At 42.3% G+C, this 124,725-nt stretch overlaps 2 protein-coding genes across 10 annotated transcripts; one reads left to right on the forward strand and one right to left on the reverse strand.

Annotated features, from left to right (window-relative positions):
* Positions 1–6,767: 6,767 nt before the first annotated feature.
* On the forward strand, positions 6,768–75,438 carry ncor2 (nuclear receptor corepressor 2). Of its 8 annotated transcripts, none has more exons than XM_029830073.1 (46): positions 6,768–7,014; positions 20,252–20,447; positions 21,127–21,242; positions 25,867–26,062; positions 29,732–29,914; positions 34,174–34,287; positions 36,155–36,211; positions 36,923–36,975; positions 39,558–39,624; positions 40,438–40,610; positions 42,208–42,301; positions 42,578–42,756; positions 43,062–43,116; positions 43,196–43,294; positions 45,040–45,179; positions 46,171–46,331; positions 47,305–47,367; positions 52,450–52,592; positions 52,666–52,804; positions 53,385–53,802; positions 55,534–55,654; positions 56,152–56,398; positions 57,433–57,597; positions 57,995–58,131; positions 58,253–58,352; positions 58,464–58,571; positions 58,987–59,090; positions 60,807–60,957; positions 61,057–61,206; positions 62,413–62,505; positions 62,877–63,094; positions 63,180–63,513; positions 63,628–63,831; positions 64,266–64,514; positions 65,626–65,721; positions 65,819–66,091; positions 66,919–67,105; positions 67,207–67,583; positions 69,856–69,986; positions 70,245–70,408; positions 70,514–70,648; positions 72,178–72,320; positions 72,404–72,457; positions 72,549–72,746; positions 73,077–73,256; positions 73,332–75,438. In XM_029830073.1, exons 2-46 carry the CDS (start codon positions 20,343–20,345, stop codon positions 73,526–73,528), a joined length of 7,071 nt encoding a protein of 2,356 aa, XP_029685933.1. In that variant the 5' UTR covers positions 6,768–7,014; positions 20,252–20,342; the 3' UTR covers positions 73,529–75,438. The 8 variants fall into 8 exon arrangements, with proteins under 8 accessions (XP_029685933.1, XP_029685926.1, XP_029685928.1 ...); XM_029830066.1 differs by having other exon boundaries at positions 6,769–7,014; positions 64,263–64,514; positions 65,569–65,721; XM_029830068.1 differs by having other exon boundaries at positions 6,769–7,014; positions 64,263–64,514; positions 65,569–65,721; positions 72,178–72,311.
* A 560-nt stretch (positions 75,439–75,998) lies between these two features.
* Positions 75,999–82,671, reverse strand: rflna (refilin A). 2 transcript variants are annotated; one of them, XM_003974465.3, is made up of 4 exons: positions 82,494–82,671; positions 82,063–82,410; positions 79,014–79,123; positions 75,999–78,941 (listed from the first exon to the last, which is right to left on the reverse strand). In XM_003974465.3, the coding sequence occupies exons 1-4, from the start codon at positions 82,545–82,547 to the stop codon at positions 78,608–78,610; spliced, it is 846 nt and encodes a 281-aa protein (XP_003974514.2). In that variant the 5' UTR covers positions 82,548–82,671; the 3' UTR covers positions 75,999–78,607. The 2 variants fall into 2 exon arrangements, with proteins under 2 accessions (XP_003974514.2, XP_029685934.1); XM_029830074.1 differs by having other exon boundaries at positions 82,499–82,640.
* Positions 82,672–124,725: the final 42,054 nt, after the last annotated feature.

Here is a 124,725-nt window from a genome sequence, read left to right on the forward strand (position 1 = left end):
ACTGTGGTAAAAGATTTAATTATTTTGTTGCCTTAGTTAATAAGCTGGCTCCTTAGATGCCTTGTTTGTAATCAGATTGTCATTTGTGGCACGTGCCAGTTGTTGTTTTGGAGCCTTACTCGGTCTTTAGTGTATATTTTATTATTATTCATCTGTTTTACATTTTACAAGTCAGTTGTTTTTCGAGGATGATTGTTACATATGAGCATTTTTAAACAGGTCGGTCACAATTACATACATTTGTTTTCATATTTCTGCACATTGCTGATCATACGTCTGGCCTCGGCTCCCAAAGAGCAACGAGTTCTGGTGTAATCTTTCACACTGGCTCCAGAGACAGCACGTCATTATCACTGTGGTGGTTCAAACAGTGCGAATGTCTATTACGCTCATGCTGCTGCTGAGCTCCTTCACAGCCTTGAGAATTTTCCGGGGTGGATGGATTAAGTTGTGACTGTTGAAGAGAACGTGCTTGCAGGCTGGATGAGTATTTCTACATCATATTTCTGCAGACCACACACACCTCCCACACTCCTAATTCTGACAAGGATCTCTCAGATCGGATGTGACTCACCGGCTTTGGCAGTCGAGGGCCAAACGCTGTTTCTCTCTCACAATGAATGTAAAGCTCTTTCCACTGCTTTTATTTTTTCCTCTTGTAGTCAGCTACAGCATGCTCCACTCTCTGATGTGTGCTCGCATACTGGAGCGCACGCAGTTTTACTGGAATTTGCACGCTGTCAAAAAATGGTCTCTCACGCACACGCAGGCAAACACACTTCACTAAACACCACCTGACAGCTGTGTTGGTTTATTTCACATAAATCTGTGCTAGATGTAGCCTATCAGCCAATAGGAATTCGTTCTGTATCTTCTTAAAACTGTGACAAAATGCTACGCTGCAGCAAAACCCAAGGACAAAAGGCCAGATGAAGCGAGAACAGACAGCAACAGCTCAGGAGATGCTTACTGAGCAGCCTCTTTCCTCAGAGGACCAAGCCTTCCTGCATTAACACTTTCTAGGAAGTAGGCCTTTCTCTCCCCAGGGAGCAGTCTGTACGTTCTGACCTTGATGCCAGCAGAAGCAGAAAAAAATCTGCTGAATGCGATATCTTCTTCTTCCTGTACAGGAACGTGCACGCGAACATGTTTGCTTAGTGAGATGAGCTCAGCCACTGACGCTGTAGCACAGGCTCGCTGAAACCTGTTTATGTCTTTTTGTGTATGGGCTTTCTGTGATATGTATTCTACCAATAAAATGTCAAAACCCCCGGCAGAGGATTCCAAATCTTCCCCAGCTTTTTGTACTTATCGAAGTCATGATCTCACTGCAAACATTGTACCGTTTTAAATCAAGCACTTCCAAAATCGTGTTTGTAATCTGCCTGTGAATCAGCATGTGCACTAAAATGTTTCTCTATTATATATAATGATATTGTGGATCTCATGGATTTTGCTCAGCAGCCCAAAGACAGGCAGGTCTGAAAAAAGAGAAAGCATCTACTTTCTGCAGGTGTGGGATAAACAGCTGTAAATGAATGCAAATATCTCAGCATATCTGAGGCAAACCCTGCACGTCTCCATGCTAGGACCATCGCATCAACCTGCCACAGGTGGAGTGCTGAAACATCATATAAGCCTATATACTGGGACCAACATATGATGAATCAACATCTGTCAGAAACACACTATTTTGAAATATGTTAGAAAATGAAATGTGCTTTTATATACAACACACAGCTTTGCTGCTGGACCCCAGTCTCAGTGTGGAGATGACTGCTTCAGGAGTGGCAGCAGGATGGATAAATACTGTTTTCTCTAAGTTCAGAGAGCCTCAATTGGCATCATCAAGGCGTGCCACCAGTTTCTGCACAGGTTTAGGTTACAGTATAGGCTTCATAAGCATATCCGATACAAAAACCAAACAAAAAAGAGAACATTTGGCTTCTTACTCCTCGTTATCAGCCTACCTTGCGTGGACCCTTATGTAAATGACATCTGTCATCTCACGATGATCAGATTTTTATATTCTTTTATGTTCTTTTTTGTGTTGCTTTTGGTGATTTTTCTATTATACGGCACTGTGTGACTGCAGAAGAAAGAGCCACTGTAGCTCCACATCAGCTCGATTCATCCTGAGCCTCGGACCAGATTCCCTCTGCCTCTCTGATGATGAGAAGTCACGAGGCTGCGCGTTTGTTCCGTGGCTCAGTTGAGAGCTGAGCGGGAAAATAAACTCTAAATGCCCTCACTGTGGCTCTCTATGACGTAACCCCGAGCAGAGGATTATCTCAGAGTAGGAGACGTTCATTCGTCTGTGAAAAAAGTCTATTATTAGCTTAGCTGACATGACAGTGAAGCAGATGGCAGTACAGAGCACCAGTGATTGACAAGCGTGGCAGTCTGTGGCTTATTTCAGCGTGGAGCTTTTCCCTTTGAGCGGCACTGCTGAAAGCACTTCCCTCGAGGTGTCTTCCTCAGCTCTGACAAAGACGCTGCCGCTGGGATCCAGTCACATTCAGCCGCGCTAGCTCTTATCTCTGTAGCGCTATCGGCTCCCTGTGGACCATAAGCTCTGCTGACATTTCACCTCATTTCTGGTGTCAAACACTACCCACCTCCTTACTACCATAATCAAAGGCCTTGTTTTTGTCATCTGTTCTCTGTTCCATCAGAGCTGTTTCCTGTTATATTCCCAAACATTCCCCCTAGGATCATTGAAAAGCACTCTTGTGTTTACAGCACAATAAAGTATAGAGCTGATGTTAGCATGTGGATACTCTGTTCAGCTTTATCAAGCTGTTGCTATGAATTAGGACAGGCTTATCTGTCGTCACCTCAGACCTAATAGTTTAGTGATGTTTGTTTTGATGCTAGATTCTTGTCATTAGACTCAGAAAATGCGCATTTATATTCATCTGACTGCAGAATGATAATACAGCCACCATGTCCATGTAGGAAATGCAGCAAATTACATATGCATGCGATCATGGACCGATCCCTGGACCCCCCCTGCGCCCCCTCCTCTGTGTGCGTGGAACTATACTACACCACTTCCTCACCCCCACGGAGGGAACCCACTGAGCCGAGTCCCCGGGGGTGGGTGTTGGTGTGGAGAGGGCCTTTTTCCTTGTCCATGGGATGTTATTGATGAGGTGAAGTAATGGATCGCCCCGCTGTGCTCACAGGGATGCCGAGGATAAATCAGATAGTGGGTAAGACCTAACCAGCCATCCCACCTCTCTCCAGACTCAACTGCCATTTCATTAGCTTTATTTATGGTGGTTCTACTGAACCCCTCCCCTCTCAAGCCTCCCACTGAAAATGCTGCCATTCTTCTTCTTCTTCTGTTACAAAGTGCTATGGCAACCAACATACACCCCTTTCACCACCTCTTTCCTAGGAAATCTCCCTCCCACACACCATTAGACCCAATTCTGATTTGGTCTGGTGTCTGTGGAAGGGAGACAGGAATTATGGGATGAACAGAAATGGGGCAGAAGCTGAGTTTTGAGCTCCAGATGCAGCAGTCCAACCAGCCCAGCATCCAGTGGTGTTTGAGGCTCACAGCTCCATCAGTCTGCAGGAAAAGTGCAGCCAGAAGCACCTTTATCCTCCAGGGGAGCGCAAGGAGTTCTTTGTGTCCCAGCAGGACAAGAGTGAGCGGACTCCAGTCAAAATGCACTTTATTATATATAGAAACTATTTCAATAAACATTGATAATTGGAGGAGAAACGGTTTTATTTCTCTTTAAAGAATTCAGGTGCTTTAGAACCGTGCAGTGATTCTCCAAACAGGGATGAGAAGATACCTGACACCATTTTAGCATTTTAAACCAACCTGAACTTGGAAATATTATTCTGTAACTTTTCTTTAGCAACCAAAAACACAGAGAAGAGCGTAAAATTTAATTTGAGCAATTCTCGTAATAGAAATCCAGCTAAACAGAAAAGTATGGTGTGATAACACAGTGCCTCATTTTGTGTCTTAGATAAAAGAACTTGGTGCGATGCATCATTTGGAGATACACCCTCAAAATGGTGGTTGACTCACAAAAACATCAGCTATGCAGCACTGGTGGCGTAATTGATTAGCATAGCAACACTGGAACTTTACACTTGAGCATTGCAAAACTGGAACTTTACACTTGAAATACAGACATAATGAAGGTATGGAAAATTGCTTTTAAATTCAAATGTCGGCCTGACTAATTAGTGAAGTGCAGCGCACACACATAAATGGTTAATGTGGAGATGTGTGTGTTTGTTGATTTAAGGTGGTGAAACCTGGCTCAGACCTGAAGGCACTGACTCATTCTCTTCTCACCAGCTTTTTCCATTAGACAAAAACAGGAATAGTTTTTTTTTTTTCCTTTGGTTCTCCTGACAGTGAGTGTTGATGTCACGACAGTCATGCTGGAACGTGTCTGTACACGGCCACCGTGCTTTTACGCCATGTGAATCCAGGCGAGCTAACAGATGGCTGACGGCGCCGCGGGGATGCTGCCAGCTCCGTTACGTGGCTGACTGGGACGGGAGAAGCTGTCACGCCTGCTGCGGCCAGCGACACCACACAAGTCATTCAATTGTGGCTTGTCACACTCACATGTATGTGGAATTAATTTGCTAAATTATTGGACAGCTTCTTCTGTGTATATTAATGCTCATGAAAGAGATTTAAGCTGAGATCAAGAAGAACAATCAGGGCGTTAAATGTGTTAATACCTGATGTTTCTGTAAACTTTACAGTTCCTGGTGAGTGAGGGTGGAAGGAGTGAAAGTAAGATAACATATTGGGACAAAGGAAAGGAAAGAGGGGGAAAAACAAGAGGAGAGCAAGCGTTGGCGGTCAGCCAGGTGTGGTCAGACTCAGGAAATCAGGGTGGAATTCCAACAATGCAGCCTCTTCTCTGAGACGCTGCCATTTCTGCCTTGAGAGCCGTCTGAGAGCAACGGGAAGCAGCGGGAAGACGGGAAAGTGTCCCGGCTGTGAATAAACGTCAGCCCTGACTTAACGGGTCTGGAAATGAGCTGAAAATGGTGACGAAATCAGGCGGACTGCTGCTCAGACGTGGTGGCGGAATGACCCCTGTCCCACATGTGCATCAGAACAGTGCAAGAACGGACACATTTGTCATAAACAGCAGCAGATGCTGGGTAGAAATCAGCCTCAACCAAAACAGAGGTTCGATGGGGATGACTGTTTTCCCGACTTGTGCTTCAGCCCACTCACTGCAATGGATGAAATATCCTGGAATATCCAAGTTATCCCGTGGACCTGCTGGACACCAGGTGCCTCCTGCTTCGCGGTTTTGGGGCCTTTGCTCTGATACAGTTTATGTGTCTGGGTTTGGCACGAAATAGTCACCTGCATGCGAAGCTTGGAGTGATCAACCAACAGAGGCGAACCTTGACTGGACTTAAGAGACTAATAATGGTGTTTGAGAGGTCGAGAAAGATGCTTCTCTTCACGTGTCATGCTCACGAGTTGCTCACGAAGGACACGAGAGCATCGTCTTACTCAGCAAAAGATTTCCTTTAGTCATCAATAAATCACACGCACACACACACATGGTCGCCCTGCTGAGGTCTTGCTTCTGACAGGAGGTTACGTCCCTTCATTTCTGAGGATCTGGATCATTTGGGAGACCCTTTCTAACCAGGAGAAGCTCCATCGCCCATGACGCCTTCATTTCAGCTGGGATTTCTCAGCTTCCTCCCACAGTCGCGCTCAATTTGTCAGGTCACTGATGATGCACAAGTGTGTGTCAGTTGTTGGGTTTGATGCAGGCAGCTGTGTTTCATCTGCAGGCAAATCGTCTGCGGCGCTGCACGCCGCCATTAAATCTCCTACACATTTAAGGTCCCAACATGGCTGTGGAGCAAAGCTGCATTCATGGTCTGGGTCACTTCTGTGGGGTTTCCTGGGTGATTATTCTACACGCTGCTATTAAAAACCATCAATCGACCCAAAGCCGCTGAGCACGAGTAAGCTCAGACATAACTTTCAGTTTCGCAGCTCTGAAATAAAAGATAAACACGAGCGAATCCTTCAGAAGTCAGCGAGGATGCTGGAAGGGAAGTCTTCATCAAAACAAGCAAACTGTCAGCCGGAGTGTGAGGGATTAATGAAGCTCCCCGTGGCAACTCATCCCCTTTGATTACACATTCACACATTCTTCTGCTGGTGCTGTCTCTTCAAACCAGGGTTAATCAGATGCTTCTCATCTGTGGGAGCAGAGCTTTTTCAGATTAGCTGAGCTCCTCCAGTTTCTCTTCTTCCTGCTCCTCTTTTGCCTTCGGTCTCCACAGTCAAGGGCGACTGGCGTTAAATCTGTTTCCCAAACTGGACGCCACAAACAGACTGGAAGGCAGCCCCGGTCCACGCTTTCCTCACAAAAACTGACACCTAAACAGTGGAGATGATCTGTATCCTTGGTTCTAGCAGTTTGGTGGGATTGGACCATTAAACAGGAGGAACAGTGGGATGTAAAGATGATCCCTGCCATGGAAATCTTATTTAACAAACAGATAAAGGGCTGTGTACAACCCCTCCATTACAGGAGAAACATCTGGCGCATAATAGGCTGCTGTTTTGAGGAAAAGAAGGGAGAAATAATGGAGATCTGCGTGAGTATAGCTCGGTGTTTTGTGATTCATGCCAGACTGGAGTTCTCCATCACAGCACTGGTGCCTTCCGAGTAAAGAGGAGGGACCAGAGAGCTGGCGGACCTATGGAGAGAGGGAGGCGGATCAGCCCCGGGATGGTGTCACCAGCAGCGGCTTAGGCAGAATCGGACCGCTGTGTTGTGTGGAAACAGACACAACGGAGCTGGAAACCCTCAGTGGAGCAAATGAGAACGAGCAGCTCCGTTTCGTTTGGATTAAAACACGGGCGAGACGTTCGGTCGAGGCGAGGAGCTCTTTAACTGGAATCGGATCGACTGGGAAGACTGGGACATCGGGTACTTGGCGATCACAACGCCGAATGGTCTCCGCTGCCCCACCGCTGAGGTTGGTTAGCTTCCATTGCTGCCCGTCCGTTGCTTTATGGGGGTCTGACTGTGCTGTTGTTACGACGGGGTCTGTCTATTCTTTGGAGGAGACACGGTATTCCTGACCTTTCCGGGGCTGTGTGTTGCATCGTGGTTCCCCAAACCGACGGGGAACGTTAGAGGGCGGTTCGAATAACTGATTGCATTCTTCAACGCCATACTTTTGGTTGGCCGGCCATCGGCTACGACTTCATTATTTTATAAATCGGAAACACGTGCTATATGGCTAGAGCTAGGCTAAAGTGGCTTAGCTAGCGCTGCTAGCTTCCTTAGCTAGCTGTCAGGACCGTACAGATGCTAACGCTAATTAGGTGAATTCGTCGAAGCTTTTATGTTCGCGTTGTTGACACACAATTACACATTAAACCGATTTGGAGTCCGCTTAGAGTCAATCGATTCAACATTCCGAAGTGTGTCGCTGAAGTAGATTGTGATATCGAGCTAACTTCGCTAGCTTGGCTGTCGATACTTGGATGTTTACAAAAGCGTTTTGTGTTTGTAAATATTGTTTGTAACGCGTAATAACTACCCGCGCATGAAATCTTGCAAATTGTCTTTTAGCCGCAAACGCTTGGAATGACTGTCAGTTGGGTTGTTTTCCAACTTTAATTGCCAAACTAGGTTTATTTGAGTTTTTGCGAAACTCATCGGCTTTGTTAGATGAATTAAATCATGTGGGTTGTCTCGGATTTTTGCCACTGTTGTAACAATGTCAGCATTTTAGAAGTTGGTTTCCTTTAGAGGAAATGTTAGTTGTCACTGTCTAAAAGGTCTTAGTTTAAATAGTTGCCATGTTCGAGATAAACGAGGACATTCCTAAGTTTTCCCCGCAAAACAATCCCTCATTTTACTATTTCGGCACCTGTTATTACGGATTGTTATAATCTGTTATAACACCCAAATTGAGGCTGTGCTGTGGGTTTCGTGAGCTTGTTGGTTTGTTAAAAAACGTTAAATGTTCGACAGTTTTACTTAAAAGTGTGAATCTTTGCAACGTGTTCAGGTTCAAAAGAAAGAAGAATGAAGAGGATTCAAACTGTGACTCAGCCAAATGTGCTTTTTGACGATCTCCCTCTTTGTCATTCACACACACACGCACACGCACACACACTTCACTCTTCAGGCTCTCTTTGCTGACCAGTTTGTTTTCTGAGCTGGGATAACTTTTATCAGTTACTTCGTAAAAAAAAAAATTCAAGATGTTTTTACATAAAAAGGATTTAGGAAAAATAAAATCACATAGCTTGGTGGGAAATCCCTGCGAATTGTTGCATTTATCGATCAATCGTGCAGGTTTATGAGTGAGTATAGAGCTGATGTTAAGCTAAGCTCATAACTGTGACAGTTGATCCAGTAAAGTGGATCCAGTAAAGTGGATCTAGTAAAGGTGGCGTTTGATGCTGTTTATATCTGCTTTATTACGCCAGGCAGGTATTTTTTGGCCCCACTTGTAATGCTGCCACATATTTCCGGGAGCCTTCCTCTCTGTCCTGGTGTCCACCAGCCGCTGGCTGACTCTGAAGTCTTGTCTGGCTGTTGTAAACCTGGTTTTACTGCCTGTCTGGTGGCTGCTGGAAGAGGGAGAAAAACAATCCAGACATGTTGGTGAACCAGGACATCAGGTCTTAACTGTGAGTAGTCATGTGACCACACTGATGTAACGCGGCCAACGTTTCCAAAGCTGCTTTTTATGTTTACTGTAATTATCGGAGATGAATGAAAGAGTTCTGGCAGAACTTCTGTGAGGCTGCTGAGGCTTCTGGAGAACCAGAACGAGAGCAGGGTGACGGGGAAATGGCCTCCCAGTCCCAGACGTTCAGGTTTCTCGCTGGTTCCCTCGTGGTCATTAAGAAACAGCAGCTGAGCGACGTCTCTCCTCGCACTAGTGTGTGTGTGAGATGCACAGTATTGTGTTCACACAGCTGGTGTGTGTCAGTACTTCAGACAATCCAGTTTTGTTGACCTGGGATGAGCCCTGTCTTACTTCCAGTCGCTGCACTGGTTCAACTCCATGTTCAGGGCTGCTGTTTTACGTTCTTTGGTCGCACCATTTTCCAGAAGCTTTTCCGTAGCAGCTGCAGCTTGCAGGTGTCTGGATGAGGGGTTTCACTCCAGGATGAAGGATAAAAGAAGAGTAACTTCTCTGGGTACAACTTGGATCTAAGTTGGATCTAAAGGAAATCCACATGAATATATAAAGATCTCAATATTTGCTAATCTGTGCTCATTTGCGTGAAACATAAACGGCAGCAGAAGATGTTCTTTCAGAACCGCTTGCATTGTGGTGAAACCTGGAATTTTCTTCCCTGGAATCCTTGCCGAACACGTTCTACAGTCGGCGGTGTCGCTGTTGTTGGCTGCCACTGAAACAAACGTCGGCGAAGAAGTAGCATGCTAATTATCATGACGCTCTAAAGTAGATGCTAAATTCATGGAAAATGATTATAAGTGCAGGAAAGATGTAATAATTATGTTTTTAATGCGCTTCACAATGTTGTATTATGGAAAAACGTGAAACAGGAATAAAATGATTCAAAAACCTTGTTTGCCAGTAACGGCTAATCGCTCTATAAGATTATAGAGTGTTTTGTTTTAAGATTTTGGAGAAAGTAACTGAGAAAGCGTGGTGCTTATAGCAAAGCCTACATGCAGGGGACAATACCCAGTGGACTTGGGAGCCCACGCTGGGATTCCAGCTCAGTGGGCATCGGAGGAGCAAACAATTATGAAAGGAACTGAAAATGTGAAGTTGATCGTAACGTAAATGTCTGTAACCAGCCAATGGTTGAACATTTTTTGGCTACGGTTGAAAAGAGGGAACAAAGGCCAAATGCGCTCTTATTTCCTAGTACAGAGCTCGATATCGGGGGCTGAAAGAGCCCGAGGCTGCGTTCACATAATTGGTCTCGATGCTCACTTCAGACTTTCTGCTCGATTACAGTTTCTTGCGCAGATCAGCTGACACTGGATTTGTGGCCTCCTTAAGCTGATGTGCAGCGAAAGCTGAAAATCAGAAGGATGTGGAGAAAGTAATGGCTTGGGAACTTTAGATGGATGGATGGGTGGTTGGATGGATGGGTGGTTGGATGGATGGGTGGTTGGGTGAATACAGTGTTGGAGCCATGGATGGAAGGATGAAAGATGGATGGATGAATACGGTGTTGGAGCCGTGACTGGTGTGAAGGCAGCCTGACCAGCTTCACAACTTCCTCTCAATCAGGACGTGGCAGCTCGACCTTCTGCTTCATCCGTCAGCTATAGCTGATGAATTATAATTCACCGATGCTCACGTGAGCCGACGGCGATGCAACAGGTCCAAAAACTGTGGCAGATATTTGACCTGGGTCTGATCCATGACCAAGGTGATCCGCTCTGGCTTAAAGTGATCAGATTTAACTGCTCTTGTGATTAAAACCCTTTCTAGCCATTAATGGATAAATATAGTGTGGCTCAAGTATTTTTTATGCACCAATTAACCAGTTTTTTCTTAACTGTATAAGATAGCTTTGATTTATAGATTTCAAGTCACCCAAAATGAATTTATGTAGTTCATTTTGACAGAACTGTTGAAGTTGGGAGTTTGTTGGACAAATAGGTGATGGTGCTTCATATTCCATTAGCATCGTTGAAATGACTTTATAAAGAAAATTGAGAAATACGTGATCTATATATTTTTGTGTAAAATAAAAGCCATTTTTATGGCGGGCAGAGCGAGTCTTTGACTCAATGCTGTTTGAAGTTCTCTTCAGTAAACATTGGCCATCAGACAATTATTAAAAAGCCCCCATTTCTAATCTTATATATATTTCACGTTGACAGTAATAAAAGGTTTCACCGTGGAAACCTGCTTTGATTGATGATGGTTTGAATTGGCTGATTATGGTGCTAAAGTCGGTTACCCAGTTCCAAAGTGCCTCAGAGAGGCAGATTAGACGGGATGACAGACGGCTCTGGGGCAGCTTATTTATCTGACTCGCTTACGCAACACAGATGACAGGATGCTGTTTGAGATCAGGCTAAAAGTGTAGGGTGTGATCTACCATTGGCCACCGACTAATGAGCTAAAATAAGGGTGAAAATAAAAAAAGACAGGTGGAATGTAATGACAGGTTATGGTGTGATCCTGCAAGGGGACGGCGCTCTTGTCCTGACATGCGATGCTGCAGTTTATACAACCTTCAAGTAGATTCCAGAAGCTGCTGGCATGAATTCCCGTCTGCGTCGCAGCGTTTTTCATGTTAAGCTTCACAGTTTGCGTCATTTAAACACGAGGAACTCTGAGGAATCGTGAGATAAAGTTTAGCTTCCCCAACCATTTGGTATCAGATTTGAGTTATCAGGTTTTCACTTTGCATATAGAAAAAAGAGGTTTTGTTGCCTGATTATATCGCTGCTTTAGAAAAGTGCTTGTCAGTTGCAAATATACGGGTAATGACACAGGTTTTGCACGAACACTGTGACTGAATCGTCCACATAATGTATGCATGTTTCTTCGGCTTTGTATCATCTTTAAATGACACCATTTAACTTTTATGTAGAGATTCCCAGCGTTTTGGAATTGTTCCATCCTGCTTCTTCTGTGGAGCAGAACCATTTTGGTGGCTGTGGCGTAGTGTCACGTTCTGCTGGTCTGGCTGTTTATTTTTATTTTTTTTATACAATCATCACCTTTTTTCCTAAAGGATTGTGGTTCCTTATAAGCCCTGAAAGTGGCAGACTAGAGCATTAATGTCCCTACATTTATGTGTTAGACCTGTTGTATTGTTTATTTTAAGGAAAGTCACTGTAAAAAGCCCTCAAAGTTCTGTGCTATATTGTTTGTTATATTGTGTGTGCAAATAGCACCAGTATAATAGTGCAACTGTTTGTCCGCACACTCAGACCCTCTCCTGTTTAAATAGAACCTCTGTAATGTTGCTGACACGAGGGCCAACCAGTCGGAGTGGGAGAATCTGCAGTGGGCCAAACAGAGGAGCATTTCAAGGCCCTTGAATAATTAAAGAGCAGCGAGGAAGTAGGTCAGCTCAGCAGACAAGTGCACTCCACAGTTTGATTTCCTGCTGCTCAGCATGTCAGGTGGGCTTTAAGACCCGAGCCAGCGGAGAACAGTAGAGAGGGATTTGTAACACGAGTCCTCCTACGTTGGAGAGAAGCTGTTGCGCTGTTGTTGTAGTGGTGCAATCCAAGAATCACTTAGAGCAACGTTCATTAACAAATCCGCATCCTCGCTGAATTTTTTGGTGTGTTTTAGAGCAACCTCGACATCTGTGGATATGACCCATCAGTTCCTGGTCGTATTTAGAGAATTACACATTTGCATTGGTTGTAAATTGACGAATGTGTTTGTAACCAGGTAAACTTGTTCTCGAGCAGAAGTTCTGATCAGCGTCGTTGTGTCCCGACTGAAAGGGCAGAGATCTATTGATAGATTTTTCACGTGCATGTGTCCCACTGACTTTTGACACACTTGTAGACTAAGTGGCTGTGGGTTGGGTTGATGTCTGGCATGTTTAGGTAAATTAATTTTGCCGAAATAAGTATACTGCAGGCTACACATCACTGAAATGGTTGTTTTGAATCCATCGTTCACATGACGACAAAGCTCAAAACATAAACGCCACAGAGACATTAAAAAACCCTAAAATACGTATTTATTTAGCTTTTGCTTGTGTGTTTAAAGCAAAAGCAAACCGTTCTCTTTGGTTTAAATGTGCTCTGTTTTTTTTACGTCTTTTTGACCTTTATGTTTTCAGCCTGTGGCAATGTGACGGCCAATAAAGTTTTTATGAAACTTAACTTATGTGCTAGCAACATTTTCACGAGCAAATTTCTTCTGGCTAAATGAGAAAGATAAAACGCCAGCCAGCCTTGAGTACAGGTGTTGGTATCTGTACCTGGTAGTGGTAGCAGTACTCATTATCTGTGAGTATTTTTACTCATTCTGCAAAAAGTGGTATTAAACACCCCTTTTAGGTGCTACTAAAGTGCTAAAAAGAAATGACCCCGGAGTAACAAAAGAATATTATAATGGAAGTTTTTACCTCAACAGAAACAGTCAACAATTCATTATTTCACTATATAAATTTTATGCCCTTGGGGTGAAACGGCCTGTCTGGGTTTCTAAGACAGTCAACAAAAATCTGGCTTGCATGGTTTGATAGCAAAAAAAAACGCGTCAAAACTTGGCTCAGCTACACAGCATATTTTTTTCTCTCGATAAATAAAGTTGGCTTTATGGTTTGCTAAATTTTTGAACCATAATTCAAGTTTCATGTAATGAAACCATCGTATAGCAAGGTCATTTCCTCAATGAGGACGTGTCTAAATTCATTGTACAGAGGATCGAAGAACCAGGTTAACAACGCTGTTGCTATGCTAAGAGCAGAGCCATTAAACTGAAACAGGGATTTGGGGGATAAGTTGATTACATAAGATATAGTGCAGTACATTATGCAATTATTTGCTTTTCCATTAGCACTACACCTTAAACCAACCTGAGAATAGATATCACAGACTTACTGGCACAAGAGAGTGAATATATTGGATTTTCTTTATTAGAAATTATTAAAACAACACTCTTCTTATATAAAAGCAACAATGTCTCAATATTCAATATTGTAGCACATGTAACAGCAGAATAGTGTGTAAAGGCCCTGTATATAAAGCCATGCGTGAGTGAAGAACTATATAATTCCACACAATGCCAAGGATGTGGGCGGCAGCAAGGAAACACACAGGATCTCCAAAGAAGCTGTGGATTACATCACACTTACATTTAGTCCTTCAGGAATCTCACACTATTGAGGTTGTCAAGAGATGATAAAGGTGTAGCCTGTTTTTTTGTTTGTTATTTAAGTGTCAAAGAGCCGACAATTTTCATCAAACTGCCATATATTTGAGTTTGCGTTATAAGTTACAGAGGTAAGCATGAATTCACTATGTTCATGGAGTGCTTCAGTGATTGGATTTCCCAGTATTATGGCCTTAATAAAATTCCTGTTCCATTGACCCGGCTGGATCAAAGAAGGCTTCAGACACACCGACAGTGGGAAAACTGTATTACATTCCACAACCGAAGGGAAAATTATGGACCGTTTTCGCAGTCCAGCAACAGAATCCGAAGAACAATACATTACATAAATAATGCAATAAGACATACATTTTTCTCAAAAACAATACCATATGTCAACATTATGTTTTATAATGAGTAAAATTTGTACCTAACACTTCTCTTGTATTTGCATTAAAAGAACCCAACATACAATGTAACATACAACATGCAATGGAAATTTCAGCAAAATGTTTCCCAAAACTCATTATATGCTAGTAAATTAGCCTCTGTGCGCTGGTTTTCCCTGTGTAGTGTTGCAGTATTACAATGTTTCAGCACAATGTCAGCGTTGCAGTGTCTAAGCACTTGCGTGGCAGTCCTGACACAAAGCACAATTATTAGTAATTACAGCATTCACACTTTGACCTTTTGTACCCTGACTGTAAAAATACCCTTGGAGCCCCTGATACCAAAGCTCTGGTGGATTAATTGGGTGAGATTTGTTTTTCTGCTAACTGCGTCTGAAACTGGAAAGGAATTACCAGTAACTGCAAATGAGAGCCCAGATAGTTGCCAAAACATGATATTACAATGTTTTCAATACTTGTCTGCCTCAGATTCTACTCATGTATAATTTAGGCACTGGCACATTCTGTTATAAATAAATATAAGTACAATTTGTCCAGTGTTTACTGTGAGTGAGTGAAAGGGGAAGCCAGTGAGAAACTCCTTTGGCCAAGAACTTTCAGTAATGAGGCTCCGGGGAAATATATCCATAAGAGATGTGACGGCGCACCACATTCTTAGGCGGAGAATTCCATCAGTCGCCCACTTTCAGGCTCCAGTTCTACCAACTGTCACCAGCACACGGAAGAGTAATGCAACAATCCACAAAAGTGTGGACTCGTAGTAGTTCGTACGCACTTTCAGGGTTTGTCTTTTTAACTGCTGCTTTACCCTCATATACAAGAGGATCCATTTCTATTTTAAAGTTTTTCCAGTATTGTTGTTGTTAATGGGGTCACATCTGAAGTAGTATGACTCCCACAAAGAGCTTCGGTGTGCTGAAAGCTGGATGCTGTTATAAAACATGTTATAAACCTTGTGACAACTTGAGACAACAGCGCTGCCACCCAAAAATGCAAATATATTTCTATTCCTTGTTGGCAGAAGTCCATGTTTGTGTTAGAATACTGGAAGGGCTGAAAATGCTGTAGGATATGTGCGTCGCCGATGTTTGGCGATATAACTTTGTGAAGACGCACCCCATGTGACCACTAACCTACAATCTTTACCATTTGCAGTAATGGTTCAGCAGATGTCTGATTTACTGATGGATTTTCACGGAAGTGAGTGGAATCAGCAGCCCAAGCGCAGAATGGTAACGTCACATTGCTACCATTACGCCTGGTCCTGCTCAAGGTTTCTTCCTGTTAAAGGGGAGTTTTTCCTCGCCACCGTTGCTTGTTGGGGGTCAGGCCCTGGGATCCTCTTAAGCTCTTAGAGACAATTTTGATTGTAACAGACGCTATATAAATAAAGATCGAGTTGAGTTGATAAAAATGTATTGCGTATGCGGTGTGACGTCAGCACTGTCACTCAAAACAACGGCCTACCTGTTGACATGGCGATGGCTGCATTTGAGAGAAGTCCCACTTTGTGTCTCTATTCAGAATTCACTGTTTTATTCCGACTACAGTATATAGGTTGTACGTTGTCCATGCATCCATTTTGTAAACAATACTGTATTGTAGTACACATTTGTGGAAAAGCAGAGAGTGGGTGTATAGAAATATACACTTAACAAGTGCTAGTCGTGTCATTAAGTCTCTATGACACATAGTCAGTTCAATGGGGAGATGACAAGGCTTCTAGTGCTGTATATTTCTATGCGTGGGCATACTGTTCAGGCAACATGAGTGGTAGTGAGGTGAGACACAAGTTAGAGAAGCCAGTGTTGCAGAGTCGTGCAATTCTGCAGGATGATGTTTTGGTGTGGAGAGAAGGAAAAATGTGGCTTCCTCACGACGGACATGTTTCGCCACCTGAGAAACAAGCAGCCAGTGCAATTTTTTGAGCGCACTGCGGCAACTCGGCCAAAGACACTGAGCCAACCCACGTATTTCTGGATTCTATAGCCACCTTTTAGTTTGTTTATTTAAGAAAACGATGCAAAAAATTGTGTTTTGATGTCGCTTTGGGTCCTCACATGCTCATCGGACTTTGGCACAATTAATATGTCTGTATTTCAGACAATGTCTGTATATTTCAGGTGTGTGTGTGTTTGTGAGTGTGAGAGCGGGACACCCTTGCCAAAAATCACGTGTATGCATAAAGGGGAAGCTTAGATCCACCAACCTCTGTTTCATCTGTTGAAATGGTTGTTGCGTAAACTGAGCCTTATGACCAGTGTGCGCTGTGTGGTTTTGGGCCGCCTCTTACTATTGGACCTAAAGCTTTGCTGCCAGCATAAACAGCTTTGACAATTAACATTTTTCCATATATCACTAGCACATTTTTGTCCGTATCACCCATTTTTTTTTGTGTTCGTCTCTTTTCCAAAGAAAAAAAGATGTTGAATTCTTGGTAAGAACATGTCTCTCACACTCCCAAGTAAGTCTATTCAAAGATGTAAGGATTTGATAAGTATGTGTGTCAGGAGAATTAGCCCGCCGTTTGAAGCTCCCCTTCTCTGCTCCGTTTGGCAGCCTGGAAGCCGTCTGAATGCCTGTGCTAGTATTTCCACAGCCATTCCTAAAATGGAGAGAGAAGGTGGGTAGTAAAGGGGGGGTTGGGGGCTAAGAGGATGAAATATTGGCTTGCACAGTTGAAGGCTGAGGCCCGCTGTTCTCTGAGCATTAAGCGAAAGCAGAGGAGAGGGAGAAGAAGTGCTGTAGTGGGAGAGCAAGGTGACTGAGTTCATTCTCAATTCTGGCAGTGAGCCACGGTCTTGCCTGTGGGTGTCTGTAGCAGTGCCAGTTCATGTGTTTAGTTTCTCGTCTGGAAGGCCCCATTTTCCTCAGAGTTTATGTCAACGCTCGCCTATTGTGTCCACTCTCTCATCTTGCATCTTTTTTGTGTCCTGTGTTGATCTTGTGACCATCTTCAATCTTGTTTTTCCATCTTTCCCAGGGGATTCTCTGTCTGGATGGCCATCAAAGTGAGCCTTCCATGAGCACTAGCTTCTCTCAGGCCTGTTATTATGCCTTTGTTTATACATGCACACTGTGTCAATACCATAAAGTTATATTCATTTAGTATTTCATCAGCATCTACTCCAACACTTCTGGAGTTGTAGGTTCATGTCAGTTCAGTTTCTGGAAAACACTTGGAGTCTTAGTTTACACTGCTTGGCATAAAAGAAAAGTCACAGGTTGGTGTTTGACTATGTTTTTCTGTGTTGTGGACTCTCTGAACCAGCATTTATAGAGCAGCTCTATTGCCAGAATCCTGGGCAGTGTTCAGCTGTTTGTAATAAAGCTTCTTGCATAACTAAATCAAATGATGCTTTGTGATTCAGAAGAAAGGGTAGATGGTGGCCCCCATTATAATGGTAGCACATGGCAAGATGAATCTAAAATCACCAATCAATTTATCAGTCAGTCTAATTTAAGATTGTGTTGATTTTTTCCCCAGTCAAATAAATATATTATAGTGAGTTTACACTCAACTCATTATTTTTATTTGGCATATGTAATGGCTAGAAAATTGATGTCACAATGATTAATTGCTCCTTTTTGGAATGGAGCATCTGTGGATTGGTTTGGCTCAAAGGAAGCTCATTTTGCTTTGTGCTTTGTAAGTTTTAAGCCAAGAGCCAGATTTGGGGCATTATTGGTAAGACATTTACAAAAATAGCAGGAGCCCTGATTGGATGTAGAGAGTCATAGATATATGAGTGTGTCCAATATTAATAAAGATAATATCTGTGTGATTATTAGTGAAAATTGTGGGGGGAAGTGGTGGTATGAAGTGGTATTATTAGTTTCAAGTATTATTTCTTATAGTATGCAGTAGTAAGGAGGCAACCTGATCTGGAATCAGCTGTAAATATTTGATGTGATTAATTTTAGGCAGCATAAAATAAGGTTGCATGTAATTGGAATTAAGTAAGACGCTGGCTCTGTCATGTTCCCCTTGGTTGGCCAAAAGTCTACTTGGTTCCCAGCTGACAAAAATGAAATGGAGAGAAAACCCCAAATTATAAATGTTTACCTTCAAAGAGACATATGGCATTGAACCAGGACTCGTGTTCTTTGTTCTTCTGTGCTGTCAAATGAATCTATGAAGCCACCATAGCTGCAGCATCACTCAGAGACAACCTACAGCCATTTCAAAGACAGACCTGTTAAATACAGCTAATCTAGTCTTGTATCACATGAGAAAAGCACCTAGAGTTGGTTAGCTGTAGCTTCAGAATGATCTTACGATGTAGCGCTTTGTTTGCCCAGAAGAAACAGCATTTCACACTTGGAGATTTAAAGGTGCCTTCTGCAAGTGGTGTGTATAAAACGATGAATGGGAATGATATTGTTACATTAATAAACTGAAAATTCTTCCAGTGTTAGACACGACTGAGGCTTGCCGCGTCGATGAGATGGCGTCTCACGCGAGGGTGCCGCTGATGGAAAAGCTTGGCAGATGCATTTGCATTACAATTAGATGTGTCAAAGGACGCCCATATTCTGGCGTCTGTGCAACTAGTTCTGAAATTTTGAAATTGATTGATGTTTTATTCAGAGAATATTGGCTGAAATGTGTCTTACTGTGTACTGATGGTGAAAGAGCCCTGTCTGGTTTAAAAAGTAGACTAAATGCTGTTTGATGAGGCTCTGTGAGTGCTTTGGATGCAATGGATGTTCTGCCGGGAGTCACTTACTACCAAAGACATTAGTGCTGAATTGACAGATGTCATAGATTTGGTCATCAATGTACTTCAGGAGAATGTCTCCTCTCTAATCTATGTGCTGCTGAGGGAGAACATGCACTTCTCCACCATTCTGAGGTTTAATGACTTTCACATGGAACAATTTTGTCACGTGTGTTGGCTCAACAAACCAGAAAGTTTTTTTGCAAGGGCGTTACACACGTGCCATTCAGCTGTATGACAAAATGGACGGGTTCCTCAGAAAAATCAGAAGGTGGAGGGAGCATTGTGGGGGAGGGAATATTTTCCATGGCTCCTTCAGTACAGGGATGATTGCACAGTATGTTGGGGCCCCAAGCAAAAATTCACAGGGAGCCCCCACATTGGACCAATTAATAAGGTAACGTCAGCAAAAAGTGGTGAAATGCAAACATTTTTAATTAGACTTAAAATACGTACAGCACAAATGTGTCTCTTTTTTATATCACAGTTTAAGCTAGACTCAGCAGTTTCTTGCCCTTTTTACTCTTCTTTTTTCTTCTTTCTCTTTGCTTTCTCTGTGATAACTCTTCTGCATTTTCTTTCACTCTCTTTTTCATCAAGCAGTCCTGCAGCTTGTTTGCAAACTACATCCGGGCATGCACGTAACACTTATTTGCTTTTATCGAGGTATTTTTTCCCTAGGTAAGTTTAGGAATGTTTTACTCATAACTGCAGCTGCCCTGGCCAATCAAAGGCAGAGGAGGTCAGGTCATCGTGCCTTAACCATCGTAGAGGGAAAGAATCAGCGAGGGGAGTGTGTAATGGGACGCTCTTAAGGAGGTCTGCTACTGTCGCTGCAGATTTGCACTGCATATATTGTCACTACAGAATACTTACTATTGAACTTTGGTCAACACAAGGAGCCATCCCCATCAGTGGATCACCTGGGAGATTTTGCTGTGCTGGCCGTAACGCACGTCATTTTTGTGCACTCAGGCGCTTGAGGGTCAGTTTAGGAACCAATTTTCTGAGGCTTACTCTGGGTGTAGCAATGGAATGAAGAGGACTGGACAAAAAATGTAGTTTGATTGCTTTGCGGCGCTTTCACGTTCAGTTTGAACCTGCCGTCATTCTCCGCCACCAGTGTATGAATGTGTGTGAATTGGTCAACACGTTCTTGTAGTCTGCTCTTAGTGGTCAAAATGACAGAAAATTACCAGATATTAATTAGTAAACAGTTGTGGTGTTCATATGATGGAGTTGTTAAAGCTTTTCTCTTTTTTTTTCTCTCTACAGTTTGCTGGCTAAGGAAAATAACCAATAATGCACAGCGTCTGTTCAGGAGCCACACCCACTTCCTGTTTATAGAGGAAGCGGCAGTGCCACCATGTCCTCTCATCCCCAATCTGTGCCAACGACCCGGAGGACTGTGGAGGCTCGGCATCTTCCAAACCCCGCCTCTCTCCCACTTCAGCTGCAACGGGCACACACAGTAAGAACTTACTACAGTGACTCTTCTTTTGAGGTGAAGCCATTTAAGCTGTTTTATTGGATTTGTAGGTTTGGCTCTGTCTGCTTGGTGATATTTGGTAAACAAGGTATTACTTTGAACCCATGCAGAGCTTGACCTCGGGGGCCCCAATGGAGCTTTCCCAACACACAGGTTATAGTGTTGTGCACACAAAGGTGCTCCCTCATTAGATGTTTCAGTTGAAAGTTCATGTTGTCATTGTATGGTTCCATTAAGGTCTCTCCTATTATTTTCACGATTGTGTACATACCACAGACAAAGCTGTCTGTGTTTCAAAGAGGGGCCAGTGGCTTGTGCAGGGATTTGTTCAGTGACCCCAAGTATTTGTAAAACTATTTGTTCCAGTATGGCAGCAGAAGTAAAAACATAACTTGCAGGATCCCCGCAGCTGCACCCGTGGTCAATCCAACCAATTACTCTTCTTACATTTAGGAGGACATGGGGGTTGACAGGCTGTATCCCTGCTGTTGATTTACTGAGATGCACGTCTCCAGTAGGGTCAATGGTTGTTGTCTGACAAGGAAGTGGGAGGAGTCTGTGCCATGATAGCTGGCAGGAGAGGGGAAATACAAAATGTATTATTTACTTATAAAAGGAGGATGACCAGGTCTGTACTGACAAAATGTTTATTTTTTTCCAGGATGTGGGACTGGTTGACTACCACTCTCATCATGTCAGAGACTACAGCTCCCACTTGACTCAACCACACCGCAGACGGCCTTCTCTGCTCTCAGAGTTTCAGCCTGGAAATGAAAGGTTAGTGCACTATGCTGGTTAGTGCCCTGAATTATTTTGGGCGTCATGTTAAGATCATTTTTCTCAATTAATTCACAGGATATCGACTGTTGAGCTGTTGCCATTTAAATGATTCTGAAATCACTGTGTGTGAAAATGTCAATGTTGTGTCAATGCATGCCATGTTAAATATCATTGTTCTGCCAAAGCTCGTGGTTGTTTAACTCTACTTGTGTAATCCTTATATAATTGAGATCCAAAAGCTGTTCTTCTGTAATGCTATTTTTAACACCACTGCTGGGAAATGGAGCTTATGCAGTTTTACTATCTTCAGTAGAGCAATGGGCAGCCAGGCAGAGCATTGTTTTATTATAATTTGTCTCTTGAGGTTCAGGTTTTGTGCCAACCAAAATTCTTCATTATTAATCTGGCTTTGCTGATTTGTGGAGGAATTTTGCATCATGTACCGTAATTTCCAGACTATAAGCCGCTACTTTTTTTCTGCACTTTAAACACTGCGGCTTATTCTACGGTGCGGCTTATTTATGTTTTTTTTCGTGGCGCACTATCACAACTATTGTGAATCAGTCATTTTTACTAACCCTCATCAACAAGGAAAATACTAGAAGAAAAGCATATGATGCGACTTTTAAGTTAAAAGCGATCACTCTGGCAGTTGAAGAAGGAAATTGAGCTGCCGTGCATAATCTTGGCATACATTACGGTAATCAATGGCGAGAAGTTGGAAGAACTGATCCAAAGCAAAAAGACGACAAAAGCTTTTAGACATAAACATCGCAGGTGGCCCGAGCTTGAAAACGTTCTGGAAGACTGGGTCAACACACAGAGAACAGGCGGCCACGGTGTTTCCGCTGTACAAATCAGACGGAAGGCAAAAGCAATCGCCACCGCGATGAAAATAGAAGATTTTAGAGGTGGGCCATCGGGTTTTTAGATTGTTCATTGTTTGAGTAAAAAAGCATAAACAACGTAATTTGTGTGTAGCTGATACAAACGTATATTTCAAGGTTGCTGCATTACAGACACCGTTAGAAAAAAAAAAGCATTTACCGGTACAGTATATTTATGTTGCTAAGTGGATTAAATTAAATGAAAAGTAAAAAAATCCTGACGTGATAAAAATTGGATTTAAGGTCTCTGTATAAACATACAAGTGAAAAGAGTAGCTGTTGTTTCTTACCTGTCTGTCACTCGTCAGTGTGACGGTCGTCTCTTACGGTAATAAAAACATATACCGGTACTGAATGTTTTCGATCTAATTTTTCATATTACTACGTGGGATACCTGCGTCTTAAAATCCGGTGCGGCTTGTATAAGTACAAAATTGATTTTCTTTCTAAAATTAGATTATGCGGCTTATATGCGTATATGCTTAAATGCTTATAATCAGGTGCGCTCTGTACTCCAGAAATTACGGTACATAGGATAACAGGATAAATCAAAAGATCATTTATACATGTTTTCAATTTAGTTGAATTCCTGAATTACGTAATATAGAGTCTTGAGTGAAATGTTTTTACCAACCCAGAAAGTTGTCGAAAGAGTGTGTTGGCGTGACTTTTGGCTGATGTGATCGCTACTTTCGATACATTCGATGTTTTGCATTTTATACAATTTTTAAGATTGGCCATAATAAATCTTGTAATTTACTGATCCGATCAGTGACATTATTGTCGTTTTAAAACCCTTTGCAGATTCACCCTTTGCATAGAATGTGGCCAGCTTGTGTTTTATCTGCCCCTTTTCACCACACCAACATGGTTGTTTGCTAATGACTTGGCAAACTCATGATTTAAGCTTCAAGCAGCTTTGTCACAAACTAGCGTCAAACTTGAAACATAAATGCGAAAAAAAGGGAAAAGACACACTCAACACAATGAGAAATGATTGTTTTGCTTTCAACAAAGCAAAATAGAAACCCATCATTAGTTTCAATGTGTTTTTTATGTCTTAGTTCTGAGAACAGTCGTATGTGGCGTACAATAAAGATTTTGAATATTAAATATGACTGATACAAATGTTAAAGTAACTTAATTACATTACAGTACTTTAATTACAGTACATTAAGTTGTTCCACCCATTATTTCTGTCAGGTTATTTTGGTTTGCCTTGATTAAGTGTTTGACTTCTATCCGAGCAGTTTTGAATATTTACCGGTATATACTGTATTGTGAATCTTGTAAATTTACTTATTTCCTCTTATGTTCTACGGACTCTGCAATGGAGTCTCAAATAAAGAATTGAATGAATGAGTGAAAGCCCTCTACAGGTCACTGATGTTGAACCGTTTCACCTCAGCCAGCTTGGGGAAAAAATGTCAAAGCTTGTCAAAAAGGCTTGAGAATTCTTGTTTTGATACTTGGTGAAAGAGACACAAATGTATACAGTAAATGAACAAGCAATTTAAACAGACATATTGCTCCCTTGCTTGATAAGATAGTGATTAGTATACAATTTAATACTGGGATTTAAGATAATACAAACATGATTATTGGTGCCAAAAATTCAAATGATGTAATCGGTTGTACTTTTGCTGTGCCAATAACTCATGCTGTTGTTTTACTCAACTACTTGCTGCCGTGATACCCAATGGTGCATTGCATTCTGGGGCCAACAAAGTCTGATTATTGTTCGGGACGCACTCTACAATCTGCACTCATAATTTATTTCTTTTCGTCTTTGGGTGTACAGTATTTTCCAATTGAGTTGTATCATTCAGACAGAGGAGCTGATTTTGGTAAAGTACAAGTGGAATTACAGGTTGAAAATGAGTTCAAGCTTAGCTAGCGATTAGTAAATGAATCCACTAACTAATGTGGATTAAAATATGCAGCCAAGCAATAAGTAAATTGATCATGTGAATCTAAATTTGTAGCTTTTACATAATTCAAGGAGAAAAACAACCCAGACTGGTGATACGAACATGATAAACGTATGTCCTAAGAACCATCACAAAAAGAATAACATATAAATAAGCTCAATGAGACAGCTCTGCTTCCATTTATACGTTTATCGTTCATCTGCTCCACGGATATTGTGAACATAAAGGAACCTTTATGTTCCTTCATTATCTTAAATGGACCATTATATATTTGGATGCAAGAAAGTGAACAGATTTATTATGGAGTTCCAAGACACTGAGCGAATAAAACCGTGTGTCCTTGTGCTGGTAGTTAAAAAGAACATTTTAAAGTTTAGATATGGTGGTTTTCTTCTAACTATACAAAAAGACTTTGATGGGTGTCACTGCCGTATGAATGTATACCTCTCCATAGAGGTGAACATATTGCTGGTGTTCAGCTCTTTGCAATCTCTATGACTATTGAAAAATGATTAACAGTTTGACGATGTATATAGTGTTATCGTTTAATGTACAGTCAATTCTGTCAGTCATTTAGCTCTTGGAATTCTCCCCACAAGGAGAGAATTCGCACCGGAGGTTTTGTCTGTGACCACCGAGACACCAGGGTATCTTCAATGTACTGCACATCTGTCTGTGTGCAGGATCTCTGTAACTGCTGTATTGTGGTCCTGGACCTGTAAGAAAATATTGGCTCGTGAATCATTATGCTGTCTGTTGTCCAGTCACCCTTTTTCTCCAGACAATTCCCCTCCAGGGATCAGATTATTCTGCACAATCACAAGAGGGACAGAGAGGGAGAGGGAGGGATGGGAACAGGAGGGGGCTAGAGTTGATGTGATTATGTAAGTCCCAGCTCTCTGTTTAGATTAGGAAGTGCACATGAATCAATAAATGAATGAATGAGTGAGGAAAAAAACATGTGCAATAGGAACCATCGCAATTGGTATCTGTGCAATTTTGATACATCTTACTGATGTCACAGTCACACATCTTCAGTTTGTTTCTTTTAGATCCAAGGACATTTAATAAAAAGGTAGTGCCTTTTCCTTCCAACACCTAATAGACCAAGATGATCTGTGCATCTGTACTCTCCTAGATTGATGAACACACACACACACACACACACACGCACACACACACACAGCAAAAAAGAAGAAAAGATCAATTTGCACGTGGTCTCATAAAATGTGCTGCTAAAATGGGCAACACGCAGGCTCACCACCAACCACTTGTGTCCTCGTGACCAGATCACAGTTTAGCATGTTGTTTCCACTTCACTGCTGATTTTTTTTTTTTTTTACTCTCCTGGCTTTTTAGAACAATCCTGGTTAAATAATCAAAACAAGTATAGCTATATTAAAGACATAAAATCATGGTGGTGACATAAAATCACCATATTTTTTACCCATTTCCTGGCCTGGTTTTGAGGAAATTATTTTCCTTTGTGATTGCGTAACCGGAAAATACAGATTTAGATCATCCTCATTTAAAATGCAGTTAAAATTGTAATAATGTCATTTTTAACATCCTCATACCTCCTAAGCCAGCAACATCACGTGGAGTTTACAGCATTGAACTCATTTTAATTATTTGTATAAAATATTTTCAATTATAATTTTGACAGAATCCACAACTGTGAGGGTGGTAGTTTATTTTCAGAAAATATTCTTCTTCTTAAAGGATAAAAATTGTCACAGCAGGAAAAAAAACTTGTGCATATTCCATGTCTGTCGCTAAATATTATTGTTTCCTCAAAATTAGGTATTGTTTCTGTTGCAGAGGACAAGAGCAACACATCCGTTATGAGCACATATACCTGCCAGAGGCCAGTGGCCAATCAGAGGTGGAGTATGCTGAGATCAAACGACCACGGTTAGAGATCCCGCCAGAGTCTTTGATGAGGCCATCCAGCCACCGGCCTCCGCTGCCTCTAGGAGTGTCTGAAGATTTAACTAAGGTTAGTGTGTTGAACAAATTGCACGTACACTATAACAATGATGAAATGTAGACAGATTTGTCATGTTTTTAAATACATTTGGAACCCAAAGCTCACTTTTACGTAAAATTTTAAATACAATTTGTATCATTTATGCCTGTATGTTTTATTCTATTTTACCTTTTTGTTGTGATATATAATAATAATAATAATGTCATTAATAGTATCATGAGTTTGCCAAGATGACAGAAACTCATTATATATTGATTTTAAACGTGTTTGCCTTTTAAAGTATATTTAAATTCTAATTTATTATAAACAGAGTGCAGACTTCTGCCAAGCGACTGATATCCCCACATATTGTGACCTGCACACTGTACAGTATATATAGTAATGCAGTAATACAGAAGTAATACGGGGTTACATAACATAGTAGGTTGATGTCCCTTCGCTTTAATCATCACACATTATCTTTGGTAGATCAGAATTCCCTCCAGAATCCACAACAAAGTTGTAGCATGTCATTCGTCATACGTGAGCATTAGAATAGGGTTAGGAGCTGTGAAACAGCAATTAATAAATAATCGAGGCGACCGAGAAAGACTGAAAGATGGTGAGACTTGAGCTCTATAGTAATTCAGTTGATGAAGGGATGTTCCTGACATAAGAAGTTCTCAAGCAGCCAAAACTGACAGCCAAGGAATAGTAAACAGACGCAACAATAACAAAGATTACGTACATAAAATAACACTGTGTCTTTAAAGTGACACGGGAAATATTTCAGAAATTCCCCTCAAAGCACAGCAGACTGGAAACCTGTTATGCAAGTTCGGTCAGATACAATCACTTTGTGAACACACTGTTCGGCAAATGATTGTGGGGTGCAAGAGCCGATGAAATGTTAATACAGACAAAACAAGTCAAAGAGCAAATAGGAAATGCACATAAAGGGGAAAATGAAAAAGGTCAAATCCAGGCATAAACATATAAATGTAGAGTAGGTTGTGGGTCTTCTGAGCTGGTTTCCTAACCCATGACAAAATCAACATGGAAAAGATGTTGCACACTGGGTATGACTGAAAATCAGATGGTTGCTGTGGCTTCTGCAGGCACACTTGTGCTGGAGCAGCTGCAGATGTTGTGTCTTAGTCCACAAATACTTTACAATCAACCTTTAGCTTGAGCCTATGGTAGACTGACAAGATGGTGGGATAAATTTTTCCTACATTTCAGATTTAACCCTTTTCTTTGCAGGGTCTTTGGCTTAAACATTGTAAAGATCAGCCATAAAATCCAAAGACAATGGTGTGGCTGCTGACAGGTTTAGCTGGCCTTTTTCTTTTTGTGAGCAGGAGATTCTGCTTCATGATGGTAATAATGTATATAATGTAAAGTAAAGGTAATGTGAAACAGTCTGTTTTATATAACTTTAGACTAGAAAACATAACCTCAATGTCAAATGCAAAACTGAGGAGCCAATCCACTGAGATGCAATAGAAAATGTTGACACACACATCTGGAGTCGTGTTGCATTGGTATGTTCCGAATGCGACTGGGGTCATGGAGGACGTATATAAGCCATAAGATATTCTGGACCCAGGGCTAAGCTGTTGAACTATGACCTTTTCATACCATCTTACAGATGTAGTTGCAGCTAATGGGTCGCTCTGCTCAGTACTTCAGTCCTACATGATTTAAGCTGATCTAAACCAGTGCATAATATCAGGAGAAATTATTTTCCAAAGGTTTAGCAACCTTCTGTTTTCCGAGACATTACTTGATTGATGAAAAAAATACACATTTGTTAAAACGTGGAAGCAAGTTTTAACATTTTAGTGCATGGTCTAATTGCTGTAAGGTGCGTACTATTTTGTGCAATATATGTGCTTCCTTTGGACACCAGTTGAAAAGGTGTGCCCTTAAACTTCAGACACAGATGTAGGTAGAATTTCTTAACCCTCAACCTTATTGTTTTCTCTATACAGTGGTTACCTCTGGCAGGGAGGTTTACCTCTGGCAAAGTTATGTGCTCCAGCGTTTGAGTTTATGTCTTCCGTTTGACAACATAACTCAAGAAGTTGTGACTGGATTTTACGGAAATTTTCAGGAAATGTTGATAATGGGCCAAAGAAGATCCCATTAAATTATGATGTTCTGGATAGGAGGCTGATGATCAAAGCTAAGGGGCAACCTGATATATTACTAGTGCCTATAATGCTGCTTGTTTTTAAGTTGAACAACGTTCATTGTAGGAAGACAACTCAACTCTGTCTGAGTGTCTTAAGTCTCAAATCGGAATCAACTCTATAATCTGCCGTCTCAATCGGCAATCCTTTCACAGAGGCTACCCCTCCAAAAGAAGACAACCTATCTATGGTCTCATGGAAGGTATTCCAATTAATTGGAGTAGTTTTGGGTGTAACTCTAAATAGGTGGAAAAATGACCTGCTTGGCAGTTCTGCAGGCTCTGTTTTGAGGATCAACACACTATATTTTATAAATAAAAGTTTTAAGCAGGATTTAGGTTCCGGTGTTAACATGCGTATTTGACAGAGGATTCTTGGAATCTACTAGTCTTTTTTATTATTTTTTTATAGCATTTGAAATATTGTCAAAATGTTCCTGAAACAATTTTCTGAAAAGTTTTTAGTCAAAAGTTAATCTCTGACATTCTCTGCAATCAACAATTCCATCACATGTTTATGGGACTAGATTACAACCTGCTTGGTGCAGATTAGCCAGTTACCTAACCTTCATGCCAGGCGCTTTAAATCAATGAAGGGCAGATCCACAGTCGCACTCACAGTGTTGACTAAGATCGTTGAAGGCTTTAATACATGCAGCGAATGTACAAGAGCATTACAGATATGGAGGAACAGGCTGTGGAATGAGTGGGTTGTCTCTTAGCGTTTGTATAATTCAGTGTGTGTTGTTACATAAGCACTCAATCCTTCTGTGGGAACAGATTATGTTAAATTGTCTTATCGTGTGACCAAGCAGACATTTGTAGGATTTTGCACAACGCAAGCCAATCAGAATCCAGAGTGTCCACGAGACAAATGCAAGACATGAGTAGTAATTTGTTTTTATGTCCCAAGTTTTGGCTGGAAAGTTGACCTGGTTAGAGGTCTTAGCAGGAAACCAATTTATCTAAACATTTAAGTTGGACTTTGTTCCTCATCGTCATTTCAAGCATTATGGAGTTATTTAAAATACATTTACAGAGAATTATTATTAAAAAATCCATCTAATATTAAAATAAAATGGTCTCCATCGGAGGTTACAAAATTGTTACAGATTCAGATGGTATAGATTGGTTTTAGTCTCTATTCTCCCCATCTGCCTCCCACCAGTTGTATTTTTAGTCCAAGGCATTTGCTAACACATAAAGCACAATAAAAGCATGCAAAATATCGTTACAGTGAGTCGCTTTGTCCACAGCACGTTGTGCAAGTCTGGTATAGTGATTTTAAGATCAACTAAATACGCATGAAACTGTAGAGAATGGATGTATAGTTTGGAAAAATAAACATTTTTTACATTTTACATTTCCCACACCGAATATTAAATAGGGCAGAGGCCATGTTTTACCTCAACGCAAGATATGGACTGTGTATGGGTGACATCATGTTGTGATACACTGTTATTTAAAAAAAACAAACAAAAAAAACAACTTCTAATCCTTTGCAGGATCGTGGAAGTGCCATGGGGAAACTGGAGCCAATCTCCCCTGTGAGTCCAGTCCACATGGATCCTGATTTGGATTTGGTGCCAGCTCGCTTTTCAAAGGAGGAGCTGATACAGAACATGGACCGAGTAGACAGAGAGATCACCATGGTGGAGCAGCAGATCTCCAAGCTTCGCAAGAAACAGGTCAGCACACCAAAGCATCTGCTCAAAACTGTGTTTGCTTGGAGAGAAATTCAACAGTGTTGCCCTTTAAGACACCCCCACACACACGTAACCCTGTTACATATTACACACACCAGCATGTCTGTTTGTTTTGTTTTCTGTCCTTTATTCTGTACCATATGTTTTTTTTTTAAAAGGAAATGAAAAACCCAAACTAAATCAAAACTTGCACCTACAAGTTTCTATGAACAACAGTGCAACTACAGTGGAATTTAACAAGCAAGGTCAAATCCAAGAAGCCTTGTTGGAATGTTGTACTGTCATTCCTTCTCTGCTGCTGGACACGTCTGTAGAAATTGAAATGTTGGCTGAGCGAAACGGAAGATTAATAGACTCCCGATAAGAAAATCCCGATAAGGTAGAATTATGTTGAAATGTGAAAACCGTCACTCTATTCATGTTACTGAAAGCTGTGTTGTGGCAGTCACCAGTGTGAGCGTGCATGTGCGTGTCTGTGCTGCACAGCAGAGGAGGAAAAGCTGATTAACTGTGGCTGTGACTTGACATGGTCTGTAATGCCGGCACACCTAGAAAAAACTGTTTAATATGAATGCCATGCACATTTTGTCTGTAGACATTTCAGATTCTTAACGTTTTAGAGCGGCCTCTAAGAAAAGCCCGTGCGTGACATGCATGTAGATGTCTACATCTGCCAGGACTGGCAACCTTAATATGAGAGAAAGATTTTTTTTCCCCCTCATACCCAGTTCTGTATACACATTCCTCCAGGCAGCTGCATTTCCTTTTCTACTCTCCTCTCCTCTCTTTGGCTTTTTATTTAGAAAGTAGGTTAAAAATATATAAGGCTATAAATAACGGCTTCCCTGCGGGAGGAGAGGGATTATGGTGGTGGTTTTGTGACTGCTTAAACCACTTGCATTCCTGCAGCATAGTCTCCCCTTTTGGCTGCTTGCCATATTTAGAGGAAGGTCTCATGGCTAGATTCACTCTCTACCTTCTCATTGCACTCTGCAGTATAAAAGAAATCACTAACTTTGAGTTAATTCCTCAGTTATTTCCACATATGTCGTATCAAACACAAGATGGAGCTGCACTTGCATTAGTCTGTTATTATTGTTGTTATTTTTTTTATTGTTATTACTGTTGTGAATAGCGGTGGACAGCAAATTCATTGAATCTTGAATTCATCACATGCAAATATTTGGGTGTTGAGGGATGAGCAGTACGCTTGTTACCTAAAAATAATTTAACTACATTAGGTTCATTTAAATATACTGAGTTAAGTTGTGCCCATTATTACTATCAAATTATTTTGGCTTGGCTTTTTTGAACTTTCACCTTATGTGTTTGACCTTATGGCCTCTAAAGGTCATTGATGTTGTCTTAAGTCTTAAGAATAATTTTTTAGTTACAATTGTACATGTTTCCATTGCAGGGTGTTTGTGGCACAAGCTTGGTAATTCTCGTTACATGTTGGTGTGGGTGGACTTACATCGACAATTGCCTTGATAATATTATGGGGGGGAAAAAGAAGACAACAGTCGAGAGTCATCACTGGCAAAATCTGTATGTTTAAGGGATTCCTCATAAAATAAAATAGGTTTATTCTGTCCATATGTGTGACACCACCAGGTTTGCTTGTAGACGCAGCACTGGTCCCATGTCATTTAAATGCAAAAAAAGTATTTCCATTGCACTTCTGCGATATATTTCTAGATAGAAACATCTGAAATTCCTCATGAGAGCGATGAAAACTTTCACTCTGTTGTAATTCAGGTGTTTCTATTATCCATTTCGTATTGTGCTATTTAGGTTTTGTGCTTTTTTTGAGAGAAATGGAAACAGCTTATGAGGCAAATTTGGCTGTTTTTAAAACAGTTACATTAATAGTTTTATTTGCATCATCACGAGTTTCCCCATCAATACATTGATTCTTGCTAATGAAGGCAAAATATTTCTGTTTCCTTTTTAACTTAGTTTTTTTTAATGGCGTTTGGCCCCCAGACAGACATTCCTGTTTTGTATTGCCGTGTCAGTTGTTTAAGTCAGTGTTTTTCTTACACTGCTCAGTCAATTTTTGGAAACAATGCTCTATTTTTTTAACATATTTCAATGCCTTCTCTTCACTCTCCTGCAACATTCACACTAGGTTTTTATGGGTATTTTTACAGAGTGACTTTCTGGTAGTATTAAAACATCTGGACTAATTAGGTGTTACTGTAAAACTGTATTTAAGGAAATGTGTCAGAACTTGTGAATGGGTGGGATCTAAGGTTTATTTTACAGCCTGCTTGCGCCCTGTCAACCAAGCCCTGGATGACTGGTCTATTTTGTTTTTACTCTTATCCATTTGAAAGTGAGAATGAACATGGATTGCGTTGCGTTTCTTTTGCCAAAGGCCTGTAGTGGTGCAGAGGAAGCTATCTACCTCTGCTCTCATGTATACTCGAAGGCTCCCATGACATGCAGAGTGTGTGTGTGTGTTTGCTTTAACTGTAGTTTATCTGTGTGCACATCACTCGATGACACTTGGCCCACAGAGAGCATGATTCAGCTGAATGCACATTTATATCTGAGCATTTACAGTAAAATTAGAAGACTAAATGCTGTACAAAGTCTTTAATTACAGTACAGATTCAGACATACGTGGAAAGGCTTTTTTAGTTTCTGATAGATGCAGCAGCAAATGCCATCTGTTATTGCAGGTTTTGTTCTTTTTTTGCGTTGGATAGAAGATATTTTAATTATTATACATTAACATTGTTTTGGATTGCGGATTGCCAATCCACTGTACTGCTTTTTATCTTGGGTTGTTTAGTCTATAGCAGTTTTGAAATAAAGGAACAGTAGAACCCAAACAGGTCTGACATCAGCTGCTCGCAGCCTCTACTTGATCTCTCGGTCCATTTATCTTCTCCTGAGTGTGTGTTTAATAGGAAGGATTTTTTTTAACTGTCTCAAGTGTAATTACTTTTGCCTAAACATGTTTAATTTGGAACCGTCTTGTTAATTTTTCACATTACACATTTTTTGTACTGCTGACACAAAAACACAAAAAAAACTTTGAGCAATATCTCAGTTCACTTTTATATAACTTTAAGAGCAGAACTTCTCAACCCTGCTGAAAGGTCTCATGTTATACAATAAGACAAACTTGTGTTTTATATTTTTGTATAATTTGAAATATTGTTAAGCACAAAGTGATTATTTCTTGTAAAGGCTTGCTAATGTCATCTCTGCAAACAAACATTTGCCCAAATGTGAGCCCACATTTCTTGGTAACCTTATTGTGGGAAGAGTTTGGCACCAGCTGTCAACATACTGGCCACATCTGCACCTTGTCAGATTTGCAATACTTGAACCATTTCCACAGAACTGATGAGGATGTCACCCTCAGTAAGCAGTTAGATAATGTCCTCATATTTATATGTACCATCTTCTTTGTCCCTCAATCTGTGTTTTTATTTTTCTAAATTGCGATATGATAGGAAGTACATGTCTGCTCAAAGGCAGTCTCCAGTATCTACAGCTTATCACCATGATTTAACTGCCTGGACCTTTCTTGAAATCATGTTGAGCTGCAGCAACTCTAGAGGGATTATTAAACTGTATTTCTACAGTAAATCGATCTGCTGCACATTAATGGATTGTTAGTCCGCAGGTTTAGTTGAATATTTGAGGCCTTCACAAGTGTGTACACTCATTTGATACATTTATCAGACATTCAATAAATGAAAAGAATGCTTAAAGAAATCGACTTAATAGATCTGTCCCAGCCTTGGGAGTATTTTAATGTCGGCACCATTTATTATTCTAGAAGTGTCGAGCATTTGACTGTGTGTGTTCTGGGGACAAACACTTCTTTCTTGGTTTGATTGATTTACCTGATGACCCATAACACTGCTTTATTGGCTTGAATTATACATCTAGGATTACCTCTCTTAAGACTGCTGAAAATTCCCACTAGTCTAAGATAACAGCCATTCGTGAGCGCCTCAGATTTTTCTTCTCCCTATTACATGTGCAGCGTCAGAGCAGGCATTGAGCCTGTTTAAGGTCTATTGCAATGAGTCTGTGATTTACCAGGCATGAGGGATTGGTGGCTATTACTGATAATGGCAGTCTCATCTCTGCTGTGGGGAATGATGCTACCAAAAACTCCGCAACTCAAGAAAATGAATACCTGTAGTAGACAAACGAGGGTTTGTCTGTAAAAGCCTTGATGCCTTTTAACCGTCTGATTTGTCTGTTGTTTGCAGCAACAGCTGGAGGAAGAGGCAGCAAAGCCCCACGAGCCGGAACGACCAATATCTCCACCACCGAGTGAGGCTAAGCACCGCAGCCTGGTCCAGATCATCTATGATGAAAACCGGGTAAGTTGAATATGTTTGCTGACCAGCAGAGCCCCATGCTGTGCACGGCTTTTATTGTTTTTCACCACAGCTCAGTGTCGTTCCTGCTGTCATGTTCATTCACCTGGTTTGATGCGTCAGAAAGGCTGTCAGCAAAAGCAGGGGTTTCCACAGACTGTTCATCTCCTACCTGGGCCTTGGAGCAAAAGCACACATCTTGCCTAAAGGAATATGCAAATAGAGGTCAAAGCAGATATGAATCTAAGGCGCGCACATCCTCAAAACCAGGTTTTGGATTAATCAGCTTTATTTGCTGATAATTTCTTTAGTATAATTAGCTAAGGTAGAATGATGTATATGCAGAACTGTTCATCACCTGACACTGCATTTAAAGCACAGTGGTGTTATTCTTGGTGCTTTAAGTCCCTCTAGTGGTGGAATGTACGAGAGCATAGAAGCATGTAAAATAGAAAATCCGACTCCATTCAGTCACTATTCATTCACTCTCAGTGACTCATGCCTGAAAACGAAGTCATTTTCAGCCTTATCAGGTAGGAGGACATAGCTTTTGCTCATTTTAAACCACTTATTTCTGTAATTTTCATGTTTCTGAAGTTATCAACACTGCGTATCTGCTGTTGTTGTGTATTCACATGTGTGGTCAATCAAACCTCTTAATAGAGGTGGGTGCTCTCGTGTGTTTATAGATCACATTGGTTGATATATAAACACTTTTCATTTTTCATATAATTTCTTTCAAATTTTCTTGAATTTTTGTGTCAGATAATGGGGAAAATGTGCCATTTAAAAGCGAAACCATTCCATTTGGCTTCTTGCACAGCTATGTGACCCAGTTGGAAGCCTGGATGAGCTTCATTTGTGTGCGTGAGCTCTTCTGGGGTTTTACATCAAAGTCTGTTAGTGTGAGCTAAACTTTAGGAGTTTGTGCAAAGCACCTCCTGTGTTACTGTCACAGTGAAGCCAAAGTAGGGGGGTGAGATGGTTGGTGTATACTGATAAAGGTTGACACGCACACGCACACACACAGCTGCAGGTAGCAGCTTGAAACATTTTCTTGCTGGATGTCCATCCACCCTTGCTGTGACTGTGCCAGTGTCACCAATTAAATGAACTGAGACAGGAAGCAGGAGAGCATGTGTCATTTCACCAAAGAGAATCTGGTAAATCTGGTTAAAAATGACAGGGAGACTCCTCCACCTCCACCTTAAATATGTATGGATGTGAATGGGTGGAGCTACAGTGAGGGCACCCGTGTCCATGCTCCAGTCACCTTTCCTCGCCACCTTTAGTGGTCGCTCCAGGAGGTGGGTTGTGGTGTTGAGTTTGTTTTACAATTTACATCCATTCCCGAACCTTCCTCTTTAAAATTTTAAAATTTTAATTCTTCACCCAAGCTTGTCCTCAAAAAATGTGAACGTTTTTCATGTTTACACATGATCAGAAACCATTTTCCTTTTGGAAACAGGTTTCTACGTTTAACGTATAAGGTTAAAATAAGCACAAACGCTGTATACATCCCAGTCTTTGACTTTTTTGTTTTCTCCCACTCACTATGTGTTCCACTCCCACGTGTTTTCATGCCTCCTGCTCCCCCCCCCCCCTTTTTTTCAGAGGAGGTGAGTAATCTTTTTCTGTTGTTCTACCAGAGAGGGAGCTCAGGGAAGTAGCTTTGGTCGAGCTTCACTTAAACGCTCTGGTAATAGTTCTTGCACCCATTTCTTCATCCTTCCATTCATCCAACTATTTATCCATCATCTATCCATCCATCCATCCAGTGACCAAGTGGGCTGGCTCCCTGTGTTGCCATGGTGATTGGCAAAGGTGCAGGAAGATAGCTCATGCACTCCTTCTTGTTTTTCATTCCTAGAAAAAGGCAGAAGAAGCTCATAGGATACTGGAGGGACTGGGACCTAGGGTAGAGCTGGTGAGTGAAAGCTTTTCTTTTTTTATTAATTTTATTAATTTGAATGATGCCACGGATGATGAAGAAACTACGTCCGAGATGATTATTTACCCCGTAGTTTAATTATTGAACCCTAGATACGAAAGCAGTCACATCAATTAGTCACTAGTTTACTCCTTTTTAGTTCAGAATTTTCTTTATTTATTTTTGCTGTAATCATCTGTTTAGATTTTTTTCATTGAAGATGATGGTTGACATAATCTTTAAATTGCATCCCAATTTCTGAACTGATTAAAACCATAGATACAAATAACCTAAAATAAGTACTGTTTTAAATGAATGCTTTTCTTTTTTCCTCTGCTTCATTAAACAAACCTTTGGGTTTTAGATTGACCGCAATTCTTCTAACATCCTTAAGCCTTAATCTGGCACGTCTTGAAATGAGTTTTCTTTGCATTAATATACTCCATGTTCCCATTTTCTGTAAGTAATATCAAAGACACTTAATCTGCTATTTCTTTAATCTGTCTGAGCTTCTATCTTTCACACATGAGTATTAAATTACCTGTTGATCCCAGGATCTCCTGCCACCTTTGCAGAGGAAAAAATTATTTCTTTGAATGAGTTCTTATTCCTTATCCTTCTGGAAGAATTTAAATTCCTCATTTATTTTTATAAATGGGACCGAGTGGGAACATTTAATTGATTGGTGTCTTCCTTCTTATGTTTCAGCCTCTGTACAACCAGCCTTCTGATACCAAGCAGTACCATGAGAACATTAAAATGTGAGTCTTCTACACACTGATGCATTGATAAACAGGCCAGTGATGTGTAAATTGCTCAAGATTTTACAGGTTTCACAAGCACTTGGTACGCATTTATTACTGTATAGTAAGTGAAGTAGATCAAACATGAGACGGTGCTCTTCAGATCTTTGTAATGTATAAGGATTTTTTTGTTGTTTAATCTGTGAAGCATTTTTCTCTTCTCACCACCTCCACAAACAGGACAGATGTGAACTTGTCATAATGTAAAGTAGAATTTATTTGGTCATCTTAGTAGCAACAGCTGTCAATATGGTATCACAAGATGAATAGATAAAATTCATAAACATTAACATACATGTCACATATCTAATAATGAAAAAGAATCTGCTACGCAAAATAGCTGTTGCGTCACGTAACAATATGAAGAATTGAAGTCAGACATCAAATTATGAATAACATTCATGCAAAAATGTGCTCAAGTATGACTGAAATTTCCCACTGAAACATGGGCAACACTTGCACAATCATTTCTTTAGTTTCTGTTTTGTAAACTACAGAAAATAAATGCATAAGTCTGGAATTGGTTCATTTAATGTTTCTATGTAAACCAGGAAACTGTAGGTGGTGTGATGAATTGGAAAAATCACTCAAAATTTGGGTTTGATTTTTTTTTATTTTTTTTTATGGGTCTGTCCCTCTGCTAGTCACCTCTTGATATACCTATATGTACTTTGTATATATGAACAAGGTTGAAAGTCATGAATACAGCTTGAAATTTTAAAACTCTGTATGAGGACATGTTGCAAATAATGGATCTAGATTTAAGTTTATGGAGGTGTTTTGCTAAATAAAAGCCCAGAGCAGAACAAATGAACCTTTGAAGAAGCATGTACCCATGTCTGTTCCCACTCTCTGATTATTTTTTTCTGTCTTTTAAAAAATCAATAGTCGCACTTCTCCCTGCCTTTGACCTGAAAAACCCTGCGGTGCAGCTGAAGTGACAAAGATAACATTTTATTAATCAGTGGGGAATGTGACCTTCCAACTGACAGATTAAGCTTCCAGAATAAATTTCAGTTTGGCAGCAGAGCAAGATACAAGCAGAGTGGCTGCTTAAAGAGAATACTGGCTCTGACCTTTATGGGAAGCACTGTGATTGGCTGGTTCTTGACCAGACTTTTTAAAAGTTTGGCTTCCCCACATGTGTTTTCCAGCCAGAAATCAAGTTTGTGCATTTGAGTTTATTGAGCTGTGGCATGTAAGGACAGACGTGTGTGTCTGCGTGCCATGTTAACTGGTTGAATCAGATATAGAGAATCATATAGCAGGGCTATTCAGCTATATATGCCGGGGGGCACATTTCTAGAAAGCTAGGAGTTTGTGGGCTGGACATTTCTCAGATATTTTTTTAAAATTCTCATTATGAATATGAATATGCGATTAAAAACCTTATTTTCTCTCGGCAAAATACTCTCATAAAATTAAGATGCAATGTTTCTCAAAGAAACATAGACCCGGGGGTAGAGATAGTATAGCATTTATAGGACATAGACAGGAATCACAGGTTTTTTTTATTGATCCAAATATCATTGGAGACTGGTATTTAATGCGATAAGTTAATAATAGACATAATTGTGTAATCTGTATGGAGATCTGTATGTAAAAAACATTTTTAGATGCCCCAGGTTGAGCTGATTGGCATTGATAGCGAGTTGATACATGAAACCAGCTGGACTCTCACTTGATTGTCCATTACCACCTCCTTGACAGCAGCTAGCCTGTACTCTTACTGCGTCGACATCAGTAAGGGCCTCTTCTTTTTCCCAAGGATAAATGCCACTCAGACGATGCTGCTGTTGCTTTCTTAGGAGCAGAGCATCAGCGGCTGTACACAGCACTGTTATTCTCATAGTTTTCAGTTAAAGTTTGGGTTTTTTTGCTGGTGCCCATCCAAACCCAGCGGATAATTGTCATCGTTGCTGGAATGCTTCGATTTTAGGTGCTTCTGCAGATTACATTCCTTGGCAAGGGAGATGCATTCAGTGCACAGCAAACACATCGGCCTAACCGGGACAGTTTCAATGAACACATTCTTCATCGTCCAGTCGGTGTTAAATTGGCGATTTTCTGCATCATTTTTTCTTTTCTTTAGTGGCGGTGCCATGCCACCTTTTGTTTCGAGTCTGGTCTCATGTTGTCTAGTTACAAAAGCTTTCAAAGCAGCACTATCAAAGTATTTCAATGGGCTGTTACACATTGTGCATTCATTGTTGGCGGTTTTAGGATCCAACAATTTCCATAGTTACAGATAGGAGAAATTTTGGATTTACTATAGTTCTTTAAAAATAGAATAAATAATAGTATTTTTGACCCACAGGCGGGCCAGTCCGAATTGATTGGCAGGCTGGAACTGGCCCGCAGGCAGCCAGTTGAATAGATCTGTTATATAATATACTACAAAGCACTCTGTAAAAGAAGTAGAATTGTAGAATTGCTCTGATATTGTTCGTCTTCATTTTGGAATGGTACATTTCTCACATGGTTCTGTTGCTGTTTGGCAATTTTTCACTCTTCTTGTACTGTTTCTTTACTGCCCTCAGAAACCAGGCGATGAGGAAGAAGCTCATCCTATACTTCAAGAGGAGAAATCATGCTCGGAAGCAGTGGGTAAGTGGAGAGCCGCACATTTTTGACTCTCTGCTGGGACCCAGGCCATGACAGATGACTGGTGTGAAACTGGGCCAGCTGCTCCTTCAACTCTGGAGCCATTTTCTGCCCTAAAACTGAACAGAAGAAGATCCGTTGACAGCACTGCTCCCACAGAAGGGAAAACAGAAAGCATCTCTAACAAAGAATTATTTTAAAAATAGAAATTATAAGAGAAACTCCAGTTAAGTTACTGGCAGTCCAGCACAGGCTGGACATGAGCACACGAGTGGAGGAAGGAGCTACTCATGGACATGGACAGCATGTGATCTGGCATCACCTTGTGCTTTAAGGGCCCTCAGTCATGACCCACTGGGTTTAATGCTGGTTTACAATCAGTGTGGGTATACTTGGAAATGGTCATCTGTTACTTTCAGCTTTTTTCACCAAAAAGAATATTTAGAAGTGTAACGAAGCTAAAATTAGACGGTAAAAATAGATCTCCTCAGTTACACCTTCCACTTTTTGTTAGGCTGTGGCCTTGTAAAATATAAAAAAAAAATCATAGTTGATTGTCAAAGAGGAAAGTGGATTTAAAGATGTTATACTGAAAGAGCAACTGAAATAGTTCTTGCTACTTAACTGAAGCACTATTGACAGCAATTACAGCTACCTAAATAAATGTAAAATATAATGATACATTTTCTGTCTGTTCTGTTTATCTTCAAAGTCTATACTTCCATAGATATGAGTTTAGATCATCTCAACAGCCCTTGAGGAAATGTTGGAGGGTTTGTAATCAGGCTGAGTATTTTTCTTTTTCTGTGGCTTCAGGAACAGAAATTTTGCCAACGCTACGACCAGCTGATGGAAGCGTGGGAGAAGAAAGTGGAGCGCATTGAAAACAACCCACGACGCAGAGCCAAGGAGAGCAAGGTGCGAGAATACTACGAGAAACAGTTTCCAGAGATCCGCAAGCAACGAGAGCTGCAGGAGCGCATGCAGAGGTTAGATTCATTTCTTTTATATTTTTATATTAAAAAAGAACTTATTGTGAAAACCTAGTGAAACTATTTAGACCTTAATTTCAGTAAAATATCAGTAAACTACCAGGATTTTGTGATCTGTAAAATGAGACAAAAGAAAATCTGCTTCATTTGAGGGTGAGGGGCGGTGGCAGCTCAGTCTGTTGAGGACTGGGCTGAGAAGCGGAGGGTTTCAGGTCAAGGCCCAGTGCATGGAAGGTGTTTTGGTAGGGAAAGGTGCCAGAAGGCCTCCAGAGCAATGCCAAGTTACCCTTGAGCAAGGTTCCGACCCCAAATGCTCACATAGGGAACTGCAATGAGCTGGCAACTCATCCAGTGGTGGACCCTGCCTTATGCAGCTGGGTGAGGCTCCACCTACAGTGACCCCAAAAAGGGAGAAAAAAAACAAACATTTGAGGGTCTTTTTGGATGGAAATGTGTTGTGCCCCAATCAGACTCTGCAATTTTTTAGTCTGTAGCTTTGTCTTTCTTGTTACAGTCACAAACACAATGCCAGGTGTGAAATTCGTTTGGTATCTTATACTGGTGTGATCACACTACAAGTGTGACATTGACCACATCACGCCTCATCACTGCATGCAATGAGCGAGGGCAAACAATTCTGACAGGCAAGACTTTACCTGTTGTGTCGTGAAGCGTCCTAGGCACCAGATCACGAATCCTTGATTATGTGGCATTACAAGTGACGTTTGACTGTGGGTCAAAATCAGGCTAAATTCATGTGGCTGATTCTGTCATAAGAGTGGAATATCACTTGCGCTCCAACCTTATTTTGTTGATTTGGATGTATGCTTTGGATTTTGGGCCGAACTTAAACCCTATTAGCTGTTCATAATTTCCTCCACCTTGACTAAGGGTGCATTTTAGCAGAGTTTCAACCTTGTTTTCATCAGATCATAAACACATTTTCTCAAGTGCTCCTGTGAGACTTCCTGGATATTGTTGCAAAATAAAGCCAGGCTTAGATATTTTGTCTTAGAAAATGCTCCTGTCTTGCCAACCTAACTCCATAGCCTAAACATAAGAATCACACTGGACAATGTTGTCAATTTTTCTTCTTTTCTAACCAGTACCTTTCAACAACGAGTCTCTGATGCTTTTGGAGGTCTCTGAAGGCTCGTGCTGGAAAATGAAATTTAGGAAATGAAGGAAAGTTCTACAAGAACAGCTGAATATTTATTTGGGTTTAATCCTGCCCTAAAAGATTCTCTAGATTTCATTTGTACTGTTTTCATTATAGTTGGAAAATGTTCTGACATAATTTCTCTTTGTTTCATTTTTCGCATCTTTTTTTTTTTTTTACATGCCGTGTAGATTTTTCTTTTGGACCAACTGTATCTGCAGGACTTTATCATGATGCCGCTGTGCTCTGTGTCTGTAAAGGTTGAGTCAGTGTTGCTATACTAAAATCTGTAAAATAAAGATTTCGTTTGTGTCTCTGGTTGATTTGGCTCATTAGATAATTACTGTCATTGCTGTAAAACAGTTTTCTTTTTAACTCTGCTCCTTTTTAGCTATTCAAGTGCAGTTTTGATGGTCTTTTGTTCTTCTTTGATAGCCGTGTTGCACAGAGAGGAGGTGGGCTGAACTCCTCTGCAGCTCGCAGTGAACATGAGGTCTCCGAGATCATTGATGGAATATCTGAGCATGAGGTAAGATTTCCTTTCAGGAAGTTCAACAGAGCCAGGCTTTCTTCCCTGGAATTGGCTTGACAAAACTTCGACCTAAAGTCTAGGTTAGAGGTCATTATTGCAACCAACAGGGTTTACATTATTAACTTAAGCAGAGCGAAAATAAAAAAAATGATGCATAGGATTTTCAGAGGTATTTGTAAATACTGTATTTTATTTTATCACTAACGTTATGTCACCTGATCCCTCCTTGATCTCCTCAAACCCACTGCGTGGCTATTGGATTCTGATGGTCAGAACACAGAGAAGCAGATGCGTCAGCTGGCCGTCATCCCTCCAATGTTGTTTGATGCTGAGCAGCAGCGCATCAAGTTCATAAACATGAACGGGCTAATGGACGACCCGATGAAGGTTTATAAAGACCGTCAGGTGATGAACATGTGGAGCGAACAGGAAAAGGATACTTTCAGAGAGAAGTAAGCAATTCATCCATTCCTTTTATGTTTGTCCAAGCAGCTGTATGGATTTCATCAAACAGAAACATGCACAAATTCTTAAGCTCTTGACTGATGTTTTGGCATTTTGGCCTTCTTGAAATATGTGAAACAGGTAAACAAACCATTCTGTTTTTAAGGAAGTGAGTTTGTAACTTTCCGATCAAAGCCACATCAATAACTTAGGTTTAAAATATATAATAAGATGTTTTCTCTTGCTTGCTTGGTTTATGTTGTTTGTTTTGTGGGTCATTTCAGTAACAGTCATTCTTTTTGTATAATTTCAGGTTCATCCAACACCCCAAGAACTTTGGCCTGATTGCTTCTTTTTTGGAGAGAAAGGTATTTAGTTTGGGTGCTTTTTTCTTTCTTTGATTTCCTCTTAAACATTTGGTCTCCAATGGACTTTTTGTTATTTCAGACGGTGGCAGAGTGTGTACTCTTTTACTACTTGACCAAAAAGAATGAAAATTATAAGAACATAGTGCGAAGGAACTACAGACGCCGAGGAAGAAGCCAGGTATTATTACAGTTCTGTACTGTAATGTACTGTCATGTCAAAAAATGCTCTTTGATTTTTAATGTGTTAACTACAAAAAAAATAAACTGTAAAGGCAGAGAAAGATTTTCTTTGCCAGAGAGTGTGCTAAAACTCAACTATTTCAACTAAAAACTTAAACCTGTGAGGGCAAGGCCAAAAATGAAATCTTTTGTTGTCGGCGATAAATAGATATTCCCCTTTGGGTGGCCAAGGGTGCCTTATTGACAGTGTTGCCTACAAAGTCATTCAGTGTGACAGTTCTCCACCATCACTGTTATTGTCTTTCACAATTAGAGACAGTGTTTACTGGAGCTGATTTGTGAGTGCACCTTTATTTTTAAAGCTTCCACTAACTGCTGAACATCAGAAAGCTTTGTGTAGCATTTACTGGTGACCTAATATAGAATCCAGGGCTCCAGAAGAAACCTCTTCTCATTATCTGAGTGGGAGCCTGCATGACTTCCTTATATTCCGTTGCTGGAGAGGAATGGAGAGTGCAGCAAAAGATAGCAGAATAACTGCGAAGCCTAATAGAGTTTATGTTTTGGTATGTGAAACGAATAATAATATTCATATAGTGATGCATTGTGGTCTATTTGGTGTGGTGTAGTGGCTAGTCTGTTAGACTGCAGGATGATGCTGAGCAGCTAATGAAGCAGAGGATTGAATCCTCATAGATTCTGGCAGAACAAATGTTTTTTTCAACTTAATTAAACAAGGAATGAGAGTGCCTTAGTAAAATTGTGCATGTGTACCCAAATGTAACTGCTGTTGCTTCTTTGTGCCACGTTTAATGTGTCTTCCTTCAGGAGAACGCAAATAATGAAGTATTTGTGTTTGAAGCTTCAAATGGATAGCCAGTTATATTTGGTCAGTCTAATGTGTTAATGCCAAATGTACTTCAGCGACATCCCCACCTCCTAATTTAACAAAAATCTCTGAACCCTTACCCTAATAGCCCAGACAGGAACTTGCTGAGGAAGTGGATTTTTGTGCTTCAAGAGATTTCGCAAAGCCTTCAGATCCTTTTATGCATAATAAGCAGTTCATGAATGACAGACGCAGGAATTGTTCTGCTTTACTTATTGCCTCTCACAGAAACTAAGCTCTTAGAAGCATCATATTAAGAAAAATGGCAGTTTTTTTAAATATTTTTTTGTTAAATGGGTTAAGGGGTTCAGAGTCTCAGCATCAACATTGGTGAAGGTTTAGAAAATATCAAAGAATTAATATAGTAAACAACAGGAAGATATTAGCCCGGTCACAGTGGTGTCTTCATGAGACCTGGGTTAAGACATGTTTATTGTTACTTAATGCTTAGGTAAAAATTGGCAATTCTTGATCCTTCTACCCTGGTAAACCATCCAGTAAAAAATGTGCCTCAACAAAAATTTGGACCAGCATGTGTTTCATAGGTGTTGATTTTGTAGCATCTGAGTCTCTCTACTGTTTCTGTTTCTATAGGCAAACTAAAATATTGTTAATATAGTTGTGGGGGAAAATTCCACGTTTAGGTTTAGTGGATCGGACGGTCAAAGTAATAGCTTGCTTTTCACTGCACACACTGTTTCTCACCATGGAAATTTTAAACATTATACATTACATTTACTCAGTTTCACATTTCTATGGATCGACCAAATTTCCTCCAAATTCCTTGGCGATTATAGCACCAAATGAAAATTTCATGATAAAACAGTTTGTTGTCTATCTTTTCCCTTTTCCAGCACGGCCAGCAGCAGCAGCAGCAGCAGCAACAGCAAGTACACCGAAACAGCCAGGAGGAGAAGGAGAAAGAGGAGAAGGAGAAGGAGGCAGAGAGGGATGAAGAAAAAAACGAAGCTGAAGAAAAGGAAGATGGAATGAAGTGAGTCACACTTCTGATTCTTTCAGTTACAAATGATTACATATATATTTATCTGAGTGCAACCAAGAAGAGAAAAGTGCAGATGTGAGTTCCCTCATTTCACAACTTTGGAATTGGTCCAAGTGGGCTTAAGTCCATCAATTATACAGTTTTTTGGGAGAGTGATTTGATTTTCTGCCCATGATAGAGTAGATCTGTAAATACAATCACTCTGTAACCCTAAAGCTCCCTGAACTCCAATCAGATATTCCACCTACAGCACTATAAAACAGCTGTTTTTAATGTTGTTTCTCTTCCTAATACCAACTATATGCCAGATGGCACATGTCAAATGGTAATCTTGTTTGTGGAAAATAAGCAGTCTTTTTGTCCCAGCTGGCAGTTTCATATGACGGAATGGCAGAAGGTTGTTGGGCAGTGGGAGCAGGAGTAAAGGAAATGATTTCAGGCATCATGCCAAAAAGTCTGAAAGGCAACAGAGGGTCTTTTGCTGCTTCAAAATTGAGAGATTACATCAGTCCACATGTATTTAAGCTCAGCTGAGACTAAATGCTGAAGCAGCTGTGCAGTTTAATCGGGTCATATTTATTGGGATCACGAAGCATTGTGTGCTACTTCTGTGTTCTGGGGGGAGGTCGGGGTTCTACAACACCCTTGCTGCCGTCCTGTCTATGACACAACTAGCTCATCTATATTTAGGGTCCAGCCGATCCCCTTCTGTGAGATTAATGGAGATTTGGGACGATGAATTTAGATGCCTATATTTGGATGTATTGTGGATAAATCTAAAAGACTTGTTTCACTTTTGTGAAAAATATTTATCATTCTGTCCACTTGGTAATTGACTTCACAAAACACATACTTAATTCAAATAGGAATATTTTATGGTTTATTTTTGTTTTTAACATTTTCCCCCAACCCTTCATTGGTTGGACTGCTCAAAAATGGGACTCTGTGCTGGTACAGTCAGCTCATTGTGGCACTTTAACAGGGATGACACTTCTGGAGAAGATGCAGAGGACAAGGAACCCACCGTGGCTTTTAAGGGTCGACGCACCGCCAACAGCCAGGGGCGCCGCAAGGGCCGCATCACCCGGTCTATGACTAGTGAAGTGGAGGAGACCACCACGCCACCGCTGAACAACGAGCTGGGTCAGTATAGACTCGTTATTTTCAGGGTGTCCCTTTGCACCGTCGGCAAAGATGAGGCTTACAGCTATATGGTCATTGCTTTGGTATATTTGAGACTCTGGAGCTAGATGAACAGTAGACATACCGTACTGGCAGTCTCCAACATTCATTGTATTCAGCATTAACAATGTGATTTGCACAAGCACTGAGGTTCTGAATGGAAAAAACCCTCAATGTATTATTAACATATATCAGACCCACAACATATTTAATGTTTTATTTGAATTTGTGCTATTTCTAATGTGCAGATCTGGTTTCAATGCTATCTTGTTGCCTCTTACCCCCCCCCCCCCCCACGCCACAAGAGTGTGCTGTTGCTCTTTGAGGCTCGTTTACTTATCACGCTCTTTACAATCTTAAATAACATCTTAAACAATTAGAACAGAAAACATGCCATTACTTTATCATATTAATGCCATCCATTATCAAAAGATCAAAAATGTGTTCAAAGACAGGAGAGTGCGTGTAAGCAGTGCCATATCCAGGGGAATCCCTTAGCGATTGGTTCTGTCAACGCCCCGTCTGTGGCTGTTTGTTCCTGTATTGGCAGCAGTGTTAGTCAGCACCCTGTGCCCTTCACCAGTCCATAAGGACAACATGTACACTTGTTTGCCAGGCTGGGTCAGGGTCAGTCTGGCTTTTTGCCTGCACAGGGAAAGAAGCCAGTTGTTATGTCTATAATCATTAACTGACTTCTCTCTTTAGATTTCCTGCTTCCTCCATCTAAAACAAACAGTCCCCTGTGACCCATGCCACAGTGCCTCACTCGCAGTCAGCCCCAGCTACCCTGCCCCCACCCTTTGAATATTTTTCTCTAATTTCTCACTCTTTCCTCTTGTCAGTCACTCCCTAACTGACTTTGTGACAACTACCCTCTGCCCCTCCCCCTGCTGCCTTCTCTGACTTGCCGACTCGCTTGCATTTTTTTTTTCAGCCAATCTAGAGATGAGCGAGAGTTCTCGGTGGACAGAAGAAGAAATGGAAACTGCTAAAAAAGGTAATGTTACCTAAACCATTTGTCTCCTTCTAAAGGTTTTGATCTTTAGGATATTGATGCCTAAAAGAAACAATGCTTGTAATTCTGTTAAAAGTATAGATCTTTGATGTGGCTCTGACTTCCTCTTCAACATATACGGCCACGTGGTGTGTGTGTGCGCATGTGCGCGCATGTGCATGCACGTGTGCTCACACCAGTCCGCCTGGAAGGGATGTGCTGCTCTTTGGAGCTAAGTCCCCATCTCTTTGGGTCAAGGCAGCCTGTCTGTTTATCAAGCAGGCTGTAAAGTCTGCTTCTTATCAGACAAATGCGACAGTCATTAACTTAGCCTGTTTATTGTCTTTGACTGAAGACTACCCAGGAGCCTATTGCTGATTCACAGAGGTCACTGACATTCAACCCATTTTCCTCACACAGCAGCCGTCTAAGTGTACAAGGATGTTTGCTGAGTGCACGCAATTGGTCCATTTGTATCTTTCTGCTTTTCTGCAGAAAGAAAAGTGCTATAGTTTTGTATGACATCCTGTAGTTGCTTGCTTTTCCACGGCAGGGTCAGATGGTCATTGCTGTGTCGGGAGCGCAGCGAATACAAGTAGCGCTGCATCACACAGACGCTGTAGGTGACCAAAATAATAAGACATTAGAAGTTGATGTATTGTTTGAAGTGACCAAAAAAAACACATGGCATAGTTACAAGTGCCAAATAGGTGGCTAGTTAAGGTGAATTGCATATTATTGTTAGCTCAATTATTGTTAGCTCATGTTGCTCTTCATTCCTCACTTTATTTTGCCATTTGAAGCTACCATTAGAAGGTATACCAGTTAGGTTTGCCCACATTGATTGTCATTGAAAAGTGTATAAGTAAAGGGTTGTTGTTGTTGTTACTATTATTATTACTTCTACTACTGCTACTACTACTATGGTGCTGTTTGCCTGTGTTTTAAAATGTATTCTGCATATATGTACTTCTGAATTAAGTACAATAGGTACAACTTATTAGGGGTTACTGATGTAATCGGCAAATAATCAGCCCAATCATATTTTTCATTCATGATTTAAGCCGTTGGCATATATTGAGAGGTTTTTCATCTGCTGAACTATTTTTAAAAATACAATTTCAAGGATAATATTTAAAAGTCCTAGTTTCTTTTTTTTTTAGTTTCATTATGAAGCATCTGGTTTGCGGCAGGATGTAGATGATGTGAATTTGTTCTGCTTATGAGTCATTAAACCTACCCTCCATAAAGGACCTTCCACAAGCAGTTATCTCTGGCCCAGAAACATTGTAAACACATTTGGTCCTGGGGAGGAATGGTGTCTCATGCCGTGTGTTTTTAGATGTGGTAGCTTGCAATTTGTGTGCAGGTTATTGTGTGAAAACTGCCACTGGCCTGGCTTCAACACACCGTGCATCGTAATCCTGGTTAATGTCTTCAGCTCCATTTTCATACAGTGGGATTAGTCGGGCTCTCCTTCCCAGTGGATTTGCACGGCATCATGGTGAGCATTACTTATGAAGGGTTTATGTAACAACAACCACCACAGAGCCCCAGCCACAGTTCCTGGGGCCAAGGAGGAGGAGCCGCTCATCCGCAGTTGCCCACACATCTGATAAGTAGGGTTGCCTGTCAAAGAACTTGTGTTTCACGTCAGACACAGTTTGGCCTCACACGATGGCATTTTCATGCTGTTGCCACCCTTCAGAATTTTGAGCACCTTCAACAAGGTCTATATTGAATAATAAGGAGAATAACAACTATAATAGAAATTGTTATTATTCCTTAGTCTTAGTGCAGGTTTCTACTCGCTATACTTTGTTTTTTCCTCTGTGCTCTCTGTTTTTGTCCTGCTTGGGATATTGTTTTGGCCCCAGAGTTGGCAAGTGCCCCTCCTGTTTCCCAACACACACAGACTCACTTTGCGTTGATCTAAACTGGAGAGAGGTCACATTCGAGATGAGAAGCAGGTCAGTCAGGAAAAATGTGAAAGCCTTTATGCTTTCTCATGGTATCAACATCAAGTCCCTCTCTCCGCCCACTTTGGCTCTCTTTCTCTCCCTCCGTCACTCTCTCTCCTCTCCCTCCCCCCTCTATTTTTGCTCTTGGACTGTCTAAGTGTGTGCTTGTGTCTGTGTGCTTGAGTATTAGCAACAGACAGAAGAGAGAGTTCCAGGGAGTGTGTGCTCACTCGTGTGTGCGCGCGTGCATGCATCGGAGTGCGTGTGGTGTGCCTGCTGGCAGGCCGAGGTAGAGGGAGGGACAGACTGACGGAGGAGGGGAGGGAAAAAACCAAGAGAGATAGAGGAGAGATCAGATGAGGGTAGAGAGGCAGAGTACAAGCACCTCCCCTTAGTCCCACTTTTTTGCGGAAATCGTCCCAGACGACTGCCATTTGGAAAGGATGAGGCAAAGAAGAAAGCAGTCTCCCTGGAGCACTGAGAGGTCGGAGTGAAAAGGAGGGAATAGGCTCAGGAGCATGTTCCGTTTTGGGTCATGTCGCCCTGACACCATCTCCTGTATCGAGCCAGTTGGCAGAAACAGCGCACAGACCGAGCTGTTTTCATCTCCTCTGCTCGGGATCAGAAGGCCTGCTTTCAAGGAGCTTCCCCTGCAGCTCTGCAAAGATCAGGCTGTCTGATGGTGTCATCCACCACCAGAGTCACAGGACAACACCAGGCATGTGACAGGCACAAACAACCTTTTTTTTTTCCTCCCTGCACCTGGTTCTCTGGGAGGAGCTAATTGGAATACAGCGTCTTGATTGGGTGTGAGACTCCGACTGCTTTAGCATCGCGGCTGTTTATTGGGTCCTTGTTTGATGTGTATTTCTCCAGACGTTGAGTCAGCGACAGCTGTTCAGGGGAATCGCGTTCATCCGTATAATGGAACGAACTGTATGTAGCTAGCTAAAGTGAACTTTGGCTTTGATTTAATGAACTGCATAGTTATTGCTTAAGGCTGTTTTTGTATTTTGTGTATGTATTAGGGTGCTACTGTGGCTTGTAAGATTAAGGTCTCCTCCTGCTCTTCCTCTTATTTGTGGCTGTCAAAGATTAATAGGTGTTGGTAATATTTCTCAGACTTGGTGTGAGCCCAGCTCCGTTCGTTGTCAGTGGGATTGGAACTTTGGTGACAGTAATAATGTAATTTATTGATTTCAGCTGAATTTGTCTACTTTAAAACTCGACAGATTGCACATTTGCATTTCATCTTAGTTATTTCCCCTGCTAGGTGGATCATTTCAATGTTCCTGCAAGTAATATCTATTCAAGCAGTTCACTTGTTTAATCTCAATAATTAGCTTTTATAATCTGGCTGGATGCTATTTTTTGAAGCCTCTGATTATGGAGCTCTTATCTTTCTGTTGACCAGCTTACTCTGGGCACAGCTGAACCCTAACTTAGTGAAGGCATCATTGTGGTCTGAAGCACAAATGGGCTTTATAGGACACGTGTGCTGTCATGATTGTCATTGTAGCATCTGCATACATAACATACATGCGTCATTGAAAAAGGAAGCTTGCCACTGAGATTTCTTCAGTTATTATCATTGGTCATGGCCGTAACAAGATAAAGAACTCCACAAACTCGTGGAGAAATTTAAGTCAAATTCTCTCAAATTTACTTTCATTTAATGCATTTTAATTTCAAGAAGTTTTTCCCAAAATCATGTGCTGTTTCGATCCATCATCCAAAATTGGAACAGTTCTGCATGTAACAACAGTTTTTAATTTTCTTTTTCCTTGAGAAAATTATGTGATGCAGCCAACGTCTTGTGCAGTATTATCAGAGTTTGATATGTTTTGATTATTGTTATTAACAGTCATGCACTCATGACGTTAAATCTGTAAACGGCTGGAGTCTTGTCTCAGAAGATGTTGGTGTTCTTCCATTTAATAACACCACCCTCTCTACAACCACAACCCTTGTAGAGGCCATCCTGTTGCCATAGCTTCAGGCTGGGACAGGAAACAAGTTGATGGTGTAAAAGCTAAGCCTCTTGCAACACACATTGTTAATTAGTTGCCTTTTGCTAACAGCAGGCTTTCAGGTTGGAACGTTAACTCTAAGCTCCCCACCTACTTCACCGACTTGTACCAGCACAGACCAGTGTTGCGCGGTGATTTGAGGATGCACCAGTGGGTGAAAAAGGCATTGTCACGTGCTTAACTGCATCAAGAAGCAGGGATTCTTGTAGATGGGCCACATCAAAGTCAGTGAGATGATTAGACCAAGTGACCTCAGTGGAGAGCTAGTGATGTCACTGGTCTAAGTGATGGCTCTACAGCTCCACCACCATGTCTCTCTGCCACAGTCTGGCAGTGAGTTCTTTGACTGCTTACTGGGAATGCGGTACAGCTGGAATTACCGTTGCTATCATTCAACATAGCAATTATGTTAACATCAATGCTGTCAGGGAATACGCTGAAATTATATTAGATATGAAAATGTTCCATCTATAAATTCTAGCGCTGTATGTTTTGGGCATGTAAAATCATTTGTGGGCTAGTGGGTTTTAAAATCTTGGATAACATGTGAATGTGTCAAAGTTGATGATGGAAGTATGTCTTTTTGGACATGTAATCGGTATTTAACAGTAAAAGATACTGTCATCAGTGAGCAACAGGAAAGTTAGACTGGAACATAAAAATGCCAAATAGTTCTGCAATCAGAGTCTATGGGCTGAAGACACCAATGCAAACAGGAATCCAATTGATGGAAGTAGAAGGTGTAGAAACATTGCAGCTTGAGATCCTCATCAGACCACATTCTTGGTCAATGATGAACATGTATAGTTGCCAAAAGAACAGGCTTTTACTGTTGCTGATGTGGCACTTGACAGAATTCCAAGTAGTTAGATCTTGATTCTTTAATTTGAAAATAAAAAAATAACAACACTGTAGGTAGTAATTCCATAATTCAGTAAAGATTAAAGTCAACATTGTTAATTGGTAAATGCAATATCATTGTGAAACTTCTTGAAGATTTATCACAGGAATTGTGAAGTTAATGAAGAATTGTGGCCACAAAGGCTCACATTTTCCTATGACCCTCATCTTCTAATCTCGTCGCTTTGTTGCAGGCCTTCTCCAGTATGGTCGGAATTGGTCCGCTATTGCCAAAATGGTGGGATCGAAAACTGTGTCACAGTGCAAGAACTTCTACTTTAACTACAAGAAGAGACAGAAATTGGATGAAATTCTGCAGCAGCATAAAATAAAATCAGTAAGTAGCATACTTATTTATCCACAGTAGGTTTTTTGTGCGGTTCTTAAACAGTAGGTTTGTGTTCCTCCAGGAGAAAGAGAGGAAGGCCCGACGTAAGGGCAAACCCATGCAGAGTGAGGAGACTAGTTCTTCTTATCCTGCAGAAGAGGAGGAAATGGAGGGCTCTGGAGCCAGTGGCAATGAAGAGGAGGCCCCTGAAGACGGAGAAGGTATCCTAGCACATTCTTTGTCAAATGATAAAAATAAAAGGAGCACAATAGATACTTTAGCTCAGTGGAAGAGATGCACATAATCTCTAAGAACTCAGTCTCCGTCTCTTTTGGGATAGAATTTTTTTCAGCTTGAAAACTCGGAGTATTTCATTTTAATATTTTCACGCGTATAAATGTCTGCATTACAATCATTCAGCCAGTTTCCCAACCCAGGGAAAAGAAAAAGACTTTATGTTCTTCACCAGTTAGACAAGAGCAAACCATTTGAAAACCAACCATTTATAAAATAACAACATCAGTATTTTGACAAATTCAACCAGGATAAAGTTCTCTGTCAGTTGCATTTAATTCTGACTGACAGGAGCTAGGAACAGCTTTCCACAGCTGCTGTTAGACTTGGGAGGGCCACAGAAAGCAGTGCCATTTGCTGCTCTTCTGTTGTTGGCACTGTTGGATTGGTTCCAACCGAGTTGGTGGCAAACAAAAAATATTTGACAGTTTTGATGCAATGCCGAATGTGAGCTGTGAAAACAGCATATTACAAACCTAATATTACTGTTGTCTTTTATCCTGTCAGGAGGAGCCAACAACAGCTCTGACACGGAGAGCTTGCCATCGCCACACTCATCCGAGGACACTAAGGGTAAAGAGGATGCATTGACCAGGTCCAAAGCTGGCTCAAACACTGGGGACAAGGACAACACTGTGGCCAGTGTAGGACACACAGGGGATGAGAAACCTACCGTCAAGGAGGAGGCAGCCATCAAGCAGGAGATAAAGACTGAGCCAGGGGAGCCCAGCAAGGAGCAGTCGACAACACCAAGTGATGTTACCGATAAAAAGCCTCCCACAGAGGAGACAGAAGAAGTCAAAAGCTCTGCCAAGAGCTCCAAAAAGGAACAGGGAACAAAAACAGGCTCCCGTGGGGACAGTGACTCAAGTGCCACTTGTAGCGCCGATGAAGTGGAAGAGACGGAAAACACGGAAAAAAGCCGGTAAGAAGTCTTTCATGCTTTAAAGGAAATACCTTTTGCTTTTAACTCATTTCAGTAAAAATGTTTGATACTATGTTAATAGTGTCACGGGGTTACAGAATTTAGGGCAATGTTTTGAGATGTCATGCTTCTCTGGACCATCACAGCACAAATTAAAAACACTCAAAGGGGGTTTGAAGTGTTATTTGTTGCCTAGCTACACTGTGCAGCAGTAAAGCCATATTTGATAATGGTACTTGCATGTTCACCGCAGGTTTCTCTCATGCTAACCACAGATTTTTCCTACTTTATGTGAAAGAGGATATCTAGGTCTCACTCTGCATCAACGCATTGTGTGTATGTGGCTATGAATGAGGTCACATAAATGGGTGTCAAATGCGTGGGAGGAGTGATTAGCCCTGTTTGCGCCGTATTACTTTTTTTCCATGACAGCAGACTACATGTACTGGCAGAGCCAAGGGAAACACGGCCTCTCCACCAAAGCAAACAAAAGCAGTGAAAGAGCGAATATGTTTGAGAACATGCCCACTCTTTTTGTTGCTTTGCATCAAAGCACGTCTGTCAGTGATTCCAACTATTTTGTGTGCTTTCAACAGATGTGTGAGACAGATAGATGGATTTTTACTCATGATTTATTCTGACAGTTTGGACAAACATTGGGCACTACATAGGAAGCAATTAACAGAACCATAAAAACCACATACAATAATTTTCAGAAAAAGATATTTTTTTCTGTAGTTATTGTGTAGATATCACATAAAGCTGTTCTTTTCATAATGCAGATTAACTAAATGGTCCATATACATGGCAAGTCTTCTAGATGACGGAGAACATGTAATATTGCCAACAGAGCCCTAGTCATTAACCATGAAATCAAACCAAATACACCAAAGGAACTTGATTTATACCTATTTATTTGTACATGTAAAAGTATATAATGGTAAATTTGCATCAGGTGAAATGGGCACCCTTCAAAAATCATGATTCTCTATATAAAGTTCTGTTATGCTGCACATCGTTTTACAATAGCTGAGATCTCTAATGTTCATCTTGAACACGCTATTTGACAGAGGAAGCACTCTTAATCACACACTTCTTGCAACATTGTAGGGGGAAAGGGCCTCTTTAAATAAACCAGAGATATACGATAAGGAGCATTTCAAGCTGATTATTAATAATGCTGCTGCTATGGATAAGTCTCCATAACGTCCTGTTCACTTTTTGAGTTGCCTTCTGGGGGGGAGTCAGGCCAAGCTAAAGTCCATCGTTGACAATGACACCTACCCACCCATTTCATGACATACTGGTCGTGCACAGGAGCACCTTTAGTCCAAGACTCGATCCCCCGAAAGGCACCACGGCGTGCCATAACAGATCATTCCTGCATGCTGAAAAGATCTCATTGTTGTATGTTCTGATTCCTTGGTACATCTGTGCAACATTTTAATCCGTATCTCACACTGTTAATATTAAAGATGACTCGCACGTGCAGTGCGTATCCTATTAGGGAACGGTGAAAACCTTGATGCCATGATGACTCTTATCTTGGGGATTTTTAAATCTTTTTAGTAGAACACGTCAGTGTACTAGCTGGACAACTTGACTACAGTCAAACAAATGACAGTATGTTTTATTCTGTGGGGATGGACGTGATACACAACTGTCTAACATCAACTTCACCAATCTAATTTTTGATAGAAGAGACTGACTCAGTTTTCTTTTTCTGTGTAGAATAACACCCCCACGACCAAGCCTGCTCAATTATACTCAGGATGGAGTCATCTCATCCCCCCTGCAGAAACCCATGGACTTGAAGCAGCTCAAGCAGAGGGCTGCGGCTATACCACCGATTGTGAGTTCTGGTTATAATGTGTTATAAAACACTGGTTTTCTAACATTTTTTAAAAATCCCCTCAAAAAATTATTTCTTTTTTTGGTACTAACAAATGAAAACTGCAGGAGTTAGAACGACTGCTTCCAGATTAACAGAAGTCATGCAGCATGGAGCTAAAGCAAGACCTGAAGTTTTGATCATTTAAAAAAAATATAATTAAATCAAAACTCTAAGTTATGATGTTGCAATGCAACCAGAGGATACAATTTTTGATTTTCAGACTCTAAATTATTTTTTTGTTATAGTTCTTTATCTTATACTTTCAAGTTCAGATGGTCTTTTTCAGTTTCCAATTTTTTTTCAGGTTCAAAACTTTTCCTCTGTTTCAGGCCGTACCTGGATCATGCTATGGCCTTTTGGTCCATAATGCAGTAACTCATTGATATAGGTTATGGTGTTTTCTTACTACTGGGTGTTATGTGATAATAATCCTTTTTCTTTTATTGCATGTGTAGATGCCTGAAGCGTCCATGCTGGCTGATCAACACAGTGGTGGAAGCAAAGCGGCACCACCCCCACATGCTCTGGCTCTGTACCAGCAGCAGATCACCATGGCTCATGGCGAGTCCTCTCAAGAGGTCAAACAGCAGCAGTCCCTCTCAGGCCAGCTGGGGAAACAGCAGCCATATCATCCCCAGGCAGACAGAGACAGGGAGAGCCCCCAAACACGCTCACGTAGCCCCTCCAGCAGCGATAAGGATGGTATGAACACCGCCAACATGACAGAGATCTGCACTTTTTGCTCATTCAGTTTCTGGTTAGGTCTAGTGGAGTAAGGGATGGTGCTCTGTAGATAAGCGCTTCACCGTTGTCCACCTAAATTTTTCCTTTCACCTTTATGTCATTCCCACTGGTCCAAGTTTATACATGATGGTGCACAGGAAATAAAATTAGTATTGTAAATGCCCAAAATATGCTAATGATTAATCAAAGTGCTAATGCAATTTTTAGCTACTCTTGTTCTAGTTTTACTGAGTTTCCTTGTTGCATACTCTAACCTTGAGAGCTTGTTCTTTAGTGCTTTGGGCAGGAAGGTATTTCTGGGACACTCATGGATGAGGGAACTGATTAATCACCTGGTTTTGCTGTTGACCCTGAAGGCAATACAGTCTAGTTTGCTGTATTTACTGTCAGCAGGTATAATGTGCCTCTCTGCTGGAAACTCCAGGCATATCTTTTATAGCCGAGGTGAGATGTCAGATCCAAAGTGTAACAGATCTTTTCATCTGGAGAGGATCTTTGCAAGGTGTTCTACAGGCATGGTTTTCATGTTTTCCTTTTAAGCTAAACTTTGCTGCTTGTTTTCAGTTTTGTAATGGAAAGAAGGGGGGAAAGTGTTGAAATTTCGGCTTTGACACAGTGTCTTCATCAGAGCTGCAGTGCCCTCTTTTTTGACTGTATTGGGTTCCCAACTTTGTTTGGTTTGATATCTTGTTTTAACAACTGCGCACACCCTGGGATTTTTAATCTTTTTTTCCCTGATTCCCCAATTACTGTCAACTTCATGGGCACAGTCTATGCAAATGATTCAACTTGATCAGTCTCTGATGACAGTCGTTTAACATTTTTATTTTAGACATTTTATAGTGGAATATTGAGTGTTGGGTTGAGAAGGTTCAGTTAGTTTATCATAAACTAACTGCAGAGCCCTATCATAAACTGCAGAGCCCAGAAATTGGCAGTTAGAAATTCCCCAAAACACTGCCTGTTTGTCATTTCTGTATGTGTATTTGCAGAAAAGTCCCGTGCGTTCTCCCCACATAATGAAGCCAAGAGGCACGCTCTGGGTCCTGATGAAATGAGGGCTCCCAACTTGGCTCGACTTGTTCCCTCCCCTTATCCCATGTCTCCTAGAGATATAGCCAAGATCAGCCATGACCAACATCTCCTCCACTTCAACTGTGAGTCTTCTGTTCTATCTCCTTTGGGAATTATCTACTTAAATAATTGATAGCAAACCAAATGGCTGCAGCACTCACATGACATCCCTGAAACCGAACAAACATCACACATACACCATCAGAGTGGAGGAGCAAATGCTTACACAGAGCAGTGACAGTTTAGTCTTCCCCAGTTGGGTAAGTAATCATAGTAATTTCCAACAGAGTTGATTTGGATTCTCCATCAACAATGTAGACCGAAATACTTCAGAATAGATCTAGTCCTTTTTCTTAGTTTCTTGTCACGCCTCAGTAATTGCCACATTCCAGATTGGGCAGGGGAGGTTCAGAATTAGTCTTGTAATAGTAATTTTGTAATCCAAGCAAAATTTCACAGTTATAAATCTGTTCATTTCAGCGTTCCAGCAGGGAGCCCACCCCTCAATTGTTGGTCTCCCACAAGATGGTGGTCGGTTAGCAGCAGTGAGACCACTGACCATGCCCGAGCCACCACCACTCATTTCCTCCACCAAACAAGGAGGGTCCATCACACAGGTGTTGTATACTGTTGCAAGATGTGCATTTGTGAAGGCAGTGATCTAAATAGTAGTTTTTAAAAAAAAATGCAACTGTTTTTTTTTTTGGTAATTACAATTACAAACACTTTTTTCCTCAGGGCACCCCAGTCCAGTTGCACAGTCCAGCTCATGGTTTGGACCATGGAAAGATACCCCCAACACAGATGGGGCTATCTTGGATGGATCATAGGAAAATGGGTGAGTGGAATCGGTTGGAGACTTTGATTCTGCCACTTCTTCCATGCTTCAGAAATACATGTTTTTTTCCTTACCGTCCAACTTTTTGCCTTTTCTTTATTCGAACAACAGGTCCATTTCCTGTCATAAAACAAGAACAGTTATCACCTCACAGCTTATCATCTCAAGCTGACAGCATGTCAACGCAGCAGGCATCTCATGATAGTGCTACAGGGCGAGGTAGGTAGATTCCATTCCCTTCTTTTAAATGTCAGTAATCGGTATAGCCTACTCAGGATTCACGCTTGCTGGGTCTGTTGGAACACAACAGGACAAACCTGAAAATGTCTTCAAATAATGCAGAAGAGACTTGAAAGTCTTTTTTATAATCGGGGAGTTTAATTCGCTGAAGTTCACCTAATCTGACAGAGCTTTGAGAGGATGTGAAGAATGGAGGGGGTGGGGGGATCCTAAATCCATGTGTGCAAAGTTGGGAGATGCAAAGTTGACATGATTCAAAGTTATAATTACTGATTTTTTTTATCGGATGTGTTTGGGCTGTTTTTCAGTAATTACGGTACAGTGATTGGCAATAGAACGTTTAGTATGTTTGCATTATTTTCATGATTTATTTTAATTGTTATTTTCTTTCCAGCTTCTATTTCTGCTGTCCAGGGTGGTAGCATCACTAAAGGCATTCCTGGGACCAGAATGCACCCAGATTCTTCTGTCTCCCACCGGGGGGGCTCCATTACTCAGGTAAAGCTCTTTGTTACACATAATATTGTTTTACCAATGTAACTGCATTTAATTCAAATGGGAAAAAAAACAACTTTCTTTTCATGTGGACATTTAAATATCCAAAAGACGTTATGGTAGTGTAGCAATATTGAGTCAGGAAATTCTGACAAATATTTGGAGATGTTTGAGGTGCTTAAGTTCTAAATTGTACATTAGAACATGGAACAGGTGGCAACGATTTACACATGTCCTTTTTTAAGGTAAATCATTGATGTTTATACCTCCTTACTTTTCCATCAACCTCAGCAGGCTCACCACATGACTTTAGGCCTCTGTAGTACCGTTTCAGGTCTTATTAGAATGCCTGATTAGTGCATGTTGGAGAGACTACAAGAGACCAAAGTTCTTCTTAAATTTTGACCTGACCAAGTGAAAGGTTATTGACAAGCAGATGTATACAAAAAAATTCAATTTGAGGTACCAAAGACTTTCACAGGGACCAGTACTGAAGTGTAGCAACTCGTCTCTAATGCTGCAGTCCAAAGTTCTTTTTCTTTTAGACCAAATGATTAAAACCCCTGTTCACTACAGAAGGCAGCTGATTTCTTTTCTCTACGACAGTTGGAGAATTGAATAAATCACTGAAGGTCTCTACAATTCTAATAAGCCCTCATGAATGTAAAAGCAGTGAGTTTACAAAACCAGTCATTGTTATTCTTATTTAATTTTTCCTGTAACTATTACAATGTGACTGAAACTGGATTAGTGCTGTTGACAACAACTCTTACAATTAGTAAGTTTATAGATGATTATATTGTAGATTATTATTCATCTGATTGCTTCAGGACCTCAGAAACATGTGTTCATATTACAGAAGCAAAAAGAGTTTTGATGTATAAACTGAAATACGTTTTTTTGTTTAATTTTGAAATCTGGGAAGATGAGGGTTGCCCCCCACGTGACAGATTAGTGTTCACAGCCATAATATTTGTCTGTTTAAAAATGGTGTACGTTTATAAGTCCTTTGATATTCATGGTTCTATTTTCAAAAAAGAAATCTGTGAAGTATTTAGTTTGATTTGTATACTAAGGGGTGGGGCCTAGGAATGCTAATGGCAGCATGAGAAGGCAATGTCAGCTGAATTCTACTGAATTCTTCTACTTTTAGAGGCCCTATCACCAAAGCAGTAGGTACATGGCATGAAGACATGTTTCCTATTTTATTAAACTATTTTTTTATCTATATTTGCCCCTTTTTCTCATGAAACACCTCAAATACAATATGAAAAATATTAAAGCTCTCAGACTCTGAAATGAGAAAGTTATCTACTTCCTGAATGGTTTGTAAATTTTTCTTTATCAATGCCATTGATATAAAAATTGTCATTGAAAGATAACCCTAGTCTACTTGCAACTAAAATTACCACCTGTGAAAAAGCTTTGATCCTAATAAAGTCAGACCGAGGGCACAGTTGTGTCTCCTGCAGCACTGTTGACCCCCGCGCTTCGTAACTGTTATGAATCAAGGATTTAATTGTGAGCATCTGCTGCTCCTGGGCTTTGCTTCCAGCCCAGAATAAGTGCAAACATTAGAAAAGAGGGTTTGACATTTGCTTTGACATTAACCACACACAATCGGGTAGTTTTAGTTTTGGCCTGATCAGACCTTTCAGAGTGTCTTTTTCACGCTGTTATGCTGAAGCACAGGTCTCACAGCCTCCTTGTTCAACACAGGGGACACCAGCTGACGTTCTATATAAGGGAACCATAACCCGTCTGATCACGGAGGACAGCGCCAGCAGAATTGAGAGAGAGCGAGATGAGGTTCTCTCAAAGGGTCACGTTGTCTATGAGGGTATCAGTGGGCACATTCTCACTTATGACCGTAAGTACAATATTCATTGTTTATTTTTTCCTTTTGAATGAAGGTTCGACAGACAGAATGGTTTCTCTCCAACATCTTTTCTATATTTGTCTTGTGCAGGTTCATCGTCTCAGACCCCAAAAGACGAGGGCCGAGGCTTGGCTCAGCCTGGGGAAATTCTAGGTCTGAAGCGTTCTTATGATGTCATGGAAGGAGGAATCTCTAGAGGGTTGCCTTTGAGGGACTCACTGTCTACTGCCAGTTGTGAAGGTAAGAGATGCTTCACAGGCTTTGGTCCAGTCAGAAAATTGTGCCATATATTTTGCCAATGAAATAATTAGTTTTGCAATGTTGCAATGTTTGATAAAGAAAATGAATGTTTTTTTTTAAGGGTTTTGTCATTGAGACAAGTAGAATTTGGGATGAATACCGAATATTGCCTCCAGCAAAGAATTTAACAATTCTAATGTGCAATAATGGAGAATGTTAGACTATGAAAGTTTGTTTTAAGGAGAGATTTAAAAGAGGCCACAGTCAGCCTGCCTGAGATCTCCATTCAGGGAGTTCCACAGCTGAGGGGTAAATATCCAACCTCCTTTGGTGACCAAGCAAATATCGGTAGTGGGACACCTCAGAAAAGCCCTGCTAGAGGATCCCAGGCAGCAATCAGGCTCATAGGGAGTGAGCAGATCGCATATATAAGCTGGAGAACATAAAGATTTTCAAACTAGCACTAAATACTTAAAAAATCAATTCTAAACGATTGCAGGTAACCAGTGAAGGGCAGCAAGGATTGGACAGATGTGGTTTTTCTAAAATCTTCGATAAATGCATCAGATTGGAGATGGGTCTAAAATTGCTTAAAACAAATGAATCATGGGAGGGTAAACAGTGACGTGTTTAAAAGCAGAGATGAAAATGCTGGAAGTCAGGGATTTTGATAATGGATAATGAAGAATTCTTTTTAAAAAAACAGGTGGAAATGCAGGTGGATGATTTGGAATTCCTTCAATTTAGCTGGTTTTGGCAGCTAAATTGAACAGTATTGCAATATTACAATATAACTGCTCGATGCTGTTTTGATGGATATAGATCTATATTATCTGTTGACATTAATCCAAATGTTACAGGACAGACAGAAATCATTTCAGGATCTCTAATAATTTGTTTAAAAACTGTACAAAAACATTTAGCTCCATGTTTTTGCAATGAATGTTTCTGCCAATAAAGGAGAGATCTGTACCATCTGGTTTGATAAGTATAGCTTCAATGAAGTTGAAGGTGTTTCTTTTTAGCTGATTGTTTTTATTATTTTTCATTCATGTTGTACATTATGTCTTTATTGACGTCTTAATCTTTGTATGTTTTGTTTGAGGTAAAGCATTTTAGAACTTGTGAAGTAAAGTACTATATGATTAAAGTTTTCATTTTTATATGTAATGCTTGAAATATCTATGAATCTAAACTCTGTTTCAGGGCTGATTGGTCGAGCCATGCCTCATGATAGGGATAGTCCACACCACACACCCTATAAAGATGCTCATCACATTCGTGGTTCCATCTCACAAGGTAACTCGCCATCCCTCTTACTGAAAATCACTGCCTGAGGCAGAGCGGATCAGAGGCGCAGAATGGTAGACATTAGTAAAAAATCCTGGAAAATGCTTCTTAATGTTGCCTTTCCTGTAATGTTATCAGAGTAAATGGACCACACTGCTCGCTGTGTAGACCAACATTTTCTTCCTTCATGAAGAAATTCTTTCAAAAATCATCATTTCTTTCAAAAGTCTATTTTCAAAGTCGGTCACCGGTAGTAAATGTGTTGTCATTTTTTCCCCAACTGCTCACACATTAATGGAAATGTCTTATTTCTCTTTTGCTGTCATTTGAAATCCATTGGCTATTGTTGCTGACTGCCGTGTGACATTTGTTATGGTCAGGTATACCCCGTCATCTGGACCCTCAGGATGGCTACCTGAGAAGGGAGGCAAAGCAGATGAAGAGAGAGGGCTCCCCACTTCGCGTGACTGGTTCCCTCTCTGACTCACTGAAGGGCAGAGAGAGCAGGGTACCGACCGGGAAGGAAGTTGATTGCTACATCCATCTCATTCCCAGGGATGAGCTCCGGCAGCCTGGGAAAGAGGGCATCATAGCACAGGTAAATACATGTTGGCAACTTACAAAGAAGCTGTCAGGCATTCTTGTCTGTGTTTTAAGAGTTTAATTCCTGTTTATGTTTTCAGGGAACACCCATGAAGCAGGAGGCAGCTGCTTCAGGGAAACGTCACGATGTCCGTTCCATTATTGCCAGTTCACCACGCTCTTTCCACAACACATCCTCTCTCCTGGAGAGGAGTCACTACGAAGAGGCACCAAAAGGAAGACCTAGCGCTGTGGTCAGCACAGCTAGCCCCATAGCTCGCTCTTCCCCCCTTACACTGGGGTCAGAACAAGGAAATAAGTCCCATCACAGTCCAGTAGGCTACGATGACAAATGCGGGTTAAGGACCTCTTACCCTGGTCCCTCACATCGTGGCTCTCCTTTGTCCAGAGAGGGAAGCCAAAGGCAAAATGATGGTGGGTATATCTCAGACAAATTGTTGATGTTTTTAACCATCAGCTATAATTTATAGCTCAGATAACATTTTGGAATCTCTTGATATTAATATATATTTGGTTTTGTTGCATCAGGTTCCAGTAAAAATCCTTCCCAGGAGCGTAAAACCACACCAACCCCTAGAGAAATGAGAGCTACCAAATCGCCACTCTCAGGAGTTCCAGATCAGCAAACCTACGAGCGGCTGCTCCAGGGTCTCGGAGCAGCAGATGTCTACCGTCAGATCCCCTTGGCCTTTGATCCTGCAGCACTCCCTCGTGGTATTCACATTGATCCTGGTATTGCTACTTTTTTAAAAAAAATCTTTACAGCTCTATTAGTGTCTGAACCTGCATCAGAAATCTCGCCTGGTCTGGAAATCTTTCTCATACTGCAACAAGAGTACAAACAGACTGTGGTCTGTTATTGTCGCTTTAGAATATTTACGCTTAGAATGGGTGGGCAAGTCTTCAGTTATCAGCCCTCTCTGCTGTGAAACCATCTTCTTGTCCAGAAGATTAATCTGAATAACTTCCTTTTGTAAAAGTATAGTCTGCAGTCATTATTCAAGCCACACTGAGGCCCATAATGTCCTCATTTGTAGGACAATTTTGATGTCTCTGAAACCTTTTCTTCTGGAATTCTTTTCCAGCATTTGTGTGAACTTGATCTTGTTAATGTCTATCTTGCAAAAAAATTTCCTGACAAATATTTCCTCCTTTCCACACAGCAGCGTACTACTTGCCTCGCCATCTAGCTCCCAGCCCGGGTTACCCTCATCCCTACCCCTACCTCATCCGTGGATTTCCTGACACTGCAGCGCTGGAGAACCGCCAGACATTGCTCAATGACTACATCACCTCCCAGCAGATGCACCAGTGGCCTGCCGCTGCTGCCATGGCGGCTCAACGCTCTGACCTTCTCAGGGGCCTCACTCCACGAGACCAGCCTCTTCAGCTACCATACTCCACAGCTCCACGTGGTACCTTTTATAGGGCCTTTTTTTGTTTGAAACTCAATTGCGAACAGAACACGTCCGTTTTGCCCGCATCACTGCAAAGTGATGTTTGAAGATGTTCATTCAGTCGTAGAAATTTCTGTTTATAAAATGCATCAGAGCAGAGCTCCTCCAAACACCCTCTGGTGTAAGATAATGAATTCCTCCTTTCTAAATGTTTGTTCTGTATTTGCTAGGTCAAAGTTACATAGATAATAGATGTAAATCTCAAACAAATACACAGATTGATGCTGGGCTTGTTTAGGTTATCCCTGTCATTTCAAACCTTAACAGGGTACACACACAAGGATTTTCTAAATCTTAAGGGATTTTTTTTATCAGTTAGAGACCCCCCCATCCCCCCACACACATGAAGATTAAAAAAAAATCAGGCATTGAACAGTTTTGGTGTGTGCCGTGCTCTGAAAATCTTAAAACAGCACGCCATGCACATCGTCATTCTGTCCCACCACCAAGAATCTCATCGTCCCAGCCATAGACTTTGCATTATGGCACATGATTTCACAAAAACAAAAAAGAAACATAGCAACAACCCAAAAACACAATAAACAACATGGAAGAGGGCATACAAGAAGAGGGAATGGTGGTGGTCTTGGGACTATTTTTAACAGAATAATCCAAAACTATAAAAAAGAAACAGGAGACAGTGCAAACATGCTAATGTTTACTCCTGCTTCCTTATTCCTTGGTTGCTCGCTTCTTAATTGGCTACATTCCAGCAGTTCCAGCTTTTCCCACACACTTGAAGATTTTTGACCCCGACCATTTTCGGAGCCGATTATCAGGACAAATTCTCTCTTAACACCTCAGACCACAGGTTAATCTTATACTGTAGGATAATCTTATAAGACAAGATAAATGGGCATTTGTCTTCTTTAAATGATAAAGGGAGAAAACTGCTTGATAATCTTTATGTGTGTACCCCACTATATTATATCCAAATTTTCACAGTTATCCTCAAATGTCCAGACCAGTTGCTGTTGATTTCTTTACTCTATTTCTTTCTCTCTGTCCTCAGGGATCATCGATCTTTCTCAAGTGCCACACTTACCTGTCCTGGTCCCTCCTTCTGCAGGGCCATCAAGCTCCCCAATGGATCGCATCACCTACATCCCTGGCGGAAGTACTAATTTTCCGGGCAGGCCTTATACACCCTCCTCTATCTCACCTGGTACTGGTCATTTCACAGGTTTTTTTATGCCTGAAATGTGTTGCACTTGAACACTGTTTCTGTTATTTATCATCCTTTTTTCCCACTCTTCATTCAGTTGGGTCTTCGCACATAAACAAGATACAAAGCACATCATCAGAACGTGACAGGGAGAGAGAACGGGAGCGAGATCGGGAGCGGGAAAGGGAGCGCGAACGTGATCGGGAGCGCGAACGTGACCGGGAGAGAGATCGGGAGCGGGAACGGGACCGGGAGAGAGATCGGGAAAGAGAACGGGACCGGGAGAGAGATCGGGAAAGAGACAGAGAGCGAGACAGAGAGAAGGGTGGAGCCCTTGGTAATGTGGAACATGCACCTATCTGGCGGCCAGGTGTGTGATTTTTTTATTTTTTTTTTACCCATTGCTTAGGTGTCACAAAGTTCACTTTAGTTGGAGAAATCAGTGGATAAGATTACTACTGCTGATTTGCCATTTACAGGTTTTTAGTGAAAATACCATTGAAATACACGGCTCTAAAAATAAAGGGAACACATAATCACCACAGTGTAACTGGAAGTCAGGCAATAGTGAGACAGCCCCTGTTTATGGAAGAATTGGAAGTTGTGGTCACAGACAATTTCCCCGTCCTCACACTTTTTGGCTGGTTCTCAATCACTTAATACATTTTTTCAAAGCTCTCAGCACTAGTGGAGCATGAGGTGTTACCTGCAGCCCCAGAGGTTGCTTAGGTAGTGCAGCTCCTTAAGGATGTTACATCCTTATGCCGGGGGCCGGGTGTTTGCTGCGTCTCCCAGCACAGTGGACAAATACTAAGAGACAGGCCAGTAAGAGGTTGTAGCCCGCATTCATTGCACCCACAACCATCATATCCTGCCACAAACTGTCCCGGGGTTACTGATGCTTTTTAGTATGCCTTGGAGCTGATTATGGGCGAATATATCCAAGCATGTTGAGGCCACGCACACTCCTCATCCACATTATGTCTCAGGGAAATGGACTGAAGTTGGATCAGCGCGGCATTTTGAGTTTTCTTTATTTTTTTCAGCTGTGTATGTGCTTTAAAGTCTTTCGTATTTTCAACAATTTACACAAATTGTAATACCATCATCAAACTGTAATTTATAATCCTGAAAAAATATACACGTCTCCTCTGAATCTGTGGAAATTAATAACATGGAATGAAATTTCTCCCTTAGGTACGGAGCACAGCTTGGGCAGCAGCAACAGCAGTGGTGTTAGAGCTCCCTCCCAGTCATTCAGCCACCAGCACTCCCCAGTGTCGCCTCGCACCCATGAGAATGTGCAGCAACGTCCCAGTGTCCTTCACAATACTGGAGGCAAGAGTCTGCCAGTCACAGATCACTCCAGTTCATCAGTGTATCGGTAAACTGCCCTTTTTTTTTTTCCAGGAACACATTTTCCAGAATATTCTCTTTCCATTGGGAACATTTTTTGTTTACCAAGTGTTCTATTTGGTCTGCCAGGTCCATGCCCTCAGGGCCAGCCCGCTATCAAAGTTACCCTAGTCACCTCCAGAGGACAAGTGTGCCCCCAGAGGCCTACACAACAACCATGGACTCAAATGCTGCCAAAGAGCAGAGTCGTGAAGGAGGCAAAAACAGGGGAGGCTTGCCCAAGCACATGCAGGAACAACACATGAGTAAATCTGAACCCAAGCTGTCCAGCCCCGTCCCAGGAGGACTCTACCCTGGCACGTACCCGCCACCTTCAAGTCGGTCCCAACACCTGCTGCCACCCCAGTCAGAAACTCCTCCGAGCCGTGGAGAAAGTGGTACGCCCAGTAGGGAAAAGACTCAAAACAAACCGATGTCCATTCAGGAACATGAGCTCCGAGTACTCGGTAAGATTACCATTACTGCGGTCAACTTGATCAACACAATTGTTGTCCCTCACATTTCAGAGAGGCTCTGTTGCCCTCGGTGCCACTGATACTAAGATCTTTGGATATCAGGGTCAGCGATCACCTGAACCCTCACCCTTCAGTCTGTGGCCACTGTGGCGGTTGGCAGTCATTTCCAGTACCAAACTGGACCTGACGATCTTGGGATAGATGTTTTTGAAGCCATTTCTGTTGTTGATGCAGCATTGATATTGATTTTTCCTAGTTTATTATGGTGCCGGATGTACTTAAAGGTTTTAGCTGTGTGGTGGGATATTACAGTAGAGTTGTGTATGTTCTGCCCTGGTTCAGCTGGTCACTTATGTTGGGGAGCCTCATACACAGTGTGAAGTATAACATCACATGCTTTTAGTGGCTTCTACTGCCTCACAGATGTATCTAAAATAGTTTACTAAAACGGCCTAAAAATTTAAAAAAAGTCCTCTTTATGAATGTACAAATAGCACACAGGTCTTAATGTTGGAAAGTTTTATCTATTACAGTTGAGGTATGGAGTTTGATAAATTTCTTTCTCCCTTCATGTTGTGCTTTAGAAAAGCATCAGTAACACGTTCCATCAGAAAGTAGAAAAAGGACAATTATTTTGCAGTAGTCACTTTTCCCAAACATGAAATTAAACAAAAAAACGTTTAAATTGTTATCACTTTGTTTCATCCAATCATCTTCTGTCTACACACATGGTTGACCTTTGGCTTTTGGACCGTCTGTATGTAATTGTGTGTTTGGACCTACAAGGCTGAAAATGCATTCAGTGGGATAGAAAACCCGGCTGGATTGTGGCCCTCGAGGACAGGGTTTAGACATGCCTGCTCTAAACGAAACAGTTGACTTTCAACCCTCACAAAAACGCTTCCCTCTTGTGTTTGTTGTGGATGATGACGTTGTGCCACTGCATAGAGTAATATCTTATCAATGAAAGGAAGCATGGATTGGACTGTACTAAGACTATATAACTGCACAGGTTCAGCCAAATCAGATTCAACCACATTAAAAGTAAGAAGAAAAAAAATCAAAATCCATCAAACTGTTTTGCTTGATTACAAAGATCTCCAGTGTTGCACTGAATTGTCAGCCATCTGAGGGAATGGGGGATCGTCCACCTTCCATTTCTCTTTTTTTAATATCTGGCTATCGATCCCTATTTGGTTTTCAAAATACATGCTCTGCTCATTGCTGTCAGACAAAGCCTATGGAAATTTAGAATATGTTGCATGTGTTCTGTATATTTCACAGGCCTGTAACATTTAGGTACACGGAGGGCTGCAGCTATGGAATATAGTAATTATAGTAATTGGATATTCCACTGAAACTTGCTTTGCTCAATCAAGTAATGGGATAAAACATATTTTTGCTTGGTTAAAAAGCGATTATAAATACACAAGAGTCTGTTGAGCAGACTTGAGTTTGTGACAAAGAGGACTCTTCTTACTCTTTGATGTAAACTTGTTTGAGGCTCTCGTCAAATTAAATCCCAAACTTCTTTCAAATTCTACCCGAACACATTTTTAGGTCTCAAAAAGCGGACATGTCCAGGCAATGGATGATATCTGGTCATCCCACATGAGAAAATCTTGTCATTATTGCTACATTCCCTCAACTTTTCCATCTTTCCACTACGATCGTTTTGTGCACGATCAAACTTTTGGCATTTTAAAAGTAGTCAATGTGAAATAATGTGCTGAGCTTTACATTTAAATAAATGAGTACTGGAGACAGGGAAAATTCCTCTATTACTTCTTTATAATTGAGGTACTCAAATCATCATTTCATCATCAGTCATCATTATCATTTCACCCCTACATGAATCTAAAATGAAGAAAATACACTTTTGTTTGTGAGTCAGAGTTAAGATGGCATCATTTTGTTGCCGTATGCTGCTGTTGCCAACAGACAAAAGACCCAGCGCGTCCTGTTCTTTGAGTTGTCTGAGTTTACTGAGTTTACTTCATTCTCTGCTAGAGTTCATTCAGGGAGAAAACATGCAGTGAGGAGAAATAATGTAAAAGAGACACCAATATTTAACTGTATTTCTATACTGCCGGAGTGTTTTGGTGTGTGTGTAACTGTAGGCACAGCTGGTACACTTTAAATGATACACTTTACATCTGAGCTGGCTTGTTTCTCCTGCATGACTGAACCTGATCAAATGATGAGAGCTAACAGTTCCTTTTCTCTTGTTTTGTCTTTTGTGTGTTGGGTTTGGACCACTCAGCTCAACAGAAGATGGAGCCACACAGCCTGTACCGTCCTCCATCTGAAGAGAGACTGTCTCCAGGCCAGCAACCCCCACCCCCCTGTGTGAAAGGCAGCCAGAGGGTGGTTACTCTGGCACAGCACATCAGTGTAAGCTGCATTCACATTAACACTTTTACCCAAAACTAGAATTGTCTTCGGATACCTAAACCTGCCAAAGAGGAGGCGTTAAAGTGCCGATTGCTGTAGCTTCCAATTATGTTTCACATACTGGGCCATAAACAGGCATCAAAGTCTGACTCGGCCAATGAAAACATTTGATTTGCAAATACATTTCCATCATGGGTTTTTATTTTATAAATCATTGCTACTGTGGTCAACAATCTACAACTGTGTGTATTGAAAAAGGAGGTAATCACTAAGGACTACACCAGGCAGCAGAGCTACCACGGTTTCCCTGTCCTGGACCTGACCCGTCCACCCAGTGTTTCTCAGCTGCCACCCACCTCACAAGAAGCAAGCCAAGGGCCCCGATATCCAGAGGCCCTAGGTGGAGAGCGCACCAGAGACAGGTAGGAGTTTGTGTCCAAAAACAAAATCAGCTATCAGTTTTTAGAAGGGGTGGAGTGTCCTGCTGTTTCAGACTCTAAATGTCTGTAAATGGTTTGTCCCTCCAGATCGCCTCCTCAGTCCAAGACGTCTCCTATCAGTGTTTCAAACGATGGCATCGAACCAGTTTCTCCTGCTGGAGCCAATTCTGAACCAGACATGCAGGGAGGGGCCTCCTACCCCAGCGAGCAGGCAGAGCAAGGGTAATCCCTCCCATATCAATCCCTCCTGCAGATATCTTCACTAGTTTTATTTCATGTTTTGGATGGTTTGAAAGTTTAACAAATGAGCAGCTAAACAGCCGTAAACCTCATCTGGGCCAGGCTGGGTTCTCCTGTGGCTCCGACTGCTGGCCTCTAGCACAATATGCGTTAACAAAGTAAATGCAATAGAACATTTGGATACACTATCAGACTCATACGTCTTGCTCCACCTTCTCCTGTTACACAAACACAGATTTAGCTCAGTGCCTCCTCCGCTCACTTACTCCTTTTACTCACAGACCTGTCAGCCATCTGGTATTGCTGTGAGTCAGCGTGGTGCGTCCTGTTAGCCTTAAGTCCTGTTCACGCCACACAATTTTAGCCCAATCGGCTGGTTGTCTGCCGCTCTCCTCCCCCAGCTCAGGATAAGGCAGTTGTCCGCTCGGCAAGCCTGGGTCGTTAAGCGTGAACACCTCGGAAGACGCCAGTCAGGCGGCCGGCGACAGCCCGAGATTCCAACTCAAAGTGAATATCTTAACAGGTCAAATATCCAGTCTAGGGGGGAGGATGCACAAAGAGCTGTGACCCATGAGAGCAGACAAGGCGGTCGCCATGAATGTGGACGTGAGCCAGGGTAGCAGCAGAGCAGCGACAGCAACATCTTCTTTTTGTGTTTTCTCTACATAGTAGCACACAAACAACCTTGAGGGCTCCTTTCTGCTCCGTGTCTGTGTTTGCAATGAAAAACATCAGCCCTGCGCAGTTCTTGTGTCACCTTTCACATGAGATTTTGATACAAAAGGTTGTTTTGGGGGGAAAAAAAGTAGAGCAGACTGCCGCGCCTGCTGATGGAGAGTTGTGTAGTGTGAACCCTCATCACCGACCTGTCATGTAGCGCGAACGCCTCCCAGACCTCAAGGCCCCCGACCAGATGATGCAGGATTGTGTAGTGTGAACACGGCATTAACCTGCATCATCCTGGGTGTGTATTTATGTTAGTGGAGACGAACCTAAGGTCGGTCTGAGTGTTTGTTCAAATCAAATCAATCTTTATTTGTACGGCACCATATATACACATTAAGAAGCGCCACGGAGGCGTCCCACCCCGCATATACACACAGAGATACACAAATAGATACAGTGTGCAGACACACCCACGAACTCAACCCCACACATACTCTACCATTGGGCACGCTGAGACAGGTCACAGCCCATGAACACAGGGAGCACCCCCACAGAGATCACCCTAACCTGAGCCGATGGGAGCACCCAGGCCAGAGTCTTCTCACTCGTCCTGTAGACGGTGCTGTGCCCAACAACTGACGCGTATTTGGAGTCAATGTGCAAATGAGATTGTTTAGGTTATCAAGCATATGCGCTGGTGTTGTGGCTCAGAGGGATTTATCACACTTAGAATGAACCAAAGTAAATGTAAATTGGTCTGGTGCTAATCTCTTCAGATTATCTCTACCTTCAGCATGATTGTGAATCTGACTGAACGGTTTGTGTGTTTCACCTCCGTGCTGCAGTGCGGGCTCCCGTTCACCCCCCAGCTCCTCCCAGCCTCCGGCCTTTTTCAGTAAGCTGACAGAGAGCACGTCAGCTATCGTCAAGTCAAAGAAACAGGAGATGATCAAGAAGATGACCGTGGTTGGAAATGAAGGTGATTTCAGTAAGTTTGACCTCAGGAAAACATCAAGTGATTACATAAAGAGGACATTCTGCTAATGTCAACGCTTCTGATTCTACCTTCAGATGCAGGTCAGCCTGGAACAGAAATCTTCAACATGCCAGCATCAACAACTGCGGGTACCTCAGAGATATGTTTCCCCCTCCCCAACGGCCTCTTTTCTCTCCACACATGCTAATTTTTGCCTCCATTGTCTCCATCCTCCTGTAGGACCTGTGAGCGTCCGCTGCCACCCAGCCCCAGAGGCTCCCAGTAACTCCATCGGCCTGGAGGCCATCATAAGGAAAGCCTTAATGGGCAACTACGATGATCAGTCTGAGGAGCGCACGTCATCAAACGCCACTAACCCAGGCAGCGTTTCAACCGGAGCTGCAGTTGACGGTCGTGCAGAAGAGTTCTTCTCCCAAGGTGCCCTGTGATCACTTCCTGTCCTCTCTGTTCTTTTTAAAAAGTCTTCTAAACAGTCTTGTTCTCAGACCTGGAACCTATTAAACAGGTGGTGGTTTATTATTTATGGTAGTTGAATATTATCGTCCGTATCCGGGTTACTGTGAGTCGAGCCTACATCAAATCAAACCCGCACAGAAGATGCCAAAGTTTGTGTTTTTGCATGCTGGGATCGAGACCTGCGGTTGTAGATTTGGCTTCTGAAATTTAGGATCATCATCTAGTTCAGAGGTGCAGAGCAGGAAGGTTCCAGATGCACATGGGGTCTAATAAGCCTGCATATTTCTGCAGGTGGAGGAAAGTCCTGTAAGAGCAGTGGAGGCTCTACTGGGAGGAAGGCCAAATCTCCAGGACCAGGCCTGTCGGGGGGGGAGAGACCGTCCTCGGTGTCCTCGGTTCACTCCGAGGGAGACTGCAACAGACGAACCCCTCTGACTAATCGAGTGTGGGAGGACCGGCCTTCTTCCACAGGTCTGCCATCAGTTTACTCTCCAGTCGTTCGCACACAGTCCCAAACTCCTCGTTAACACCTCTGTCCCTGCAAAGGTTCCACTCCAACTCCCTTCCCATGTAACCCCCTGGTGATGCGCTTCCCCAGTGGCACGATGTCGGCCCCCTCCCCCTCCTCTACTCAGCCTGGGGTCCAGGGCCAGGGCTTGGTCCCGGGACAGGGACGGTCCTGGGAGGAGGCGCCCAAACCTCTGCTCATGTCTCAGTACGAAACCCTGTCTGACAGCGAGTGATCCGCGTCTCTGTCAACACACACACACACACACACACACCATTCCACTCAGTTTCCTCCATCCGTCAAGATTGTGTCATCTGCTCAGCTGGAACGCTGCTGCGCTTTGTGTTTGCACACCGGGACAACTCTAAAGGACTAATCACTTTGTTTTTGAATCGTTCCTACTTTTCCTCACTGGCCTTATCAGTACAGACACGCTGAGCTGTACCTTCCAGCCGTGTCAGTCTAACGTGCTGATGCTGGTCTGGGCGGGACGCTGAGGGGTCAGGCGGAGGCTCTGCTGCCGGAGCTTCCACAGGAAGGACCTTGTGTTCCTGGAGGTTAAAAACGCGTGAGGACGGAGGAGAATGTTCCACTTCAGTCCTGTGTTTTGGAAAGCAACCTGCGAACTCTAGTACATTTAGTTGTTGAAACGTTGATGGTGTCATTTGTCGACTGCAATGGTGTATCTTTATCATGGGTGGGGGGAGGGGGGGATCGTATCATTGGTTTACAGGGTAATCGCGCTGTTCATCACCGATGTCGATGTCAGAGGAAATGATCTGCCAGATGGATGGCACTGAAAAAGTGACACTTTCTCACATATTTTATATTTAACCATGTTTGTCTTTTTTGAATATGAAGCACTTAAAGTTTAACCTGTTCACGATTATAAGAGTCTGCGTGTCCAGTCCTGAGCAGCAGGAAACTCCATCACAGAGGAATCTTTTAACAGCCGTTTCAACGTTCAGCCTCACACCCACAGTCGGAGCGACAATCACAGCTGAGTTAGGGTGGCCTGCGCCGCCGCGAGCAGCTACCGGCCCACCGTAACGCCGCTGGAAAGGGGAACTCCTCAGAAAAGGAGTGAGGGAGCGAAGCCATCTTTCTTTGACTCCTGATCCACGCTGGAGTTCTGTGAAGGAGCTGTGGTGACAGTGTTGTTGTTTCCTCGTCCAGACAAGATTTTGTACAGTTTTGAAAACATTCATAGTGTTTAAGTGCCATTTATTTGACATATACAGTACTGAAGTGACGCACAAGTTTTGTTTTAACCCCATGTGACGACACAGGGAACTCGCAACGTCCTCTCTTCTTTTTTTTTTTTACCTTTTAAGTTTTTCCCTCCCATCACAGCCTTAGGTTTTAAACTGTTTGACTCAACTTCTGAGCCTGCATTACACTTTCAGAGAACCTGTGACATATACTTCAGCTGTACTTCATTGCGTCCGCTCGTGTCTGTGCTGGGGGGGTTGCTCAAAGTAAAACAAAGATCAACTTGTGGTTTTTCTTCCCCTAATGTTTCAGATTTGGTTTTCCTTTTGACTTCTTTAGTCCCAACAAAGCGTGACTGTTAAAGGACTACCTCCTCTCCCTCTTTTAGCCGGTTTTTGTCCAATTTTGACCAGCGAGTTGTGGGTTCATCACTTCTGTCTACGTCTTCGTCAATTATCTCCAGATGAATTTCAAGAATGTGACTGTAAACAGATTAAGCCATATCCAACTGTTCACATCGATGATGGGCTAATCTGTTGTTTTTAAAAAAAAAGAAGATTGATGAAACTTTTACCTTGTCATTTTTTTGTTACATATTTTGATTCCAGTCACAAATATGTCACAGTATAAGAAATGTTCACTGTCCAAGCATTGGTGGGGATTGACAGACGGTATGTTGTTCATCCATTTTTGTGCATACTGATTTTTTTTTTATATTATTATTGTAACCCACTGTATAATAGCAAGGACTGTATATAAAACTGAAGAGATGTACATATTTATGTGGCTTGCTTCAAGGTTGGTATTCGGAAAAAGAAAAAAAAATCACATGGTTAAATTCAACACGGCCACCAGCAAGCTTTGTGGATAGCAGTGTAAAATGAAAACAAAGACACTGCCTTAATGTTTAAATAAAAAGCTTATTGCCATTCATGCTCTGAGTTGTGTCATTTATTTTTAAGGAATAAGATGCAGTTGCGGTGTTCTTGCACCAGGGGGCAGCATTTGTTCTGCTCGAATTACTAATGCAAGTTTAAATGTTCGAGAACTAATTCTGTTTTAATCTCTTGAAATATTTTAACACAATTTATTCTTCCTGACTGAAAACTAAACTGAAGCATCTGCTCTATACATCTGTCTGTAAAATCTTAACAGAATACACTGAAAGACTGATGTTTTATATACAAGAGGAAGAAAAAATGCAGTTTTACAGTGGAAATTACAGTTAAACCTGATAAAAGACAGTGTGTCTCCTGCAAATGTCCAAAGATGATCACTTATTTACTACATGAAGTATTTTGGATGCGTGTTGCAGTGTTTATTTTGTAGATGGCTGATTAAACAACTCATTGTAGCATCAGTTTAACCAAAGGATTTTCTTTTGTGACCATCGACATCTGCACATTTAATCTGCGTTGTTTACGTTGAAGAACAATGCAATAACTTCCTGTAGACCAAGGACATTGTCTGACCATTTACAAAGACTCAAGAAGAATGGAAATTCCTAGTTTTTAATTCAGTTTACATATATCCATCTTCATCCATCCATACATCTTTTTAAATAATTTCCTTAGATCAAAGTAGGAGCAATGATTTGACGTACAAAAATATAAAGAATTATGAAGTGCCTCAAAGCCACATATACAACAGGAAAATAGTTTACAGTAACAAAATCAAGTGTTAGAACACAGACATCACACGAAACCCTCCAAAAGTTCAACACGACTTCCTCTCATCATTTTTTTTATGTCGCAGACCACCAGCACATAACAAAAGTCCATCCTCCTTTACAGAACTTCAGAAACAAACAAGTTCCTCATCACTCCAAACATCAGACGTGATCCTTTCTTCAATGTCTATCTTCCAGAACACTTTGCACAACATGTCTCAGACCCATCAAAACAAGATCGCGAGCTCGAGACTGCAGGTCCGAAAAACGCTTAAAACTGATAAAAATGAGGTAAAATCTCTTGAAATCTTTTCTGTCTTGATCTATCAGGCATCTTAGGTTCCATCAACAGGAAAATATGATGTTTGATGTTTCAGTTTGTTTGCTTTAAAATGATATAAAATAAGTCCGTCACGCTGGCAGAATGACCATGTTTCAAGGCACAAACCTACAAGTGAAGCTAATGTTAGCTTAGCTCTGTTTGCTGCTTTGATAAAACAGTGAAACCAAGTTTCAGTTAACTCTAATTAATAAATGTCATGCTAACAATGTCAAATAAAGATAAGAAATGACATTAGCAAGGATGGCGTAACAATGAAAACGACAAGAAAAAGTAAGTACCTACATTTAGAAACTGTCATTTATTTCCCTCCAAACAACTGAGGATATTTAGCGAAACCTTTACGGCAGATACCAAACGGATTATATACACACACACCTACTTTATCCGGCCAAAGATAACAAACTGTCTCGTAAATGTAACATTACAGGATAAATCATATACAAGGGTCACCTCCGATGACAACAGTGACCACAGAAACCAGCTACTCGTCCAATAGCGTCCACGCCAGAATACAAGACCACAACTTTACAAACAGCCTCTGGCAAGGATCTAAAGGAGGACCACTGATGTTCTCGCTGATGTTCTGACTGCATCTCGGCCTCAGACTGGGAGGTTTGGGGACGTCGACACATCCTGACTCCATTGTTGCTGTTTGGGTTGCTATGAAACGATCTTGCTCACTGTAGATGCTCCATGCTTCTGGCCGAGATGTTCAGAACTTTCAGATTTCACATTAGCATATTGGTTATTTCAACTTAGCTGTTTCCAAATTAAACATTTACATTTTCTGATTCTGACTGAGATGTTTTCACCATGTCAGCCAACATCTCAACCCATAAACGATCTAACCCAACGTTCAGAAGATTATAATCTTTTAGTCTTGAGCACATTTATAACAAAGTAAATACTGTTCATATCTTAATATGATCTTTTAATTTTTACACTTAACTTGACTAAAGGAGTGTTGCTGTGCAGCCCTGCTTCACCTTGTCAAAGGTCTTAAACCCTCACTCTTCTCAAAAGTTCTCAGTGTTTTTCCTTCTTCTGTGTGGAGAAAAAAATCTGGTTCTGCTAAATGAAACAGGACACTTAAGATCTACTTACGCGGGGGAAAAAAACCCCCTTGAAATTAGAAGCTACTAGCTGAATGTAAGAAAAATAAAGGCCTGCTCTGTCTCAGAGAGCCGAATTAAGAAATAAACAAAAGTTTGGTCCAAGTTTAAAAGCCCCTCAGAGTTCAGAGAGCACTGCCAGCTCCTGACAACAAGTGCAATAAAGTCGTATTCAAAGCTTTGTGACCGGGTTCCTCCGTGCAGGCTGAACTCTGCCACCTTAACGTATCTCAGCCAATCTGATCGTCACAGCGACGGTCCAGTTAAAACCCCCCAATCTGTCTGAGCTTAAATAAGACATGAAAGAGTGAAGGGCAGCCTCAAATGACCAGAGTAGAGATCAAAGACTGCATCAGTAGAAAGTCTAAATCAGGTGAAAGATGGGAGCAGGTTTCCCAGCATTGGGGGGAGGGGGCCCGGAACCCCCAAAACCTGGGAAAATCATTTAACTGCCCTCCCCAAAGTTCAGATCATTGTGAATTTACGATACAGTTCATAGATATTAGAGATCGGACACCCCCCCCCCACCCCCCACCGTCACTTTCCTCTCAGTGGTTTGGTCCACTGCTGACCCCGCCCATCACAAGGCGCCGCCATCACGTAGCCTAAGTGCTCCAAACAAGCTCAAAGCTTGTCAGGTTTCTCACGAGTGGTCCGTGTTTTTCCTGCTGGGGAAATCTGCCTGATCAATCCCGCTTGAATTCAAATCATTACAAACTGATTTGGGGGCAGATTTTTGTCAGCTAGTTCTTTAAATTTCACTGATTCCATACATTCTGACATCAGAAATGTATATAAATGAACACCAGCACGTTGCTCTTCTCTTGCTAAGCAGAACTTCCTGTTTTGTTGCCCCGTGTACAGTCAGATATCCGCCGCCATTTTCCAGCATTTTCTCCGAGGTGAGATGAGGGTTTTTCCAGTCTCACTTCATATGTTTCCTGAGTTCTTTGTCCTCGTGGCACAGCTCATGTGACCCTACAGGTCCTCCGTGTAGATGATACAGGGACTGGAGTCCTCGCTGGATTCCAGTTGCACCGTGGAGACGAACCAGCGGTGGGAGCCCGCCGGGTTGTAGCTGAGCGTGGTGCGGTAAGTGTTCTTGGCGTGTTTCGGGTAAATGATGGTGGTGCTCCGGTAGCTGACGGGCTTCTGTCGCGGCTCCAGGTACACTTGGGACCTGTAGCGCCTCCAAGTACAGTTGTGCACCGCCACCACTGTCTCGCTGAAGGAGGTGGCCGTGGGCACGGGGGCGCAGGAGACCTGGTCCTGGTAATGTTTGTCCGAGTCGTATTTCACCACCGAGCTGCACCTGGAAGACGAGGAGGAGGTGAGATTTAAGGAGGAACTCTCAAGGATCGACCTGCACCGCCGGCGGCCTCACTTGATCTCCTGCTCAGGGTTTGGTTTGACCTTGATGCTCTCTCCGAAGAACACGGGGTACATGCGGGTCTTGGGGTCAGCTCCGGTGGCATTCAGCAGCAGGTACGGCAACTGTGGAAACACAAGAAGAGCCGAGGTGTTTCAGAAGCATTTCAGCAAATGGAAACTCTGTTATTCCCTCATCAAATGTGCACTCAGAAGCCCACAACAGGGTTCTGAAGTCCACCCCCACCCCTGTCCACCATGTCTGGAGAAGAGACAAACCATCCACACAAACCTTCACACCAAAGACCAAACAGCTTCAGTCCTGGATCCATCAGACCATTTTTGTCCCTGTTTGATTCTTCCAGGTGGGGGGCTCCCATCCTGCCGCTGTGATCGGTGTGGTGCTACAATGATAACTGGCCTTCTGGCCCATGTTCAGCGGGATTTCTGGAGCTCTGAGCTGGTCTTGGTTTAAAGTGTTGTTTTTACAGTCATGCTGACATCCCGCATAAGTGATATAGACAAGTTAAATATAAATAAGGACAAATTATTTCTAATGTAAAAAACTCGCTTTTATAAGAATGAATAAATGCAGGGGCATTAGAGTCCACTGGGTGGCGCTATGGGTTTACTGGAGAGATGCATCAATCAAATCCTGATGAATCAATCACTGATTTTAAAGTCAAAGATTTGGGGGGGGGGGACTCTGTTCTTCATTAACAGTGTTTGTGACTTGGACAAAACGATCCGAGTCCTGAAATTCTCAGCGACGTCTCCAAAACGTCTCCATTTACCAACATAACCGACCACAGATGAGCAAATGTTGCAGGTTTTGCCTGAGCACAAATGCAAGCAGTAGTTCAAATATTCACTGGCTGACCAGATGATTAACTAACAGCAGCTTTAGTGTGTCTAAACACAGCAGTTCCTGCAGCGCTCAGGTTACACAGCAGAGTCACATGCTGCCACGGCACACATGCCACGGCAGGAGGCCGGCAAGAGCGGGCCAAGGGCACGGCGCAGCGCCACCGCAGGCTCAGCTTACCCACACACACACACGCACGCGCGCACACACACATACACACACAGAGTTTATTTCTGGCCAGGAAACAACCCACTGACAACAAAGGATTTTTTAATATCCAAATTTAATATCACCAAAAATGAAACAACTTTGTTCTAGTCTTTTATTCTGTCATCATCATCGATTTGATGATTTTCTTTGTCTTAAAACATATTTTCTCGGATTGCAGTCTCTTGTTGAGCAGTTTCGCACTGATATACGAACTCCTGTTGATGTGCTGTTATAAATGCTTGAACTAATCTGGGCGTGTGTCCGTAATCGCTGATATTTGAGAGAAGGATGAGCAGATTTTCCAGAACTGTCACTCCGCAACTCCTGCAGCAAAACTCAGCCAAACTGATGAAGTTTTCCACCAGTGTGCTGACACACACTCCTCCTCCAGCAGCAGCATCATCTGTCTGTGAGGCAGATAGGATCCGTCCCATCCAGAACCAGTCGACCGCTGGTCTTTTTACAGGAGGCAACGCTCCCGTCTGACTTCACCCCGAGTGCAAGTGAATTCTCCCTCATGCCTGCATAAATCTGAGCCAGGCGTGGAATCAGACAGTCTGTCTGTTGGTCTGGCTTAATTTAGGAGTCAGAAGTCATCAAAAACTTATGCAATGGGCTGCAGCCGCCCTAACAAGCCCCAGTAACCCCAGAATAGACCTACTGGATTGTTCTCAGGTGCCACAGAAAAACAACACAGAAATAGATTTTGGAAGAGGATGAGAACACAACAACACACTCCGGCCTGCAGCCGCTGTGGAACCCAGACGGAACCGGAAGTGTGAGGACCTCAGCCTGAGAGGAGTTCTATGTATCCGACCTGTGCACACATGTCAACCGGACCTGAGCAGCAGTCGAGTCCATCAAACCTCATCCTGTCACAAATAAAAGGTGTTTGTCCTCTGAGACAGCGGACGTCCGTCCTACATGCGTCAGTGCTAATGTGACCTCGGGCTGCATCGACTCTTTCAGGGGTCCATTTAGATCACAGCTGCTGCACACACACACACACACACACACACACAAACACACACACAGAAACACATGCAGACGAGTCTTAACTGATGAAAATAAGAACGTGTCATATTGAAAAGGGGAGCTAGTGTGCATCTATTTCACTAAACCTGAACGACGTTATGGACGTCAGCATCGACCAGCAGGGGGAGCCAAACCAAACACAACCGGAGGAGGAGTTCAGGATTAAAACGTTCTCTTTCGGCTGAGTGAGCTGCCTTCATTCATTCAGTCTTCATTCACAGCACAAACAAAGGCAGAGGCTGCATGGACATGTCAGACTCCACACAGGCTGAAGTTACCAGGCTCCACTTCATTGTTAGAAAGGGATCTGTCCTTTCCAGAGATTCACATTAAGATCCTTCAGTGTTTGATCTCTGCTGTTGGTGCTCTGTTTCCTCCACCTGAGTCCTCAGGCTGAAGGACAATCACTGTCAGATGTGAATACCCACCAGCCTTTTATATCCCCATCAACAGGTGATCATCTGAATCAACATTTTAGTTGTAAAACCAAAGGAATAGGACATTATTCCTTTTCAGAGTGAGTTATGCAAGTGAAACCAGCCTGACCAGTGAGAGAGGACTTCACATGTCAAGTGAGTCGAATACTAACTGGAGCCAACCAAGAGAACCATCAGGATTACAAAACTTTCTGTCATCTGCCTGGGAGCCCCTGGAATCCTGGCAGGGACCCCCGGGACTCCCTGGACCCGGCACTGGAAATACAACTCTCAGTCAGATCAACTCACTGACCCTCTGACAGCAGAGCTGACACCCCAGAGAGAAAGAGACAGGAAAGCTGTGGAGGGTGGCATCTTCAGCCACATCACACGTTTAAATTACAGACAGAGACGGAGAGGGAGGGTTTATCTCCCAGCTGCTTCGTTCTTTACTCTGACAGGATTTAGTTGTAGCTGGGGTAGAAAACAAAGTGAAACTGACTTAAAAAGACTTAAACCCACGAACAATAAGCACTCACCAGTTTGCCTTCTCTGCTTTCCTTTCTATCATATCCATGATGGCTCTCGACAGGCGTCGTGCAGCTGCCGGAGCGCGACTCCAGCAGCCCAGGGGATAGAGAGCAGAAGGGCGGACTGGGGCTGGGGGGCAACCCCGAATCCGGACTGTCGAGCAGCCCTTCTCGGTTCTTTCCTTTCAGACTGTCATCCATCGCTTGTAAGTGTAGGTGCCCCACCATTTCGGGGACGCCTGAAACAGTAGAAAGACGCAGAACCCCGCAGACCGAACTCTGTCTGCCGAAGCGCTCCGAGCCGCTGCGCGCTGCTGCGTCCGCAGACAAACGATCCTGAACTTTGCTGCGCGATTCCTGCAAAAAGAGACGCCGACGGTGAAATATGTCGCGACGAAACTCCAAACTCCAAACTGGCAATTTGGCTTTTCTCCACGTACTTTACCTGTGTTGTCTTCACCTTTATTCCAGATGATATTCCCAGCTAGAATCATGAAAATGAAACTGTCGAAAAGGACGTGACACGTTTGACGCCAACGTTTCAGATTCCCCGATTTCAAAGCATTAACGTCCTAAAATCAGCAGCAAAAGTGGACGGTGCGTCTGGCGACGCGCAGGGTGAGAACTCTTCTGCGCGCTCTCTCCCTCCCTCCCCCTTCTCTCTCTCTCCCTCTCTCGCTCTCTCTCTCACTCACACACACAAACACACACACACACGAACACACAAACACATACACACTGTGTTTTTGTAGATACATTTAGACAATATGGCCGTCAATCATGTCAATGAATTAAGAAACTGAAATGAAAGAAAGTCTTCAGCACAATGCAGTTATTCTTCTAAAAAGAATGCGCTCGTTCTGCGTAACCCTGACTCGGGTGGGACCAAAACACGAGATATTCCCTAAACTGCTGCCAACCACTAGGGTCGTTAGAGGTCATTTATCTTCTGGGGGGAGTTTTTCCGTTAACATTTATTAGTATAGGAACATCTCTCTCTATCTATCTCTCCCTCTCTCTCTCTCTCTCTCTCACACACACACACAGACACACACACATGTTGGTATCTTAGTGTTTGCGGAAATTCAGTGAAAGAATCTCAACATCAGTAAAAGAGGAATTAAGGAGGAGTTTTTTTTTCTAAATGGCTTTTGAGTTTTGTCTGGAGCAGCTAAAATGTCCTCACAATTTAGGTTTAAAGCCAAAACACACTCACACAAACAGACCCGTTTCAGCAAACCGTAATCATCGCAGGAGATTGTTCCCTGATTCCCTTCACAGAACCTCGTCCTCTCTCTTTAACCCGGTCGCTCTTCCCAATGTCGGCTTTGCCAAACGCTAAATGGGAGCACAAATGAGAGCCAGCGCAGAGCTGCACGAGGCTGACTGAGTCTGAAGCTGCTGATTGAAGCTTTGATGGTCCATCAACTCTGCTACAAGATGAACCAAGGAACTCACTCATGATGTAACCTTGGGATGATTTGGTTCTTTTTCCCCCTGGAAGATGCATTTAATCACGTTGGTTACGTCCGGGTAGCTCAAGTTCTTGTTTTCCTTAAGAAGATCCCTAAATCGGGCGTGTTTCTGGGTCACTGTGTCCATATGAAAGTGTCCATCATGGTGATGCTCTGGCACTGAAAAGATCCAATCAGAGATTTGGAGCCATTTTTGTGTGTTTATGTCTTCAATGAATGAATTTTTAATACAGGTGCTCCAGTGTTGTGCTGGTGCTATAGAAGTATCGAAAATGACTTATTAAAGCTACTATCATGGAACCATGTCAGCTTAATGTCAGCGTAGTTCTGAATGATCGTGTTGTCTGTCTGTCTGTCTGTCTGTCTGTCTGTCTGTCTGTCTGTCTGTCTGTCTGTCTGTCTGTCTGTCTTATCAAAAATGAAATTTAATTGAAACAGAAATTACTTCCTGTTTTTTTGGCAAACACCGTGTTACTATAGAAACACGGTGGAGGGTGGTGGAAGGTGGTGTTACGGCTGACGGATGACGAGCAGAGGGTGACTTTCAATGTAAATTCAAATTTGATCTGTTCATGTCAGGCCAGAAGAGGGGCGACCAGCTGCTGCTGTTAGCAACACAGGTTTATCCAGGAAGATGTGCCAGGATAGCTGTGATACACAGTGTGTGTGTGTGCATCTGTGTGTGTGTGTGGTTGTGAGTGTGTGCACATACACGTGTGTGTATCATCCAGAAGGCTAAACACAGAGAGGTACTTGTTTCATGGCATGGGTATTTTCCCATGGGTGTGCACGTAGGCGTGTGCATGTGCTGCCTTAAACAAATCAGTGAGCGTTTCCTGCTGCCAGAGATGCTGTTTGGTGTCAGCAGGACGTCATTGTGGTCACAAACATGCAGGAGCCCTCCAACTCACAGATAGGTGACAGGCTCCAATTTGCTTTTCACACCATAAACACACACTCACACACACACATGCTCACACCCACCCACCCACCCACACACACACAAACACAGATGTAATCTCCATCTGTTCTCCTCTCCAGAACCTGCAGACCTGCAGGGCTGCAACATCACCTGACCAGACTGCATCTGTCTTAAGACCCCAAAGTGTGTAATACAAGCTAACCCAAGACTGGTGCGATTCAATGGATTTGCTTTAAAATAATAAAACCTGAAGCAACATGAATGCAATGAAGTAAACTGCATTACCTTTTTTAAAATGATGTATTTAAAATAAGGCATATCAGATGAAGGCATTCACTTAGTAATTCTACAGAAAGTTCTCCTTCACAACGTGTCCTGGGTCTTCCCGGGGCCTCCTACCGGAGGGACATGCCCTGAACACCTCACCAGGGAGGCGTCCAGGGGGCATCCTAACTAGATGCCCAAGCCATCTCATCTGGCTCCTCTCAACGCGGAGGAGCAGCGGCTCTACTCCGAGCTCCTCCCGGATGGCAGAGCTTCTCACCCTATCTCTAAGGGAGAGCCCAGCCACCCTACGGAGGAAGCTCATTTCAGCTGCTTGTACCTGTGATCTTGTTCTTTCGGTCATTACCCAAAGCTCATGACCATAGTTGAGGGTAGGAACGAAGATCGACCGGTAAATCGAGAGCTTTGCCTTTTGGCTCAGCTTTCTCTTCACCACAACGGACCGGTGCAGAGTCCACATTACTGCTGTCGCCACACCAATCCACTTGTCGATCTCCTGCTTCATTCTTCCCTCACTCGTGAACAAGACCCCGAGGTACTTGAACTCCTCCACTTGGGGCAGGATCTCCTCCTTCACCCAGAAAAAGCACTCCACCTTTTTCCGGTTGAGAACCATGGCCTCGGATTTGAAGGTGCTGATTCTCATCCCAGCTGCTTCACACGTGCCGGCGAACCGATCCAGTGATAATTGGAGGTCACGGGCCGATGACGCCAACAGGACCACACCATCTGCAAAGAGCAGAGACCCGATCCAGAGGTCACCAAACCAGACCCCTTGAACACCATGACTGCACCTAGAAATTCTGTCCATAAAAGTTATGAACAGAATTGGTGACAAAGGGCACTCTCGACTGGTCTGGGAACGCCTGGGGATCCCCCCCGGACGAGCTGAAAGAAGTAGCTGGGGAGAGAGAAGTCTGGGCCTCTCTGCTTAGGCTGCTGCCCCCGTGACCCGACCCCGGATAAGCGGTAGAGGATGGATGGATGGATGGTTCTCCTTCACAAACATTTGTAATGGGTTTGTAATAAATTTGCATTACTCTGTGTCAGACAAACTCACCTGGGAGTCCAAACATCTCTGCATGTGTACAGCACATGCAAAGTCCTCAAGCACGGTGAAATGGGCCTGGACACGTGCTCCACTGTTGCTCAGCATTAACATGGATCAGAAGAAGAAGAAGGTAACAATACAAGATGGGGGGAAATAACCAAGGCCACATGTTGTGGACAGACACAGAGACCCTGATTCTGCTGTTTTACAGAACGGCACAGATGGACGGAGCAGTAATGTTGTCCATGTTTCAATGCTCAATATGCTGCCAAGCTGCAGCGAATCAACCTGCTGCCTGTTTGTGTTTGATCACAGAATAAAAGAAATGTGGTTAAACTGACTATGTGTGTTGAACAAAATGTCATTGTTCAATAAAAACAACAAGAAACAGATTTTAGAACCAGGACAAGAACAATATTGATGTTTTACTCAGTCCTGATGACCAACTGTGTTTCTTCTGTGCATACACATGCAACTCCTGCAGCCGTCCGACTCTGGTTTAACAGCTTTCAAAGAAACCGTGTTCAGAATTCTTAAAAGCATTCTGCAAAGTCTGATGGGGCAGGGCACACAGGGGCCGGCGTCCCCGTCTCAGAGAATGTCAATAATGGTCATTATTCCTGTGAGGAAAACAACAACACAGGTGTGAAGCACAATTTCAAAAAAGTGGCCTGCAGAAATCACAACTTATTCCTGAAATAAAGACTGAGGTTCAGCTTTTTCATGAATGAGGGTTTAAGAGAGAGGAAGAGCCTAAAAAGAAGCCTCATGCCAGAATCTTAGCCAGCGCTAATTAGCCAGCGCTAATTGGGAACTTCTGAGCTTTGACTGGGACAAAGGAGTTTAGCACTTTAACACTGAAGTCACTCTGTCATCTGTTTTCACAGAGTAAGGAGCATCAGGATGGTTGTTGGTGCCAGACAGGCTGATCTGAGTGTAAGAGAAACTACTGATCTGGGGTTTTCATGCACAACCATCTCTGGGGTTTAGGGAGAATGGTTTGAAAAAGAGAAAATATTCAGTAAGATAGTTGGGTGGAAGAAAATGCCTCGTTGATGTGAGAGGTCTGAGGAGACTGGGCAGACGGGTTTCAGGTTATAAAAAAGCAACGGTAACCAGTTGGCAAAGACCCCATCTGGGGCCACTCCTGTCAGCTAAGAACAAGAAAGTGAGACTACAGTGCCCACAGATACACCAATAGAGGACAATGGAAAACTGGAATAACCCTGCATGGTCTTGCAATTGTTCATATGAGCTGTGACATTCAGAGAAAAGAGTCAGAATTTGGGGTAAACCAGGCTGCTGCTGCTGGTTTAATTATGTGGGGATATTTTCTTGGCACAATTTAAGCCTCTTAGTACCAGCATTCTTTAAATGCCAGCGCCTATCTGAGTGTGGTTGCTGGCCATGTCCATCCCTTTATATCCACAGTGTAGCCATTGTCTGCACCACGTGACAAAGCTCAGATCATCTCAAACTGGTTTCTGGAACATGTACTCCAGTGACTGTACACCAGTGGATTTTCCACAGACACCAGATCTCAATCCAACACAGCACATTTGCGATGTGGTGGAAGAGGAGATTCACCTCTTAGATGTGCAGTCGACAAATCCACAGCAACTCCATGATGCTCTCAGGTCAATCTGGAGCAAAAGCTCTGAGGGAGTTTCCAACACCTTGTTGAAAGTATCACATGAAGAATTAAAGTAGTTCTGATGGCAAAAGAGGGTCCAGCCTTTTCCTGGCAACCTCATAAAGTGTCTGGTGAGTGTATATTTACATTGAGCCAGTCAGAGTACAGTCACACTACGGGTGTCCCCACTGTATTATAGACAGGACTAAGGAAAGAGCCAGTTTGGTGTTCCTGGACCTTCAGGGTCTATAGTGGGGGTATGTCAGATTATCTTGTGTGGTGGACAGTTAGGCAGCGTGATGGATGGCAGTATGAGGGACCTTTCTTCTAAATAGGTGCACACTAACAGGAGGTGAGTTCACCTCTTTAGTGTCAGTAAAGCACTTTTCTGATGGAATGCACGTATCATATAGCTTAAGAACAAATATTAGCTAACTTTGCTTCATCCATTCTCGTCTGACTAACTGGTGCATTAGTTAGTCAGACTGGTTAAGCACAGCATGTTCTGATGCTGAGCTGACAGGAACTTGCAAAATCCCAGATTTGATATTAGATATTACTACCAGAATTTTTTTTGACAGTGTTTGGTGAGTTATAGAGGTATTAAAGGTGGCTGATGTCTGAAGTCACATGTGACCTTGGAAAAAGGCTTAGCGGAGACTGCAACAGTCGAAACACAGCCTGCAGAGGAGGCCTGTTGGATGACGGAGGAAAGTTACAGTGATTCCAGTGAGGATTATAACCTCAGGGACGACAGACACATGTAAACAGCACAAGCCGTGAGTTATACAGAGGCATCGGCCATTTTAAAAAAAGACACAGGTTATTGCCAACAACAACAACAGCAAACAACTGAATGCATTGTGTGACTGCTATTACAATGCTGCTACAGCCCTGAGGGAGTACAGTTCCTGACTCAGGTGTAGAGATTTCTATATCCTGTAACTCTGTGATGGGAAATTATAACGTCAGCCTTTCATTTTTCACATCATAAATTTTCAGGACATATTGAACAGTAAAGGAGGGCAAATGCTGCTAATAAGGGTTGAAGACCCTGTGAATAAAATCAATGCCGTGTTGGCAGCTGCAGACTCTGCCTTTATAACAATGTAATGCATTTGGAACCTTAGCAACCTGGCAGCTCTTTCACCCCCTTCATTATTTTTATAAGCAGCCAGCCGATGCTGTGGTTGGGTCCCTGTAGCGAGCTGCAGCAGTGATCAGTGGTTTACCTGCTACTTCCTCTGACATTTTCACTTCCACGCACCTTTGTGTGAACAGGCAGTAAGTAAACAAAATGGGATTTGTTTGAAGAGCAACAGTCTGACGTGTGGCCGTCTCTAGTTCCTGAAAGGCTGTGCTGACGCCTCGGGATGTGGATCTATATTCTGCCGAGACACACGAAGCGTCATAAAACATCGACCTGTATGCAGACGATCGCAATCAGTCACTGCTTGAGCTTTAGCTGTCAGATGTGAGTCACAGATCTGTTAGACAAAGACCACGGAGGAGGAGTGTCACCGCTTTGCACCTGAAAGAAATGAAATGTAGACAAAGGTACACTATGTGCTCTGTGTCAGCATGTAGATTTCAGTGTTATTTATTGACTACAGAAGGTTTACAGTGGTCAATAAGGACAGTCAAGCTCAGTCAAGCATGTCGAGGCAGATGAAGAAGGGTCACAGCAGGGTTACAGGACCAGCAGATAAGGGCTGTTTATGTTCCTTCTCCCATTCACTTGCACCAAGTCACATTCATGGGAAAGAAAAGGCTGTGCCCTTTGGCCTGCTCTCTGAGCTTTAAAGTATAAACATGTCCCAGTGTCAGGTCTTGAGAACAGCCCTGCCTGTTTGTTCAGAGTGTTTGCTCAGGCTGGCATGTGAGTCGTTCAGGTAGCTCAGGGGACAAAATCGAAGGCAGCGAGCTGAGATTAATGCCGCGGAGACAGCAGCTCACCACAGCAACGTGATCAGTGTCACTCTGCGACTGCAAAAGCACAAACAAGCTTTGACTTTCTCCTCTGTGATAGATGGTTTGATTATCTGCGTGTCTTCACTGCAGCTTCCTCTGTCAAACTACTTCAGCCCCGAATGTGGACAATTTAATCTCTGCTGCTTCGTGAAACCTTCATCTCTTCCAAATGATTTGAGCTTCACTCCAGAGTTCATAGCTCTGCAGGAATGACAGCAGCTCTGCTGGATTTGCCACCAGAGAAGTTGTTTTACCCAGGGTCCTTTGTGTTTGCCTTCTTGCCTGCAGGGATATAATGACACAGGCGGACCACCCAAGTCTGTTGGGGCCTGACTGCCTCTTCGGGACCCCCTCTGAGTCCGTGTGCGCATCAGTTTGCATGTTTGCATTGAACCGATTGTGAAGAATTTCATTTTATTGCACCATACCTAACAGTTTTTATTATAGAAAATATTTATATATTACAAGTAATATATAACCTAGCATATGTGTGTGTATTTGTCAGTCGAGGGTAACACCTTGTGTAGGGTTTAGAAGAGAGATGAAGAAAATTGGAACACCACAATTATTAACAGAAATAATATTATTAATACCTGCACCTCTGTGGTTTCTTTAGTGTTTTTCCATTTTATTTTTGCTTGTTTCATCCCTGTAGACTAAAGCTGATCTTTTCAGCCTCGACAGTGGCTTTCTGTCATGTTTTATACAGTTGTGTGCTGGCGTCCTCCTAAACTGAGGAGATCTGCAGCCTTCAGGCTTCAGCTTTGGGTGAACCCCCCCCCCCCCCCCCCCCCCGATTTCTGCAAACAATGTAACATGTATGTGACAACACAAAGATTTAAAATGTAATGCTGTCGGCGTAAACTATGCTGCGTCCATCCTAACTCTACATTTTCTGTCATGCAGCTGTAAATAAACTGCAGTTTTAGGGCGAGAAGATTCCACAGGCAGCCGTACAGGCTTGAAGTGAGTCACGGTGTGATTTTTCAGTGTCTTTCTGGTTTGGCTTTTGAATCAAAGTGGAACTGGATTCGTGTCTAATCTTAATTTACCCAAAACCTTGTTTTTGTGCAGGAGTAAGGAAGGAGAACACAGTAAAACCACATCTGTCAGTTTTGGTTTCTGCACTGCAGTCTGTCATTTCTGGTACTGACCTTTGACCTCCTTTCCCCTCAAGTTGTTTTTTTTTTTGGGTGGGGTTTGTTTTAGGTTTGTTTTGCTGTCTCAAACTGCGTTATGTCTGCAGGTGTCTTCAGGACATAAGCTCACCACATGTTGAACTTTAAACCAGCAACACTGTCTCAGGTAGCCCAGGCTATGATGACTTGCCTTAAATATTAAAACTTTCCTTTTAATTTTTACTGTGACTTTACTATGATTCATATTTTTAATTGTGAAATCAACAATTTAAAGTCATTTAAAAAAATCCTTATGTCGATTCATTTTATTTTGAAATAAATGATTAAAGTTGACTCATATGCACCAAAAAGTTCTTAAAAGTAATTTGAAAATGGTCAAAATGAAGAAAAGAAGAAAACATTCTGCACAAATCCAATATTGTATTTTATGAGATGCTAAGTTGCTCCAGTAGAACAAGCCTTCCCTCCCTGAGCACCAGGTAATTGGCCTCGCAGTTCTTTCACTTCCGGTTACGGACGTATTTTGCTAGTTGTCTCATGTGCTGTCTGATCCAAATTAAATTGGTTGCCGTCCACTGGTTAAACTCTTGAGCAGCGGGACGGGAAAATTGTTGAGGGTCCCTGAAGGGACACTGTAGAGGTCATTCATACACTGACTCATCAGTCAGGTTTTTGATGACATCACCAAATCTGTCCTTCCCCCTTCTTCTCCCGCTCTGCCCAGCTGACCACCAGCAGGAGGGTCCCTCCATATGAGCTCGGTCCTGCTCAAGGTTTCTTCCTGTTAAAGGGGAGTTTTTCTTTGCAACTGTTGCTTGAAGGGATCTTACTCTGGTTTTCTGTAAAGCACTTAAAAACCATTTTAATTGTAATAGATGCTTTATAAATAAGGATGGATTGAATTGAAATGAAATGAAAAGAAGTTGCAGCCGCGTCCCATCTTTGGAGGGTCCGTTGGGTCCGTGCAGGGTTTCCAAACACCCAGATCCAGATAGTCCAGATACTGAAAAACAATGATCCCCCGACTGAGTTGGTTTTTGAGTCACATTGACCTACTGGTACTGAACCTTGAGAGCGGTGAGGGCTTTCCTGATTCCCCCTCCCTCACGGACTGTGTGGTAGGAAAACCACACACTGATTCACTGACATTGATGGAAAGAGGGCCCCATTGCTGACTTTAGGAACAGAAGCTTTTCTTATTGTGTCGGCTTTGTTATTTTATTTTATTTCTCATTGAATGTTTTACTACAAGTTGTATTTTCATTATATTGGTTCATTATCATAATAACAATAATAAGTGGGGGAAAACACATCATAATTGCCTATATCTTCTGGGTAGTAAAGCAACAGTAAGGGCTCTTACAAGCTAAAAGTCCATACAAACCATTGGATTAGGATCCACCTGTTCTCTCATAACAAGAGTTGCACTCACATATCCTTTATTTATCTCAGTTCAGAGCTACAGGATACTGTTCCATCCTCCAGTAAAACGGTGGAAAAAACAGAGGTCTTTTCACAATGAATGAATGCAGAAAGAGTCTTCGTGTGACCTGTGAGTCAGATTTGTCTGCGATGACACACACTGACAGAATACCATGTTTTGTACCGCTGCTCTGTGGCCTCAGGCCTCAGACACACACACATGCACACACGCACTGTTGCTTAACACAGCTGTGGGTAAACAGGCTGTGTTTAGATGCCCATGTCTGAACTTGTACATACACACACAACAGACAAACAGAGGAAATATTTTTGCTGAGCCACACCAAAACCACCTGCCATAACTTGTCAGACATAATGAAATTAAGCTCCTGCACACGTTCATGATCTAAGCTGCCGTCCTGAGTGAGATCGGATGCTTTCCACTGCGCGCGCTAGAGTCTGAGCTGTGAGACGACCAGTGACGCTTGCAAAAGGAGAAATCCCGACGCAGGATCGGAGGCATGTTTGTGTTAATATCTGTAGCCCTGATGTGACACAGTCAACACTAACACCCAGCAAACACAGCTTATCTAGATATAAAGATGTATAAATAGAGATGGAGTGGAGACAGAGATGTGAGAGAAGGTAATAATAAAAATAGAGCTCACAGAAGTTGTGCACTGTCTCCTTATACAGCATCACATGTGATTGTGACACCTCAAATCAGATTTACCTGCCAAACGTCCTGCAAAAAAAATCTGCCACTTCATTTCTGTTTGTGCTGCTGTCACCATGTGTACTGTCGACTCTCTGACACTTTGTGTTTCTCCTGCTGAGCTCTGACCCTCAAACAGACTCAGGACTGTCTCCGTGTCTCAGCAAGGGCTGAGGGGGATAACCGGACTGGCTATACTGGGGCAGAGAGGATGTCTTCTGTTCCAGACAAACGTAAAGCAATTTGCTTTGCTTTGTGATATTCTAATGACGTCAAACCCAGAGTTTGGTCCTTAAAGGGCTGGATTTATGGCTACATTTCATTCTGACATTCAAAGACCAGTGCCAGATAAAGCCACCACACTTGATTCAGACCCAGTATTTTCATCCTTTGAGCATCCAAAGAATCACAACAGAGGTTTGTGCATATGTAAGCTAAAAGGAGCCGAGAATGTTGTGGCAAGTGCAAGTCTGCCGTTAAACTGGGGGCCCTATTTGTGTTGGAGAGGACCGATCTGGAATGATGTGTGTTTCTGTTCTCGGCACCGCACCATTAGCCAACTGGTCCATTATCCGGATCTTATTTTCAGAGGCCGTTTTTATCCCTCACAAAGCCCTAACACTGCAAAGAAAATAGGATGGGGGGGCGGAGTTCAAGAAACAGCTCAAGTTTTATGTTCATTGGAATTAGAAATGACTTTTTAAATGCCACTCTGAGCAGCAGTTCTGTTAATGAGTTTAATGTGCAGCTTTTGGAATGAGTTGGGTTTTTTGGGGGGGGCATGTGCAGTGATTTGTAGCTGCAGTGTGCATCAGCGCTGTATTTATGGTCTCGCTGAACAGGCTGTGTTGCTGCAGAAAAGCTGCACTTGTAGCTAGAAAACATCTCCGGTTCTGCTCGAGGCTGACAGATTTGAGCCATCGTGGCACTCTGAGGTTTGAGATGAGAGATTTACGCAGTCAGCACATTCTCCCCTTCATCACACTGCACTTTCATTTCCAGAAATATTGCTTTCATTAAAAACTTGTCTTAAATGCATTTTTGTGTCAATGAACTGTTTATGGAGTTAAATCATAGAAGAAAAAGGAGTGTTGAGATTTTAAAAGTTGCTCATTTCAGTTTTTGTCTCGTGAATCAGGTCTTTGACCATTGGACCAGCAATATTGAAATTTCTTTCCAAAAAATGTCCTTACTTTGATAGTAGAATGCATATTTTGGCACTCCAAATGTAACAGCTCCAATATCACACAAATATGAAAGAGACAGAAATGCTCACTTGGCTACATTTTCACATTCAATATCTGGATAAAAAAATCACCTGATCTGAACTGTTTGTCCACTCTTTGACATTTGTCTTCCAGACTTTGAGGCACTGTTTCCTGTCTCCGGGACTCCTGTCTTTCCTGAGACACGGATTCCCGTCTTTACAGCACAGATGTTGGGCTGAATTAGTGTTGAGTGTAAATTGTGGGGGAGGAACACAAGCGCTGAGCCAAACAGGTTATGGGTATATTTCCTGCAATTTTTATTTCATACCTTTATTGAAATGTGTTGGCTGTGTGGAAGACGCTGTGGGAAACTGGTGAGTCAGTGGGTGTTTAAATGACAGATTTTGTTCCTTTGCTTCCTACTCTACTGGGAGCCAATAAACACAATGGTAAGATTTACAGCCATCACTCTTCTGTCCCTTCAGGGACCCACCAAAGTGTTATGTATGTATATATATAAATGCTGCCAGGCTGGAGTCCAAGGGCCAGGTTTTTGCACCCTATAGAATAATATGACAGAAGTTTAGTCCTTCTGGAGACGTCCCGGTGTCACTAAAGAGGTCCACAGGGACAAACAATGGTGGCTGAGAGGGTTCTGGTGGTCCTGCCTCTGGTTTGCCTTGCTGGCTAGTAATCAATTAGTCAATGTGATCTTTTTAGCCAGAACTGCGCTCTGTCAGGGCTGCCCTTTATCAGAGAGCTTGTTTATCATTTTTAAGCAGAGAATTTGGAGAATTTCTGCCAAGAGATAGAGATTCTCAGGTTTGCTGACATTAATTTCCTGCTTTTTGTTGAGAATATATTCCTACAGTCAATTGACTGGTTGATTTACGTTCCAGTCCCGACTCACATTCAGACAATTATCAAAACTGAAGGGTGGCTGGGTTTATCTTTAATTTCCTGTCTGTGGAATTGAGACTACCTCCTAGAGAGTGCAAAAAACTCTGACATTGAAGAGACTTTCAGAGTAGAGCCATCATCACACACTTTGAGAGGAACCATCTAAAGTGCTTTGGGTATCTGGTCAGGAGGTTTCTCACTTGTATTTCAGGCACACCCATCTGGAAGGAGACTCCAAGGCAGACCCCAGACTCTCCGGTTGGATTACATTTCCCACTTATCACTGGAATGCCTGAACATTCTCTGGAGGAGCTGGAGGAGGTAGCTGGGGAAAGGATGGTCTGGGATTCCCCACTGACCCTGTGGAGGAAATGAAATGGAATGCCGTGAAACAGAATGAACATTAAATACTCTTTCATTATATTTTACGTTCTTTTTTTTTTTACAAGCTAGAGTACCAAAAACCTAAATAGGTTCTTCTTACAGTGTCAGATGACAGAAAGTCAAAACTACACAGTATTAAAATGTTCAGACTGTCTGTCTGCTACAGTTTTAGCAGTGTAACAGGCAGGGTTAGACAAATGAGACATATAAATATACATACAGACATATAACATATAACAGACATATACATTTGAAATATAAATAATAAACAGAAAAATAGGAAACTAAAAAAAAGCACTAAAAATAATGTAAACAATATAAATGCACACACACGTTGAGTGTGTGGAAGCAGACTGTGTGTGGAAGCAGACTGTGACTCATATGATCAACATGACATCTGCAAGGTCCAGACTGTCACATGTTAGGGAACCACACCTGCCTACACGGAATCCCTGTCGGCTCCTGACGCAAATGAGTCAGTCAGCCTGTCACAGTGAGCCTCCGGGGCTGGGGAGGATCTGAGGCTGGTGCCTCCTTTCAGCTGTTGCATGAATGCCCACATTTCCATCCATCCATCCATCCATCCATCCATCCATCCATCCATCCATCCATCCATCCATCCATCCATCCATCCATCCATCCATCCATCCATCCATCCATCCATCCATCCATCCATCCATCCATCCATCCATCCATCCATCCATCCATCCATCCATCCATCCATCCCTTCCCTTCCCTTTTAAACCTCTGCACCCTGTTAGAATTAACAAAAAATGTCCAGAACATTTGGTGAGTGCAAACACACCAACAGAATATTGATTATAATGAGTTTAAAGTGATTAAAGTGAGTTTACCCAAGTCCAACGTATTAAAAGTACTGACACCTTACAGACTGTAACTGAGATGGTGTGCATATTTTAAAGTAAATGCCCTCTGCTGTCAGTTAGCAGACTTCTATTTTACTATGTGCTGATACAAATACCCGTGACCCAAAACAAATGCTTATTTAAACTACTGTTTGACCCTGAACTCTTGATAGATATTGTTTATCGGTCGCACCAAATGGTGTTTGGAGATCTTAGTGACTTGCCTTCACAGTAAACAGTCATAAAAAGCCCAGGATTCAGTTGCACACACAAATAGCAGGCTATTTATAGCGATAATGAGAGCTAACAGGGACGCCAACATGCCTCGAAATGTAGTCGCCACTTGCAAAGTTATGGTACCGACTGAAGTAGAAAGGGCTGCTGGGTTCAAGCCTGGAGGTGCAGAGGAATTCCTCTACAACTTCCTTTTCCCCTGGAGTTCTCTTTCATCTCTGCTCTATTTGGCCCTTAAAATAAATGTTTTCAGTTTTGCAGGAATTGTCTTCAGCAGCAAATGCTGTCATTAATTCTGCTTATATTTAACACATACACTCTCATGTAACCTCATCACGTGAACCACACTGCAGCCTGGATTATGAAGGTGTCAAGTCTGTCCCTGATGGGTCAAAAGCTATTTTTTAATAAGACATTAAGTAGCCATTACCTCCACAAGCCATAATGGAAGTGTGTGTAATTCAACACCGCACTGATTGATTGGCCTGTTTATTTTTTCATTTGGCCTGACAAGAATCCCAGACTTCAACTTTCAAATTCTTTGCAGATGGGGAGCCGGGCCTTTGAAAGCCCCCTGTAATTAACCTTTGGGGGGGAATAACAGAGCAGAAAGGAGGCCTGGACCTGCTGCTTTGATGTGGTTTCTGTGTTTGCTCTGCCATGTTACTGGATGGGAGGTGAGCTCTGCTAGCATGGGAGGCACAGCTCACTGGAGGAGCTGCATCTACAGGTACAAAACAATGGTATACCCACAAAATAACCACCTACTACGCATTAAAATGCAAAGGTGTCGCATGCTGCAGCAGGCAAAACACCATCAATAGACTAGCAGTTCCTCAAATCTGACAGTCCCACTGTTAAAATTATTTAAAATTTAAATCAATGCAAGAATTACAATCATCATTGTTGTAGGTTTGCATCTGTATCCTAGTCAATAAATGGACAGAGCAGCATTTGAGGTTGTTGTATTTTTGTTTTGTTTTGTTGTTTAATAGCCTGAGCTCTCCAGCAAATACCGGTAGATGCTATTTTTTATTGTAAGAAAAATGTATAATACACCCCAAAATAGAAATGCTGAATGTGACTTTTGTGCATTTATGAGTAAAGGCAGAGTTTGGGCAGAAATGGTTCTTTGGTTTAATCAAGCAGTGATGATATTTTGATGTTTTTTTTAAAACTGACAGCCTGCGTTTCTGTATTTAGCAGCATTTTCTCAATCTGTATTTTCCTGTTTCTTTTTTTCCCCTCAGACTGTGAGTGAAAAGACATTTATTCCCCAGATAGTCAGTCAGTTCTTACATGTGACTTCAGAAAAAAGTCTTCTGCATTTGACTCTGTAGAAGGTTATTTTGGCTCTGACCTGCCACTGGAATAGTGGCTTTTAATTAGCTGGAGGTCCAGTAAAGCGTGACTCAGCCATTTCTATTTCTCTCCTCATTAGCCCAGCAGTGCAGCAGGTTTCCAGTGGCAGGACACGTGCATGGATGCTGGAGTCCTGTGCAGATACGGCCTTACAGTGTGCATGTCTAGTTGGCAGACGGTCGTAGCAGCAAAAACTCCTCTGCAGATACAGTCCATCTGTATACGATGTGAAGCCTCCCAAGCAGTTCAGCTGATCCGCCACGTGCCCCCTCTCTTGGTGGGGAGTTTAAATCCCCACCATTTACCAGGTCACTCCTAATAGAGTGACCTGTAATTCTTTATTATTATTCTTTAATTCAATTCAATTCAATCTTTATTTATATGGCACTTTTCATACACTAGGTAGCACAAAGTGCCTCACAAAGGATAAAAACAGCAAAGAGAACAAGAGAATCAAGAAAAAGGACACACACACACACATGCATACAACACACTTACACACACACCCACACACACAAACAAGCTGAGACAAGCTGAGACATGGCTGGGCACCGAGACCTGAGGCGAAGGAGACGCCACCTTTGGAGGCCCACCAGGCCGAGGGAGGTCACGGTCCGTGACCACAGGTGGTACCGCCACAAAGACCACCCCGACCCGGACAGACCGGAGGCTCCACACCAAAGCACAGAGCCCCCTAACCACCCAGGCCAGAGTCGACAATGGGACAGCACCCCCAGCGGTAGACCAGAAACATCTCCCAACCTGGCAGGCCCCCATGAGGAAACACCATGAGGAAACACTGGAGCTAAAAACTGAAGGACTAAAACAGTAAATAGTGTAATTCTTTATTATAATAATGATAATTCTTTATTATCAGGGTGTCCAAACAACTCTTAAAGAAGCCTCCAGGTGATCTTGAGCGATATGTCACCTTTGAGCTAAACACAGATGTTCTGTTAAGGTGCCGTTAAAGTTTTGGTTCTTGTTTTGGTTAACAGTGGCATCCAAATAATTCTGTTTTTCATCCAAAAACAATATTCTGGTTCTGAAAGTCACTCCAGTATCATTCGCCATTAATAATTAGAGGTTTGTTCACCCACATTTGAAGCTTTGCCAGCAGCTCGATTTCTCACCCACAGTGCACGCTGGAGGTCCCCCCCCCCCCCCCCCCCCGCCTTCCAGCAACAACTCTGTGCAGTTTCACTGAGGAACAATGTTGGCCTTGTGAAAGCTTTCCATGTCTTTACTGTTAAAGTTGTGGCATTTCAGAGCAGCGGATTCCTTTGAGTCTTTCACAATGGCTGCGGATTTTCTGTGTCAAATGTGAGCAAAGCGGCCTCGGGTTAATTTTCAGAAATGTAAAAAGAAAAAAGGTACAAGCCACAGGTACTTGTTTAGATTTAAGTTTCCTTATAGAGTGGCTGCTTTCCGCCTCCCGCTGGAGTATGTGTGGTGGAGAGTTTCCCCTGGCTCCGGGATGTGGGAGGCCGGCTCACAGAGCAGTGGTTGTTGCTGCGGACAGGTGGTTGCTGCAATCTCTCTGTTGTGTATGGCTGACATTCTGCTTCAATGGGCCGTTTCAACACATCGACACTTTATCCACATGGGACAGCAGGCAGGACTGCCGACCCCTCACATCTATCCCATCTCTCATGAGTACCACAAACAGGCTTTTTTGTTTCTTTTCATACAAAGTTTTTTACTGTACTTTGAAGCGCAGCCAGATTCCTTGAGCATATCTGGTAAAATCCCAGTCAGGAAATTCTTCACGGCTTACATGGAGCCACGCTCTGTGTCTCGGCAGCACATGGTGAGCCAAAGAGAGTATGAAGGCTTGTTTTTAAAGAACATGCTTGAACACACAATCAAGAGCAGGTTAAGACTTTAAGAATCCCTTATTTTAAGCCGTTTATACTTAAATTTGACTTTAAACTTCATTCAATTTTAGAGCCGATAAAGAGAACCAAATTTAACGAATAAGACAAAATATTTCATACAGCGAAAATAATGAAAACTCAGATGTTCCAGTGAGAATGAACCATTTTTCTTCTTCAACTGAAGCTTATTAATAATTCTCCGTCATCTTAAGTCCTTTTTATACACAAACCAAATGTTTGGCCATCTGACCCGATCAGGCCATGTGAGCCAAATGCTGCTTTAGGCCAAGTTATGCTTGGGTGTTGACACGGAGCCTACACAGGCCCCCACGCTGGAGCCTGATGTGCACCTCCCTGGAACTCTGCCCAACTGTTGCAGCAGAGCATGTTTCAGCCGCAATGGCTCTGCTCACTGGGTGTATTGAGTGTCCGTGTAACCTTTGTACAAATAGTAATAAACCATTACAAAGATTATAGGATATTTGTACATTTTTCTGCAAATATAAAAACAGGAAAAGACCGAGCAGCACCTACACACCAGGTTGCATGGTGAAATACATCAGTACATGTCGGATATAATATATTCATGAGGTGTTGCCTGTTGCCACAAAAGATATAAACATATTTCCCTTGCTTTAAGACCATTCCGTTAAATAAAGGATTCACATTAATCACTTCCCTCAATGTGACACAATAATTGTTTTTCTCTTTTGCTCCAGAAGAAGAAAATGTCTGCCCAGAGTTGATGATAGGTAGATGAGGAGCTGGTGAGGGCCAGTAGCTTAGGAACACAGCAGAACACTCTTTTTTTAACCCTCTGCAGGTTCACTGCATTCCTGCCTGCAGCGCTCAGTTACCTACAAGCATTTTATGTGTGTACACTTACATCAGGGGGCCACCAGCTGCACCAATGGGTGGGACCTGAAATTGCGGCCTCATGTGTCACCTTTACTGGCAAAAGCTTGTCAGAAGGCACCATTTTTCACGGAGAAAAAACAGGAAACGAGGACTGAGTTTTGGTCATTGGGTATTTTCCTTGTTAGAGGAGTGAAAAAATGCAACCACATTCTCTCAAAGCCATGCTTGTTGTGGATACCAAAATCATTTGCACAATTGACTGTCTATACCAGCTCCGGTCTCAGACACCCACACAGTATAAACTCAAGGATACAGGCCCGCTTCTTACACAATTTTATGGCTGTGTGAATCCCAATTGGCCTTTGCATGAACAAATTTTGGCTGTCGCTCCCACATAGTTGAAGCAGAGCCATTAATGCACTCCACAAGATTTATTTCCACACCTGCACGGAAGTGGGCAAAGAGAATGTCTGGAAGTGTCAGGGAGACGTGACGTGTCATGGGGATGGAAACTCATATGTAGGCCAGCTCAGTCAGCCACAATACAGCACACATACGTACTCTGAGATGGAGCCCTGTCTGCAGAAGTGTCGGTATCAACATATAAAGCTGCGAATTATGCGCTTTTATTTTGTTTAGAGCGATAAAATACAGGACTATAGAGACATATGCTGTACAGTTTGAGCGCGAGTGTGAGAGTTGCTAAAAATACTATCGTAATGTGCAGCTGCCTCGCGCTGAAAAAAACCCACATCTTAATTTATGAATTAAATTCAAATTACATCCTAATCCTGATCATCTGTCAGCCACTTGCCTAAAAGCAGACAAGGCATTGAAACAGTCTGTGACCTCTTCACTGTTTGAGAAAAGGACAGTTGTTTTTAATGGCTCACGATTATTTTAATATCACAGTAATGACAGAAGGATTACTGCTTAATACTGTTTAAAACCCCATCTATGAAATGTACTGCACTGAGGGGATTATCGTTGCACCCTTCAGGTTTTTGGTTTCATGGCCATAATTCTGTCCTGAACAGTATAACAGTAACAAATATGGCAGGAGGAGCAGACACGACTCTGTTAGTTATGACACTTTTGACATGTTGGGGTCAATGCAGGTGGTCTTAGCTAGGCTCAAGTTCTGGGCTGCTTATGTCCTCTCGCAAAGTCAGCAGACATCCTGCGTACCTACACAAACTCAACCCTAGTGGCCTTTTCCCTTCATCGGAAAATACCAGGAAAAGCACCAGCCAACCCTTTGGAATGTCATCATTACTGGCAACCCATCCCTCTATTTATTCTTTTTTCTCTGTTTGACCTCTTCATTACAACAATTCCTTTTCTCTGTCTCACTTCTCCTCAGATCTAACCGCGTGTATAACAGGAACACACTGCATGGCTTCGCTGAAACCGAATCCTCAGAATGGGAGTGGGAAAGCAAGCAAAGTGTTGGGGGTTAGGGGAGGTCTCCCAAGTTTATGGAAGGCCTTGGCCCACCTGAAATTCTGGCCCCAACACTGATCAAACAGATGGGGATGTGCTTTGATCTTTGTCCCTGGAGGTTTATTTTCCTGTCCTGTGGTCTCCAGCAGTTTCTGGAGTTCTGTGAGTGTTTGATACAATGGCTCTACCTTTAATCGTGACTCCTGTCTCACCTCAGTCTTGTGACTTGAAGGCACGGTGACGGTGGAGGGCATTTGAGCCATGACTGGAAGGTGACTCCTGGTGCCAGTGTTGGATTTCAAACTCGACCTATAACGTGAGAAGCAGATGGCAGAGAGACATCAGAAAGAGAGAAGATCCCCTTTAAAAACCACCTTAAAGACAACACTGAGCGGAAAAGACTATCATTTTTTTTGGTATGGAATCCTAAATACCCTTTTTAATTGTGGTGATATCAGGCATTGGCTCTTGCAGGTTTCAAGTTCAAGTTTCTCACTCCTTATTTGCAGTCTCAGCAGAAAACATGGAACTGATTGTTAAAGACATGTCTATTCCTCTCAGCCAGCTTGCATGTGTATGATAATAAAATAATAGACTTCAGTCTCAGCAGAAAGATCTGGGATAAATCCACTCCCAGCTGTCAAGCAGGAATGCTTGGAACGAGCCTCTACCACACCTTTTCCATTATTCCAGGTGAAATGGCTAATGGAAAAGGCAACACCTGTGCTGACTTAGCGAGCCTTGTTTGATCAAATAGATCCGGTAGGGATGTTTGATAAGTAGTCATTTTCTAAGTGGTAACACAGCTCACTGCCATGTGTTTAAAGATAAGAGATACTCTCGATTGCCACAACTCTAGGCTTGCCTCAGGCTTAGCAACATGTTTTCTCTACCAGCACATTTGTTTCACAGTGAATTCATGTGATGGAGCGACAAATATGTGCCAGTGTTGTTTGCACGGTGTGCTCATGCTGTCAGCTTCCTGGAAATCAACATGGCTACGAACTTGTCAGGGAACTTTAGATACCGATCAAGGTCAGGGTAGCTTCACAAACTGCTTAATAGTCACAAGCACGAGCGCAATCTGACTAAATCTACACTACATGATGATAAGTTTAAGCATCAAAAAACATTTTCAGGCATGTTGCAGGTTTACATCCCTTTTTCGCACACATTTTCGTAGACTGTGCCCAATGCAGCAGTTTCTAGAGGCACCATGGTCTGAATATACGACCCTTGTTAACCTGCTGTTGTATTTGGTTACCAAACAAGTCTAATAATTGTCCCCTGCTAGATGCACTCACTATGTATTCCTTTATATATCTTCCTATATCTCATAAAAGGTTATGCTGGAATTTTATTTTCATATCATTGGATATCCCTGCCATTCTTGCAACCTATTTTTAATTCCTTGCATATAAAAAAACAAAACAACTACATGCAGCTACAGCTACAGACAGCGTCTAGCCAGTCAATAGTCACTGATTTGTTGCACAGACAGAAAGAACAAATTGATAATCATGTTAGTGATCAGAGAAAATGACTCTGTCTCACAAGGACATTTTCTTCTGTCATCTTGGGCTATTTCCTGACAGTATATGCTCGTTGCCAGGCCTACCATGTAGCTGCAAGGTCCTGTGTGCTAAACTTAACCCTCAGCCTCCCATGAAGTCTGGACATGTGTTACCACAGCCTGTCCTGTCCATGCTGCATCTGTCTTCTCAAACACATTTGTCTCTCTCTTCATCCAACCCAAAGCAGCAGTATGTAACACGCAGAGCAATGCGTGATGGAACCTTGTCTAGGGACACCAAGAGTTGTGTTGATGTGCTAAATAATGTTTTTTCATTTATTTTTGAATATATCTGTGTATGTACAGTACAAACACGCTGTAGGAACTGGACAATGGCATAACTTAAAGATGTTGAGATGTTTTGTGTATTTCATTTTTCCATCACGACCTAAAATCTGCAAGTTGTTTATCTGCATTACTAATATACCTAGAGTGGATGATAAATAACTGTCCTGACCACAGACTCCTGGTCCAGCCTCCCCCTCAGCCCTTCAGATCAGCAGAAACTCTGACTGGAAACTACTGGGAACTCTTGTACATATTACAGTTGTTCTACAGCCCCAGTTATGCTTTAGTTTGAGGTTTGGTTAGTTAGTTTCATTTTTTATCAACTTGAAAATACATGTATCAAAATAGAATTATTGTTTGTGTTTAATCCTGACCAAATTCTGCTGTCATGGCTGAGATCGTCTGCAGACTTCATTAAAACCAGAGTTTCAGGGTCTCTCAGACATCATGCCAGCGATTTGATTTTAGTTTAATTTCATTGGTGCTAAAGTCCTAAAAACCAGGTCTTTGAGGCTACCTGGGTGATGAAACCCTGAGAAAACCTGGACCTCTGACACTAACAACGAATTGGGATCAAACACATGTGATCAAATGACTTCAGCGCCTGGAAAATTGAAAAGTAGCTGCACCCGCCTTCTGTGGGTCGAGTTTGTGCGTGATGGACCGAGGTGAGAGTGAATGTGTGTTTATGTTTCCCTGAGTTCTTATCAGTAGTGTCGACTGACCGTGAAACCTGAGCTCAGCTTGTTTTGAACTAGCCTGTTCATGACAGCAGTGCTCCAGCTCTTCTGACCAACAGTGCAGATGTGTTTGGTACAGTTGCACAGGGACAGGATGTGGTTGCTTTCTGTTAGGATACTTTATGTTATAGATAATGCAGAGGAGCTGAAAACATGGTTATTGAAGCCCAGGATCAGTATATATGCCTCATGTTCACGTCTCATAAATAATATCAGTATGAGGTCCAGGTGGATGAAACAACACTACTGTCAGAGAAGGTCATATATCTGTCACCAGAGCCTGAATTAAACTGATGAGAAGATATATTACATGCAGAAATCATATGCTGATGACAGTCGTGTAGTCAACGTAGACTTACAGCTTCTCTGGGAATCTGAGCTCTTTAGAAGATGGAGGAAAAATACTGTGCTTCCAGTAAAGACATCATATTTCTGTATCAACATGAGCTTGTCCGCTCAGACCGTGAGAGCGGACATCCGGTGGACTGGTCAGGATGTGGTCATCCAGGGCTCCCTGACTTGTCTTCCACCACCTAGCAGAGACTGTCGTCCCTGGAGGATGTCTCTGATGTTATTCTCTTTAGTGGGAGAGTAAGAAATGATGTGCAAGATGAAGAAATATTGTGAAAGCAGCAGCTGTGCAAACATGGAATCCAGCAGCTTGTCTGGGTGTGAATGTTCACAGGTCTTTGAACCAGCTTCTTCGCTTACCTGGGGCCCTTTGGCCCGCTAATGTGTTGCTCCACACAGCAGACACCAGATTGAATCCAAACGTCAGAGCTGCTGTAAAATTTAGATTTAAATGGAGTTGTCCAGCTAGCACACTCTGTTGCTAAACGACTAATCATGCTTCTGCAGATGGCTAATGTTTGATAGCATTACACTGCATTTATACAACTTTGCTGAGTACAAATGTATGAAAATGAGCTGCAATATTAACTTATAGGCAGAACAGACAGAGTGCAGGGAACAAACCACAAAAACAAGACATTTAGACTTTATTACGTGCCTGTTTTTCCACTGATTTCCAGAATAAATATACCCACCAATTTCTTTCTTTAATAATTTCCATGCTTGTTGCTGTTATGAGTTGCATGCAGATGTTCCTCCATCACTCTCACCCTGTTTACTCCTGCTGTTCCAGTTTCTTACCTCTCTACCTTCATCAGTGATTCAGGTTGAAGTAGTTGACTGTAAATAAATGTCTGAATAGTTGGTCTTCTATCTAAACTGTTTGTCCCTCTTCAATCTTTTCTTTCCATTAATCAACACTAATTTAATACAATTTTATATTTATGTAGCATCTGTTACAATCAGGATTGTATGTAGGTGCTTTGCAGAATCCCAGAGGCTGGTTTATAGGAACCAGATGATAAATTGGCTTCATGTTTTGAGTCGCCTTGAGTTGTACCCAAGCAGCAACCACACACACGCACACACACACACACACACACACACACACACATACACCTTTGTGCAGGGTCACTTGCATTGGTAGCCAGCCTGATTCCTCAAGTTGGAGCCTACATTGACCATAATCAGTGCTTCTGTCTGGGGCAGTTCCTCACAACCGTTGGAGCACTCAAGATTAAGCCCAGGCTCATATCTTACCTTTCCCCTGCCCGCCCTTCAGATTCAACTCCTTCCAGGCATTTTGCGGTTTTCATCTCGAGTTCTCCACTTCAGGAGATTTTCCTGATTAGTGTCACGTAGCACCAGTGAATAAAAAAGCTCCCCACCACCCACCCACCCATGCACATGCACAGACACACACCACCGCTAACAGCCAAGCCTTTAGTCCCAGATCCTCCCAGTCTTCATTCATTTACATCTATAGGATTCGTCATGCGTGGCTTGCCCCAGTTCTGGTCCTAACTGAGAGCAAAACAACTGTAACTGCTTTGCAGAGTAACACTGTGGTCTGGATTCCTCTGGAGCAGTCTGGCATCGTCTGGTTTTTCTCTGCTCTGTCCTGGCACATTTGTGTTTCTGTCTGAGCACAAACTCTCGGATCTGAAATGCTGATTCATGTGCATTGATTGATCTGCAAGTCTTTTTTTCATAAATTAGTGCCTAATATATATTTAAAATTGGTAATCTTAAGGGCAACAGGTATTGTTTTTAAATTCCCCCTTCAGTGGCATTAATGTGACTGGCATTCCGCTTCTGTTTTGTCACTTTTTTGCATTTGGATGTTTTTCGAGAAGAAAAATGGGTTTTACTGCTGTTGGTCACCAACCAACACCAACTGTTTAAGCGCTTAATGGCGCAGATTATATCCTGGCCTAGACTGAATATGGATACTCCTTCTTATGCCAACCTGTGTCCATGTTGGCGTTTTTAAATACCACAAATCACATAAATTGATGATATAATCTATTGATTTTTAAGTTTGCATCAGGGAAGTTTTTATTTCTTTAATAAATTGTTTTATCAGAATGAGAGCTAACAAACTCCTCATTGACACTGGGAAACCAGTGTCTGGAACCTTGTGGGCTTGCGTGACATATTTTTTCATTGCACCATGTTCTGCTTTTATTTACTTCACCAGTAAGAATGCTAGTGGTTCCAGTGGTTTACACCCTCAGCATTGGGCAGCTATCAGAAATCTGTGGAAAAGATTGCGCGGTCACACCTTCAAACAGGATGAAGATCTACCCTTAATTAAAGAAGAGCTGGATCATGTTTTTCTTTATTTAAATAAAATCAACGACAGAACACAACCCACACTCACACTGTTGCATATCCTGTCGGACTCACATTGCTGTCTCTAATCTGATTTAATCCATGGTAGGTGTCTGCTGCTTTTCTCTGGGTTAACAGTCCTGCCCCCTGCTGCTGCAGCAGATCGAGGCTTCAACTGTTCTCTTGAGCATTTTTATAAAAGAATGTGTTTAGTTGTTAACTTTTATCGCCTTTTATCGTCCTGCAGCATTCAGCGGAGAATTCCTCATCATTCTCGTTTGCTGAAACTTTCAACACATGGAAAAGTGGTTTCAGGATCAGCTGAACTGCATAAGAATTTATCCGGAGGGGCTTTTTGACTAATAGAGATGGAGAAACACTTGTGTCAACAGCAGCTTCTAATCTGATAGATTCTGGAAATGAGTTATTGTGGGAAAGGTGTCATGCGTTGAATGAGCCACAATCAGAGGAATGGGTGCAGCTTTGCATTAATCAGATGACAGATTATTTTCTGTCATTGTAGAAAGAAATGAAAGGAGAAGCCAGCCAACAGTGGCACACTTCAAAGTAAACTGGCTGCCATCCAGTCAATTTAGACTAAAGTTTTCCTGCAAAGAGACGTGTGTCACATGAGAAATCCATGTATTGGGAATGAGACAGTTTTTAAGCAACAGGTTTCTTTTTTTTCTCTGTCTTGAGAACATCTAACAACATGCAGCTATAGGATTTCTTCTTCCTAACAGCGAGGGGGGACCCCTACAGCTGAAAACAAGCTGCCTCAGCAGAGTGACTCAGAACTAGCTCATAGAAACGCTGGCAAATGCTTCGTCACTGCAGTTCTATAAACCTTGATCTGCCAAGAGTAGAAGAACCGGAGTGATAAGGGGTGATGTGTTGGGAGGAAGAGGGTTAATTCCAGTCAAACCAGCGCTCACTGTCTGTCACTGAATGGGACAGTTCCAGCTGCTGTGCTTTGTCTCTGCACTTTGCTTTAATCAGGTCTCAGGGCTCTGTGGGTGTTCTACTCTCACTAGCACTCCACCGGATATCCCTCATCACCAAATCACCATCACACACACACACACACACACACACACACACACACACACTAAGATTTACTGAGGGACTACAATAAAGGGTTAATCTTTAGATCCCCTACCCCCACCACCCACCAACGCCCTTGTAAAATTTGGCTCTGTACAAGAACACGTGTGTGTGTGTGTGTGTGTGTGTGTGTGTGTGTGTGTGTGGGTTGTTTGTAGCCAGGTCTGCATGGGCCTCTGCAGCCTGTGGCTCCCATTCTGTTTGAGCTTTAGCATGTGTTGCACACATGTTTCCACCAGCCTGTGAACCAGGCTTTGTGTCGAGCAACTTCCTGCTCAGTGGTTGCTGAACGCTGCAAATACAGACGGACCTCAGAACTCTCTGCTCTTGCCTGAATCTCTGGTCAGTGATCAGGTGAAAGAATTTATGGCCACCAACTCTATTCTTTCATGATTTCAGTCAGGTTTTCACAAGGATCGCAATGCTGTTATGGCTGCCACGAAAGTCCTAAATGATCAATCAACCAATCAATCTTTATTTATATAGCGTCTGTTACAATCAAAATTGTTTCTAGGCGCTTTACAGAATCCCAGGGCCTGGCCCCCAACAAGCAACAGTGGCAAGGAAAAACTCCCATTTAACAGGACGAAACCTTGAGCAGGACCAGGCTCATATAGGGGGACCCTCCTGCTGATGGCCGGCTGGGTAGAGAGGGAGGAGAGGAGAGGAGAGGAGAGGAGAGGAGAGGAGAGGAGAGGAGAGGAGAGGAGAGGAGAGGAGAGGTAGAGATCAGGGAAATTAATTAATTCAAACAAACTGCTGGTATAGGAATTGAGTAGGTCAGCATGATATGACTGATAAAATGATGGCATAAATTATATAAATGATATGACGTTCTTGACAAGAACCAATGCATTCTGTCCCACTTTATTGATTTTCCAAAGGTCTTAGATACTGTTGATCATATTACTTTAATCAAACATTGTGCAGCTGTTGGTTTTTCTCAACCAGATGGCTGGTTTACAAATGATCTCACCAGTGTGTCCAGATAAAGGGTTCTTCCTCTTTGGAGGTACTGCAAATGAAAAAGGGCATCCCTCAAGGTTCTGTGCTTTGCCCCATAGTCAACATTTACTTAAATAATCTTGGATGGAATATTCCAACCTCATTGTCCAATACAGCAGAGCCATCACTGAACCCTTTTAGCCTTTAAAAATTTCGATTACTAGACTACGAGAACAACGTTGTCATCTGTAAATTGTCCCAAATGCAGATAAAAGAAAATGTATGTTCTTTTCCACTTCTAAAGCTATGAGATCACCACCGCCTTGGGACATTTTAAGAGATGGTAAAGAAATTGAGCTGGTGTCCACTGGTAGATATCTAAGGTTTCTAATTGGCCTGTTGTAAAACTGAAACTCTTATTAGAATTTTACTTTAACAAGTCTTGGTGAAAACAACAGATGTGTTGTATAAGAATGCTTCTGCACATTGTCTTCACATGCTGGCTAATGTCTACCACCCTCCTAACCAACCCCTCAGTCATTTGTATGTGTTTATTTACAAAACCCTCCTGGATATCACTCCTTTCTATTTGTCTATTCTTTCACCAGGAAACCTTTATGGATTTTGTGCAGTTTTCCATCGCCATAGTATGAACTGTATTTGGCACCTAACACTTGGAATAAATTAAAATCTGACCTTAAACCCAAGTGCTTGCATGGGTTTAAAGCACTGCTGAAATCATTGAAGACTACCTTATCTGTATGTAAGTGATTTATGAGCACGTTTAAATGTTCATTTTAATTTTGTTGGCAGTGTTACTGTTGAGTTTCTGCCCTCTTGCTCATGTTTCCCTTGTTAATGAGATCTTGGAGCTCAATGGAGCTAACCAGGAGCTAAAAGAAAAAATTAAATACTCATCTGCTTCACCAACCTGAGTGAACACACCAAAGAGGTTGGGCATCTGTCCCCGCAGGGTGTTATGGGGTGTCGTGGCACATCCCACAGCACCGCCGCTCATCCCCGTGGTGTGTGGGCCAAGTTGACCCACAGAGACGGCTGCTGCTGGAGGAACAGCTGCTGAAACTGGAGATGAGACAGTCCACTGCCAGTTCCCATAAACAAGACTGAGATTTACTGTGCATGTGTCTTCAAGTTCACTCTTTACATGTCTCAAAAGTTTGTCTCCTGCCTAAATTGCAGCTACCTGTTAGTTTGCAGCCAGCAAAGCATTTGAACTTGATGAGACCTAAATCTGAGCCATTTTATCACCTTATATAACAATTTATGGCATGCAATATGTGTTACAGAACAGACTGGTATTTGGCTCCCAAGAAATTTCAGAAATCTTGAGGTCTCCCATTCAGTCTGCATAGCAAATTTAAAGAATATCAGTTTTAAAACGTTTTAAATGTGATACATTTGCAAGTATGTGCACTGATTGCAATCTAATGAATTACTTATGACACAAACACCATAGATCATCTTCAGCCTAGTAGACACAGTGTAAACATCTTGGAATTTACTGATACAAGTGAATAACAGCATTTTTCATGGGATTTAACTGTCTGTTTGCCGTTTGACTGTCTGTTTGCCGTCTGTCACAACCCTCGACTGAAATGAACAGGAGAGTGATGTTAAACATTTATTCTGAAAAATTAATAATATGCATATGAAAAAACATTAATATACTAATGTTAGTATGCAAGCACACTATAAATGTGCGCTGTGTATGTGAATTTTTACGTTTTCACCACAGGTTGTCCCACAGACCTACAGAGTGTAAAGAACCTCATGAGTCCCTGAAGGTGGGCATGAATGTGGCGCCTCTCTGCTGCATATATGGTGCAATATAAATGATAATCTCTTCCTATTTAAAAGGCAAGACTCATCAGTAGCCAAGGCTCACGGTCAAATTTGGCTCTAAAATAATACACACAAACAAAAAAAACAAGGAATTAATGGTCATGGTCATTTATAAATGGAATGTCATACTTGAGCTGTAAAATTATAGTTCATAAAAGAATGTTTATTCATTTTGCGGTAACTTGGACACGTCAGCAGCCATTGCTGCGGAGAACTGTGAAACAAGCCAGTGATTGTCTAAACTTTAGAAAACAATTACCCTCCTTTTGTTCCATGTTTGACCTGCTTGTGATTGTCTTTATTTAGGTATACCTGTAACAATAATCAGATGCACACGTATCTGAATTGTGGATATTTATCGGCCAAAAAAAACAACAAAAAAACATGCTACAAATTGAAGCAACATTTTAATACGTTTAATCTCATAATCTTTATTATGATGTCAAAGAAAACAATTGAAGGAATAACGAGTACTAAAAATGATGAAACTGTCTTTGTTACTGGGTTTCAGAATATAGAACTGATAATTAACATACATCTCAGCCTTTCTTACCGTCAGGTCACCTCAGATTTTGAACCTTTCATTCAAAAATGTGAATAAATATTAAAACAGTATCAGAAAAGGCAGCAGTTGACATGGTTGAGTCTGTCCCACTGTGATGGAGTAACAGTAGATAAATTGTTAAACAGCACATATTTGAACATCAGGTCAAGCACGCACGCATGCACGCACGCACGCACGCACACACACACACACAAACACACACAGACTTATGGCCAGAATGGCACATTCTTGTCGGGTAAATTGGCACCCTGTCAGGATTTGTGAGGAGGTTCTGGCATCAGGAGCATTTTGTTTGTCAGTAACTCCCCCACAGAGCAAACATGAATTCAGCCAAATATTCCAGTTGCACCACATTTATAACCCTGGCTGAACCAAATAGGTTGAAATGGAAACTGCTGGATAGATAAATAGAAACTGCTTTGCTCCGATAGGTTCACAGCATTATGTGGTGCAGCGGACAAGCTGCTGGACTCTTCTCTGGATTAAAGTGCATTTTTCTAAGTCTTCAGTTCCACCTGTTTAATGCATTTTTCAAATCAAATATCATATTGTGGTTTAAGTAGCTGGGATCACTTTGCCAGACAACTATAATCCTTCCTTATCCTTTCTTATTTTCTTCTGTTGAAAGATTTTAAAGGATTCTGCTCAATACATTCCACATGAATTTCTTTTGCTCACAGTAGAAAGTTTGAAAGAAAAAATCGAGATGGATTCAGCAGACTGTGTATTTTATTTAATAACTCCTAAAAACTTGTGCAGCTTGAACAATTTGGTGATGCCTTAGCGAAATAAAGTTTGGTTCATTGATAAAAAAGCAGCTAAATGTAAGTTCAAGTTAAAATTGAAAAGGAACCTATAGAATTCTAGGAGTTACATTTAGCTATTGCTTGAAATTGCTCATATTTGGCTTTTCAAGGCTCCACTCCAAAATTGTCTGTATTTGTTAGCAGAATGTGAATGATTCAGATAAATCGCTCATGTGGTTGTCATGCCTTACATCTGTGGATGTTCAGTCATTCTCTGCCGCTCTTTTTTCATATCTTGGCCTGCTAATGAGGCCATATGTAGTGGGTCTGTCCAGAGAAATCCTCACAATGTATTAACAGTGTGTCAGGAAATGGGAAATGACCCCTAATGCACCTAAAAAGAGTCCCTGAGCTTCTAAAGAAAATCTGAGTAGCATACAGAAAGTTGTGTCTTTGTTGTTAATGACTGAGTGAGATACCATGTTTGTTGGAAAATTACAGCAACGGTGGTCCTCATGGAAACAAGCGGAGTCAGACAGCCAGAGGAGTGCAGGGTAACGCTATTTTGTGCATTGTCCAGAGGTGTTTTCAGGGGCCAAAGCATGTTGGGTCATCTAAATCTGAGCCTGAACTACAGCTACCACAGTTTAGCTTGTGCTGAAGGGGACGTCTCCCTGCCACCCACTGCAGTTTTTTCCACGTGTATATTTTAAACATCAGGAATTCCCTTTCCTTGCCTGTGTTAATGTGTAAACAGAATAACTAGTAATGCTATATAATAGGCAAGCCAGGAAGCTGCACGGATTTACCGTAAATGAACGACTGAACGATGACCTCCTTCACCTCTGCAAACTGCTTTATTTTTACGGTTGTATGTTTCAATGCGTGTGGCTTTACTGGTTAAAACTTGTATCTAATGTTACTGAACTGGTTTCATTGGTTGTGTCTGGCCACAGTCTGGTTTCCAGTCTTGTTATTGGGAGAGTACAGTTTCCTGCAGTGATTGCTCCACAGACTGTCGAGCTAATAGATAACAAGAGCCCAGAGCAGAGTAACAGCAGGTACCAGTTACCGGTGATTCGCTGCCTCCAAAGTTTTTGTAGCTACCTTCCAGTTCCAGACACATGTTATCAATTTAAGATCGTTTCCATTTGAGTTTGAAGTTCCAGTTTAATGGCAACTGTGAAAGTGACATACAGTTTTTGCAGGTATTTGATAGAATTGATAGAAGCCACCTCTAATGTCCACATTGCTTCACTTATATTGAATGTTCTTCACCACATTTCCAACATCTGTGATGAACCTGGATAATTAGTGGAGGCTTGTTGTGCCTGAGCTCTATAAATAGTGTTCCTCCTGACTGGAGCCTCCTTTTCCAGGCCCTCTTAGTGGTCTCAGAATGGCTGTGCCAGTGAGGGACACAGGACAGCTAATGACAAACATGTGTGGGTAGAAAACGGTTGAAAGAGAAGGCGGGCAAAGATGCTCCATCTTTCAAGAGATAATAACATGATTCTGACTTTGGGTCTTACTTTGTTTCGCTCGACGTTGACCTTTGAGCCAACAAAATGAAAGCAAGTAAGGAGTTAAAAGCCTACACATCTACATGCAAAATCACAGATTACTTGATACTTTGAAAAGTTTCTCCTTGTTTCTCTCTTTGCTGTGTGCGTGCCTGTGTGAAAAGCCTCTTGACACAATTGCTGCCAGCTCTGGCGTGACTTAAATGCCAGTGGAAAAGGGTGCGTCTCTCAGCTCCAACTTCACATATTTTTGAAGTCAAGATTTGCAAATGTGTGTCAGTGAGCCCCCTCACTTGTAAACAGCACAAAGATCTGCTGAAAGCATCGACTTCTGAGCACTGCAGAGCCGCTAACACTGAATAGACTACTGTCTTTTATTAGAACTCTTTATATAAATTCCCTTTTTGACATAATGAAACTAAAGCGGGGCACTGGCATTCATCGTAAAATAAACAGCACTCTGACAAGACAAAATCAGACGATTAAAACTTTAAGCGTTAAATCAATGCAAAAAGAAAGTAGGAAGCAGGCATTGTGCAGGATTACACATGCATTTTGGTTGCTCCTCCATGAAGAAATCTGCTAAATCCTACACAGAAATGAACAAACTACTGTCAGACCTCCTGTGAGGATGAGATATACAGTATCGGGTGCAGCTTTATTCTAATCTGCTGTTATCAAGATCAAGAATGTTGGGGGAGGGGGGCTGTGATTTATTTTATGCCTTTTATTTAAATCTGAGAAGTTAACTGTCATGATGTTTTCTTTTTCCCTAAGTGAACACATCCTGTTTGCATTTGGATATAAACTTCCCCCTTAAAATAAACACTTAATGTTTGTTTTTAACTTTTTTTTTTTAAAGTTTAAATCTGAATTTAGATTTAGGTGCAATTTTGCATTTTAAAGCGAGGAAAAGGCTGCCATACAGAAACAGCCCACTTTTTCCAAAGACAGGGCTTTGTCATAAGCGCGTCGGTGGGTAGTTCAAAACATTTTCAGGTTTTTTTCCTCCACTCTCTGCCTTGCCGACACCGATCTCCATCCCCAGACCATTTGGCTGGGTCTTTAAAGCCAGGCAGGATACTTCACATCCTGTGAAGGACAGGAAAGAGACAGTTTCAAGCCCAAAACACAATATCTGTGCTCTAGCAGCTTCCAGAGAAAAAAACACACAAAAAAGATCAACACATTCTTATCATACTGAAACAAATGGAAACAAAGGAAAAGCAGACCATATCTGTGAACAGCTGACACCAATTTGGCCAACCTCTCTTGGACTCGTGCCCTGAACGTGGGCCAGAGCGACATCTGATGCAGAAGAAGGGATGTTTTCTGGTTAAACCATGTGTGGTTCAGGAATGTTGTAACCAGTTATTGTTTGGATTTTTTCAGCTCACGCAGCGATGGTCTGAGGATGAGCTAAGAATGAGCACTGATGAGTGAGCATCCGCAGAAGAACAAGTGTCCCTCATTTATCTTCTAACTTTATCAAAGTGCTGCTTTGATCTGGGGCCGTCGTCGATCCCCTCGGCACATTAAACATTATAAAGTGTCTTTCTGGATGGTCAAATGTTAAGGGGCTGATAAAATGAACAAAGTGACCCAGCGTGCACCCACCCCACTGATGATCGGTGCTACAAACCTCTTCTTCTCCTGTAGGTTGACCTCCTATATTCTGTTGCGTCATGTCACCATGAAACACAGCGCCTGCTGTAAGTTGAGTAAAGGAGCTGGTTCATTTCAACCTCAAGCTGTATTTAAAGGCAACTTTATTTTTGAGGTTGACATGGTTTTACGGCAGAATTTGATACGTTACAGTCTCAGCCTCCACCCCTGCCCAGTGTCACTGAAGTGGTCTGACTGGTCTGTGATGTGGAACCATACTGGCTTTCCATCCCCAACTCCTGCTGGAGTCCAAGAGAGCCAGCACCCTGCCAAACCTTCTCTAACACTCTTAAGGCCACTTGCTTTTTGACAGACATGCAGTCTTTTCAGTGTTGCTTCTCAGTCTGCAAACACGCCCAACATTCGGCCTCCTTCTGGAAAGTAGCAAGTGGGCGATGGTGGACTGTTCCCAGTCCAGGACCACTTTCAGGTGTGGGAGGTTTTTCTGCACCAGGCAAACGTCAACTGTTGTGTGGTCATTTTCAGACCATAAAGACGCAGGAGTGAAGTCTGGGAGCTGCCCTGAAGACGATTCACACACCACTCCCAGATGGTAGCTGAACTGGATTCAACTTCCATCTCAACAGCAGCTCAAATGCTTTGAATGAATTCATAAAGATCCATTTTTTATGGTATTGCAATGATTTTTTTCCCCCCTCAGTGACCGTTATAATTCTCTGTCAGCTTGTTATTCAAGGTGTGGCTGTGACTGAACTTGTGCCCTGAGGCTTGTAAATGGATGGCCTGTAACAATTTCTGAATTCCTGCTGCCAAGAAAGAATGAAAAGATCAAAGACATGGTCAAACACTCCAAAGTCCCTGTGTTTTCACTGTAAGACCTATTAAAATGTTCTCTGACATTCAGAGGTGGCTATATTCTGTGGATCTAGTCATATCTTTGCTCTTGAATGATGCAGTGCCGTAGTGTTGTAGCAAGTTTGAGAGGTTATTCTCCAGGAGCGTCTTCTACTTCTGCACTGACGCCTGCAACTGTTTCTATGCAGTGCCTGGAGACACCCAGTGGCCCGTTCTAGTAAATGACATAAAGTTTGGAATTGAAGCAGATGCCTGACACATTGAACCTTCTCCTCATCCCGCAACAACAGGAGCAGCTCTGCACATGGTGAGCTGTGGATGTCTTTGCTGGCTGTGGTGTTTATGAAAACAAACCTCAAAGTTCAGCTTTAATTATGCAGCATCAGCCCCCACTTACCCTGATACTTGCCATGCTGATTGATTCTGCCAGCCATACCTCTGACTGTGTTCTCCTCAAGTGCAACATTTGGTGTCAGCCGCAAAACCATTGTGTTAAATTTCCAGTGAAAAATTCCATAACCTGGAAAATTCCGATTCAGAAACCTTTCAAGGCCTGGGGTTAACAGAAATAGACCTCATGCTGAAGTTTCCATGATTATTTCACCGGTTTGAGATTTAAAAATGTCCTGTAGCTCCAGACATGACAAGCCTGAACGTTTAATTGATACATCATTTAATTGTTTGAAGTGATTGAAACAGACTGACTGTTTTCACAGACTGTCTTGCTCCTACATTTTGTGAAATCGGGACTCTTCTGATGGTTTCTAAAGGTGCTGGCTGCACTATTCTGACTAAGCAGGTGCTCATCATCGTTCTGTGTAGCATCATGTGGATGGCACACCTTCTAAATCTGCAAAATGGGTTCTTTTAATGCACTAATGGTCTCCGTAAGCAGTTATCCGCTGCTGTGTGTCCTTAAATGGTTACATGTTAATCCTCATAGACTGGTGTCTTCAGACCCAACAGTCTGTCTAATGTCTTTATTAAATCCATGACAGAGTACGACCGTGACATGAGAGGAGCGTTTTGCAATTTACTGGTGTTGAGCTTGTCTGTGGTAACTGTGCGTCTGTTTCACTACAGCTCGGATCAAAACCAGAAACCACAGAGGCGGCATTTTTTATGACTTTATATGCATCCAAGTGTCTCAGTTCACAGCTTTAGTTCGTCGTGCTTCAGAACCTATAGCTGTCTGTGAGTCAGCACCCCAGCCGCTCAGATGAATGTAGAGGAACCGGAGCCAAAGCCTGTGCGGTTTTGTGAGTGTTTTTAGGCATGTCTGGATGGAGCGGGGTGTTATTTTATGTCAAAGATCTTTGCATTCATGGATGCAGCTCATTTGTCAGAGAGGTCCACACAGACATGGAACAGCTTACTTTTTTAAAATTCTATTCAAGCAAAGAGAAGACACGAGACCTTATTGCTCACACATCAGCAATCACACAGGTTTCCTTCGACAAGACTGTGAAGGAAATAAATTTTAAAAAGATCATCACAGGAGGTTGATGTATATTTCTGCTTTTATTTAAAAGGTGGAACCCTTAAAGCCTTTGACGCCTTCCCAGAGCAGTGATGCATCAGTGAGAAGCAACAGGCGCTGAAGTCTTGGTGTGTCTCTCAGTGGTTTGTGCTCACACACCACAGCAGAGACAGCAAGCTGGGCTTCAGTTCTTTATCCAAGGATACTTTGAAACCCCGAATGAGGAGTCAGGAATCGCACCAGACACAGCTTACACATGCAGAAGTTTGTATCTGAACTCAAAAGCTTTGGCAAAGACAAATCTGTACAAATCCTCAGACTTTAGGTTAGCGTGGGCTTCATTTCTGACAGGGATGAGACTTCAAATTTTTCCTTTTATATGAAGAGCCAACATGAAGAAATCTGAATTTTTTTTAATGCAGGCAGCTTTTGCCTGCATAAAATTTAAAACTTCAAAGCACCTCTCCCCACCTCAAAGCAACTCTTAGTTGGTAGTCAAATATGAAATGGTGTCTGCGTCTCATTCTCACCCCCATGTCTACCATCTCTATTTTAACATGATTTTTGCAGCCCTGTTAACTTTTAAGAGCTATTTGGTTGCTCATTCACACCTCCCTGATTGGCTCATGCTCAGGCTACTAGAACTTATTCCCACAAACTGTTAATTTATTTATACTCCAGACTCAATCTCTCTTTTCAGAGAGCAAAATGTACAAAAATAATCTGGTACAGTAGTTCATTGATTGAGGCATGTTTATTGCCCCTGTATAGAGTGGCCTGATGTGCCAACATGGATACACTCACAGCTCACTGGTCCTCCATGTGTGCTACTCAGGGTCAAATCTAAATTCAGCATGGTTTTATTGGCAACTCCCAGTCAAAGCTCACACAGGAAGTTAGTTCCATAATGTCACTGAGTAAACAGCAAAAAACCTCAATGTATGTTGTGTTAAGCTAAGCAAAACATGCTGAATCAACAGGCTGCGCTGCCATTTGGTTTTCAGTGAAAGGCAAATATGCTGCCGGTGGCTCCCGAAACAGAACAGACACCCGTCAATCGTGCCAAAGAAGAGGGTCTCCAACCTCTACAGTACATGTAGTGTAAACACTGCCTGCATGTTCACAGACATGGTGCTGTTGATCAAACATCTGTAACGAAGGAGTCACGAATGATTCTGAAATACCGCTGTGTGTTTTCGCAGATGCAGGCCTTCATTTCCAGAGCAGTAATATATGATTTTACCTGCAGTAATGATTCAAACTGTGTCAGCACAGATGTACTGTGTCTGGACCTACTGCCCCTGCCAACGGTTGAGCTGTGGGAAAGAAGGAACCGAGGAGACACAAAAATGTGCTGACTCTTGAAACAAAGCCTTTCATTTGCAGACTTGGGAGGACGCTCCTGCAAGAATTCCACCACCACAATTTCTCTAACTAGACTTTTGTGATGATGATAAAGTTCATTTTGTTTCCTTTTTCTGTGTGATTTTACTCCAGGTGTCATGGTTTGCTATCTCTTTTCATGTGCTTCAAGCACAATTTTTACTAAAACCTTGTCATACAGGCGGCATGTCAACTGTTAAATAGCGTACTAATGTAATCAATGATTTGAGTGGCAGTTGGACAGCATATCTAAGCTCTTGCAGAGGGACAGCTGTGTCTAATGAAATACTGGGTGTGTGAGGCCTGTTTACAATGAGCGGCCCAACACTGACCCCACAACAGCAGAACTAACAGTCACCGCTGCATTAAAGACGATAACTGCCAGGGTTGATGTGCTGTAGCAGCCTCTCTCACACAGGCAATGGAAAGGGGAAAACATTAACCACATTCTTTAGTGGCATTAAAAATATTTGAAGGAGAGAAACTGGAGAAACTAAAAGAGGAGGTTGTCCTGCCAGCAAAGCTGTGGTGCTCAGGAATGTGCACACAAACACCATCTGCCCTTGGAGCATCTTCTGGGCTGTTGCTGAAGGTCACCCCAATAGCACAGAGATAAACACACCATGATGTACGACCCTGGAAACAAAGCAACCAAAGCCATCTAACAATTAACCAAGTACTTTAATATATTTAAAACTATTATTCTGTGTCGTGAGGGACAGAACTGACCAGGAAGTGTTAAACAAAATATCGAGGAAAAAAATGTATCAAAACCCAACTAATCAGAAAACTGAAAACTTGTATATAACATATTACCATGAGGACAAGTATATAATAACACAATCAAAGAAACAACAGTGTAAGTACAGTTTATTTGGGGTGATTTTCAAATCATTTCCAGAGAGTTGCTGCAGCGCCACCAGGGGGTGAGGACCTTTGAAATTACATTTTACAAATATTCAATTAGGAGCTACTTTAATCATAGATGAGAATTAATCTTGGTAAGAGAAAATATCATATAAACCAGTTGGGCTTTTTGGTATTTGTAGGAATTGTGAGTCAATACAGGTTATCGTCAAAGGAATTTTACTGAAATTTATTCCCCCGTAATGGCTTTTGTGCCAACAATTTCAGGAGAAACAGATGTTGGGTCGTGTAATCAAGGCAGATCTTCATCAAGTTATTGCTGTGATTGACGCTCTTGGTGCTGAGCCAAGTTCTAATAATGGTCTTGATCCAAAGTTGTTTTTAAGGTGCAGCCTGAGCAGGACTGTGGGTGTGAAGTGTAGCTGTTCAGAGATTGACATATTTTAAAAGCTCTGGTATTAAAAACTGTTCAACTAAAGCTGAGTGACATTATGAAACATCCAGAGACGTTCTCTGTGTAACTAGAAGGATCGATCCCATCATTAAAGTGTTTTCTTTATAAATACGAAGAAAGTAAAAGTCTCCACCTGGATGTCATTCATGGATCTGAATGACATCGCACGCCCGGGCACCAGAGTTTTAGAACTTTGCTCCTGCTGGAATGAAAATAGAGGGTGGAAACAATTTCCTGCAATGAAATTCAATGACGTTTGGCCCCAAAACAGCAATAAAAATCTCCGCTTTGAGTGTCCAGTTATAGGAGCTTGTAAGAATTATTGAGTAGTAGTCCACCGATCAAATTGACACGGTAAAAGCATTTTTCATTTGTAGGACAGATCTGGCTACAGTAGTGACATAAAAACCCAGCCCTGGCCATCTTCTTCAGCCTTCTTCAGTTTCTTCCAATCTTAGCACTTGAAATATTCTGACTGGTGTCACAAAGGAGTCTTTTCTCAGATTGGCAGCCGAGTGTGATGCTGGCATTGCTGAAGATAGCGTAGCGGTGAACTCCATAATCCACGGCTTTCCTGTACTCACTTTCCTAGTCTCTCAAAGAGCTCAACTGGTGTTGGGTTTCCATCAGAGCAGCTGAGCAGGGGAGTTTTGTGGTCCCCTTCAGTCCACTTTGAAAGAGGATAGTAGTATTCTGCCATGGGGCCCTTAGGGCCCCACAGAGTCACTGTGGGAGACAGAGAGCAGCGGCTTCGGTAAGCAGGTGAGCACAGCCCCGGCGTGCACAAGGACACGTGGGAGGTCATGAAGAGACGCTCAGAGAGTCTGTGAAGATATTCAAATCAAATCATGGAAATAATGAAAGTCACCGATGGAAGAAACAAATATTTACTGTTCTGTTTGGACATGCAGGACACCAGAGAGGGTGTTTTCTCATCACAGAGGAGGTTAGGAGACAGGAAACATCCCAGCACCGTCTCGCACACACCGTCAACAGTCTGATCGGATGGGTCTCGATCAGGAAAGACCCCAGCGCCGAAACAGTTTTCTCTTTTTTTGGTCTGGCCTAACAGACGGAGAAAATAAGCGTGATGCGGCTTTTGCTTGGCGAGACGTGTTTGTTTTATTTGGAGCGCTGCACTGAAAGGATGAGCTGCCCAGTTTGGCTGGAGAAGGTCCAGGGTCTTTGAAGATTACACAGGCACTAAAACCTGCATGCACGCTTTGTGCTCCAAAGCTGTTATTATTATTACCGGTATATTCATCTCTGGAGGGATAGCTGTTTACATACCTGTGAAAGCCAATAAAGACTTTATGACACAGTCACTTTTTCCCTTCAATATAACTTTAACTCTAAAGTTTTGTTAACCAATACGGCCTCAGGAATTGAACACTGGACCTCAGTAGGAACCACAAGCAGTGGAGGTGTGCACGCTCACGTGCTGAGAAGAAGACTTTCGGGTCACAGAACCACTTGATACATTTCTAGTACCTCACACAAGAACCTTATAGACCTTTCTAGCACATGTTTATAGTAGTGCACATTGATGCACACTCAGAACTGAGGCCAGGTTGTGTCTGAGGGAGTCAGAAAAGATGGGTGGTGTATCTGTGAGTAGTGGCTGTGCTGGTCGACACTGGGTGGCTCAGAAGGGTTGAAACAAGAAACAGTTGGAATTTTTGACTACTCTGAATCCGGGGCGGCCTCGTCTGCTTCTCTCCTGGGTTGTCTGATAATTTAAGAAGAGATCATCCAGCACAAAACACTGAAGGGCTCATGGCCCACAGGAGCAGCAGGGCCAGAGTGTGTTGAGGAAAACTGGTTATGAAGAATTCTACCTCTACTTTCATTACAGCACATCATTTTAAGATTTTCTCTGGATCCAAATACTTAAATTAAAACTCCTGTAAAGTAAATCATAGGATGAACAAGCATGAGAAAACAAAAAAGAAGCAGAATCAAATCCTGTTCTCATCATCTTCATCGATATAGTTGCTGATTTTTATTTATTTATTTTTATTTCTATTCTTTTGAGTTTACCGGTCATATCTTGTTAAAGCTAGTAGAATAAAACACTGTTTCATATTCTAATTTCACATGGCCGATTGCCCTTTTGGGAACCTTATTACCTTTTCAGAGCTAGCTGAATAGGGAACTCTAAAACTGTTCCTTATTCAGATTTAAATTGATTTAAAATTAGAGTTTTTTATAGAGTTTAGAAAGCCCAACTGGTTTTACTGAGGGAGCATGCATATGAATTTGCTCCTGATCTTCTATGGGACCACCATTGAGAGCAACACGTGGTGAAGACTGATCAGTGCACAGTGACAAGGGAGGGAGCTCCCACACCTGGAACGTCTCTATAACAACCGTATGAAGACGGCCAGCAGCAGTCTCAGCAACCTCCAGGTTACTTCTCACCGCCTTCACTCACTCTTTGAACTGCTACCATCAGGCAAGTATTTCAGAGAAGCACACAAACAGACAGAGGAAGAGCTTTTTCTCCACAGCTGTGGCCTTCATCACCCCCTCACAAACCCACCACTCCCCCCATCTGGACCAAAACTCATATTGGGATTAAAGAAGCATCATTATCTAGGTCAGACATAAAGCAACTTGTCCAGCAATCACACTGTAGGCGTGTGTGTACATATACATGTGTTTGGTGGATAACATGTGCAAATTTCACACATTGTTGTTCACTATTTGAATATATTTACATCTTGTTTAGTTGAAGTTAACAGACGTTTCTATCCCCGACCTTCGGTTAATATCCAGATGATGGCGCTCTCTACTAAGGTAATGAATTAAGCATAACAGTATGTTTTTCCTAAGCGAAAAATCTTCTGTTGTTGTTGTTGTTGTTTATAATAATGTTTCATTATCTTGTTTTATTACCGATTCGAGCCAACAGTACAGCTATCTGAGTGCTCCCGGGGCCTCTGGGGTCTGGTATCTTCGGATTTGGAGCCGTTTAAATAAACCCTTTGCTGCCATCTTGTGGAATAAGATGGAATAAGACTGTGACCCCTCATTTCTCTATGCATCCATGAATAATCACTCTTTTTCTTTTGATCCAATTAAAATCCTTCATCCACGCTCCTCCTCAACCATAAACAGGCAGATGTTCAAGTTTCCCAGCAGATTCTCTTCTGTCATCCAGCTGATTCTGGCTGGAGAAATGTTTTCCACCAAGACACACTTCAGCCCTCACATTTGACCTTCTGCATGACCAGGACCAGAATTTGCTCTGTAGAGATATTCTGGACATTTTATAGAGCTTTCAATTGGGGGAAGATAGCCTTTGTCCAAACAACTCTTTAAGAAGCCTCCAGTTGATCCAAAATGCAGCAGCCAGAGTTCTGACAGGTATTGACAAAAGAGATCACATAACTCCTGTAATAGCGTCTCTTCATTGGCTGCCTGTTAAATTTAGAATCATTTTAAAAACCCTTCTTTTGACCTACAAGGTCCTCAGAGGCCTAGCTCCATCCTACCTGGAGGAGCTAGTGACACCTTACCAGCCCAATAGACCGCTCCCCTCTCAGAATGCTGGTCTACTTGTGGTTCCCAGAGTTTCTAGGAGTAGAATGGGGGGCCGAGCATTTAGCTACCAGGCCCCCCTGCTATGGAACCAGCTCCCTGTCCAGGTACGGGAGGCTGACTCCATCTCTACTTTTAAGATCAGACTTGAAACCTACCTCTTTGAAAAAGCTTATTGTTACTAATTCTGTAGTTCCAGTTACTATCATAGACAGACAAACTATCATACTTAGGGGGTCGTCTAATCATTAGGTTAACATCTTAGCTATGCTGTTATAGGCCAAGGCTGCCAGGGTCCAGAAACATGATCACCTGACAGGCCTCTGTCACCCCACTGGGTCATGGTTTCCTCTCCTCTCCTCTCCTCTCCTCTCCTCTCCTCTCCTCTCCTCTCCTCTCCTCTCCTCTCCTCTCCTCTCCTCTCCTCTCCTCTCCTCTCCTCTCCTCTCTCTTTACCCAGCCGGCCATCAGCAGGAGGGTCCCCCTACATGAGGTCCTGCTCAAGGTTTCTTCCTGTTAAAGGGGAGTTTTTCCTTGCCACTGTTGCTTGTCTGGGGTTAGGCCAGGGGTGGGCAAACATTTTGATTCGTGGGCCACAATGGGTTCTAACATTTGACAAAGGGGCCAGACCAGGAGCAGATGGATGGATGGAGTGCTTTGGTAACCTCACCTCATTGGAGAAAAAAT

Source organism: Takifugu rubripes, chromosome 21, assembly GCF_901000725.2.
Source record: "Takifugu rubripes chromosome 21, fTakRub1.2, whole genome shotgun sequence".
Classification (NCBI taxonomy): Eukaryota; Metazoa; Chordata; class Actinopteri; order Tetraodontiformes; family Tetraodontidae; genus Takifugu; species Takifugu rubripes.

Coding starts and splice junctions, on each gene's coding strand:
- ncor2 (XM_029830066.1), top strand. CDS start 20,343: ATGTCCTCTCATCCCCAATCTGTGCCAACGACCCGGAGGACTGTGGAG. Junction 52,593..52,665: donor AGCAGCATAAAATAAAATCA/GTAAGTAGCATA, acceptor GTGTTCCTCCAG/GAGAAAGAGAGGAAGGCCCG. Junction 57,598..57,994: donor ACATCTCCTCCACTTCAACT/GTGAGTCTTCTG, acceptor TGTTCATTTCAG/CGTTCCAGCAGGGAGCCCAC.
- rflna (XM_003974465.3), bottom strand. CDS start 82,547: ATGATTCTAGCTGGGAATATCATCTGGAATAAAGGTGAAGACAACACA. Junction 82,411..82,493: donor GTGAAGACAACACAGGTAAA/GTACGTGGAGAA, acceptor CTCTTTTTGCAG/GAATCGCGCAGCAAAGTTCA. Junction 78,942..79,013: donor AACCCTGAGCAGGAGATCAA/GTGAGGCCGCCG, acceptor CTCGTCTTCCAG/GTGCAGCTCGGTGGTGAAAT.